This window comes from Aedes aegypti, chromosome 3 (assembly GCF_002204515.2).
Source record: "Aedes aegypti strain LVP_AGWG chromosome 3, AaegL5.0 Primary Assembly, whole genome shotgun sequence".
Lineage (NCBI taxonomy): Eukaryota > Metazoa > Arthropoda > Insecta > Diptera > Culicidae > Aedes > Aedes aegypti.
Window position 1 is genome coordinate 294197576 of NC_035109.1, and position 129513 is coordinate 294327088.

Here is a 129513-nt window from a genome sequence, read left to right on the forward strand (position 1 = left end):
GAAGCCTGGGGCATTTCGCTGACCCGCTTATCGGAATGCTTCTGATTGAACTGGATCTTCAAATCTCTCAGCTGCATCTCCAGCGTTTCGTTCAAATGCCTCTCGTCCAGCAGTTGCTTCTGCAGTTCGCAAATCATGACCAGCTGGTTGTTGCATTCTTCCTCGCGATCGTGCTTCAGTTTGCTCTTACAGTTCTCCAGATCCGTTTTAATCGTGTAATTCAAAGCCTTCACCTGGTCCTCTAGATCCCGAATCGCAGCTTCCTTATCGGCGATCACGTCCCTCAACTGTTTGCGATCGTTCTTGAACGATGCTTCCATCCGGCCCTTTTCCGCCGTGAGAGTGGCCAAAGAATTCATCAGCGTTGCCACTTGTTCCCGCAGGGCTTCCCCATCGCCTTCGTCTTTCGAAGCGGAAGCTGACTGCTGATGCTGTTGTTGCTTCTCTGGCGAAGCCTTCCCAGTGAAGGCAGCCAAACTCGACTCGAGGGCGGTCTTCTCTTTGAGAAGACCCTTGTATGCGGTAACAACATCTGCGAATACGTAAATCTCCGTTTAGAAACAAAATCCTGTAATCTTCCAAACCTACACTTACCTTTGAGTCGTTTTTCATAGCGAAGCAGTTGCTCCTTTTGGGAGTTAACGATCGCTTCCAAATCTGGGTGTTTTTCCATTATTGCTTCGTTGATCAAAGAGTTCACAACAGTTCATCACAAAATTTTACACCATTTTACACAATATTTGAATGCAAAAATGGTAATATTCTGAAGTAATTAAAATTACATGAAAATTTTCGTACGCGTATCAGCAAAAGTGCAGCAATGTTTACTTTTTGCGCAAATGCATCGAGGAACTGTCAAAATGATCGGAATGCATTTTGCGAGGGGTCCGCCAATGCATGAGTGAAGCCGGAAATTCTAAACTGAAATATTGGGCCGTATGAATAAAATGTAGTAAAGTTGAGTTTACTACATTCTCGGTAGTAAACGCTATATGTGGAACACGAGTGGAACATGTTTGTGTCATTTTCCTTTCTACACCTTTCGAACCAACCCGGAAGCATCATGACAGCTGCAGTACAACGTCAATGTACCGAAAAATTTTGGTCCGTGGTACTGTCAAACTCAATGAAATCATGGAGTGTGCTCAAAATAGGGCGTAAACTAGAATTATGCTTGATGGACATAAAAATAGTTTTACATTTTTTGTTTGGCATTTGTAACATCATTATAAACGAATGATCACCAAATAGCGATTCTCTAAAAGGATTTGTATGGTCATCGGGAAGATTTTGTATGGTCCACGAGCGAGTTTTGAATAGTGGTGTGATGTGCTCCGCATGCTGAAGGTGCTTGTAGTAACCGTTCCTTTGTTTACGAAATTATTTTTTGACCACTTGTCAATTCAAAGCAAGACAAATTTGTTAGGGATCGTTCAAATATTACGTAACACAACAAGGGAAGGTAAGGGATATTTTGTAGTGTGTAATAAATTGAAATTTTTCATATAAAACCTGTTACTTCAGGGAGGAAGGGGGTTTAAATTGGCAAATTTTTTCGTTACGTAATATTTGAATCATCCCTTAGATATTTACGATAATCATCAATTTATGGGAAATTGACTGTAGTTATAAGCTTGAAACCAATCTGAGATCATATCAACTCGCAGTACATTTTCTTCCGCGGATATGAACACTTTTTTTCTCATACTCATTGCCAGATGTCTAAGTTTCAATCAGATAAGCCAGATGATTAGATGAAGTATCCCCCTTTTACGAACGCTAATATCACCAAAAATTAGCCCACTTTTACAAAAAGGGATCTAGTGATCTGACGTTTGACTTGGGTCGCTTGATATGGACTTATCCACCGGTGCACTAAATTTACTCAGTCCAAGAATTTTGACACTTGACCGAAACACGTGGAAAGCATCTACGTGACCCGTTAAAGTGTCAAAATTCTTTAATCCGTATAGGCCTGAGTGAAAGCAAAAATACTAAAACCCTTAACACTCAGCGAATACTTAACGGATTTAAATATGTTTGTAAGTATACTGGCCCACATATCTAAATTCTAGAAATGGCCGGAGAAACTCGAGAATACTCCTGTAGCCGGAGTTATTGCGGTGGTTCACTGGGTCAAGTCGGGTAGTAAAAGTCGATTTTTTGGGACATTCTAAATAATCATTATTTATATCCAATTACATTTATTTTATTTTGCATAAATCATTAAGATCTGATATTCAGCATAATAAATTAATAGTTTTGCATCATTTAGAGTGAACCAGATGCGGCCACTCGGGCTTAATGTCCTGAAGAACCGGCTCTAGATTTGTTAGGTATTGAACCGTTTCAAATCTCTAAAAGAATAGATCGAATAGATGTTAAGATACAAGTTGTGCACTTTATCATAAATTTTAGGCATCCCGAGGACCCGAAAATGGTCATTTGTAGGATCAATCAAATGCAGTTGACATAATTATTAAATTAAATCGATTATCAGAAGGTTTACGCTGATGCGCACAAAACCCTTGTCACCTGACCTGACCCAGAGATTCACCGCAATAACTCCAGCCACAGGAACATTCCCGAGATTCTTTGACCACTTTTATAAACTAGATATGTGTACGAGTATACTGCCAAAACATAATTGAAATCCGTTTAGTATTCGCTGAGCGGTGAGAGTTTTAGTAATTTTTCTTTCACTCAGGCCTATACGGGTTAACCGAGTGAATTTATCACACTGGTGGACAAGTCAATAGTGGTTTCTGCGCTCGTGTACATACACGTTACATGTCACCAACACTACCTAAAGAGTGCTGGTTGAAAATATAAACAAAGATCAGCTGTTCCTTGCAAAATCAAACGGCACTATTTTCAACCAGCAAAATTGCGCACGTGTTCGTGACACCGCTCGAGAGCTCAATTGACCGGACCAAAGCCAAACGGCAATATGTTGGATCCCTACCAGAAAGTAGGCTAACTTTTGGTGGCTATTACCGCTTTTAAAAAGCTGGATAGTTCATCCAATGGATTTATCCACGGTCTTCTTTTCATGTTGATTTTTTCCGATCTAAATATGTTTACCTAAAATGACATCCACGCCAACACGAATGTTCACCGGATGAACAATGCGTGGATGAATGTGCAACGAAATCGTTTATTTTTATGTATACATCGCCTGTAGTAAAGGTTTTCTTCACGCTGAAAGTTGCAGCGTGACGTCATCGTATATTAGTTCGTATGAGAAAAAGTGTTCTAATCCGCATAGAAAAAAACTGCAAATAAAAAAAAATATCACTTTTCGACTTGGTTCGATCTCAAATAAAAAGATAAGGACATTGTCTTCAGCCATTTCCCGATGAAGAAAGAATAACTCGCCAATAACTTATGCATACCATATTTTGGTATCATATCACAATTAGGTATTGTTCAGTTATCAATAGCTCATTTTGGTATTATAATGGTATTTGAAAAAAATGTTTAAAACAATTGAAAATACTTCATTTTGGTATTCGACAGCTATTGAGGACTGCTGGAGGTATTGAACTAGTATTGAAAAATTTCACTTTTATATGAAAATCCATCAAATATTATTTAAGTATTACAATACCTGATCTAGTTATCAGCTTGGTATTTGTAGAATATGATAAAGGTATTATTTGAGGTATTTTACCTCTTATGCAGGACTCATTCATACCTCATTCAGGTTGTAAGTATTGGAAATTATCTGGTATGGAATACCTCAATTTGGTATTAAGTAGTTATTTTCCTCTGCTCGGGTTAGCTGTACGGAATGGAACTTAACACTAGACAATGGATAAGGATGCTCCAGTGGCACAGTTGAGAAACATTCCTGACGAAAAGTTTCAATGGCTGAAGCGGAAATCGAACCCACACCCAATTACACGATGCGTTTAAATGCCTAACGACACCAACCGCACGGCCACGAGGCCCACAATATTTTATTTTATTTTATGTTACGGCCAGCGCTTTCTTTTGAGGGCATAAAAGCGATCCACAAATCAGTTAGGCTGTATTGTAAGTAATTTCTTATAGTCCGTAAAACAAAGCACAAACACGTCATTTAATCTTTTCACCGAACGAATTGGTACGCTCTTAAGTTCATTTGGTGCTTAAACTTGATGATTTTATTAAATTTATTGCCATTGGCAGACGAAAATATCAGACTCGCCCTTATTTCATTTCATTCCATTCGTTGTTTTGCACCCGTCAACAACGAAACAAAATTCCGATCTGCCATAGTGAAAAATTGTGCCGGCAGCGGTGGATGGCCCCATTGTTTACGTTGAAAGTAGGTACGTGAAAATTGCGTTATCTGTCACTTCGCGGGGGGGTTGTTTCGAACATACTACAAACAACACATTGCTATGAATGAAGGTAGCATTCACTACAAAGCTACTGGTAGTTAGCTTCAGAGGTTGCTACACATGCTTTGAGTTTGCAGAATTGAATGGAATAATTTACTTTTGAGTAAAAATCATGGGAAAACGATATGAGTTTTGATATATCGGAAGGTATTTTGAGTTTTGCAAAGGAATTCTGAGGTTACGAAAACTTTCGCTCCGCCAATTCTGAGATTCCGGTAAGATTACCGGCAGTAGCAATTTGTAATATCCGTGTGAATTCTGGCATTACGATAATTATGTTATTTTCTAGGAATTTTAGGATGTCGGTAGGAATTCAGATATTGATAAAGTAATTCTGAATTTTACGTGTAAATTCTGACATCTCAGATTTCCTTTTGAATTCCGGAATTCCTGTAGGAACTTTGAGATTCCGATAGGGATGTCGGATTTTTTATGATAATTCTGAAAATTTAAATACCATTCTAGGAATATAGCGGAAATATTAGGAATCTGGTAAAAACTCTAGAATTGGGGTGGGAATGGGATTCCGAATATTAATCTCTTTGAATTCTGTGGGTATCTTTGAGACGATATTTCTGTAAGAATCTATGAGATTGCGGTGGGATTCCTGCGAATTATTGTGTGAATATTTGTAATTCCGAAAATCAATTTTTGTAATTATTGTAAAAACCTTTAAGATTCCGTTGATCTCCAGTTCCGTTGGAATTTCAAAGCAAAGCTTTAATATAAACGTTTTGAATGTCGGTAAATATTTTATAGATTTCAATGGGATTTTTTGTGGAATCGTTAAGAATTTTAATAATTTCAAAGGGAATCCTGGTGTTTTAGGGGAGATCCTCATTGAATTCTAACGACTACCAATGGAATCACTACAATTCTCATAAAAATCTCTACATTCTAAGTTCTAGAAATTCCAAGGATACTATCAGAAACCCCACCAAAATAACGAGAATATCACAGAAACACTTAGAACATCGGAATTCAACATGCTGTTAAGAAAACACACGGGGAGCATCAAAATTCTACCGCAATTTCACCAGAATCTCAGTACTGGTGCTAGAAAATCTGTGGTTCCTAATTTGATAGCTGTAATCTCAAGATCTCTTCATAAATGTTAAGCTAGTATTTAAAAAATCATCGGCGTTGGCGAAGGCCGAAAACCACCCAGAAAATTCTTTGATGCACCATCATCATAAAATCATAGACATAGAGAGAATACCAGACTAATCGCAAAATTACACTACAAATCTTGTCAAATAACAGCACCTTCATGATCTGTGCAAATTGTCGTGTAATCGATTAGATTCCATGCATTTTCTTCATATGCATGATTGTATTAATTTTAAGCGTCACTCTGAATAGATTATTCTTTATGTGCAGAATCACTCTGCACTCTGAATGGAAATTTCTTAACGTGCATCTTCAGTCACTGCTCATGTTCGAAAGTAGTAAGTACTACATGTTCGAAAAGTTTTTTATTCATACCAAAAGTGTAGTAAACTTTGTGGATTTTATTTTTGAGTAGATGCTACATGTAGTAAAGTTCAAAGTTTTTTATTCATATCACTCATTGTCGCGCGCCCACCAAATCGGAACGCGCGTGTGGGACACGCGAGGTGTGACTCGTTCCCGACATAACTGTCATAATGACATGTGTGTCGCTGCATTCTTACGATGTTTATGAACACAGTGCACTATTAAAATATTAGTCGCGACGCTTAGAGATTGAGAAAAAATATATTTAAAAACAAATGTTTGTCCTTATTTCTGTCGGATTCATAATAATTAGAACAGGCTTATTTATCGGAAGTTGCTGGCCATAAAACGACAAGGGGTGATTTGGTTTTGACACTTCTTGCGTACAGATTTTATAGCGAAGTCTTAGTAGGCAATGATTTTATTTTGTTGGTCATAATTTTCACCTGATTTGTTATGCACCTACAACATCTTCGTATTCAATTTGTTATACTTACATCATCCATTTTTCTATAATCTTGAATTACATTTATAAGGTTTAATCACCGCATGACTTTATTATTATGGAAATTTATTGGCTTTTTTCGGTGAATAACAATACCTATACTCAGAGTGAAAGGGAGTAACGAAAGTAATGAAATGACAAGATGGATAGAATCGCAAGCGAGCGACGAGAGAAATGAATAGAAGTTGAAAATTTGTTTTAACAGTTGGCCATATGTGTGAACAACACAATCGAAACGACAAATCGTTGCCTAACGTCCTTGGTATTTTTTGCCTGTCTAGTGTTAGTAGTGACCAACACTACAACATCTAGCCGTTCAAGACAACGATTTGTCGTTTCGATTGTGTTGTTCACACATATGGCCAACTGTTAAAACAAATTTTCAACTTCTATTCATTTCTCTCGTCGCTCGCTTGCGATTCTATCCATCTTGTCATTTCATTACTTTCGTTACTCCCTTTCACTCTGAGTATAGGTATTGTTATTCACCGAAAAAAGCCAATAAATTACCATAATAATAAAGTCATGCGGTGATTAAACCTTATAAATGTAGAATATAATTGGCAAAGAAATCTAACTTCAGTTCGAATGATCACTTGGGCAAATTAGGGGTATGCGATATTAGACGCGAAAAAATCCAATAAGGCAGCATCCATTTATTACGTAACGCTAAAATTGAAAATTTTTGACCCCCTCCCCCCCCTCCGTAACGCTTTTTGTATGGAAAATTTCAAATTTTTGTATGAGTCGTAACGCTTGAGCCTACTCCCCCCTCCCCCTAGAGCGTTACGTAATTTGTGGATGCCGCCTAAGTAACGTAAATTTCGTATCAATCTCCGAAAATATGCCAACGATCGATAGAACTGTTACATACGCCGAACAATATAGTTAACAGGTCGAGGCGACAAATTTTTGCCTGTCTAGTGTTAGTAGTGACCAACACTACAACATCTAGCCGTTCAAGACCAGGACGTTACCCGCATAGAAAATTACGGTTTGGCTTGTTTTTCAAACAATAAATTTCCTATTACTGGTAATGTTAATGTACCACAAACGGTTGTTTTTATGTAGTACTATATAAGCTCTTTAGTTCGAAACAATAAAAGATGGTTTAAGTAATGTTTACTGAAATGTGACTGAGAATCAAAACTTATAACCATTAAATATAATAAATGACCTATTTGGGAAACAGTAGCCACCAGATTAAAAAAAAACACTCTAATAAATTTATACTTAGTTAAAGCAAATCTGATTAAAAATAAAAACTTGCGTTTGTATTTCGATTCGATTGGGATTTCAATTAAAACTAAAACAAATTATAAACTAAATTACGCCATTTATATAGAAAACAAAAATGAGTTTTTATTCTTGAAATGAAAACATTTTCACCTTCAAAATTAAAACATTTTGAAACATCTGAATTAAATTTTGTTTAGTGTCTAGGTAGATGCTTTTTTAGAGTGTATTGTTTTCAGTGGCTAGCCGGGAGGTTGAAAACATCATCCTGCGGTAAGTTTTTTTTTTTCATTATTATGGTTTAATGCTGTGTTTTTTGTGCTGTTGGTGATAATTTTGCAGATGGAGATCCAATTTATCGGTTGATGGAGGAAGATTCATCGATTACTTAAAGAGTCTATCGGGATTTGAGTGACCAGGATGGCAGTTCCAAAAAGTTCCGTCGATGGCTCAAAGTTTCGTGGAGCAAAGGATCAACGTTTGCTGCTCTCATACTACTGGATTCGAAGAGGCGATGTTGGGCGAGTTAATGATCGCATTTGAACCCGAAGTGTAAGGTAAGCGCCTTAAATTGTAAATTTATTGTCCAAGTGATTGAACTTTGAAACTTCTAGGTTCAGATGCAAGACCAAATTCGACGGAGCTTTTTCCTAAAAAAGTTTAGAATAAAACGGCTTCCAAAAAAGTGTATAACATGTTTTTCTTTTGATTCACACATGTAAGATAAACAGGAATAAAATACCGTAAAAACAATAAATCGATTATACCACATACGTTATTTCTTCCCATGCAATTTTTATGGTTGAACAATTCTTCTACTATTTGCTTTACATTATTTGGACCGTGAAATGGATAGTATATCTACCATTTGTGAAACCATGAACGAAAAAATTTGTTCGGGAAAATCGGCGTTTTTTTATGGTTACATAACTTAACCGCCTATTCCCCACATTGTTATTTATCCAATTACCATTCACCAAACTGTCAAACCCGTTTGTGGTACTGTTCGTTTATTGTTAATTTGGATGTTTTACGAAACTGTTTAGATATTGTCGTAAGTGGTAGTGGATAGTTTGAGAAATAGTGCCTGTACTGTTTCGGTTTATCCGGGTAGGCAACGATTTGTCGTTTCGATTGTGTTGTTCACACATATGGCCCTCTGTTAAAACAAATTTTCAACTTCTATTCATTTCTCTCGTTGCTCGCTTGCGATTCTATCCATCTTGTCATTTCATTACTTTCGTTACTCCCTTTCACTGTGAGTATAGGTATTGTTTCACCGAAAAAAGCCAATAAATTTCCATAATAATAATCTTGAATTATTTTTATTATTTTAGGTAATAATTTCTTAGGATTCATCAGAAACATCCGATGTGAACTAATTTCAGTAAATATTTGGATAACAAGAATAAAATGGACTGCAAGATTACATCATCATTATCACGTTAAATGGGGCTCTAACACTATTTTTCAGCCATTCGTTTCCGATTCTCAGTATTGTCGAAAGGCCAACCATTTTAGGACGGATAATTACACTTTTACAAAGCATTGCGCTTTGAGCTATAGCAATGGAATTGTACACCGCACGTTTTTTTGCGTTTTACAATCATCGGGTGCCGGAATAATATACATTTAGATAAATAAATAATATATAGATAGAGACCACAACTAACTCAGAGATTTGAAGAGAAGCTAGCTGCCTTCGCTAATAAACTATCCTTGTAAGAAAATATACTTCTCCCTTGCATTACCAATTTCTAAGGTCCATGGGAATCGGCTGTACTTCAGCAGACCAGAAATGCGCTTGATTTTACCATGTCTGTAGTTGAAATCAGATTGTTGTAAATTATTTCTATCAAATGTACCAGTAATGCGGTGGGATGTACCGTAAACATAGTAAATTGGTCTGAAATTCCATGGTAGTTTCAAGAATGGCCGTAGTCAGCTAAAATAGTTATTTTTACCACACAGAATTGTTTCCCGTGTATGAACATGGTAAAATATACTGAAACATGTTAAAATCATGAAACAGTAAAATTGACCGCTTTGATGGTTCAGGTAAGGCGGCATCCACAAATTACGTAACGCTCTAGGGGGAGGGGGGGAGTAGGCTCAAGCGTTACGACTCATACAAAAATTTAAAATTTTTCATACAAAAAGCGTTACGGAGGGGGGGGAGGGGGTCAAAAATTTCGAATTTTAGCGTTACGTAATAAATGGACGCCGCCTAATATCGTCAAATAGTCTGCTGAAAATTATGGATACATTGTTGTTAAGATAAAAATGGTAATTTCAACTGCAACATTCTTTTGCGTGTAGGTGTCCTTCGATTGTTTTGTGTTAAGCCTGATTCGCTGCTGACAAGTAATTTCTCGGCCTTTCTTGATGCATGGGAAATTTCTGCAAGGAATCGTTTAAGAATGCGCTTTTTTCTGATCGCAATACGTAGTTGAAAAGAAATGTCAGTTCAAATGGGAGTCGCTGTAGAAAATTTCTGCAAGGAATCTGTGAGAAATTTCTTTAGCGATTCTTTTTCAGTATCAAATTAGGCTTTAAAGCGAAGTATGCACTTCAACAGAAAAGTAATCGCCTATCTCGTTGCGTGGGAAATTTCTTGCAAGAAATGCTCAAGAAAAGCATTTTTCTTTGATCGCAGTACGCAGTTGAAAAGAAATGTCAATTCAAATGGAGCTCACTGTAGGAAATTCCTTGACCATTTCTTGGGCAGAAATTTTTACTTTTCTTGAGCGGAACAGCATACTTAGCTTAAGGCTGGTTTGCTACTGACAAGAAAAGGAATCGCCTATCTCGATGCGTGGAAAATTTCTTCCAAGAAATGGTCAAGAAAATCAAATTTTTCTGATCTCAGTACGCAGTTGAGAAGAAATGTCACTTCAAAGGGGGCTCTCTGTAGGAAATTTCTTGACCCATTTAGTCTTGAGCGTAACAGCATACTTAGCTTTACCGAAGATGTTTAGTCAAGTTTTGCATCTCAAATGCCTACAGCAATATACTGCTTCGCGACAATAAATGGGTTAACCAACGTGCGAAGTTTGTTTTTTGACCAACTTCACCACGGAGGGCATAGATGCGCACTATAGCGAAGTGACTCGCGACGCGGCGAAGTTGGTCAAAAATCGAACTTCGCACGTCAATTTACCCATTTTTAGTCGCGAAGCAGTACAGTCGCCTCTCCACATCTCGATATCGAAGGGACCATCGAGATAGGGAGAGATCGAGACAAAGAACATTAATTTAATGAACACTAGATTGAAAATCACTCTGTTACTAGGAAAATAATAAACAAGCAAACTTCATTTCAAGTTTACAAATTGTTCTGAATTGCTTAAATCTGGTCTAGTAACCTTAGATAATGTTCATATCGACATACGGAGAGAAAATTGGGAACAAACAATCAACGGAAACACATCGAGATATGGAGATATCGAGATAAGGAGGATATCGAGATATGGAGAGAGAAATCGAATGCAGAATGAAGGGACCGAAGCAATCATCGACATAGGGAGAGATATCGAGATGTAGAACATCGAGAAGTGGAGAGTCGACTGTATATTTGTACTCTCAAGAAATTTCCCACGCATCGAGATAGGCGATTACTTTTCTGTTGAAGTGCATACTTCGCTTTATTTCCAGAATAGCAGGAAAGGCTCTAGTCTGGATGGCATCTGAATTATACGTTTGGGACGGCTTGTGGAGGGTTCCTCATCAGATTGTACTTCTGGCTGGATTCTGGATTCCAGAGAGTTAATATCCGGAGCTTCAATCTCGGGTTGAACTTCATTTTCCTCATCATCATCCTTTGAAATTTCTGGATTGTGTTCAGAATCTGGAGAAGCGAATACATCGACCATATTTTGTTGAGCGTTTTTGATATTCTCTTGTAATCCAAATTCATCCACAAATATACTTAATGGAGATGGTACTGTTGAATTCCTAGTTGTTTGTTCATCAAAACGGTGCTTGATTTGGTTGGCATGTGAACGAATCAATTTCCGTCTGCCATGCCAGTCGTCCAGTGAAACATTGTAATTTACCTGTCCAATAGCTTCAATGATGATTCCGGAAGCCCATTTCCATTTTGAATTGGTTTGGTAGACCTTTGCATAAACTGTATCACCTGCCTTTAGTTTCCGAGGTACTACGCCATGCATGCTTCCGATTGAATCGGACATTCAGGTCGTGATTGATTATTGGTGTTACCGGTTGTCGTGGTTGAAGTAAGCTTAATACTGTTCGCATGTTTCTTCCAATCATTAGCTGGGATGGTGTTTTACCATTTAGGACACGACTTGGGGTTGTTCTGTAGGCTTGAAGAAAGATTTGCAATGATTCAGAGATATTCTCCCCCTTGTTGATTTTAAGCAACGCTGACTTCAAAGTTTCTACAAAACGTTCAGCCTGGCCATGGATGGTACGGAGATATTCGCAAATGTTGAACTCCATTCTTCTTGCAGAATGTTGCGAACTGCGCCGATGAAAATTGTGTACCGTTGTCCGAAACGATGGTGGTTGGAATTCCAAAACGAGCGAATGATTCATCCAGGAAATTGATTACTGCTGCAGTAGTTGGCGATCGTACAATGTTGATTTCCGGCCATTTGTAAAAAGCGTCGACTACTACCAAAAAACACCAGCTAGTGACCAATCGATTAAGTTTTCAGCTTAAACGGATGTTTGGTTCTCCAGATTCGTGCTCTTGAAAATTTGAAGCTTGGCTTCGTTTCATCTTCACCTTAACTGGACCAGCAAAATCTATATGAATGCGTTCCCAGGGAGACTGTGCGAGCGGCCACGATTGCAGAGGAACCTTCGGGAGTGTCTTCGAATGCATGGCACAGCTGTCGCATCGCTTGACGTAATCAGAAATGCTTTCATCGATTTTTGGCCAGTAGACGTGACTTCGTGCAAGAGCTTTCATTCTTTCCATTCCTGGATGTCCTTTGTGGAGCTGTTCTAGTATCCGTTTGCGTAGTGTTTCGGGAATCACCAACCGGCTTGAGAGCATAAACATCCCTTCACCAATTCTAGCGCGTCTTGATGAGTGTAAAATGCTCGAACATCGGGGTCTGTGATATCTTTGCTGGCTGACCATCCATTCTCGATATAGCTGACTACTTGCTGGAGTACGGGACACTTGACTGTTGAGTCGCGAACCATGTCAAACGTAACAGGAAGGAACCCGACTGCTTCTTGGAGAGGTACTTCAATGTAGTCTTCCAGCTGGATTGAAGCAATGACGAAATCTTCCTCTGGTCTTGAATGCTTGCTTATTAGACGAGAAAGAACATCGGCATTTCCAAACTGAGTGGTGGATACATATATGATCTCGAAGTCATAGCAAAGAAGCGTCAGTGCCCAACGTTGTAAGCGATTGGCGGTGTGGATTGGTATTCCCTTTTTTGATCCAAAAATTCTCAATAGTGGCTGATGATCCGTCTGAAAAGTGAATTTACGTCCAAGTAGCATTCGGTGGAACTTCGTGACTGCATACACCAAAGCTAGGCCTTCCTTTTCTACCTGTCCGTAACGTTTTTCAGCATCAGCAAGAGAACGGGATGCATGGGCAACTGCATTGACAGAGCCATCGGGAAATTTATGGATTATGTAAGATTTCGCCTTCCGGTCCATTTTCACGAACGTCACTTTTATCAGCATCTACTTCCGGGGCCTCCCCCATGAGAACCTCTGACACGCCAGCTGCTTCGATGAAAAGCTTCACACGGTAAGGGGCCGTCCATAAATGACGTAGCATTTTTTCACTGATTTTTTACACCCCCTCCCCCCTCGTAGCATTTCGTCACAAATGCTGATACCCCCCCTTAGAAAATACGTAGCATTTCAAGCAACCCCCCCCCCCCTACATTTTTTAAATTTGTTTTCCTTAGCAATTGGGTTAGAACAAAAAAATTGGAATTCAAAAGTTCAATACAGATTTTGCTATTAATTACTGACTGAAACGTAAGGATAATCTAACGAATATATGTTTGATTTGCAGTAGCGCTCAAAAGTAATGTAATTGGGAAAACAGTTTTGAATGAACTTTCCTATTTGAGTTGTTAGCTAAATTGTATTACTTTTGCTGTTGTTACCATGAACAATTAGTATACAGCTGAAAATATAGAAAAAAAGGAAAAATTTTTGATTGGATTGATGAAGCTAACAGTAACGAGTTGGGGTACAATAGATTTTCTGATATGTTTAAGAGAAATTTAGTTATATTAGAGGGTTGTTTTTTAATTATTCGTTGTTAGGAAACAGATTTCAATGAAAATGATCAAGATAAGATATATTTGATTTGAAATTGATATTCGTCATTATTATCCAAATTCAAATCCATTTATCAATCAGGTGCCAGATTACACTTGTTATATTTGGAATGTTCAGAAAATCTAAGCGATTATTGTACAAGTAATTCAACTTTATTGATATTTCAGCTTAACTTCATTATCGTTCCCCATACTGAAATAATCTTACACAACCTATAACGATACAATTAAATACTAAAAATAATCTTTCTTCAAATTACCGAGTTATTAAGAAAATTGAATGATAGAACAATTTCGATAACACTCGAATCTGTTGTCCAGGCTTTTCCATCAAGTTTTATTCAGGCTATTCCATCAAAAGCATTGATATATCAAAACAAATCGATGAGTTGATTGGGTAAAGATCTTCTGCAACCTTGAAAGCATAATTCATGGAATGAATATCTTGTTTAAATGTAATATTTGCCAAAATGAACATATTTTTTTTTTTAAGAAATAAGCTCTAACAGAATACAGACTAAAACAATGTTTTCCAAGTCGTTAAAGCGTTGATTTTTAATTAATTTATTTATCTTTTAATTTATTTATTTATAAATTAAATTATTATTACATGAATATATTGCACTACAGAAAATCTAAAATTGTGTTACAATTTTTTCAATCATGTCATATGAATATTTTGAAGCTGAATCATCCTTCTATAACCCAACTTTACAAGTCAAACAATGAAAAAAGAAATTTGATAAAAAAAAATTGTGTGTCATTTTTTTTCAGCACCTCTTATTTTAGCGGCGTGATCTAAAATGCTACGTCCACTAGCTAGGACCCCACCCTCCCCCTCGTCACACATCGTCACAAATTCGTGAAGCCCCCCCTCCCCCCTAAAAAGCTACGTCATTTATGGACGACCCCTAACTCCAATTCTGGAACTCGCTTCCATTCCCGCGGAACTGAGGAATTCCGTGTGCCAGCTCTTTCTGTGTGGTGCCCATAACCTATTGGGATTTCGTTACCGTAACCCGGAATTGAAAAACGCGGATACTTCGAGGACAATTAAGGAGCTTAATTTAAATGCGGCTATACTGCACGATGTGCAAAATTGAAAGAGGAAGAACAATTTGAATATAAGTCGTAGTTTACTACGAGCTTGTTGGGTTGGTTGCTACACTGAAATGATTCTATAAGTTGTTTTTATCAGGATTTCCCAGTAGATCAACATAGATAAAGCAGGTCGAATGTAACATAAGTCAAACAAGTAGTAAGTGCATTGATTGATGGTAATATTATAAAATTCAATAATATACTTGGTACATGCAGTGTATATAACTTTATCTAACTTGGAGTCATCGTGGCTTCTATATGCGCGTAGTGCATATTGAATGAATCATTTGCGCAAGGACAGGAAGATGTTATTGTGGTCTGCTCGTACCGTGATATGTTTACCTCACGTTTTTTTCAATCCTCTAAGTGGTAAGTTCATTATTTACTGCAAATACATAATGCTAAAACAAAACTTTTCATTTTTACAGAATTGCGAGGCACTAATTTAGACCTATCCCGTTCCATGGATCTGGTACTGGATGTTTGTTTCATGCTGTTACAAATCGGTAATTACATTTAACAATCTCTATACAGAAAATAATTTGTGCTCATATATCCTCAGAAAAAAACATCTCATCACATTCATACGATTGATGTGCTCAACCCCAATCGTGGACAAAACCCCGTGATCAAATGTGAGAGTTAAGATGCCAAAACCTCTGTTGTTGAAGTTAAAGTGCCCATGTTCGACCAATAAAAATTTGAAAATGTTTTTAAACTGGGTTTTATTTTATCGCTAAAGAGAGTATATCTTGGGGGGTCCCGTAGCCTCGAGGTTACGCTTTCGCTTCGTAAGCGGAAGGTCATGGGTTCGATTCCCAATCCCCCCACACAAAAAAAACTCCGTCCAGCCACCAGAAGACGCCGCACGAAGGACCGTGTGTTGGGGAACACATCCATCCTTCGTAAGTATCGGATGGTGACTGAGACACACTGACCCTCTTTGTAGGCTATTGCCTCACACGTAAACATGGCAAAATGAACCACCGCACACCAATGGACTTTGATATGGATATGGATTGGACCAACGTCAGCACTCTCCTCTACACACTTAGATTAAATTACTGGGGTCGGTAAAATTTTACTGGGCTTTGGAACTACCGAAAAAGTCAGTAAAATGAAAACTGTCGCCACGCGTAATTGAAAAGCAAATTTCACCATGCTTTATTTTTTATCGATATATTATATAAAAAGAAAGCTCTCTGCAAAATTTCAGTAAAAAATCTCTGTTTTTCGATTTTTGACATTTTTTTTTTTAGTTTACTGACTTTTTTGGTAGTCCAAAACCCAGTTATTTTTACCGAACAGATTGAGTGTGTACCTGCTCGGTATGAGAGAAAATAGCAATAAGGATATAAATAGAATTCTGTATATGATACTCAGCATAGTAGTGGCCAAGTGCACGGAGTGCCTAAAACAAATAAAAGTAAGGAAAACAAGAGAGTACATCTTATTGATAAATATTATAATTACAAATAAAATTGAAATAATTTGTATAATATGTAATTAAATGAATTTGCAAATAATTCACATCAAGGGGCAACATCTAGATCAGTTTAGCAAATAATTCGCACATGGCACGGCCAATTCTAAACATGATATGCGTTGCATATAAATGTACCACACTTGCTTTTTGCTCATATCATGTGGTTTCCATATAACTCTTAACGATGGTTTTTACTCTTAGGTTTGTTCTATTAGATTTTCCAATAGTGCAAAATTATATGCGTTGCATATAACAATAATCAAGAATATTAGCTCCGTGTATGCCACAGGCATTACCACCCAGCATGGATGGAATGACCAGAATAGCCGATTACTGCTTGGATTACAGAGATTGAAAAAATGTCGGGTTTGGCGTTGGGCGATTTTGAATCGATGTTCCGAAAATCGATGTTTGCATTCCGATTAATCGATTTTTTGAATCGATGGTTGGAGCACCTAAAATCGGGTGAATCGATTCTCTACATTCGATTTTTTGATTCGATTCATTTTGTTGAAATCGTTAAATATTTTTCAAAAAGTTTGTGGAGAAGAAACCATATGTTGAACTAGTCTTGAAATAGTTAATCGCTTCGATTGATTTTCAAAACTGATTTGATTGAAAGATGTTGAAATCGAATACAAATGCATTTGGTCCCATTTCAAACTTCAAAAATTTCAATTTTCATCAGAATCGAATCGATTCAAAAACATCGATGCAAAGGATTCGATTAAATCGGTGAATCGATTCGATAGTTCAAATGAGAATCGATGAGCCTATGCATGCTATAAAACGTTTGACTTTTACTGTGCGCCCTGTTTTCAAGTTACCCGTGAGAGAGAGCGAGACAGCACCAACACACGGCGCACAGTAAAAGTCAAAAGAACAAAAGAATTTATGGCACGTACAGAGGCTCATTCAGTAACATCGATGTTCTGGACAAATTTGCCCAACGCTAGTCGGGTTTGATGAGCATAGTGAACAGAGCAACATCCTTATTAGCAAAACCAGTGGCCTACTGCAACTATGTCCTTAAGATCAAGTTGTGTTTATAAATCGCAACTGCATACTGGCCTGAATAATTTAAAAATGTAAACAGTAACTGTTTTTTGTTTGCCTTTCGACATTTATTTTTGTTTTGATGGGTGGTGCTAGGTGTGCTTTGATTGGTGTGTGCTTCTTTAATTACAGCTTGACAGCTTAGTGAAAAAGTCCCCTGGAAAAAAGTGTTCAACCAGTTCCAAAAATATTCTCCGATCCCTCCTCGGAAAAAATGGATCTTCTCGGTTCCATACTCGGATCGATGGACAAACCACCGTGCCGGGACAAGAAAGAAAAGGAACTCATTGAAAGTAAGAGCCAGCTGAAGGAGGAGGGATCCCATTCTGACGGTGAAACTCACGCGCAATTATTCTTGGTCTAATTTTAGAGCAGAAGAAAGAGCTCGAGCAGCTCCGGAACAAGGAACGGGATGAGTTGAACCGTTTCCGCAAATATGCCGAGGAACGTCTGGGGCGGCTGATTAAGGATGCCAACCGGCCGTACATGGAGTTCCAACCGTTGGACAAGGTTCACCGTTCGGTGGTGTAAGTTTGAGGGGGTTTCGGGTGTGATGCTTGCTGTAAGGACTGTTCATGTTATAAAGTGGACACCTTGTTTATGATACATATTTTTTATGTGTTAATGGAAATGTGATCGATTTTGTGTACAACTCCAACAGGAAGGAACATAAGTGAGCATACAATGAACAGTCCTTAAAATATTTTTCAGGCATGATATAGCCGAAATCGGAGGCCTAGCTGCGATGAGCTTCGGCGTTGAAGGAGTGGACCGGTATATAGTGGTTTACAAGAAGGAACATCTGCCCTCGGAAGATGAGTTGGCGGCGAGAAAGAACGGAGATCCTTGGAATAAGCAAACAGCCGAAGAGTACGCCGAGAAGCGCAAACAGCAGAAAGTCTTGGACGAGGAGCGTCAGAAGCGACCGCTGGACGAGAAGAAAGTCAGTGCCCCGGTCACTAACTATAAGGACAAGTACGTTCATTTGATAGGGCAGGATGCCGCCCTGGAGGCGGCGAAGAAGACGGAGACGAACAAAAGCTACGGTTACGGTAAGATTTTGGGCAGTAGCAAGGCTGGTAGTAGGTCTCTTTTTAGAGAATGGAAGTTCTCTGATGTCTATTTCAATAAAAAGGGTTTAAGAGTCACTATATTCCTTGCAGTGATCTCGGTGAAAAATCATAGGCTCCAGAGAAACCTTCACAGTTTCTTACCCGATTATTCTACAGAAATGTCTTCCCAGATTCCTCGAGGAAAAGCTACAGGAATACTACTAGTGGTATACTTTCAACAACTCTAGAGTATTGCCACCAATTCTTCCAAGAATTCATCCAGATTTCTCCAGAGATTTTCAAGAGATAAATGAAGGAAGTTTTCTAGAATTTGCTTCAGGAAATACAATGCGACTACTTGCAGTAATTTCCACAGGGATTACTCCGAAATTTTTACCAGATACTATTCCAAAATTTCCTTCAGAAATATTTTCACCATTTTTTCTACCGATTCCAGTACCTACTCTAGCAGGTCTACCAAAGATTCCTACAGTTCTTTCAAGAAAATCTTTAATGGTTTATTCTAAAGTTTTTGAAGAATTTTTTCAAAGGATTTTTACAGGGGAAAACCGTACAAGATTTTATTTAAAAAAAATCCCTATGCCGATTTTTCCAATCTCTCTTGCCGCCATTCCTTCATGAATTCATCCATGATTTGGCTCATAAATTGAATCCCAGTCTCGCTCCTCACCAAAATGGTGCTACACAGGTTCTTCAGGAATTTCTTCCCAGATTTCTTGAGGAAAAGCTTCAGTAAGCTTTCTAGTGATTTCCCAAAGATTTCTTTTGGATCTTCTCCAAAGATCCCTCCTAGAAATTCTTCTAGAGCATCCCGCAATTCACAGAGAAATTCTTCCAGCTTTTCGAAGGATGCTTAAAGGAATTTCTCTTGGATTTGCTCTAGGTAATCCTTGAACACACCAACGCTTTCGCCTCCAGTAATTTGAAAATTATTATTTAAAATTTTCTCCATATATTTTTTCTATTAATTCATTCATACCATTTCTTCAGTTGTTACTCTAGGAGATATTTCAAAGATTCATAAAAAAGTTCTTCTAAGAAAATCCAAAAAGTTCATTGTACAGTTTTTTTTAAGGAATTCGTTCTAAGATATTCCTAGAAACCCTACAACAATTCTTAAGCCCATTCTGGAAAGAATTTCATTTGAACTCTACTACAGCAAATGGCAGGAATTGCTCCAAAAAATCTTCCAGCGATTTTTGGTGGATATCCTTTATTTCACAACACTGTAGTACTGCAATTATTTCAGCAATTCCTCCGATCATTCCTACGCAAACTTCTTCAGGGATTCCATTCGAGCTCATTTTTATTTTATTTTTCTGAAAGATAGTTCAAATATATTTGTATAACGCAAATAAGATATTTTTGATTATAGGTCAATGCCATGTATGGTTACTATTTTTTTTTTGTTCAGAGACATCAATGGGTAACTTTTGACATATTTTCAGCTCAACTCTTGGCAGATTTCACTAATTCTTTGGAAATATTGTTGAGAAATTCGTTGGTAAACTATTTGCGGAATTCAACGCAAATTACTTTTGAAATTGAATTTCCATAAAGCTTGAAATTTTTGAATTTCCAAAAAGCTTGGAATTTTTCAATTTTCAAAAAGTTTGGAAAGCTCTGTTTCAAAATTTACATCAGAATTTTCTCAAGGATTGAAACCACCCGGATTTTTTCAAAAATTGTCCAAAAGTCTTTGCAGACTGAAGATATCCTTAAAGCAATTTATGGTAGAAATCATAAATAAATCCCTCTCAAAAAACGATACGAGCGCGCGAATCAAGTTGACGTCGAATCTAGTCTAGTAAAAAAAAATGAAGTTACAACCTTCTAAAACCATTAAATTACAAATAAAGTAGTTAGTAGGGCACACACAAGTGACAAATATCCAGTAGAAAATAAAGTTTTAGCATTAAGAACTAGTTTTAAGAAGATAAAAAGTGAAAATAACCAACCTCCATTAGAGAGGTTTGAAGCGGAGAAGTCCAACATTTAGAAAGAAGCAAAGAGAAAGAAGAAAGTGTAAACAAACAAATCTAGCGGAAGGATGATACAGCGACGAACAACACGACAGACTCGGGCCAGCAGTGCATCCAAAGATCAAGCAGGTACGAATCCACAAATCCTATCCGAAGTGGCATTTCTTGAGCCGTTAGATTTCGAAGAAAAGCCCTAAGCATCCGGTCGCCGTTGAAAAAATCCTTTCACAAAAGGGGTTCAACAAACAAAAGGACATCGTCAAACTGGGAAGACACCACCGGTTCAAGATACTTCTGGAGCAGAAGGAATTGTATCCGGAGTTGGAAAAGATCAATCTCCAAAAGTACAACCTGAAGCTGTTTGCACCAACATCCATTAAAAAAAAATCATCTGCTTTGTGAAGGGCGTTCCAACGGAATTTAACGAGGAGGAGATAATCAAAAACCTAACGGCAACAGTACCGATCATCAAGGTGGAGAGAATCAAACGCCGAGTACAATCGGATTCAGCAGACCAACTGGAACCAATGAGAAACATCAAAGTAACGGTCAAGGGAGGTAAGGTGCCGGATTCGGTGAGGTTGTATGACTGCCCACTGAGAGCGGAGCTAAACGTATTTCCGGTAAAACAATGTCGGAACTGTTGGTGATTTGGACAATCGCAGAAGATTCGGAACACGATGAGGGTGGAAAAACTGAGCTACTCAGAAGCTGATACGCACTACCCGAAGACATCGAATGCGTTAGTTCTTTTGGACATCGACTCAGAAAAGAAGTTTCCAGAATTGAATGACGGGGATGAGCAGAATGTCAGGAAGAAAACGCGAGGGTCAAGCAGCACATTGCAGAGGTCTCAGAAGGGACCAAGGAGAGCCAGTAGCAGTAGGAATGAGTGGGACAATCTTCCACTGAATAGGGAAGAGCAGAGCTACAATACAATCGTTATCGAAACGGTGCTAGCGAGAGTACGGGAGGACCTGATCAGACAGCTGAAGCTGAAGACGTAACTGAAACCACTCATCGATTTGAGGAACGAACCAGAGCGAAGGAAGGAATGAACGAGCTGAATACCGATCAGCTGGTTGTGTTCATTTTCGGAAGGATCAACGAAATCATCGGAAACAATCCATAACCGCAACAACAACACCAAGGAATAGGCCAGAACAACAAAAATGGCGAATCAAATTGTTATCCTACGACATAACGTTCAGAGCTTGAGACCTTCCGAAACTAAAGAGCAAACTTACACATTCCTTATGAAAACACTATGGACATTGCCCTACTTCAAGAGATTTGGTTGAAGAAGGATGAACCATTCAGACTGAAGAACTTCGAACAAGGAGAAGGGATGGATACGGAGGAGTGGGAATATTAGTAAAGCAAGGAATTGAGATGAAGCCGTTACAAGCCGGAAAAAATGCTGAAGATCTTCGAAGAAATGCTGGATGAATCATCGTACGTGGTGAAAAATAAGAAAGGGAACTACCTTAAAAGATGGTGGACGGGCGAATTGATGAGGCTCTACAATATCAAGAGGGAGGCGCTGAGAACGTACAACCGCAACAAATCAGAAACGAACCACCTAGATCTGCAGAAAAAGCGATCCATTTTCAAAAAGGAGTGTAGGAAGATAAAGCGAGGATACATCAATGACCTGTCAGAGAAAATCGACGAAGATACACCCCCAAGACAAATCTGAAACATCGTCAAGGGGTCGATACGGCGCTGACAGGAAGCGGCAAAAGGAGCGAAACGCCGAGTCATGAAACGGGTAGCACTTTCATGAATCACAAGCACTCGGAAAAGGAATTGGAGGGCTTCGAGATAGCTCTGAAAGACGAAGAAGTGTTGAAGAACCTGAATAAAAATAAAAATCACTCCGCAGCAGGTGAAGATAGTATGTCCTACAGCATACTGAAGGGATTGAATGGTAACCTGCAACTGAAGATTGTAGAAATGCCTTCGGATGTGTTTCTGACCGATAGGATCCCGGACAGGTGGAGATTGACTCTACGCTACCAAGTTCGAAAAGACCTATCGCGTTGATGAACGTAAACCTAAAATTGATCAATGCGGTAGTAAAAGACAGGCTGACTGAAATTGCAGAGAACAACGAACTAATGCTGGAAACCTCCTTTGGATTCAGGAGCGATTGAATTATTAAAGGTATCTGAAGCAAGACTTTTATAGTAATTTCTTGGGCAGCCAATAACAAAACAGTAAATTAACTCTTGAAGAAATCTTCGGAGTAGTATAAGAAGTAAATTTGGAAGAATACCTGAATGAAATTCCTGGAGAAAATCATGAAAAACATATATGCAGTAATACGAGCAGTAATATGCTTGTCGTGATGTCACGATTAATGCTCTTAGAGAGATGTCTGGTAAGATTGTATGGAGAACAAAACTCATCTCTTTTTGTTTTCTTGATTCCTTTTTGGTCCAATTTTTAAGACACTCAGACCTACTATCAGCCCTGCAGTAGTTTCGATGAAGGAATAATTTGTTCAATGAATGGCTTTCTTTTCAGTTCCCAGTGAGAATAAACGTGACGTTCGCTCGATCGAACAAACCATGGCCGACATCCAGGCAAAGAAGAAGCTCAAAATTCAGCACCAAGTGACGGTTGATGAGCCCTTACCCGAGGCTGGTTCGTCCGAGCAGCTAACTTGAAGGTTCACGATCAAGCCAAAGAGGATTTGCTTTAAACGTATAGTTGTAGGGCCATCGTTCGACGAAAGACGAACAAGACAATTGAATTTTTAGACAGTACCTTTATCGTTTTTTTAAAGAACTCATAGGATTTAGTTCGAAATAGCTCAACGTTCACTGGAGCAAGAGATTAGGAATCGATTTACAGATTGCAGATCCGCTCAATTTTCATGAACAGCAATAATGTCCTGAATTTAGAATTATGAATTATGTATAGGAGTCCATCGACTCTCGCTGTCGTTCTTCCACGAAAAACGTTCTAGGAGTTTTAATTACTTATTATGTATAGAAATCCATAGTTCAAACCTACTTACATTGATAAACCACGTGTCGAAGAAGACTACCACATGAACACTGCTTTCTCCCGCAGTATCCGAAGTCCGTAGCGGGTCCATTCTGCCTCGGTTAGCCACAGTTCGGCGGCACTTTCCAGACAGGACATGATGGCCGCTCCCTTCCAGGCGGTAATCTCCGCGTCGATGTCCTTCGAGCTGGTCACAATGTTGTGCTCCGAACGATACATCAGCGGAATCTTCAGCGCCACGCGGTTCTGCAACCAATTGCTGATGCCGGTGAACTTCATTCCGCCACCGACCACTAGAATGCAGCCGTACATTTTACGCTTCAGTTCGTCGTTTGCTGTAAAGATAAGAAAGGTAAAATGAATCACTAGGTATAAGGAAAAGTGACTTTATTTATTAGCGTAAATCATTTCATATTTGTAATTCCAAGTTTCTAAGAAGAGACCTGCTAAATGGCCTGAATGTTTGATAAAGGAGTTACAAAAACAAATCTACTCACGACATCGTTCGATGCTCTGCAGCACGGCCTGGTCAATTCCGATCATCTGTCCCCCGGGCAGTATGAAATCCTTCTCGTTCACCTTGCCTTCCCTGTCCTGCTCCAGCCCCTCCACGACCATGTCCTCGTCGGCATTCTCCGCATTGGCCATTCCGCTTTCGTTGGCGGTCTGTTCCAGATTTTCCTTCCCTCGCCGGCCTGTTTCCCGCAGATACTCCGCATCAAAACAATCCTCCGGATGGGGCTGCGCTCGGGACGGTTTCTGGGTCATGGGGGTGGATTTGTTGACCCCCGTGACGGACAACAGCTCCGTGTGGAAGAGCCCTAGCGGGGCCACGATGGCTTCGTCTCCGATTTGCAGAGTGAAACGACGCTTTTCTTGTTGGGGCTGGTGGACGGCAAAGGTCTTCTCCTGGGCTCCACAAACGTCCAGATTAACGTGGCAAATGTCTTCTTTGAGTTGTTTCAGTAGGAACGCATCCTGAGGGCGGCTTTGGTCACATTCCTTGTAGGGGAAGCTGCACTTCTGAAGCATCCAATGGAATGTCTGCGTTATGTCCGCCCCTCCATAGGGTAATCGAACCCTCGTGTTCGGGTGGGAAATGCCATCCTCCACGCAGGAAATGGAAGTCTTCTGGTCACCCACATCCACAACGCAAGCATAGCCCAGTCCTGCTCCGAACGTGGCCGAGACGTGATCCTGCACCAGAAAGCAGCACCCGAACCCGATCTTGTTCAACAACAGCGACGTGAGTTCCTTCAAGTGTGCTCGGTTGTAAATGTCTGAAATCACCAGAACCGCCTTGTACTGCTTCAGCTGTTTCAAATCGATCCTCAACCGATGCCTCAGCACGTACTCCCAAATATCCTGCAGGTCGCACATAACCCCGGACATCGAACCTCCCACATCCTTGTGCAGGTTCAACTCGCCCCTCCTAATAGGATAGTGAACATTGAACTCCCCGGCCGGATTCAACCACAGAACTTCCTCTCCAAAGACCTTATCGCCCGGCAGATCGTCCTTCCAGTCCACTCGAGACGCCTGAACAGTTTCCGCTCCAGATCTCCGATTAAACGCGGAGATCTGCTGCGGCGGAGTAGCGTACCGTCTCCGGCCATCCGACTGGACACAAGATTGCAACGTGTGGGAAACCTGCAGCCGACATTCCTCGAACTCCGAAAGCGATTCCTTGGGCTTGGCAATCGGAACCGAGAGAACCCGGTCCCGATAGGCCCGACCGCCCGGCTTGCGACGGCGGCCAATGGCGTGCAATAGGCGACAGGGGTTGACATCCGAGGCGCGACCCATCCGCAGGTAAAGGGAACCCGGGTGGATGACGATTATGTTCTGAGCCTGGAGATGCTAGAAGAACGGTTTTCAATGCATTCTGTGCAAATGGTTGTTTGTAACATGTGCATCTTACCTCGGGCGTTTCTTTATTGTTGGACATTCTTCTGTAATTTGCCTACTGCTACTCAAGTTACAGTACTTTTAATTAATTCCAAAGATTAAAAATTTTGTCGAATTTTACACATTATTTTGTTTTGTTTTGCTGTTGTGTTCATAGTTCCTAAACAGAAATGTAGTTGAAGTTAGCTCTGTTTATTTATCAATTCAAACAAATAAAGATCTAGATCAGTTACACGGAACGGAGGGATTGAAAAGGCGATGCACGCTAACCGGAAAATAGCGATTCTGGAATATTGTCTATTTCATGGGCAAAAAACGGGCCGCCAGCTTTCTAGACCGACAAAATCGTTGCCAGCAAACGAATCAAAGGAAGTGATTTGCCGTTATTTTCACGCAGCAAACTGGACTATCGAATTTCATACATTTTGCCTTATGAAAGGTGGAACGATTATTGCAATACGAGCGCTTTATGTATCGTTTTAGCACAGGCAAACAGACGTAACACTTAGAACAAATCTCGATCAAAATCATAGTCACGAGGACATGTACGCCCAATGCTAAAATCGGTTTGTTTGGCCGACAGGCCAACAGATGGCGGTAGTGTGTAAACGTCAAACGCGAACAAAAACGATGCGAGCGCTGCAGGTGGCGGATTGGCCACCTACCATATTTTTGAATCCACCGTTAAAAAGGTGGTCGATGCACAATGATGAGAGTGTGACGTCTGTTTGTCTGTGGTTTTAGCATCACTCCGCATCAAGGCGTTTCACAAGGCAAATTTATGAATTTCAACCCGATTTCTTGTGGCGAATTTTCATAAGGGGTTCCTATGTTTATCGACAGTCCATTTGCCTGAGTGTTGATGAAACGCCAAATTCACAGCGGCTGGTGGGCTGGCGACTATTATTGTGCTCTGCAAGATAAATCCACGTAATGCGATTATCTGAAAATGTCGATATACCGTCGCAGTGATAATGAAAATCACCAAATGTTTCAGATTTAGGGCTCATTCATTTATTTCATAACGCTGAAAATGACCATTTTTGACACCCACCCACCCCTTCGTAACGCTTTTTATATAATTATTTTACAAATTTTGTATGACCCGTAACATCGTGAGGACACCCACCCACCCCCTTCAGCGTTATGAAATTTGTGAATAAGCCCTTAGCAAATTTGAAAAATTTGTGTCCTTGAAGGACGAAAAAATCCAATCCTACTTGAATTTTGACGTTGCGTTTGAATTGCGCGCATATCTTCTGCGCGTTACCGCCGCCGCTTGATGTGGATTTAATATAAGCGCCGCAATACAAATCGTCGCGTTCGATAAGGTTCAATAAAGAATCAATTTTATTGAGCGATTCCTTTCCAGAGTAGCAAATTAGCCTTAATTTGATCATTTTTAGAGTGTTCTATAGCATGGACATAGCTAAACCCGGTTTTCCACTGATCTAGATCAGCCGAAAGCGGAAGCCGGAGCTGTCAAATTTCGAAGCGCCGCCTCACTGGAACGTCAAACCGCAAACGTCAACCGCACGCCATCTTGGTCTCTTTCTATCTCTTTTTCCGGTTGCACATACAAGTGAAGGTACGGGTTTTTCTCGGAGCGAAAGTTTAATTTCGGAATATTAGCCGTAAAACTTTTAGAATAAGGTAGTTTTTAGTGATTTCGAACGTATTTGAGTTCCGGTTGATTGGGGGTTGTGAATTTTGCGTGAAGTAGTTGTGATTTTGTACGAAATCTTTGGATTTTGGTAGTCAGCCCTCGAGGTTAGGTGTCCCAGCCGATTGTACACAAAACTAATCGAATCCTGTTGTCTTCGTTTTGTGATCGTTTTTACAGATGCCAGGAATCACCGTAAAGGACGTCGACCAAGACAAGGTTGTCCAGGGCGTTGCCCTCTTCCTGAAGAAGTGAGTATAATCGAGAGGGGATTCACAACAAACAACAAATTAATGGATGTCTTGATCTTGTAGGTCCGGCAAGCTGAAGGTGCCCGACTATATTGATCTGATCAAGACCGCCAAGTACAAGGAACTGGCCCCGTCCGACCAGGACTGGTTCTACGTGCGTTGTGCTTCGATCCTGCGTCGCCTGTACCACCAGAGCCCGGCTGGAGTTGGTTCCATCTGCCGGATCTACGGTGGCCGCCAACGGAACGGAGTTCGCCCGTCGCATTTCTGCCGCGCCGATGGAAGTGCCACCCGCAAGGCCGTCCAGGCCCTGGAACAGATTAAGCTGATCGAGAAGCACCCCGAGGGAGGCCGCAAGCTGACCAGCCAGGGACAGCGGGATTTGGATCGTATCGCGGCCCAGATCATTAGCAAGCAGCGAGCTGCCCTGAAGAAGGAAGCGGCCACTCTTGTGTTGGCTTAAGCGGTTACTGAAAAGTGAAGTGTTTTCTGCGAGAGGATGTAAGGATGGTATAAGTTAATATAACGAAAAAATTCCCAACAAAACAACCGCTCAGCTGGTGTCCCAAGTGTTATGTGCTTCCAAGAGAAAAGAAACGCCGTGTCGGATGAGATTTTGAGGTCAATTCTTCGTGTTTCTGGTAATGTTACTGATTGCAGTTGGATTCAGTGGACTCTTTTTGGTGCAGAATTCGGCTATTATAGTCCCAGTTCTTTCGTGAGTGATTAAGATGTCGATTATTGTGGATCTATCACTAAATAGCATTCCGATTTCCTATTGTTGACCTACACTGCTGATACGTTAAAAATCGTTAACATCGGAAGTAGTGCTCTGTATAGTCTGATGGTTGGTTAATGCTGCGTACTACTTCCGACAATAAGTTTTTTTTTTTTTTAGTAACAACATCGGCAGTAAATTATTACCAACAACATAATTTAGTGCTGGCGCCACAATATCAACTTTGAATCTTCTTCGGGTCATTCACCCATCTACACAATAAACAGCTTTATGCAATTCCAGGTAAAGCTTTCCTATAAATTGATAGAATTGGAACTCCTTTGCAACAACATCAAATAGAAGCAGTAAACTTCGTTGCAGTGAATATCTACGAATTTTGAGGCCTGGAGGGATTAACGAGGAATTTCGTTTCAGAAAACAATAATAATTATTCTGTAATTCCCTAGGCAGGGATGTTAGCGGGTCTCCCTTTAAAGACTTGATCACAATTTAGATGAAACAAGTCTCTATCGACTATTAAAGGTCCCAGAGACAGCTCTACAGGAATCCCTCAAGAATCATCCCTAGAAATTATTGTCAAATTCTTAAAAGAGTTTGCTGCAGGAAATTTTTCTGCACTACCACCAGTAATTTTCACAGTACAGCTAATGCTCGATAACTGGGTGCTATTTAACTGGGCTGCTTTTTAACTGGGTGCTCGCTAACTGGGCTGTAGCCCAGTTAAAAAACAGTTAAACGTCAGAAACTTTCACCATCCCGTAACTGACGAGGGGCGTGCAAATGCAAAATAAGGTTTCGGCATTATTTTTTTAATTGTAAATTTGTCTTTTTTCATTTAGATTTTATTTATTTTTTCAATTCAATGTGCAATATCCACCTCCTCTTTCGAAATCGTCGATAATTTTAACTTTTTCCACCAACGTAAGGGTTTTTTGTTTCCGTTTGCGGTTGGTGCCCGGTGGGATGTCCATTGCAGGAACGAAAACTGTTTAATTCACCTCAAAATTTACAAGACGGTACGATTGAAACGCGAATTCAATGACGGAATGACACGAACACAACGCGATTCCAAAACCGAATGACGCCAACCAAAACTTTGCATCTAAGTCCCCCTCGATTTTTATTTGAATGTGTGTGTGCGTTGGAATGGCAGTCCAGTTATCGAGCACTGCTCGCTAACTGGAAGGTTCTCTCAGCCCAGTTATCGAGCATAAGCTGTACCGTAAAATGGGGCGAATAGAAACACTCTCCGACATGTTTGAACGAGTGCAGCTTGAACCGTATGGATAAAAAACAATTTTCCTCAAATATAAGTCGCGTCTTCCTTTGCTGAGACCCCAATTGTTGTTAAAAAATAAAAATTATATCTCAGGGTGTCTACTACCTACCTGGAAAAACCTGGAATTATCAGGGAATTTTATTCAACCTGGAAAAAAAACCTGGAATTCTCAGGGAATTTCGATCACAATCAGGGAAATTATGTTGAGGCAGTAATTCATGATAGAATATGTTCGCGACAAAAGATTTTTGCATCAGAACCCAGAGCTACCAATATTTGTAAGAAAACTCTTCAATCGAAAAAAATTGAGCTGTTCAGTGAGGATCCTTTCAAGTATTAAATTTTATCAGCTTACCAAAACATGATTGATGTTTGTAATGTCTCTATTGTGCTTATTCTGCGCGGCGTGTGAGGTGAGACGAGTCGAATGAGGTGACAATTGTCGACTTGCTCCCATTTGATTAACATTAGTCGTCTCACGTCACTCGAGGTGAGAGCGACTCGTCTCGACTCACACGCCGCGCAGAATAAGCGCATATATTTACTTAGTAAAGGATTAACATATCTAGGGCTGGTAGCAGGTTTCTTTTTAGATACAATTTTATGCAAGTCTCTGAAAATCCTATTTTTGATAAAAGTGTTCGAAGTCTCTTTTTTAATCAAAATAGTCTCTAATGTTTTTTGTTTTTCCTTATCTTGTTTGCTGATAATTAAGATGCAAAATTTCTCCTCATATTGCTCGAGAACAGTTTCAGGAATTATCCTTGTGGTTGCTCCAGAGATTTTATCAGGAATTCTTCAAGAAATTCCTTCAACAATTTTTCATGGGATGCTTACCGGAATTCCTCCAGAACTACTTTGAACAAAGTCTATCCTAGGACTTCTTCCTATTTTCTCACTGACTTTTCAACCTGTAGAGAGTAGCTAAGACGTCTGTCTTTGGTAGTGGTTAAAAAGGAACTAATTTATTTTCTGATAATTCTTACAGCTATAGATGTCAAGGCTTGCTGAGATACTTCTTCAACACTCCTCCTCAAGCCGCAGAGATTCCCATCATCTGACGACACTCTTCAAACTTCGTCCGCTGCAGTGGTTTGGTAAGGCCATCGGCAACTTGCTCCTCCGTACCAACGTACTCTAGTTGTACCACACCACGGCTCAGTGCGTCCTTGATGAAGTGGTGGCGTATATCGATATGCTTCGTGCGAGGATTATACCCACCATTCTTCGCGATTGCGATGCAGCTTTGGTTATCGCAACGGATTTCTATGGGATCGTCGTTGTTGTCCAGTAGCGCCGAAAGTCCACGCCACCATGATGCTTCCTGTACAGCGGCTGATACGGACATGTACTCCGCTTCACAGGTAGATAATGCAACCGTGGGTTGCTTCTTGCACATCCACGAAATTGCACCGCCTTGGGCCAAAAACACGTTGCCGCTGGTTGATTTCCGCTCGTCTAGATCGGATCCCCAATCGGCGTCACAGTAGCCGACAATACTGGAATCAGCATCCTTCTTGTAGACCAGCTTGAAGCCGGAAGTACCACGTAGGTAACGCAGAACGTGCTTCACCGCGTTCCAGTGCTTGAGTCCCGGATTGTTGTTGAATCTGCTGAGAGTGTTCACCGCAAAAAGTATGTCCGGCCGAGTGCTCTGCGCCAAATACATGAGGCACCCGACAGCTTCCTGATACGGAACGTCCTTCATCAGAGCGGATTCATCGTCGTCCTTCGGGCTTGCTTCCTTCGTAAGCTTCTCACTGTAGTTCATCGGTACTTTCACAGGTTTGGATTGATCCATGCTGAACCGCTTCAGAACCGACTCTACGTACGATTCTTGATCCAAGGCGATGGAGTCGTGTTTCCTCTCGATCCGGATTCCAAGGCAGTGTTGCGCTTGTCCCAGATCCTTCATACGGAAGCAGCTGGATAGCTGTTCCTTCAGCTTCTTCGTCCACATCCGGTCGTTACTGAAGATCATCAGGTCGTCGACGTATATGGCAACGATCAGAATCTTGCCTCCTCGGAAGCCGATGTAGACACACGGGTCGTATTTCGTTGGTGTCAGTCCAAAACGTCGTAGCGCCGCATCTAATTTGTGGTTCCAAACTCGGCTCGACTGCTTCAAGCCATACAACGCCTTGTTCAGCTTGCACACCATCGTCTTCTTTTTTCCGTCTACGAAGCATGGAGGCTGCTCCATGAATATCTCTTCGTCGAGATCCCCTTGCAGGAAGGCCGTAACCGCGTCCATCTGGTCTATCGCCAGATCGTGCTTGACCGCTAGTGCGAGAAGGTATCGCAGCGAACTGTAGCGAACGACGGGAGCATACGTTTCATCGTAATCTACCCCCTTTCGCTGCGAGTAGCCTTTAACGACCAAACGAGCCTTACGTCGGGTCGGGTTTCCGTCAGCATCACACTTCGTTTTAAATACCCACTTGCATTTGATAGCTTTCCTACCCTTGGGGAGCGGGGTGAGGGTCCAGGTGTTGTTGGCCACCTGAGCATCAAATTCCTCCTGCATGGCACGCCGCCATGCGTCGCTATCCGTCCGAGCCAGCGCTTCTTGATGCGAAGCGGGATCATCTCCTAATTCGCCATCCATGCCAGATGTAATCGCCACAAGACCATTGTCATCGCTCGGTCCACCAGTGGAATCGTCATCAGGGAAACCATGGAAGTCACTCGAATCATCGTCGGAGATTGGCTGTGGAAGTGGTAAACCGGGTAGGCCAGTGCCGTCAACATGAAAGTCTCTATACTTGCCTGGCAAAACGTGCTCCCGTTCGCTGCGCCTCAACACCTTTGACCGAGGTGGTTGTGAAGATTGTCGCGAAGGGAGCACAGGTTCAGTCAACGTTGCGGTACTTGTGCCGCTATCATCGCTTGAAACACATTCTTCGAAGTCGTCATCTGTTTCCGCTTCGTCATCGATCATCGGATCTTCTGGTTCTGCAACAGGTCTCTCCAGTGTGGGGGAGGGAACCGGCTCCTCGAAGTCCAATCGAACGAACGTTGTTGGTCTCTTAAGTGGTTCCGCTGGAGACATCGCGTCGAATGAAACACCTTCATCCAGGAAAATTACTTCTCGACTCACGATGGTTGACTTCTTCTTCGGATCGTACAGGCGATATCCTTTTGTTTCTTCATCGTAGCCCGTTAAAACGCATTCATGGGATTTGGGATCCCACTTGCGTCTCTTCTGCTTTGGAACTTGAACCATTGCTTTCGTCCCAAACACACGTAGATGTGAAAGGTTGGGTTTCCTTCCATTCCAGGCTTCCTCGGGGGTCAGATTGTGCCCACGAGTCGGAGATCGGTTGATGAGATACACTGCTGTAGATACGGCCTCCGCCCAGAAGCCTTTCGACAATTTGCCTTCGAATAGTAGACACCGTGCCATTTCTACTATCGTCCGGTTGGCGCGCTCCGCCAAGCCGTTTTGCTGGGGAGTATACTCGTTCGTCGTCTCGTGCCGGATGCCTTCTCTCTGTAAGTATCCTTGAAAACTTTTGTTCAGATATTCCTTACCGTTGTCAGTCCGGATCGCTTTGAGCTTCTTGCCGCTTTGGCGCTCCGCCATCGCGTGGAATCTCTTGAAGACCGCAAATACTTCTTCTTCTGATTTTGTTTTCAGAAAGTACACGAACATACGCCTCGTCTTGTCATCGATGAACGTGATGTAGAACCGATTACCGCCAATCGAGTTCATTTCCATCGGACCGCTGATATCCGAATGGACTAACTGCAAAACGTCCGCCGCACGGGATCCGTTCTTCGGAAATGGTAGCTTCGCCTGCTTTCCCATTGGGCAGATTCGACAATCTGCACTAGCGTCTTGGTTCAGCACGATACCGGTTGCCAAACCACCAGCAAGCTTCTTCAGATTTCCGGCACCGAGATGACCCATCCGTTTGTGCCAGAGCTCAAAACTTCCTGCAGCATTACACGATAAAACTTCGTTTGATTTACTCACCACCTGATCCAGCTTGAATTGGTGGTTGGAGTGGCTACCAGTCGCCACCAGCTCGCCAAGGCCATTGTGCACTTTGCAACCATCGTGGTTGAATTCAACGGAGTACCCCTTCTGCACGATTCTGCTCACCGAAAGAAGGTTTGCCGTCAATCCCGGAATCAGCTGCACGCCGCTCGCGGTCACGCTGACTTGATCGCCTCTGCACTTCGGTTGAAGGTTTGCATTGCCACAGGCAACGATGTCCATCGTACCTCCATTCGCTGCAACCACCTTACCGCTTGCCTTTTCGATGCTGTCCAAAAGCTGCTTGTTGCTCGTCATGTGCGCATACGCCGCCGAGTCGAAAATCCAGTCATTCGCGTCACCTTTTCCAAACGTGGAAAGCACCGTGCAAAACGTTTCGCCCTTCCTGGAATCCTTGCAGACCCTTGCGATGTGTCCGTACTGACCACATTTTCTGCATTGCGGGCCCTTGGATGAAGTAGGCTGCTGTTTTTTGAAATTTTCCTTCCGTTTGTTGGTTGCGAACGCTTGACTGTTTTGCTGGTTGCTACGCAACGGTCGCTCTTGGAGAAGTTTGGTTTTCACGAAGTCCCCCGTTATGGCGACACCAGAATTTTCTAGCGCCATTATCATGGGTCGATAATCATCTGAAAGCCCAGCCAGGAGGATCATTCCAACCCACAAATCCGGCAGCTTGAATCCGATGCTGTTCAGCTGATTCGCAGTCGAAATTACCTGGTTCACGTACTCTTCCATCGAGCCGCACGAGTCCAGATCCGACTTGATGAGCTTGTGGAGCAAGCCGATTTGCCGAGACAGCCCCTTGTCTTCGAACGCCGTTTCCAATTTTTCCCACGCCGCACGCGCCGATTCGGCGTCTTCGATGTGGACGTAGATTGCCGGGTCCAGGAGCAGGATCAGCTTCAATCGGGCTTGAAGGTCCTTTTTCTCTTCGACCGCTTCAAATGTTCCGTCTTCATTTTTCTTGGGCTTCACGGCTTCCCAAAGTCCTTCCAGCTGAAGAAAAGTTTTCGCTGCGAACTTCCATGACGACCAATTTTCTCGTCCAGCCAATCGCTCGATTGGTGGGAGGCTTGAAGATCCGCCGGAACTTGAAGTTGGAGTCGATGGCATTTTCTAATGCGACAGGCCCATAACCTGTAGAGAGTAGCTAAGACGTCTGTCTTTGGTAGTGGTTAAAAAGGAACTAATTTATTTTCTGATAATTCTTACAGCTATAGATGTCAAGGCTTGCTGAGATACTTCTTCAACACAACCGAATTCCACAGATGTTAATCTAAGAGACATCCAAAGATTCCCACAGAATTTCTTTCAATAAAACCCGACAAGAATATCAACACCATTTCATCAACGGTTATTCCAAACAATAGCTCCGGAAGTCCTTAAATTCTACCTGTGTTTCGTTGTTACGTTTCTTTAGATTTTTTTTTCTAGAAATTTCTCCAGCGTTTCGTCCAAGGAATTTCGGAGTTCATCCGAACGTTTTACGATCAATTTCTCAAAAAATCCCCATGGATTATTGTATAAGTTCAATAAGGTTCCACACCAGTATTTTTTATAAGATCCTACGATTGTAGTAATAATTATTCCAACATATTTTTTTTAGAAATTTCGTCCTGTTTTTCCAGGAGTTCCTTCACAATATCCGGCGAGATATGATTTTTTTTCTTTTATATTTTTCAATTATATTAACAATAATTTAGCAATAATCTTGGAAACCTTCTAAAAGTTCTTCAAGAGTGAGTCTTGCTGAAAATCTGATGAAAGAGGATCTAAGAAATTACATAAGTAACTGTAACAAAAGGTACCCTAAAATTTGGAAATTTCCGAAGGAATCTTTAAAGCAATCTATGGAGTAATTCCTGAAGATATCCTCAGAGAAATTTGCATTTAAAATCTTAAAAAAAAATCTGAAGGACAATTCTGTTGAAAATCCTGAGAAATCCTTGGAGACATCTGGAAAAGTTTCTAGTTGAATGTTATAACATGTTATAAACGGGATTCTTGGAGGATGTTGTACAAAAACTGATTGGAGAATCACCGGATAAAATCCTAGAGGACTAAGGGCTTTTTCGAAAAATATCTGAAATATTTCTGTGGAAGCCCTGAGGCATTGTTTGTAATATATGTTTGGAAAAATCCTGGTTCTATTTTGAGATATCCAAAACAAAATGTTTGGAGGAATTCCTTAGGAAATTCTTGGAGAGTGAAAATCTCAAATAACGATATCAATCAATCCCTATCGTAATGTCATCATAATACATCAAATAATGTTTGTCCTTTACTGGTATATACCAGATGTGTTGGTATGTCGTCGTAATGACACGAGAAATTTGAAAAAAGTTTAAAAATATTCTCAGAGAAATGTCTGGTCTGATCAAACTATTTCATCCTGGTTCCTGTTAGAGTTCGTTTTGTTTTTTTATTACTGTTTCGTCAGGTTCTGATTACTTTTTAATCTCTTTTTCTGGAAAGAGGTTTCTAAATTTCCTATTTTCAAGAAACTCAATCACCACTACCCCTGCTTCATGCACATTTTTTAATTATTGGAAAATATTTGATTTCAGAACAAACGATTTTCGATAAGTTTTCTAGAATTTGAACAACTTTAAATTGAAAACTTCGTAACAATCATGATTAATTTAGAACTTTTTCGAAGGAAATGCAAAAAATCATCATTTATTTAAATTACCACAGTTAAATGTTATACCGTTGAACGCGATTACCCAGAGGGATTATCGTTTCTATTACCCGAAAAAAAAATGGATCGGGATCCAAAAGTTTTACGGATTATTTGTATTAATTTAGATGGGTGTGACAGCGAGCAACCCTAGCCACCTTGACCAGGCTGCCCTGTTGCATCTTTTTGACACTGACAGTTCTATAAATGACAAGCCCGACTTTTGAGATCTATACTAAAAACAACATTTGGATTTGGCAGAACGATTTTGTGAATGCTATATAAGTTGAATTTCTTGATAATTTCTTAATTTACCCGTTTAAATCTATTATCAGTCCAGTTCAGTGAAGATATTACGGACTCTACAGTAAGATATTTTACGCTAAACACATTCCAAATTTCATACTTCTAACTTAAACTTGCCGATAATTTACACGTGCACCGAATTTAATGACATTATTGAAACAAACAGTTAAACAGTTTAGAATATAATTTGTAGAGTTATAAACTAAAGTAAGTACACATAAAACTTATAAATAACTGTTAAAATATCTAAAATTCTTCATGCAATTTATACTTATAGCCTACAGTTGAAACTTAACCTAAAAAGCTACTTGCTAAGAAAGGGATCAGTAAGAAGATTAGAAAACTAAAGATTTGTAAGTAAAAATCAATACCGATGTTCCTTAACAAAAATGTAACGATAAAATATATTGCAGTTAAAGTTGCCCTGATACTACAGCCCTCAGCCAGGAGATGCACCTGGCTGAACTCCTACCCCGCTTCTTCGTCTACCGAAAATTCCAATGGGAAATCATCAGATGATATGTCTGCCTCTGATTTTAATTTTCTAACTGAACAATTGAATCTAATGATTGATGCAATGTTCAAAGCCACCACTATGACTGAAGCAGTCCAAGTAGGTGTAAAATTTACAAATCAAATTGTTATTGAATTACGTTTTTCTAATGGATCCAAATAAAAATTTAAATATTTTAAATTGGAATGCTCGTTCTCTGAATGGTAAAGAGGACGAGCTGTTTAATTTTCTTACGGTTAATAACGTGCATATAGCAGTTATTACCGAAACTTATTTAAAACCTGGATCCAAACTAAAAAAAGATCCTAACTTTTTTGTTTATCGTAATGATCGACTTGATGGGGCATGTGGGGGAGTTGCAATCATCATTCATAGGCGTATAAAACATCAACTGTTTTCGTCATTTGAAACTAAAATTTTTGAAACTTTAGGTGTTTCTGTTGAAACACAGTCTGGTAAATATACTTTCATAGCTGCCTATTTGCCTTTTCAATGCTCTGGACAGCAAGTTAATTTGCTCCAAACTGACTTGCGAAAATTGACTCGCAATAAGTCAAAATTTTTTGTCATTGGTGACTTTAATGCCAAACATCGGTCATGGAATAATTCTCAAAGTAATTCCAACGGCAGAATTTTATTTGATGAGTGCTCTTCAGGATATTTCTCAATTCAATGCCCTGATAGCCCTACATGTTTTTCCTCTTCTAGAAATCCATCTACGATTGACTTGGTCTTAACCGACTCTAGTCATCTTTGTAGCCAATTAGTTACTCATGCTGATTTTGATTCTGATCATGTCCCTGTTACATTTCAAATATCGCATGAAGCGATTCTCAATCCTATCAGCTCCACTTTCAATTATTTACGAGCCGACTGGAATATATATGAAACGTATGTTGACTCTAATCTTGATGTTAACATTTCTTTAGAAACTAAAATTGATATTGACAATGCTCTTGAAACTTTAACCAATTCCATTGTTGAAGCCAGGAACATTGCAATTCCAAAATGTGAAGTAAAATTTGAATCCGTGATTATAGACGATGATCTTAAACTCTTGATCCGTCTTAAAAACGTGAGGAGAAGGCAATTTCAACGCACTCGTGATCCTGCTATGAAAATTATATGGCAGGATTTGCAGAAAGAAATCAAGAAACGTTTTGCAGATTTAAGAAACAAAAATTTTGAAAATAAAATTTCTCAATTGGACCCTGGCTCTAAGCCCTTTTGGAAATCATCTAAAATCTTGAAAAAACCTCAGAAGCCAATACCGGCATTGAAAGAGGAAAACAAATTATTACTAACTAATTGCGAAAAAGCTCAAAAACTTGCTATGCAGTTTGAAAGTGCGCACAATTTCAATTTAGGACTTACTAGTCCAATTGAAAATCAAGTTACTCAGGAGTTCGAAAATATTCTCAATCAAGAGAACGTTTTCGAAAATGCCTGGGAGACTGATTTGGAAGCTTAGCTTAGCTTAGCTTAGACTGACTACACATATCAATGGTTGCTATTCCGTGATTGACCGAAGTCAGTGAAAATGCACAAAGAATCAACTAGAAGTTCGGCTGGGATTGGCCATAATCTTCTTCAGTGTGCATAATTCAGTGCCTCTATTTATACAGGGTCAATAACGGCGCCGGCCACGTCCTTGCAGTCAGGTGGGATTGGGGGAAGGAATGTTAGTGCGTAACCTTTGCTTTTTGGAGACCGTGTTTGCCTCTGCATCTCCACAAAGGTTACTGGGAGGGATGTTTGTTAATGGGGAGGATCGTTGGGTCATAGGATTCACTTTGATAAGCGATTAGACCATGATAAACAATGATTTGTGAGATATATACATGCTTATACGTAAATATAATATTTTCATTTGATATGAACAATTTCTATGTAGAGGAAAATTATGCCGAAACTTGAGGTGACGAACCATTCAAAGTTTGTTGAACAAATACCTAAATGTAACATTCCTACAGCTGTCAGGACGAAAGCATGTGTTATTATATTTTACTCATTTGAAAAGAAACAAAAAACTCGATTGGTTGGGACATCATAGAACACTCTTATTCTTATGCCGACACTTACAGTGGCGAACCATCCAAAGTTTGTTGAATAAAGTGAACCTTTCGCAAGTCTACACTTGTAGTGTCGAACCATTCAAAGTTTTTTTAATTACAAAAATAAAGGTATATAAGAGGTGTTCTGAAAAAAAAAGTTAAACATAAATAAATCATGAATCAGAGTTTGTGTCGACACTCACAGTGACGAACCATCCATAGTTTGTTGAAAAATCATATTTACATCCCACCATTGTAACGATTGAATGTGCTGTCATACATATTTTATAGATTAGAAATAGTAGCATGAAACGAGCTCACCAATTGATCCGTTATCCTTGACTGAGCAGCCACAATCCACTTTCGGCTTCACTCGTTTGCTCGGCTATAAAAAAGCACTCAGGAAAAAAAAAATAAGCGCGCGACCCAAAAAGAATAAAAAAAACTGTTCGGGCTTTCTTGACGCACTGCCCAGGAGCAAGCGTCAAGGTCGAAGGATCAAACAGAACTCTGCCTGGGAGACTGATTTGGAAGAAGTGAGAACTATTATTAAAAAATTCAAAAACATGAAAACTCCTGGCGATGATGGAATTTTCTACATCCTCATCAAGAAACTTCCAGAAAGTAGCTTATCATTTTTAGTTGATATATTTAACAAATGTTTCCAATTACCATATTTTCCTGACAAATGGAAAAATGCTAAGGTTGTTCCAATTTTAAAACCAGACAAAAATCCTGCAGAAGCTTCTAGCTATCGTCCAATCAGTTTGCTTTCCTCCATCAGTAAACTTTTTGAAAAGGTTATTTTGAACAGAATGATGGCCCACATCAACGAAAATTCAATTTTTGCCAATGAACAGTTCGGATTCCGCCATGGACATTCGACCACTCATCAACTTTTACGTGTAACAAATTTGATCCGTTTCAACAAATCTGAAGGCTACTCTACTGGTCTTGCTCTTCTAGACATAGAAAAAGCATTCGACAGTGTTTGGCATGAATAATAATAATATTCCCACATAAACCAAAAGCTCTTTATTTGAAACCTTCAAGTAGACATGTTGTCACGATGAGAGAGGTTCCAATAAATTGGTCAGATGAAGTTAAGTATCTAGGGCTCATGCTAGATAAGAATTTAACTTTCAAAAATCACATTGAGGGCATTCAAGCCAAATGTAATAAATATGTAAAATGTCTCTATCCCCTTATTTCATTTTGCAGCGTTTGGTGGGGCAATGAGAGCGCAAGTCAGTCCAAAGCCGGGGGCAGGGATAGGTAATGGCCGTAATAGTCTATGCGGACCACTTGAACACCATCGGAAATGATAGGAAGGGTTGGGGTAGGGTATAGGAAATTGGAGAAGACTTGACACAGTAATGCGATTAATGCTGCAAAATGTAAATGTGCTGAGAGCAATTTAATTTGAGTTTTGAAGTTTGGTTTAATTTATTAAAATTTCAAACAATTGTACAAGTAAGAAAGAATGAGCTGATCGCTTTATAGAAATTTAATAAACAACAAAGTAATAACAATATGAGAGTGATGCTAAGAACTGCTGATGGCACGATGCGACGCTTTAGGAGCTTTTGATAATGATTGAACATTACTATAAAGAACGCAATTCAATCGATGGTGACAACTTTACAAACTTTATCTGTTTTTATTATGCACAGATATAAAATTATAATTCAGTTCACTGATTGGCGGTGCTGATTTATATAAAAATATTTGATATTATTAAAATGAAATGTGTTACTTACTCATGTGGTTCATACTTCCCTGACCAGAATTATTCTGTTTTGAGCATCCTTTTCGAAGCTATTCTATCCAGTTATCCATGGACTGCTTACAGTTCTGAAATTATTCTTATTGTGCATGCTCATGCATTATATTAGTAATGATCATAATCATGCAACAGCTAAGAAGGTGAGAAAGAGAGAATATAGGAACAGTGATTAGTAATGAGTAATTATGTAGTTTTGTTAGAATAATAAACAATTAAACAGCACTAATGAATAGCTTAAAAAATGACATTACAGCATAGCTGAGCCTTCGGATTATAAGACTGATGTATAAAAATAATTTGTTTCGAAATTGTCCGCGTGGTCTTCTAGTGCCCCTATTAGATTAGAATCAGTCATAGACATACATACCGAATGCTCGCCATGACCCTATGACCAACATTTGTATATGTATAGCCTTAGCTGATGTGGCTTTTTTAATAGGTAGTTCTTTCACTCATTGATTGTCTTCAAAACCTTGTCAATTATAGAAAATTGATTTTATTTCATTTATGACTACATTGAAGCTACATTGTACTTATTGAGTATTAGGTATTATTTTATGTTTTTATCACTATTGATATTATCAAGGTCAGAATTCCCAGTGAGTGAAGAATTATCAGGAGTACTAGAACACCATAGAAGATCGCTAAACATTACCTAATCATGGAACGGCTTTTTGCTCTATTATTTTAAGTAGATGCTATTGATCTCCCTTTGCTCCTATCCGCAACCCGGTGCACGCGCCCTGTTGGTTTTCGAAAACCTCGTAGAAGATTACAAACCGTCAATGGCATTCCCAATTACTACCCCACATTGCACATTCAAGGGTCTGACTGTGCTCCTAACCCACCCTCAGTTTGTAATCTTCTCGCCAGATTGAAATTATATTTTCCCGAAGTGAAAGTAATTTTGATGAGTGATAGCCGCACTATGCAGTAGTTTAACTAGAATCTTTAGGTCAGAAGACAAAATCTAAATTTTGTAATAAAAAGGTTGCCATTGCTTTGAAATTCACCCAACATCTAATCAAAGCTACTAACAACAGCGATCAATTATCAAAACTCATCGCTCCCTGGAAAATATAATCCCAAGCCCAGGGTAAAATGTCTCTATCCCCTTATTAATAGAAAATCAAAACTTTGTCTTAAGAACAAGCTTTTGATATTCAAACAAATTTTCAGGCCAGCCATGTTGTATGCTGTACCAATATGGACTAGCTGTTGTAATACCAGGAAGAAAGCTCTGCAGAGAATTCAAAATAAAATTTTGAAAATGATTCTGAGGCTTCCACCCTGGTATAGTACCAATGAGTTACATAGAATATCCAATGTTGAAACATTGGAACAAATGTCAAATAAAATAATCAATAATTTCAGGCAAAAATCGTTACAATCTTCTATTGCCACGATTAATGCGTTATATGTTTAGGTTAAGTTAGGTTAAGTACCGTCACCGTACCAGTATCCGCTCATGTTCCAGTAGCCCGCTCACGAGTTTAAAAAGTAAGGCAATTTGAGTAAATACACAAAAAAATGTCCACAGTATGATTCAATTTGTCGAGTTGAACCGTATAGCGGCTATAGTTTTCATATTTACTTTGTGTGAACTTATCTTTTTTCAGTGTGAGCGGGCTACTGGAACATGAGCGGCTACTGGTGCACTGATGGTATATTCAAAGCGTTTTTTTCTTCTATAAGCAGGTGAAATCAACTCACCTGTAAAAAATCTGAACTGCTACGGCAAATGAAATGTAATATGTTATTAACAAAATGTTAATAAAATCTTAGATTTGTTTTGCCAAATTAGGATGATAGTGTTGTCTAATAACACAGAACACCTAGATATAAGAAATAATGAATGTAATGTTTTGAATGATACTAATAAAGAAATAAAAAAATGCATATTTCAGATGCACTAGTCAACTCCCCTTGCCAACATTAAAAAAGTCGTTTTTTGTGAACGGACAAATTGTTAAGAGAAATAAAAACGTTTGTCAAATATGATAAACGAATGTTCTTTTTTATGTGTTGATTGCTGTTATAACTGCAGGTAAACTACTACTACTACTACTTGGCATTACGTCATCACTGGGACAAAGCCTGTTTCTCAGTTTAGTGTTCAATGAGGACTACCACAGTTAACTGAGCTTTCTTTACCAAAGTTGCCATTTTCGCATTCGTATATCGTGTTGCAAGTACGACGATACTTTATTCCCAGGGAAATTTCCATAACGATCCCAGACACCGTCAACATGGTTTTGGTTTGTAGAGTCCAAACCACTCGGCTAAGGAAGGCCCCAGTTAGGTAAACTGTATTTTCTAATTACTAAAAGTCGTTAACCCCATTCTTTGTGTCAATGCTGTTTCGGACAGTTGAACAAAAGTAAAAAATGTGTATATCTATTTTATTTTGCTAACCAATAAGCCCTTTCAGTAAATCCCCACACTGAATGTTATCATATTCAACGGTTTCCACATTTTGTAGCTCTGCCAGAACGGCCTTCTCCATTTCGACCAGAATCGCTGGCTTTTTATACTGCAAAAGAGAGAATAATACGTTAAATTACGATCTCCTTCTCACGTTCAAAAGGATTAAAAGTAATTTTTAGACATAACTTTACGTTTTTTTTTCTAACGAGCGAAGAATTTGTAGGGGTTGTCCTGTATGCTCGAACATTTTTTGTTTATCTTCAATATCGTTAGTATAGTTAGGCTGACACAAATATTAATTTTCTTTTATGTCACCCCCCCCCCCTTCGAAAATCCGAAAATTTTGAAGGGGAGAAAAAAAAAGATTCATCGTTTTTTTGACATCAGTTAAGTTTTTTCAATTTACAAAGTAAAAAACAAGTAAAATAATGATCCAGAGGACGATTAAAAACAGTTTAACAACTATCATTAAAAATAAAAATTCGAAAAAAAAACTTTTTTTTTCATTTTTATTTTTTTGTTCCCTCTTTATTTTTGTCCCCCCCCTCGTACCTTCCAAGTGGTCTCGGACATAAAAGAAATTTAATATTTGTATCAGCCTTAGTAGGTATCAATAAATGTTCATTGTTCATTATTCAGTATTCATTGAAAATGTAAATCTTTAAGGGCCTGACTAATACAAACACTTGTAGAAGACAGTCTAATCACAGACATACGTTTGCAAAAACGATTATCAATTAAAAAACATAGTCATGCGAATATTTACGCTAATGTTTTTTAGCTGTTACGTCTGTGATTAGACTGTCTTCTACAAAGTCGTTTGTAGAAGACAATCTAATAACAGATAAATAGACGTCAATGCTAAAAATATTGTGTTTGGCGAACCGAATACTAGGTCTTACGTCTGTTTGTCAGTGGTCTAATGTTTCATTCTAAAGCTCAAAATTTTGGTAATAGGTAGGTAATCTTGGTTTGGGCTCATTCATTTATTTCATAACGCTGAAGTTGGCCATTTTGTATGAATATTATTAAATTTTTGTATGGGCCGTAACATCGCGAGGACACCCACCCACCCCTTCTAGCGTTATGAAATTTGTGAATGGGCCCTTTGTATAGCGTTATCGTAATTTTAAATCATATTTTGTTTTGAGAAATGTTCAATCTTACCGCAATGATCAACGTATTGTACTGGTGCTTCACCATCAGGTCCTCCACTTTGGGCGCGAAACCGCACCTCTGAAACTCCGGCACCGCAATCTTCTTGAAGTACTTCTTATTCGAAGTCCGCACCGTAATGGTCCGCGCGTCGCCCTCGCACGTAATCGTATAGGTGGACAGCGGGTAGGGCAGGTTCCGGATGCGCCACTCGATGCAATTGCGCGTGACCCGTTTCGATAGGAACGGTTCCGTAGCCGCTTCCTGCAGGGCAAATCCATCGTGGTCATTTTTGAGCGCCTTCGGAATCGGTTCGCCCAGTTCGATTTCCCAGTCATCTTTCCGCAGCAGATCACTTCGCAGCTTCCAGGCCCGCCTCAGGACGCAACCCGTTTCCGTACTGTACTCCTCGGCCATTTCCGTTCCGTCCGGGAATGAGTAGTGCACTTTGCGAACTGTGCCCTGGATGGCCGACGATTTGTCGGCGCCACGAATTTTGGTCAGCCACTCCGAGTAGGACATTTTCGGTATGATTTCACGTGGGTTTGTTCGATGAGACTGTTCCAAACAAGACAGTTACATTACCATGACGATAGGACCGAAGCACCAGACTGATGTGTTTTGAAAACATAAACAAACCTCGCTTCCGTCCGGCGTCGGCGGCGTCGTTGGTCCACGCGCGCGATGCCGCTCTTGAGAGAAGAAGCGCTAGGAGAGAGTCTGTTTGATGAAGCAGTGTTGCCACATTTTTTCCGACTCTCATCTGTGTTTTCAGCCTGGTTTGCTACTGACGGTCTTCTTTTTCTGTGATTGCTGAGTTTTTTTCTTATTCCACTTTGTGTTTATATACTAATTAAGCGCATGCTGTTCAAAACTTCACATGAACCTCTCAGCAAAAAATGATTGAGTTTGCATCACATCGAATCATAAATAGCCGTGTGAGTGAAATTCCACGCCAGCAAACGTAGCAGACATTAGAAATAATAATTCTTCTACTTAGATTTATCTGCAACTTTGGAAAAAACTGCTCCGCCGACTGAGATTTTTAATAACAGTTTACTTTGAACACAATACTTTTCACTTTTTCAGCCATAAAAACGGTGGGCTGCATTTTACGTTTCGTGAGAGGGGAATCTGGGCTGCATATGACGTTGATATTTTTCCTCTTCGCGAGTCTCTCTCAGCTACTGACAAGAAAAGGAATCGCTTATCTCGATGCGTGGAAAATTTCTTCCAAGAAATGGTCAAGAAAATCGCATTTTTCTGATCGCAGTACGCAGTTGAGAAGAAATGTCACTTCAAAGGGGGCTCTCTGTAGGAAATTTCTTGACCCATTCAGTCAAGGAATTTCTTTACTTTTCTTGAGCGAAACAGCATACTTAGCTTTCGGCTGAAAAAATCTTTTTTATCTCAAGTCAACCTCCAAAAATCTTGGTAAAAATCTGTGTCGCAAAAATACCCAAAATTTTCATTTTTTAGATCAAAAAGATTTTATTTTGCAAACGCATTATGACTGTTTTTGGCATGTCAACAATTTTTAATTTGAACTTATTCTTGTAAAAGTAAGTTAAAGGTACATAATAGCTTCTAAAATATTAAAATACCTAAGTTTTTTGAGAAAAACTAAACAGAGTAAAGGCATGTCTGATTTATATCTTCCAAAACCGTGTCCTAAACTCGTGAAATATCCTAAAATCTAGAAAATCTTATTTATCTAAAAAAATCTGTGATCTGTGATCACAGATATCTGTTGGCAAGAACGGGAAAAAATCTGTATAATTACAGATAAATCTGTGTATGCACTGAGAACAGCGTTGCGGTTGAAAATACTATATCAGAGGGTTAAATTAAATACACAACGCCACTTGATTTGTGCAGACTAAATTCGCATTTATTTAGAATATTTTGTGCATTTAATTTTACCATGGCACCATTTGTATAGTAAAAATTACTATATCATGGTTAAAAACTTGCAGCAGACCAGAATCAAACCGAGGATCTTTTTTTTTTTTTGTTTTTTACAAGGGGGAAATCTGCAAACAGATCCCCTGAGAAGATAACTCAGGGAATGCGGGGATGACGCACCAACGACGACCCGCTAAAACCAGCCTATGCACTGTGCTTGAGCAATTCATTTAGAATTGCTCAAGTGGTGAACAGTGCATCGACATGACCCTTGGACTCAGACCCTCATCTCCCCGGAACCACCTTACGGTATTTCTTCGGGAAGGGACCAGTGCATATAGCACAACACGTGTAGCAGAAGTAGCCTAGGCAAACTGCTTCTCCTAGCCGACTTAAACAATGTTACAAGGGACCAGCCTCGGCAGGGCTAATCCTCTGCAGCCAACTCTTGGTCGGCGCGCCATAGACGCTGCAATTCTAACATAATGTGAGTGACAGCCGTAGTTACTGCATTCCAGCACTCGGCATCCGCACACATTCTCTCTATAATATTGTCGGGGGACGTGTCCCCTCCGCATGTAGTGAGCATGCGACCTCTCACAACAATGAAACGGGGGCAATCGAACACGACATGCTCCGCTGTTTCCTCTACACCAGCACAATTGGGGCACGCAGGAGATTCTGAGTGCCCGAACCTATGCAGGTACTGTCTATAGCAACCATGTCCTGACAGAAACTGCGTCAGGTGGAAGTTCACTTCTCCATGGCTTCTACCATACCAATCTGACACATTTGGTATTAGTCGATGGGTCCATCTACCCTTAGTGGAGTTATCCCATTCCTGCTGCCAGCTTCTGAGCGTTTCCTCTTTACACGTGTCGCGGACTCCTCTGGTACCCCTTTGGTTGAAGCATTGAACATCTTCCTTGATGATGAGCCCGATGGGCGTCATCCCGGCTATGATGCACACGGCCTCTTTAGATACCGTCCGGTATGCACTTGCTACTCTTAAGCACATTATCCTGTACGTGCTTTCCAACCGCTTTAGGTTTCTTCTCGTTATAAGCGCTTTTGACCAGATTGGTCCTCCATACCTTAGTATGGATAGCGCCACGCTTGCCAGCAGCTTGCGTTTGCTGGCAATTACAGCAGAGCTGTTAGACATCATCCTCGAAAGCGCCGCTATTGCCGTAGATGCCCTTTTACAGGCATATTCGACGTGGCTAGCGAAGCTCAGCTTGTCATCAATCATTACCCCAAGATGCCTAAGGGATCGTTTGGACTCTATGGTGCAATCACCTACCGAGATAAGCGCCCGTTGCTCGGACTTGCGGTTGTTGACCACCACCACCTCAGTCTTGTGACGGGCCAGTCCTAGTTTCCTAGACTTCATCCATTCCTCAACCAGGGAAATAGAGTGCGCTGCTGTCAACTCTACTTCCTCCATCGATTCACCATAGACCACTAGGGTGATATCGTCGGCGAAGCCAACAATCTTAACACCCGTCGGAAGGGGCAGCCTCAGTACGTCATCGTACATCGCATTCCATAACAGCGGGCCCAGGATTGAACCTTGAGGTACTCCCGCGGTAATTCGAACGCTTTTCTGCCCCTCCTCTGTGTCATACAGTAGAATCCTACCATCAAAATAGCTTTCTAGAAGCTTACACAACTGCACCGGTACCTTGAGGCGGTGAAGCGCGTGTGCTATTGCTTCCCAGCTCGCGCTGTTGAACGCATTCTTCACATCCAGAGTGACAACCGCGCAGTAACGGATGCCGCTCCTTTTATGCTCGATTGCCACCTCAGCTGTTTGAACGACCGACTGGATGGCGTCCAGAGTAGATTTACCTTTTCTGAATCCAAACTGGTTGTTGGACAGGCCGTCCGCACTCTCCGTATACGGTACTAGTCTGTTGAGAATCAACCTCTCCAATAACTTGCCCGTCGTATCTAGTAGACAGATAGGTCTATACGCCGACGGGTCACCTGGTGGTTTCCCCGCCTTTGGTAGTAGCACCAATTTCTGTCGCTTCCATACATCCGGGAAGATTCCTTGATCAATGCAGCGTTGCATCGTGGTTCTGAACATGTCCGGATCCGTGTTCACTGCCGCTTTTAAGGCAACATTCGGGATACCATCGGGTCCCGGTGCCTTGTTTGACGCGAATGATTTCACGACTTCTGCCAGCTCTTCGTTCGTCACTCTCGCCACTTCTTCTTCTTCATCTGCCGCATACGGCGCTGGGGGCCATGGGCTTATGGGATGGTGCGGGAAAAGTACATCGATTATCGATCGCAGCAACTCGGGCGATTTCTCTTGGGGCGCTATGGCTCCTTTGGTCTTAGCCATTACCACTCTGTAGGCGTCACCCCATGGACTAGAATTGGCACTCTCGCATAGGCTTTCAAAGCATGCCCGTTTCCGACTCTTGATTTCCTTTTTGAGAGCCAACTTTGCCTCTCTGAATGCTGCACCGCGTTCCTCTCTTTGTGCTTCTGTGCGTGCGCGTTGCATTCTTCGTCTAGCCCGAAGGCAGATTGCTCGAAGATTTGCAATTGATTCGCACCACCAATACACCGGCGGCCTGTTCTCTCTAGGAGGGGCTTTTCTCGGCATGGAAGCATCACACGCTCGTGATATCACAGCAACTAGCTCTTCACCGTTTAGGTCCAGAGTGTTCCGTTCGCGCCTCAGGGCTTCAGTGAATACTTCGCCGTCGAAGCGCGCTGTTTTCCATCCTCGGGCTTGGGTCGAGTTACATCGCGCTGCCTTCCGCCCGCCTGGTATTATACTATAGCGAATCGATTGATGATCGCTATGAGTATAACCGTCATCAACGCGCCAGTTCATGGTACCTAAAAGGTTAGGACTACAAAACGTCACGTCGATAATCGATTCTGCACCATTTCTGCGGAAGGTACTCACTGTACCCACATTTGCCAGCTCTACATTTAAAGCGGCCAGGGATTCCAGCAATAGTTGGCCTCTTTGATTGGTGCAGCGGCTACCCCACTCCACTGCCCATGCATTAAAGTCGCCAGCTATCACTACTGGCTGCCGATTAGCTAGTTCGGCTATCATCCTGTCGACCATGTGGGAAAATTCCTCAATCGACCACCTTGGGGGCGCGTAACAACTGCAATAGAACACGCCGTTGATTTTTGCTATCGCAAAACCGTCATTTGAGCTAGAGACTACTTCTTGGATTGGGTATCGTCCTGTCGTCCCTATAGCTGCTAACTGTTGAGACCTATCCGCCACCCAGTTCCCGTTGTTGGCTGGTATGCGGTATGGGTCCGATAGTAACACCACGTCAGTCTTGGTTTCCGAGACTGACTGCCAAAGCAGCTGCTGGGCTGCATCACAGTGGTTTAAATTTAACTGTGTTACTTCCGTTTTGGCTGCTTTGATACTCCGCTTGTGCCCGGACATTTGGGTCCGCCCGTTAAGTGTCCGTTGTCTGCTCTGTCGACACATATTAGGCACTTAGCGATTTGCTTACAATCGCTTGCCCTATGGCCTTCAGCGCCGCATTTTCTGCACATCTTACTTCTGTCGGGACCATTGCAATTCCACGACTTATGGCCCTTCCCGAAACACTTGAAGCAAACTTCAGGAGGCTGTTGTATGCTCAGCCGGCAAACCGACCAGCCTACCTTGAGTATGCCCAAGTTCTTCGCTTTGTTGGCCTCTGCGACCGGCAGCCTGATCGCCGCCACCTGGGTGCCCTGCGGGCCCTTTCTAAGGTGGATGGCCTTACTGGCTACGTCGATGTCACACTGCTCTTTGAGGGCAGCCGAGACCTCCGCTGCATCGGTGACCTCATCCAGATTTTTACACTGGAGAGTCGCTTCAGCAGTAAGGGATCTTACATCAACCTCGTCACCAAGTACTTCTTGTGCCAGTTGCTTATAGACTGCACCCTTTTCCTTGGCATTCTTCTTTAAGACTAGGATCATTTCACCAATCCTAGTTCGCCTTATGCTTCGCACGTCTGCGCCCAATGGCGATAGCTTCTCTGTGCTTCGCATCGCCTTCAGAACCTCGGCGTATTTTGCTTCCTCCGTTTTGATAACGAGGGCTTCGCCTAAATTCCTACGTTTCGCTGTTTTCGGTTTAGCGCTCTCCTTGGGCTCCGTTTTCGGTTTCCTCTGTTTTTTCTTATTTCCAACTCGTATCCACGGGTTGCTGTTGCCTTGCGCCCGTGGTTCCTGTGGATGCACTGCCTGGTTCCGGTTAACCCGTGGCTCCTTTTTCTTGGCTTTCTTGGCCTTAGGCTTGGTGTTGGCCTCTCCTTTGTTGCCATGTCCTCTTGATCGCGGTGCTTGGCTCGTGCCAGCTTTTCCGCTCTGGAGGACGGCCGCGTAGGTCACTTTTCCCTTAGCAACCATACGTCTTTTCGCCACGTATTCATCCCCGGAAGCTTCCCTCTTCCGCATCGCATATCGAATAATATCATCAGATATATTCGCGTTGCCTGTGAAGGAAAACACTTCGGTCTGACACGACCTAGTGTCTTTTTGGCCTTCTACCTTGCCAAGTTGTTCCTTGGCTTTCTCGTAGTCCTGCTTTGCAGCTAGGACTGATTATCGCAATTTCAGTAGACTTGTTTTCAAGTCTTTGCTGATATTTGTTTTGCTCTTAACATACTCGATGATGACATCAAGTGCTCAGCAGCTACCTGCATTTTAGGGAGGTACTCCCTATTGCGATCCATGGCCTCGATTAGTCCCGGGCCATCGGTCACCACACATGTTGCACTGGAGCGGCCAGTGCCTGCCGTCGTCACAGTATCTAGGCTTTTGCCCACACTGTTTTCAATAAAGTTGGTCGCCTCCTTCCTTGGCGGGAACCTTAGCCGGTTACTGATAGGTCCAGAAGCCTCTCCTTCACATTCCGCTGGTTGTTTGTTTTGGTTGATCATCTCTTATGGGTCCCCCTAAGAGCCGCTATCCATCTCCGCTGGAATAGTCGCCTTTATGATCCCATGGTTATCTATGCAAGCAGGGAGGCCATGCTAGGGTTGACATAGTCCTTTATGAGGTACTATGTTCAGAGCCAGATCGGCACAGGTCAGGTAATGGCATCTGAGCCTACTCCCGCCCAGTTGGAACAACCAGGCGACGGATTTGGAACGTACTCTAAGGCCTGCCACGGTTTTACGGGACGGGGGCAGCCTGCGCCATTAACCCACTCGCCGTTTCGGGCCAGTGTCACCCGACCCTACTAAGGGAGTAGAATGTCGCCGCTGTCGGCCTCAAAGCATATTATCCAGTACATATACCGTTACTTGTCCTTTATCGTGCGCTGCCAGTATACATAATTGGGGCCGTACTGGCGTTGGTCCCAATGTGCTCGAAGCACTCCTACTCGTAATTCCATGCCTTGTCCGTTTGTATCGCGACCAGTATGCCATAATCAGGATCTCACTGGCATCAATCCTGATGTGCCGGTTGGCACTCCTGTTAGTTTGGGCTAGGGTACTTTAAGCGGCACCGGTCGCTGTGACAGAGTTGCATTCGGATTTTTGTGGTTTTTATGAAGGTTCATCAGAGCCCACTGCGAACTTCACCACATCCTGGGCAACTCCCCAACTCGCAGAGGTCCTGGGGGGGGGTCCGTTAAGCCCCTGGACTTTCGTCCCTGCTGCCCAACAAAAAAAAAAAAAAAACGCATAATGCGAAGCCATAAGGGTGAAAAATTTAAACTAATTTACAACATCCTTATAATCCCACCCTTATTTAGCCTCAGGTTTGAGACTGAAGAAGAGAAGCCGATTGTCTCGGAGAAGCACAAGGTCACCTGCACCATTGCTCCGGGTAGCACAGGAAGGGCACAATACTGTAGAGGGCGCCCTGGTACTCCACAGGCTCCGTTTGCGGTTAGGTTTTTTTAGACCCCCCTAACCATTCATTCTTAGGCACGGTAAGCTTAAAGCGACATGAATTAGGGGTCACCTGTGAGATGGACTTTTACCACCGGAACAGGCAGTCCGTAGTGTTAATTCTTAGCCAATTGAAACAACCGCTACCGACACTACACGGCTATCTAGGCTGTTCGGGAAAAGGAAGTTAACATTGATGATTAACTCCTGACGTGCCCAAACAGCCGACACCAACCGAGGATCTGGCGATTGCCAAGCGCGAACGCTAGCCGCTCGGCTATCGACGCGGTTGGATTGAGAGAGAACAAAACGCAAATAAAAAGCGTTCATGATAGCTCAATCGTGGTTGGAATAGTAAATTTAAAAACACGTTCATGGTTCTCATTACTGCAACGCTTGTTTCAGTGTGTGGCATCACTGTGATGAATTGTTGCTAGTTTTTACTGAAAACTATTTTTGGCTGATTTTTCGCCTGATCGTTGCTGAAAAAGGCTTATTCACAAATTTCATAACGCTGAAGGGGTGGATGGTGGTTTCAGTCCTGTGAATAACAACGGTTTCCAACTAAAACCCACTACTGTTTGAAATTTTCTTAGCGTTTCCTCGAAACGGATCATCTTGCTCGGGATCTGTCAGAAGGTGCATCCGACGCACCCATGCATAGGCCAGGAGAAGTGGATGAACTTGTCATTCATTTTTCTGTCAAATCTCATACAAAATCTACTTTTTCTCTGACAGAAATTCACTCTAGGTGAACCACTTCCCCTGGCCTATGGACGTCGTTGCGGACGTCGCTCTCTCTGGATTTCCATTCTCACCGTCCTTTCTGTTTGTGAGTGTCCTGTTTTGCGTTGTGCGGAAAACCGACGGCGGGCGGAAAAGCGAACTCATTTCGGTGGGCGGTGTTCGATACGATTTAACTCGGATAATTCCCTCGAATGGAACTTTTGCACCGTTGAGTGATTACGTCGAAAGGTGTTTTCTGTAGTGTTGATGAAAACTTTGAGTGAAAGCGTGGATTAGCGATAAAAGAGAACAAGACGGGATCGGCTTGATCGAGGAGTCCTCAAAGTTTTCCCAAAGTGGGTGGTATGGCAACGGAACTCAATGTACGCAACCGTGTGAACGCGTGGGTGTGCGATGAAAGCTCACTCATTTTGGCATTCCCATGGCTTCGGCGTTGGCTCTGCGTGAGAGTGAGAGAGCTTTCGTACGTTTTAATCGTGTTGTTGTTGTTTTTTTGTTTTTTTTGACGAGGCGGTGTTCGTTTAGCTTTGCTTAGAAAATGCGGGACAACAGGGTGGATAAACCGATGAACTTTCCGGGAAGAGCTTTCGATAGGGAAGTGGTTGGTTGTTGGCCTTTCCCTTTTGGGGTTCAGCGAGGAGCTTTGGTTGTTGCACTATGGGTTCTTGAAATATTGTATGTGTCATCATTTGATGACCATAAATTTGAAATTAAGTAGCATAACCAACATAAGGATTTGATTTTTTTTGACTACCCATTTTAAATACTAATTACGCATCTTATTTGATTTGCCTAATGACTTATTAGTCAACACATTGGAAACATCGAAAATACATCACCCTTCTAGCAGCAGTTACACTTATTACCACAGAAATATTAGAATCACGCAACTTGTTTTGCGATACTTTTGCACCATTATAATGAATACAAAAATTCCTTGGGAATTCGTCGAGTAGATAGGTATATCACACGTGAATATTTCAGGCTAGGGTCGGTGTATCATTAGTAGACAGTCCACTACAACGACAAGTCGTCACTACAACGTTTCATCATAAACGACTATCTCAGGGATGGGATTCGATCTCAGGTCCTCGGCGTGAGTTCTAACTACTACACCAGGTTCGTCGCCGGCTATTTATCTAAGTACTATTGATTGGCAGCTCGATTATGTTCAATAATGATCGAAATAAATAGTTTCAACTAAAATTTGAGTTCCCTTGCACCAACTCAAGTGCTAATGACTACTGAAAGAAACTATATTTTTTTTTAACAAAAAACAAAGGAAGAATTAGGAACATTTTTAAATCAATCGGAAGTTTTTGATCCATTCTTTAAAGGAAAAATATAAAAGTTTTATAAAATACGATTTTGATTTGTGTTTTGCCTACGCCGTTCTAGTGCTAGTATAGGAACAGAAATTAGAAATAGTGCTACTATAAGCACATGTGTATCAGTTACACAAGTGATATTAAATACAAAAATAGATTTTTTTTGTAGTTTTCATATTTTGCCACAAAACCAAGATAATACGATGACGTAAAACCAATGCCGATGGCCGGCCCAGATAGCCGTAGCGGTAAACGCGCAGCTATTTAGCAAGACCAAGCTCTGAGGCTCGTGGGTTCAAATCCCACCGGTCGAGGATCTTTTCGGGTTGGTAATTTTCTCGACTTCCCAGGGCATAGAGTATCTTCGTACCTGCCACACGATATACACATGCAAAAATGATCATTGGCATAGTAGGCTCTCAGTTAATAACTGTGGAAGTGCTCATAACAACACTAAGCTGAGAAGCAGGCTCTGTCCCAGTGGGGACGTAACGCCAGAAAGAAGAAGAAGAAGGCTTAATTTTTTCGATCTTGGTCGAATTTTTGTTCGTACCTGTGCGGTTATTGGTACACCGACCCTACATATTTTTTCTCAGGCCCGGTTATTCGCTTTTCAAAATAATACTTTGATAACAGTCTGCTGTGAAAAATGAACCATCGTAGAGATATGTGGAATTGGTCTTAAGGTAATTCATTTCTTTTTTAGAACAGTTATTTCAAATTTTTTGGTAGATTCAAATGAAAATGATAAAATTTCTTTCTTGCCGTAGATTCTGTGATAATTGTTTCGCTCAGGGTTTCTTCAGAATCTGGTCTAGGATTCTCTTAAAATTTCTGCCGAGAACCTTTGACTATGTTGTCCAGAACTTTAAAGAATTCTGTCAGAAATTTTCGTAGGATTTTGTCAGAATCATATCTAGTACTATCTTAAAATCCTGCCCTAAAAAACTGGTATTACACATGACTCGCTGTTAAAATGAAATGACGTAATTTTGATAGCAATTGCACTTTAAAATGTGTTATCCTGTAAAATTGCGTTCATAGTAACGGAAATGTTATACCTTAAATTTATGTCATTTAAGGTCAAGATGAATCCAAGCCAAACTTCAAATTTTCAAGAGCACGGATCTGGAGAACCAAACATCGGTTTAAGTTGAAAACTTCAACAGTTATTATCTGAGAGCTTTCTTGGCAAAATTTGCCATTTTCGCATTCTTATCTTGTGTGGCAAATATTTTGCATTACAAAAAGATCCTGGATCAACCGGAAATCGAACCCAGACATCTGCAGCATGGCTTTGCTTTGGAGGCGCGAACTCTAACCACTCGGCTGAGGAAGGCCCTTTACAATAGTAAATTCATAACATTTTGCATTTTCGAAAAATAATGGAAGGCCTAGTCTACTAAGGCTACGTCAGATAACATTAAATGCAAGATAGTTTGGAAGCACAATTTTGCAGGAAGTGGGGCTTTCTACGAACTCCACAAGGCCCTGAAGTATGGTAAACTTTATTTCCTTACTATGTGTACCATCCCGAGGAGGAACAAATAGCTCGCAATAACGCATATCATATTTTGGTTTTCATATCATAATTAGATATTGTTAAGTTGTGAATATCACATTTTGTTATTATAATGGTATTAGAAAAACATGGTTAAAATTATAAAAAATACTTCATTTTGGTATTCGATAACTATTGGGGACTGTTATTGAAAACTTTGAACATGAAAATCTATCATGTATTATTTTGGTATTACAATACCTGGTCTAATTATAAGGTTAGGGGACGGACCTGGTGTAGTGGTTAGAACACACGCCTCTCACGCCGAGGACCTGGGATCGAATCCTATCCCCGAGATAGTCACTAAAAATTTCAGTGACGACTTCCTTCGGAAGGGAAGTAAAGCCGGTGGTCCCGAGATGAACTAGCCCAGGGCTAAAAATCTCGTTAATAAAGATAGAAAAAAAAATATTAGGTTGGTGTTGCCGATTATGTCGATGCCGGTTACCGGGGGAAGATTATTTGAACAGTTTTGAAATTGAAACCACACAAGAGGGTCCATAATTAGCAGTTCCAGGTGGGTCCATAATAGGAGCTGGATAATATGGGAATCATAATAGGAAACGTCAAATTTGTAAACATTCCTATTATGGACTCCGGGAAAGTTTATAATAGGCATAAGGACAACAGTTTTCCAAATGTATATTTCGCTGGAAAAATCGAATGTATTTGTGTGTTTTTAAGGCGTACTACGAAGTAAAGTCAGGGAACTTGGAGTTAGACTACATAAAACATATATCGGTCTGAGATTTCATTGCGGAAAAGCGTCGAGAATTAATTTCAGCTACTAAGCGGTCCATTACTAGCACTGGAACCCTATTTTACCTCTTGTGCAGGGCTCCCCAACTAACAATTTTAGCGCTATAAGCCAAGATTATTTGCTTTGTGCTGTATAACAGTTGAATTGAAGCAGCGAATGCAGCAAAAATGAAAGCTGTCAAAAATAGAACGATTAGCTGTATTAGCTGTAACGCAAATGTTTTGCAACTACAAATCTTAGCTGAATAAATTTCGTCAGTTATCGCTTGGCGGTGGCAGGTATCGTTGGAAACATTAAATTCAGATACTTATGATATGAATTCCGGAAGCTGTGAAACAGCTTGAATATAATATTTAATCGATAATACAGCGACGCACGGTGTGCTGGAACACACATATTATCGGACTTGCATGAACCTCCGATCTTTTTTCACTAAATGTTAGCCTTGGTAGTCAAAAAAAGCTTGCTGAATATTAAAAAATCTTTCATCGGCAAAAAATTGAAAAACGACGATTTTTGTATTTTTACCCTTTTTCCATATATGAGTTCATAGGAGAATATTAGAGATACACTAATATGATGACTTTTAACGACCTAATGACCAATTTGACATGACATATCTTTAACATGAATGAATTCTTAGATTTAAGCATCATTTCCTACATACACTGACATAATATGACCAGCCCATGGTGGTATGCCGTATTTTATATAATGGAAATTTCACTTTTCACTTCAGAAAAGCTCATACGAACGCTTTGTATTCTTCTTTCTGAATCAAATCAGTAATATTTTACGTATGTGGTATAGTTTTCTAATCAGAATAGGAATTCCCAGAAATTGATACACATGGCAGTATAAGCTGTATTCATGTGCTTATACGCGCAAACTTCTTGAAAGCGGGTTCACTATAACATGATTAACAGTGAATGGCTTATATAGCCTTAAGGTGGTCTCAAGCTCATCGTGATACAAGTTTTGTGCAGTCACTAATCTACTCATATGCAATGCGCACATTATATTTGGGGTTTGAAGTGCCTGATTTTGAGTAAAAGGGCTGGATTACTTCGGATAAATGTGGCGACGGTAACAAATCGATCCAACGTAATCCAGCCCTTTTATTCACGACTTCGCACTTATGGAGGGCACATTTTGCGAAATAGACACAACAATTTCAATAACCAACATGGACACATAAATTTTATTATCGTAAAACGAGGTATCTTTGAAAATGCGGGTAACTTTGATAGTGCGGGATCCGCAACGTACACTAAACAAAATAACCAAAATTATGTTATTCAGTTAGGCAAAACGAATACGAAACTAAGGAGTATCAGTGTGACACTTCACCTCTGAGCTGTTTTCGTGCCAATCAAGAGTATGTGAGGCTTTATATTCGAATATTTAAAAATGATGAGATTTTGGTACTTTCAAAACGCTCACAAACAATCTGTTTTACTATCACTATTTCATGAAACTATAATGAATTCGGTACGTATGCTTGATGGCCTAGCTATAGTAGAACATGAATCCGGTATCAAACCTCATAGCGAAAAACAGTTTTACAATTTGGAATCATTTTTGTAATCAAAGTCACAAATTCCCATATAACATTAAAAACCTAGAGGTATGCAACGCCTCATGTACTTTACGGGATTCAGTCGATTTATACTCATACATGTTCCAAAAACGATTGATTTATGGTGAATTCAATGTCGAAACATGATTATCGATAGATATCTATTCAGAGATATATGTTTATACCCATTATTATCAAGTTATAATGGTGTTTATTATGTTTGTTTTGACTGAAAACCCTTTTAAAGATGTTTTTTGTTCAATAAATTCTGTACTTTAATTGATAAAATCTAATCCAGTTTCTCTATTAACATTCTCCAATCCAATTCAAACTGTGATGATGTCAAACAATACTTTGTTTTGGATTTTCATGTACTTACCTACTCATTATCAATGTTACCCCATTACCAAAAACTGACTTTCGATTATATGAAAAACTATAGATTCATTAAGATCGAACCGTTATGCAATCTTTCATGTACAATCGATAACTAACAAACCAGTGCTTGTTTTACAAATAAAAACAAATGAAGGTAACTAAGGATATGTTAATGATGTGAGGTTTTAGCAAACGCACCCAACCAGCGGCTGCAAGATTTCAATGTAAATCGGCATGACAACTTTTCAAATATATATTATATAATATTTGAAATGTTACTCATTCAAGGAATATCTTTCAATCAAAACAAATGTGAATAACAAGATCAGCTAGAGTGAACATACCATACAAAATTGAAACAGTACATTGCCCTATATAATTGTATGGCGGTTTATTTAATGGTTGCATGTAATTATACAATTGTCTGTTATCTTAAAAAAGCTTCATGTTTAATAACGAACTCCAATAATTTCAATTATTCAGTAGAATAGGAAACATTGATTGAAACTTGATAAGTTGTAGTATGTTTACCTTAATAAATTTATGTAAAAATGCGATGTCGTTAATAAACGGCATACCACAATGGGCTGGTCACATTGTGTGAATGTAGGTAGAAATTATGCTCAATTTGAAACGTCTTGTAATCGATTCGTGATCTAGGTATATCAAATAAGTCTGCAATACATCAAAATTAGTATAACTCTAATATTCTCCTATGAACTCATATATGGGAGAAGGGTAAAAATACAAAAATCGACTTTTTTCAATTTTTTGCCGATGAAAGATTTTTTAATATTCCGCAAGCTTTTCTTGACTATCAAGGCTAACTTTTAGTGAAAAAAGATCGGAGGCTCATGCAAGTTCAATAATATGTGTGTTCCAGCACACCGTGCGACGCTGTATAATAATTATTCAACAGTTGTGAAATGGTTGAGAAAGCACCTTCCTAAGAAGTTACACAGCTACTTGTTGTATAACTGTCGAGATAGAGCAATGATCGGTATGAGTAAGAGCTGCCAACACAGCTTAAAAGTAGCTGAGTAGATTCGCCAGATTTGTTGGTAAAAGGATCGCATAGAAGCTTTCGTTCGTATGTACAGCGCCTTTACTCACCATCAAGCCGTATAAAGAGGGCCTAGAGAATGTTTATATTTGCACTAAATGTTAGTTGGGTTATTCATACCTTATTCAATTTGTAAGTATTGGAAAATATCTGATATGGAATACCTTTGTTTGGTATCCAGAAGCACTTTTCTTCTGTTTAGGATATCATCATCATCTTCTTCTTCTTCGTTACATATGTTCTTAATAGGACAGACCTTATTTCCTTGTTAAAAGCTAAATCTCAACAGCTCGTAATCTCAACAGCTAAATAAAACACCGTAACTTCATCGGAATTCAACGGATTCCGGTGATTTTTCACCGAATACTGTAAACATTTACCGTACTCCGTTAATTTATTTTACCGAACTGTTCAGCTGTTGAGATTGTTGAAAAATATTAAAGTGTGTAACGTTTCACCACGCTTTTAAAAAGTTTTAACGAATAATGTTGATTCAAACTTTTTACGATGGTGGTCATACCGATCAATATTACCCTGCTGATCAATGAAATCCCGATTTACGGTAATCCTTGCAGTCTTTCTATAGGAATTCCTTCTAGATTATGGATTATTTCACAAAATCATTGGAAGCTCTTCCATGAATTCTTCAACAAATTCGACCAGGTAATAGGGATTACTCATGACGTCTCTCCAGGAATTTGCTACCGAGATTTTTCTGGGGATTTGTCCAGCATTTCATCCAGGGATTACTCATTGAAAGGATTATTTGAAAAAAATATCAAGTAAATTGTCCATTAATTCTTCATCTCGGGTTTCACACCAGAAAATTTATCCATGTGTTTTGCTCGATGATTTTCAGGGATTTCATCAGAAAATCCCGATGACTTCGCAGGGTCGCGTTAGGTAATTTTTACAATAATTATTTTTTGTTCTGGAGATTCTTGCAGGGCAATAGTTAGTCATGTATTTCACCCCAAACTTCAAATAATTAAAAAAAAGTTGGAAACTTGAGAAATTCTCGGAAGAATATCTGAATTCTTCTTTAGGAACTTCTGGAGAAATATACAACCAAACCTCTTTTTACACTCCAAAAATTCTAACTCACGCTCCTGCCTGATCGTCATCAGGCCCACTAGAACCACTGTAGTATGGGTATTTCTGGAACGGGACCGATGAGGAGATCTGAAGTAATCCTTTTAGTAAATTATTGAGTGTTCTTCGGAAAACATCCTGGTTGATTTTATGAAGGTGACCTGTTCGTAAATATTGGAGGCATTACTTGGAAAGTCTGTAAATGAATCGCTCGATCAACTACTAAAGACATCTTCGGAGTAATAATCGATTTCGGAGTAATTGCTGTTGAAATCTTTGGAGATAATCATGGAACCTGCATAGAGTAATACTCGACGTAATGTCACGACGAATTCACAAATAAATTTTTAAACACATCTAGGAGAGATATTGAGTTGGATTCTCTGATCCTTATTTTTAAGATGTAGAAGTATTTAGTGGTTCTTGTTCAGTATCTTTTAAAGCCTGATTTTCTGCTGAAAAGGAATCGCTAAAAAAATTCTCGCCGATTCCTTTCGGAGATTTTCTACAGCGACTCCCGTTTGAATTGACACTTCTTATCAACTGCGTACTGTGGTCAGAAAAAAGCGCTTCCTTGATCGATTTCTTACAGGAATTTCTCATGCATCAAGATAGGCCAAGAAATTACTCGTCAGCAGCGAATCAAGCTCAAGGCATGAAACTAGGCAAGAGGTCTATAAAGTTCTGATTTTTAGACACTTAGCCGCTGTCATCCCTGCCAACTCCGTGTTTGTAACTGTAAGCATAAATTTATCAAAATATTATAAAAAGAAGCGAATGATGAGTAGAAGGAAATTGCAGAAATTGTGGTAAAAAGAAAGTTGGTATAAATAAATACTAGATGTAAGGTAGGAGGAATGGTGGATTTGAATTCCCATTATCGAAAGCTCTTCGATCCCGAGAACCATCACCGTTTCAGCCGCTCAGGTTGTCCCATATGTTTCAGGCACATGCGCACCCTCGCGGACTTCCAAACCACTTTATTATTAGAATCAATGTAAATTTGTCCTCTGTCCTGATGATTGCGCTCCACTGTTTTCTTCCGCAGCTTTCATAAATTTCTCAGCACTGGTCCGGACAGGACACGCTTTTTGGCACACGCACGGTGTATTCCTGTTGTATCATAGCCTACATTTAGGGGAAAAAGCAGTGATGAAAAAGTGAAAATTTTCAAGTTTCTTGGGCTATTAAGGTTTGATTAGTGCACTGAGTAAGTGTAAGATACGACTATTGAAAGTGTGAAGAAATTATAACAACAAGATTTTGGAAAAGGGTAGTGGCCCTTCTAGAGGTGAAAAAAGAATCAAAGTTCGATATGGAGTGCAGTGAAGTGTAAATCGGGAAAATTCAACCCGAAAGTCGGCAATCGGATTTCAAGTGATTAAATTCCGTTAGTCCGGACTAGAAAGGTCCGACGTTCCTCAGGCCGGTGGATTATGTCTTCATATCCTGCGTACGACAGTGGCAACCCGGAGGAAATTTTCTTCTCAACCTATGAACCGTCGAAGGAAGGTACGGCCATCCATTCAAAACGGAACTCTGCGGAAAAATCAATGACATAAGGATGTTTCTTTTGTATGGCTTTTCTTCTGTTGGCCTTTTTTTTCACTCTGTGCTTAAGATGCTGAGATTTTTCCTGCCTATTCTGTGCGTTGTGTCTTGCGGCGTAGACTTTTATTCCCGTTCATAATGGAACATCTCAACGTTCATTGTCTTGATTTTTGTCTTTCTGATTTTTTTTCCTACATTCTGCCTCTGCGGATGAAACTGCAGAAATACTTGAGTATGCAGTCAAGATTGGCATCGATCCGGAGAAGGAAACCAATCTGATTTATCTCGCCCGACAGGGATTGCTGCATCCGCTGCCGGAAAATTGGAAACCTTGGTAAGTACTATGATCGTTTTACTCAATATCGTATGGGCAGATTCGATAATCTAATCGATTCTTTAGACAACTGGGTCAGATGCATTTTTCAATGGGATGAATAAATCTGAAAACGAACCAAGCAACAATTATATTAAAACTTTGCAGTCTCTGATGAAGGAAGCAGAAGACACATAGAAAATCTAAAATTGCCTCCAGAGGTGTGAGAGAAGATGAGTTAATAAATGTCAGAGAGCAATTTGCCTTCATCGCATTTGTCTGCAGAGGTTTCCAATCACTTTATCAGATGATCTAATCGAATGACCAGATATTTCTGTGAAATGCTTTCAACACAAATCAACTGAGCTTAAGAGTAATGTTCGATTTACATATTGTCAATAAAAAAAAGTTTGTAACCTAAATCTGTTTTCCCGTACAAAATGCCCAAGTTGGGGCTTTATACCTCAGTTACTGGTAGCTCGAAAAGGGTTCCTAAGTCCTGTCCCATTTTAGTACAAAACGCTTGAGTTTATGCCACACACGTATACTCATTTTTTTTTTTAATTTTTTCGTTTGTTTGAGTCCAATATACTTTTTTTTTCGTTTTTTTTTAGATTATATCGCACCTCTTGGCTTAAATTCAAATTTTGGTTGTATTACGTTTTCCGTGTCCGTTCCGAAATGTCAGATAGGAACAACCCCAGTGTTAAAGAGTAAAACATCTGTGGCTTTTCTTTCGACTAAGTAAACGTCCAACATGTGTCAAATTTTGACTTACTTTTTAAATTTAAGTTTAAATTTAATAGAACCGTTATTTGAGCGGGCAAATGCTAAAGTATAGAATAGAACACGCTATATTGTGTAATAAAAACAAGATTTCATCAAAAATTTCAAATTTCTCTTAGCTGAAATTTTTAGCGACGAACTGCAAATAACCTGAAATGTTATCTGCAGTGAAATCATTACATTTCAGCCATTTTTCAAAGCTTTTCAGAGGCCTTTTTGAGGCAAAAGTAAGTAAGCAATCGATATTGTTTATTTGGTACTGGGTCATTAGGCCGAAGTACTTTAGACCTATGTATTTTAAGCCTTGATTCGTTAGGTCGAAACACGTTAGGCCGTATGGGTCATTAGGCTGAGTGAGTTAAACAATGATAGAAGATTTCTGCTTTCATATTTAATCATTCAATGCCACATTTTTTATAATCGTCTGAGGGAAGGATTTTAAATAAAACTTTGCTGAATTAGGAAAATAGTTCAAACTTCATAGGGTGTTTTATGTATTTTGGACAGAGCGTTACGCGTTTGGCTACTTCCATTTGATTTGGCTGTAAATGGTCAAATTATATACGCGTTCAAAATACCCTGATCACCCTAGTATGAGCAATGCCAATAATCAATGTATTATCTAAAAAAACAGCATGTGTTGAAAGGAAGGAAACATTTCAGACTAAATGATAGCCATAACTCTAACAATAACTATGAACATATAGCTCTAAAGATTTGCAAATGTTAAAAAGAAGAAAACATTACTGATGAATGTATGAGTAACTAAAATTTCTGGAAAGCACTATGGCAGCAAAACTCGAAAGAGGAGACTTGTTACCAGAAGAATAAATACATTGATTGTAACGAAATTGTAAATTGAAAGCCCAATTTCTACAGAAAACGATGCGTCTACACTGTCAATCTAGTTTGTATAATGAAAATTTAATGAACATAAAACTATGGCCCTTTTTATCCATGTTTGGCCAGAAAGATCGAAGGTATACAACAAAAGAGAACTAGCGATTTTTCCCTTGATTGTCGTTGGTGAGCGGGAGTTATCTTGCAATTTGGAAAAGTTTTGTTTCATACTTCGTGTGTAGTATCTGTGCCTCCCTCCCAGGTACAGACCTGGGAAGGAGAAACCGATACTAAATTTCTGTACGTCAAAGCCGAGATTCTGCTGTCACGAACAGTCATTGTGAACCAAGATCTTAAACAATGCACAGTGGTCCAGGAATCGGTTTTATGCGGAAAGATGGATTATGAGATTTAGAATGAAACATTAGACGAAAACGGTTTTCTACAAAGTTGTTTGTATTAGTTGAGCCTTTTGTTTGGTGTTATTGAAAATAAGGGTGGACCACATTTTCATAGAAATTGTGTAACTAACTTTCTTATTTGAAGAAATTATACTATACTTACTTCAGCAAACTTGTAGACCATTCAATTTAAAGCAACTTTGATAAAAAAGTTTTTTGTATCTCTTAAATTGATCGATTTAGAGCTTTTTTCCTAAGGGGACATAGGGTGGTCCGAACAAAACTGGTTTTCTAGCTCTAGCGTTTTCAATTCAAATATCTCATCAAAATAGTCTATGAAACACTTTGAGCTTTGAAAAATGCGTAATTTGGTGAGTGAAGAAACTCGCTATCTTCTTCCATTTGGGAGTTATTGTTGTTTTTCTCACAAAACACATGCCCATTGTTTGTGAATGTCTCTGATTGGGGCAAACATAAAAACATATTTTTTGACGGCATTCAAAAGACAGATCAGTTTTTGGATTTTGATCCGAATAAGCCGATCGAACCATATTCAGAGAGTGTAACAGTTCACGAACCATAACAGTTCGAGGCACATTGCAATCGGAGAGTCCTTTGAATGTTCATATTCACTCTCTCGTTTGGTACGTGACGAGAGAGCGTTCAAGAGCAGTAACTCTCACAGACTACAACGGTGTCGAGCCATTCGGATAATTTATGTTTCGCGTAGAATTAGTAATACCTTCCATATTTTCTGGTAATTCAGCCTTAAACAACTTAATTATAATCTATTGGATCATCGAATAATACTGTGGTTGCACAGCACAGAAAATGGAAAATATTTGCCTTTGTTTATTGATCAGAATGAGAGTGTGTCAGCGAATGAAACACATGGTGACACACAGCGATCGGCGCCAAACAGTGGGTGGTGTATGTCTGTCTTATTTTCCTTTCGTGGCTCGTTATCTTCCACGAACGATAAACGTCATGCGTGTTGTGTGAATAAATGGCTTTAAATTTTAGCTCATGTGTCAATGATCGTTAAAATTCCAAAGCCTGAGACAGAATAAAATTGTATTTTATATCAAAAAATTACAGATGTATCATTTTTGTAACTCTAATGAAGTGTCCTGAAAAACAAAGGATTTTTAGCAGACAAATTTCAATAACTTTTGAACTAAAATAGATATCATCAATATTTTTGCATGAAAATTTACGTTTTGTTAATTTCTAAAATTCGTTCATAGACGACTTTGACTTTGACTCTCTCCCTGGTGCAGACGTGTTCAATAAAGCTAATTCATTGAACTCGTGTCCATCATTGCTTGAGCCGCTATTCCTCAACAGTTTGACAATATAATTGGAAAAAATATCCAACAGTAGTAGCATTTAACGCAAACACATGAACAATAGAAAAATATCATCAACGCAAAGATCGACATGATACCTTTTTGTGCATACAAAGATAACATGTAAAGAATTGTTAGGTATGGTCAAAAAACAATCTACTCCCCATATTGACCTAACTGCAATAATATAAGCGAGACTCTTGAGCACATGATTTTTGTGTGTCGAAAAATACGAATATCATAGCAGTACAAAAGTTATTTTTTCTTTTTACAAAAAAGCCACGAACTTTTTCAATCATAATTTCTAAATTTGCCTAGGAATTTTCTTCAGAAATTCGGTACCGTAAAACGGGGTAACTTTGATATTGCGGGTAACTTTGATAGTGCGAGACCCACGACATACTTAACGAAATAACAAATTTTGTGTTAATCAGTTGAGCAAAACGAATGCAAAAATAAAGAGTATTAGTATGACACTTCATGTCAAATCCATGAATTCGGATCCAAAACTCTTACCGAACACCATTTTTATAAACTTGGATCATTTTTGTAATCTAAGTCAGAAATTTCCATATAGCGTTAAACGCCTAGAGGTATGCAACGCCCTATAAATGTTCCGTAATTGATTCAATTTTGTTCGATTTATACTCCATTATCAAAGTAACCCCAAAACAGAAAACCGACTTTCGATTATATGAAAAATTATACATCCATTCAGAATAAATCTTTAGGCAATTTATCAACTGCAATCGATAGTTAGGGTACCAGTACTTGTTTTAAAAATATAAATTATAATTCTTTGAAACAGCATGCCTAAATATTCAATATTCAAGTTTTCTTCGGAAAAAACTATCAAAGTTACCCCGTTTTACGGTAAGTGATCGTTTTTTTTTACGTAACGCGAGTAGATCACCTTTTTGAGGTGCGTTATGGCATGACCATGCTAAGGGTCGTGGGTTCGAATCCCGCTGGTCGAGGATCTTTTCGTAAAGGAAATTTTCTCGATTCCCAGGGCATAGAGTATCTTCGTACCTGCCACACGATATACACATGCAAAAATGGTCAATCGGTAAAGAAAGCTCTCAGTTAATAACTGTGGAAGTGTTCATAAGAACACTAAGCTGAGAAGCAGGCTTTGTCCCAGTTGGGACGTAACGCCAGAAAGAAGAAGAAGAATGGGGTGCGATCTACCATATTGTACTGATGTTGTATCTGTTCTTATTGATACTTATGAGTTACGGTTGGAAGAATATAGAAAAGTAACAAGCCACTAAGACGACTAGGACCCACCAATTTGTCCTAGATGATGAGGAGGTCCATGTGAAAAAATGACTCAATCAGAATCTGAGGCTGGTTTCAAATCATGAGACAAGTTCTTTCCGAGTTCAAGTACTTATCTTTCGATATCTAGGAGGAGTGGAGTACCAGACCTCCTACCTTCTAAAATAAGCTTCTTGCTTCATATAATCTTAATGCCAAATGCCAAATGAAACCTGTTCACAGTTACAAAAAAAATGACTTTGAGCCTTATAAGTAGAACCAATAAATTGATACGCTGGAGTACCGATGCATAGTCAAAATCAGTATCATTCAACCAGCTTAGTGGCCGAACCTGATTAAGGGGTGCGCTTTTGAGAGTTTAATGGTAACAAACTGTTTTCTCCAAAAGGTATAAATAGCGGTATATTTTTCTAAAGAGGCTGTATGCAAAATGGTAATGAATGATAATTGTAAAAAAAAACAACTACTTCTTTATTTCTCAATAGTAATGGAGTAAAACGACATGCACTAAACAAAGGACACGGGTATACCACAAAAGGTCAATGAAAACTGGTCTCGAAATAAAAAAGTGATCGTTTAAAGGATATTTGTAGGAGCTCCCCCAAAATTCATACTGAGCATGTCTTCTAGAATTCAACCAGGATTTTTTTCTAAAGATACTTGCAGAAATTAGTCACAAACTCAAAATATTCTTAAACAAATTCGTCGGTCCTTCAAGGATTTATCCGAGGATTCTTCAAAATTTCCTCCAAAATTTTCGTTCAAAACCACTTAAGAATCAATCAGCATCTTCTAGTATTTTACTATGAATTCCACCATGATGTTCTTTTCATATTTTTTATTTCCATTCAATCATAACTCATTCAATCATACAATCATTAGAAATTCATTCAAGAGTTAAACTATTGATTTAAAACGATAACTTTTATTTTTGTTTGTGCAATCTTTTATAATGTGTTGATTTTATTTAATCTTTGTCGACATTTCGGCCCTTGGGTCAGACCTTCTTCAGGGCGCGATATGAATCAATGAAACCATGGATTCATGGATGTAACAGTCACAATTGTCAACAAGTCTCTAGTTGGTTTTTGTTCTAGTGCCTGAAAGGATTGATTTAATATTGGTAAATATTAGTTGAACTTCATGCGACTTGACAAGAATAAGCTTCACATGGCCTTTTGCTTAATGTTACAAACTATCTTGTTTTGAAGCCTAGTATTTTAAACGAAGCCAACAGATTTTTTATGAGAAACATGAATAAATTATTCACAAAAAGTTATAACCATACAAATCTACTTATTAGTAATAAATATTCACGTTTATTTACGAACAATTAAAAAAAAATCCATCTAATTTGCTTTATTTTTACGTTTTTGAGAATTTCCTGGCATTTCCTGGGAAATGGCAACTTTATTTCCCGTTTCCCGAGAAGTCAAATTTCGAGAAAATCGGAAACTCTAGTTATAAAAAAAAACAGTCGAGTCCAATAGTTTCCAGTAGTTAATTTAAGGATATCTTCATTGTTCAGAGATCACTTCACTAATTTCTTCACAGATGCTTTCAAAAATTTATCAATGCCTATTTGCAGGATTTCAACCTGGGTATTCGATTTTCTTCAAGATTTTTATTTAGGATTTCAAGTACAGAAATGATCATTTAGGTAAGAAAGCTCTCAGATAATAACTATGCAAGTGCTCATTGAAAACATCAAAAGGATTCGTCGTAGTTGGGACATAAAAGAAGAATACTTTCAAGGGGTCCTTCAGAGATTATTTCAGACAGGAAGTGTTCAAGGGTTTTTTTTCAGAAGCTATTGGAGGAATTCCTGAAAAAATATTCCAAGATTTTTCTAATTTCCTAATCTAGTTTTTGACATTCGAGTTTGGAAACATGCATAAAGATCTTCGTCAGAACTTCTGAACCTTGTGGAAATCTTGAAGGCTTTTCTAGATACATTGGTACAAGTATCAAACGAAACCCTATATTCTGCAGAATTTTTCGGTGGAATTCCCGTTTAATTTTACATAGCAATAACCGAAAGAATTACTGTAATTTTTTTTTTTTGGGCAATCACGTTTATAGAGTTATGAAAAATGTAATAATTTCCTGATTGAAATCCTGATTGACTTGTTTTATAAATTCATAGAAAGTTATCGAATTGACTCGAGAGAATTCCTCGAAAAACTTCGATAGGAAGCCCTGTACTAATTTAATACAGAATCCGGTAATTTTGTGTATGGATCCGTGGAAAATTGCAAGAATTAGTTTCCAAAAGATTTCCTGGAATAATCCCTGCCATAGTATGCGAAGAAAAGCTTAGTAGTATCAAATTTTGATAAGGGTAACTAAAAGTGATTTTAACTTGATAAATAAAAGATATTTGAAATTTACTCCTGGAACAACATTTAAATACATTGTTTAGCTGTTGTAAGATCTATCCAATAGCTGCAAGCTATTCGTTAGATCAGCAAACATCTAATTTGGCTATGGTTTAGTAGTTCCAGGAACAGAATTTTGATATTATCTTTTGGTCTTTTATCTAGTCTGTCAATCAACTCAATATCTCTTTTTGATTGTCAGAACTTGGTTCTACTCCGGTGGAGAAACTTTTGGAACAATTCCTTGGATGAGTCGTGGGAGATTCTGTTTGCAAATGACTTGAATACTGGAAACTGGAAAAATTGAAGTAGGAACTACTAAAGGAATGCTAGTATAATTTACTGGGAAATCTCTGAATGTATTTTTGTTGAAAACCCTTAATTAAAATTTTGATGTTTTTGGGGAACAATTTTAGAATAGCTGACAACTGGAAAATAAGCCGTAATAATAATTGGAAGGATCTCTCGTGCACATCTCTGAAGTAAATTCTGGCAGAAACTCTGGAGGAATTTCCGGAGCATTCCGTATGGAAATTACTGTAGGAGTCAGCTGGAAGAATACTGAGAAGATTCCAATATGACGTCCTTCGTTTTTCAGGATTTCTAGACCTAATACATGCACTGTCACACTATCGTAGAGACACCCCCCCCCCCTCCCCCAAATTATGGATGTCATTTTTTAATGACTTCTTATCTCGAGATAAATTTCTGGTTTAGTTTCTAAATGTATGTCTGAAGCATCTCTGGATGAGATTCTACCCCGAAACCCATTATCCCGAATGGCATCACCCCGAATGCCACTACCTCAAATGCTATTTCCCCGAATGTATAAATACTTTGAATGACATTGCCTTGCGAAATTGTATTTCGGGGTAATGTCATTCGGGGGAATTGATCGTTCGGGAATATAATATTCGGGGTGATGGCATTCGGGTAGAATCCTGGAGGAATCACTGAAGCTTACATAGTTACACAAGAATTTTCTGCATTTTTCTACTTTTTTTTTTGCAGAATTTCCATCTTTTCATTACTTTAATGATTTTTCCAAGAATTTCCTTTAGAAATTCTCTAAAATTTCACGCAACAAGTACTTTTATAATAAGGAAGGAATCTGCTTCTTCTAATCATTACTTCTTCAGCATTGTTCGGAACTACTAGGAATTTTCTAAGGATTCCTCTGAAATCCCTGGGAACTCTTGTGAACCTCTTACAAACCCTTTGAATAAATTACTGTGGCAATGCTAATTGCACATAAAGCTAAGAAGTAAGCACTGCCCAGTGGCGATGTAATGTCTAGAAGAAGTGTGTAGAGGAACGGCACTGTCGTCATAAATGATTGTATATAAATGCTCCTTGGCTTTATGAACGATATCGACCTCAGTAAGAGATTTTTGGTCTCCTAAAGAGACAATGCACAGTGGTCCAGGAATCAGTTTTACGCGGAAAGATGCATTTTGAGCTTTAGAATGAGACATTAGACAAAAACGGTCTTCTACAAAGTTGTTTGTATTAGTTAAGCCCTTTGTTTGGTGTTATTGAAAATTAGGGTGGACCACATTTTCATAGAAATGATTAAACTAACTTTCTTATTTGTAGAAATTATTATATACATGCTTCAGCAAAGTTGTAGACCATTCAATTTCAAGCAACTTTGCCAAAGAAAGTTTTTTTGTATCTCTTAAATTGACCGATTTAGAGCTTTTTTCCTACGGTGACATAGGGTGGTCCGAACAAAACTGGTTTTCTGGCTCTAGAGTTTTCAATTCAAGTTTCTCATCAAAGTAGTCTATGAAACACTTTTAGAGCTTTGAAAAATGCGTAATTTGGTGAAGGAAGAAACTCGCTATCTCCTTTCGTTCAGGAGATATTATTGTTTTTCTCTCAAAAATATGCCTACTTTGATTGTGAATATCTCTGATTGGGGCAAACATAAAAAATATCTTTTGACAGCATTCAAAAGACAAAATAAAATTGTATATTATATCAAAAAATTACAGATGTGTTATTTTTGTAACTCTAATAAAATGCCTTTAAAAACAAAGGTTTTAAAGCAGAAAAACTTTAATAACTTTTGAACTAAAGTAGATATCATCAAAATTTTTGCATGAAAATTTGCGTTTTGTTGAGTTTTTGAAGTCGTTCATAGACCGTTTTGACGAGAAATCTGAAATAAGAAAGATAGGGCTCTAAAACTATTTTGAAAATTTTCATGGTATGTATTTCTTTATTATTTTACATTTTGAGCATGAAAATGAAATTTTAGACAAAAATGATCTTCTACAAAATTGTTTCTAAAAACGTAAGCTTTCATACTGTGTCGTTTGAAACTAGGGTGGTCCACAATATCACACATATCATATAATCAACTTTTTTATTTGCAAAAATACTGGTATATGCTCTTAGACAAAGCGGTAGAACTTGAAATTTTGATCAACTTTGCCAAAAAAAGTTTTTCTGTAGCTCAAAATTTGACCAATCTAGAGCATTTTTTTCCTAATCATCGCAGGGTGGTCCAACAAAAATAAGTTTTTTAACTCTAGTTTTTTTAATATTATTTTCTCGTCAAAGTCGTCTATGAATGACTTTTAGAACTTAACAAAACGCAAATTTTCATGAAAAAAGATTGTTAATATCTATTTTAGTTCAAAAGTTATTGAAGTTTTTGTGATAAAAAATGTTTGACTTTCAAGACGTTTTATTAGAGTTACAAAAATAACACATCTGTAATTTTTTGATATAATATACAATTTTATTTTGTCTTTTGAACGCCGTGAAAAGATATTTTTTATGTTTGCCCCAATCAGAGAAATTCACAATCAAAGTAGGCATGTTTTTGGAAGAAAAACAATAATAACTCCTAAACGGAAGGAGATAGCGAGTTTCTTCACTCACCAAATTACGCATTTTTCAAAGCTCTAAAAGTGTTTCATAGACTACTTTGATGAGAAACTTGAATTGAAAACTCTAGAGCCAGAAAACCAGTTTTGTTCGGACCACCCTATGTCACCGTAGGTAAAAAGCTCTAAATCGGTCAATTTAAAAGATACAAAAAAACTTTCTTTGGCAAAGTTGCTTGAAATTGAATGGTCTACAACTTTGCTGAAGCATGTATATAATAATTTCTACAAATAAGAAAGTTAGTTTAATCATTTCTATGAAAATGTGGTCCACCCTAATTTTCAATAAAACCAAACAAAGGGCTCAACTAATACAAACAACTTTGTAGAAGACCGTTTTTGTCTAATGTTTCATTCTAAAGCTCAGAATGCATCTTTCCGCATAAAACTGATTCCTGGACCATAGTGCAATGGCGGTAGGGCTGTGAATGATTAGACTAGATAAAAGAGGGAGATAATGCCTATCCCCATCATTTCCCTTTTTTGTCACCATCTCAACCAAAACGGAATACATGGTTGCAGGTGGAGACAGCGATAGGCCTCGTAGTATTAGCACGATCAGACAAATGATCTCAGTCCATCGCACGCCTTAGTTGTAAAGTTTTTTATCCTGTCTTTAATTATGCCATGGACCGTGATTTGGGGGTTGGCAACATCCTTCCGCTCTGTGTGGCAAACTGTGTCTAGCCTGGATGCGCATCGGTGGCAGAAAACCTGGAACGTGGAGCTGATCTATTTTTCACGAATTGTTGCTGTTATTGTTGCTTTCTCATCCCATCGTCGTCGTAATTAGATTTATGATGGGATTTTTTTTCTGGGTGTATTCAAATGGACCACCAGCGCGGTATCGGCTGCTAGTGATAGATGGTACCCGCTGAGTGCGGGTCGAAGAAATATGCCTTTTTCCTTTTTTTACTCCGGGTACCGTGGTTTTCGTGGAGCCGTCAAATTTATGTGAGCTTTTATACATTGTGCCTCTATGTATTGCTGTCAATGGAGCATTATATAATAATGTGTGATGAGTCTTACGGTATACGGATTTAGGGATAGGAACCATGTGCTAGTTGATTGATGAATATTTGGTCCAGCATACGTTTATTATCAGTATTTATTTAGTACTAGTGGTCCCGGCAAACTTCGTCCTGCCATCAAGTAGGCTGTTGAAAACGCTATTGATCGTCCCATACAAAATTACAGTTTCGTTCACGCTCGTTTTTCCAACTTTGCCGGTAAATATCCTGGGATTGTTATACACACAAACACGTTGGAACCCTTGACGAACAAAACGGAGAAAGAATCATTCAAATCCGTTGACCCGTTCGTAAGCCATTTCGTGACATACAAACACCATTCCATTTTTATTTATATAGATTTATATGGGATTTCATTTACCCGAATTTATATATTATACCTCAATTAATATAAAAGCATCCTCAACAACATTCAACTCATCTCTGTTTTTCGACGCTCATATGATTTTAGTACGAAAAATGTGGGAGTTCGGCTTTACAGTCTTTTATACTTATACTCATACTCAGAAACATTAGGTAAGGGTGCAAAGCTTAAAAAGTTTGTAATCAATATTTTTCGCAAAATGGCCGGTCTTTAAATTTTCAACTTATGGTTAGAAGAAGATCAATTTTAGCAGATCTAATACTATTATTCAATAACGGCGCCGGCCAAGTCCTTACAGTCAGTTGGGATGGGGAAGGAATGTTAGGGTGTAATGATTGTTGCTTCTAGAGACCGAGAATACCTCTGCATCTCCACAATCACCACGGGAAGGGTGTTTATTAGTGAGGGAGGAAAAGATCTGGGAGTCACCTCTGGTCGATGATGCGATCCATGGACAAGGGGGAAATATACGACTTATATTTAAAGCTAGTTTTGTATTTTTGTCTCGAGAAGTTTTTGATAGAAGCTTTAAAAAATACGTCAATATCTATAATGTCGAACAATTCAAAAGATGTTTTTATTAATGACGAAAACTGAAAATTACATGTATATATTTTAAATTAGATGAAACAGGAATAATGCCGACACTTGTAGTGACGAACTGTACATAGTTTGTTTGAAAATTACATATGAATATTACTGTGCATTTTGTCTCGATATGGTAGAAGTTTTAAAAAATACGTCAACATTCACAATGTCGAACAATTCAAAATATAGTTTTTAATAATGTCAAAAAGAGAAAAATATATGTATATTGAAATTGTATAATAAAAAAGCATAATGCCGACACTTATAGTGACGACCCATACAAAGTTTGTTTTAATATTACTTAAAAGTTACGCTTTCAAGAAAAAAATGTGTTATCACAAGCATGAAACGAACTCACCAGTTGGTAATCCATCCTCGACTGAACACAAAACTGACACTGACAGCAAAACTTCTTGGCGTCCCGAAAACAAACCGTCTTGCTTGTGCCTTCCCAAATACCTACCCAGCAAGACGCTTCAAAACAGAAAAAAAATTCTTCGGCGACGAAAAAACGCGCGAAACCGTGAGCAAAATCTATCGGACGACGCAAAACCGAACTGTCCTGCTTGGGCTTCACGAAGAACTACCTGCAAAACGGTTTTTGATCGAAAGAGTCGTAAACAAGAATAGGGATGATTGTTTCTCTAAGCCCCACCATATTGAGCTCCTGCATCAACATTTTTAGAAGTGTGATAAATGATATTATTATTTACAGTGGTCACACTATTATGGGTCAGCTTGTCACGATTATTAATCACTTTAATTTGCATGCAATTCAAATGGAAATAACCCATAATATTGGGTGACCCATAATAGTGTCCTTATGGTTAGAAGAAGATCATTACTGAAGATTTAAGCTCATGTTGTTGTTCCTTAAACTAGAGTATTTGGCGTAAAAATTGTGATACAAACATATAAGATACATTATTCCCTGTTTCGCTCAGAGATTTTTTTCAACGCTAGATCCCATAATGTTAAAAATTTTACTTGTTTTCATAACGAGAGATGCCCAAAACAACAATTTGTGGAGAGCTCAAATCATTCGTTGTTTTCTGCAACGGAACAAGCTTCGTAATAAATGTCAATATAAACTAGAAGTGTTTTTGAGGAAGTTATTAAATCATCATCATAATCCATCAAGCAACAAAAAGTAAGGCAGATTTCAGTGTGTTTTTGAGCATACGAAAAAAGGCGAAAGTTTTGTTAGCTGGATGAATGGTAATATTTGTACAAAGACAGGTCATTTTATTGCTGAGTTTTCTTAAAATACAATAGACAAAAAACGTCACCAGAAATGGGAACATTTGCTCCCTCAGCATTCCCACGTGACATCTGGGTTGGCAAACCGCCAAGCAATAACTCGCAAATAAATTCAAATCCCATTTTTGACGCAATGAATCTCCAATTACGGAAGTTGACGTGGAAGTCAATTTCTCGGTGCACATCCCACCCCCGGAACGAAATGTGCTGCAGCAACTCATCTGGAAATGTTAATGAATTGCATTTGCCTGCTCGGGCTTACTGGGGCAACTGCGGTTCCATTGCTGCCGTCTTCTGCATCCGACAGTGTGTATCCTGTTTCGTCGCCTTCGTCATCCTGTCTGCCTGTGGATGTTGGCATTCCCGTTGTGGTGGCAAATTACACGAATATGGCGTATACACAGAAACACACATAGCTCGTCCTGTTCCTGGACTGGTCCTGGTGAAAACATCTCTTGCGGCCTCAAGTGATATATACATAGGTCCCGAATATAGGTACACAACAAAATTTTATCAGTTTATGTTATTCTGACATAAATTTTTTATCGAACTCAGGTAAATAAAATTTTGAGCTGTCTCGTGGAATATCTTAAAGTAAATGGAAACCGTAATAGTAGTTTACGGAACAAGTTACAGAATGATGATTTTTACAGCACAAGTCGTATATTACGGATAATTACGACGAGTGCTGTAAAAGTCGAGTACTGCAACGAGTTCGGTACAACATTTTTTGCAATTTCGTAGGAGACCACTTGAGGGTATCAGAAATTATATCGGAATGCATTCACCATTATTTTACAATTTCTGAGAAATTGTTGTGTTATGATTCATTACGCAACTCAAAACAGTTGCGTAATGAGAAAGCGTTGCGTAATGAATCATTACAGCACTGGATTCAGTAAGGTAATGACTATTCCCGCACTACATACTTCAGTGCAGGAAAGTAAGCCGTTCGATGACAGATTGGAGTAATGAAAAACAGCCTATTACGATGAGAAATTGCAAAAAGTATTATACCATTTAATTGTAGTGTACTAGACTAGAAGTCGAGTCTAGTACACGACACTTAAGACGGTCTAGAGGTCGATATACGCGTATCTGTCAAAGGATACATACTCTAGTGGAATTGTATGGTTTAGAACTAAATTTGGTTTTTCATTTATTTAAATTTTATTGTTTTTCGTTTGTTATGCTCCTCTAGACGGGTAGGCACTGGCGAATGCAGTTGCATATTTTTGCCTTGTTCCGCTGCATTGGTGGAGCATGTAAAAAATGACCCAACAAAATGCTTCGTCATACGTGACTCTGTTCAGAAGTGGTGAAAGGTGGGCCGAAGAAGCGTGTCACTGCATACGGGAAAAAGTCCCGAGAAAATATGTTGCCATTGGCGTACTGTGTGATGGCTCGTCCCATCAAGACCGAAGTGCCTGCTGATGACAGCATCTCCTCTAAAGGAGGACCACCTTCTGAGATTTGTACCAGATTTGTCCTTTGCACTGGAGATTTCACTATTCGATGCAACGACCGTTTGGAATGAATTCAATGAGAGGTGTATATTTTTAAACCGTTTAAATTTATGCGAAGGACTATTGTTATACTTGGGGTACTTATGGGTTGCAGCTGTAAGAAGTCACCTTCTTGAACAGTGCAGACTATTCTCGGTTGTGCCCCACGCTTGCCATACAGTTGTGCACTTGGTTTGCCCATCTAGCTCGCTGCGCTACACGCTTTCTTGCTTAACGGCATTCTTCCAACATGCCCTGTCCATCGTATCCTTCCAGCTTTCTCCACCTTCTGAATACTGATTTTGCCGTAGAGTTGGGCGAGCTCGTGGATTATCCAAAAATAGTCATAAGCACACGAAGCTCAAACACAAGTGTTTGCAGGTCTTCTTTGAGCATGGTCCATGTTTCGTGCTCGTAGATATACGAAACGGGCTAATATGGCCTCTTTTTTCCACTCCTGCGGTGGCTGATCCGTTTTCCAGATTGTGAAACAAGTGGCCAGCGGCTTTATTGTCCTTGAATTGTTGGAGCGAAGTATTGATCTAAGTGGAAACTAGTTGGTTTTCATGATCCGCTGAACTTCGACGTCAGTCATTCCCCAGCACCATTAAGGTGTTTATTAAAACGCTGCTTCCTCCTTTCAATCACCTCACGTTAATCCGTTCAACTCTTATCCCTATTTTTTCAATTCTATTTATTAGTTAAAATGACTTAACACCAAATTCTATCTACCTTTACTTAGTTTTGCTTTAATTTCTTGAACGCGATTTGCTAAGTTCGAAAAGGGTGATACTCTTATTGGCATAAGTATGTACGTTTGAAAAAAAAAAACGTTTAGCTGAATGGTCAATCAGTATATGAATAAACAACTCAAACAAAAACTTCTTTTCGGCCATATGTCCACATGCCACCCCCTTAAAAATAATCGTTGAATATGTTTACTCCAATGTTATAGAGTGCAAAGCTACTGGGGCACATCCATGATTCACTTTGAAATGAGGGGTTTCTCTTGGTCACATTGTCTAAAACTTTGCAATCAGAAACACTTCAAACAATGGTCAAATAAAAATCAGTAGCTTTAGAAAAAACCCAATGCAGATGTGAAACAAAAGTGCTAAGAATAAGATTCGGATCCCTAGTTTGAATAGTATTAACTTTTCCGTAAGCTATCGAAAAACTCTCTTACAGTTTATAACGTTCTTGATTGTGAATTTTCGCTTTCCGGATCCGGAGATATCCATATCCAGTGACTTGCTATTCAAAAAAAAAAAAAAAATCGTTACATAGAATATCCAATGTTGAAACATTGGAACAAATGTCAAATAAAATAATTAATAATTTCAGGAAAAAATCGTTACAATCTTCTATTGCCACGAATAATGCGTTATATGTTTACTTAACTTAAGGTTAAGTATATTCAAAGCGTTTTTTTCCCTCTTATAAGCAGGTGAAATCAACTCACCTGTAAAAAATCTGAACTGCTACGGCAAATGAAATGTAATATGTTGTTAACAAAATGTTAATAAAATATTAAATTTGTTTTACCAAATTAGAATGATAGTGTTGTCTAATAACACAGAACACCTAGATATAAGAAATGAATGTAATGTTTGGAATGATACTAAAAAAAAAAAATAGTTAGTGGGTCTGTTGGAAAAAAATATGCGAATTCGTGTAAGCGTTCCAGAGTAATGAGGGTTTATGTTTTAGGAATCAATCGAGCCGTTGAACATCTTAAAAACTGCAGAAATCCTCGTTTAGTAATTTTGCTATTTCTAGGAGAAAATTCAAACGATGTGCATCAAATTTTCAGAAAAGCGTCCTATTATCATTGTACGGCAATTATTTTGTGTTTTAATAAATTCATTTTACCAACGTAAAGCTATGTATGGAGAGTTGAAGTCCCACAAGATACATTGAAATATATTTTCTCTGAAACCAATGGCCAGAAAATTCACACATTTCTTGTGGGCTTCGTGGCCTTGTGGTTAGCAGCGTCAGTCGTCTAGGCGTATTGTGCCACGGGGTGTGGGTTCAATTCCCGCTCCAGTCGGTGAAAACTTTTCGTCAAAACGAAAAATTCATCGCTGGGCTACTGGGTGTTTCGTGTTGTCCGTTGCCTAATGTTAGTGATCGTTCAGTCTGTGCACAAAGCTGAAGACCGTGTAAATTGTCTTTATTTCTAGAGGAAAGGAATTCCTGAAGAAAAAGCTGAAGAAACCTCGACAGGAATCCTTGTAAAGATTTTCCTAGAGTAATCCCTGAAGAGTTTCTGAAGAAACTCCTGTAGGATTATCTAAGTTATTTACTGAAGGACTCCTGGAGGTATCTCAGGGGGAATCCCCAAAGAATTCTTGGAGATATCCCAAGAAGAATCACAGTAGAGATTTTTTTTGGTGGAATCTCTAGAGAAATCCCAGGCAAACCCACTGTAGAGTTTTTTTTTTCTAAATAAATCCCTGGATTTTTTTTTTCAAAGAATCTATGAAGAAATTTCTGTAGAAATCTCAGGTGAAATCACTGGAGGAATCCCTGAAGAGATTTTTAAAAACGAATTTATGTAGATATTTTACTGGAGGAACACTACGCTGAGAAGCAGGCTCTGTCCCAGTAAGGACGTTATGCCAAAAAGGAGAAGAAGAACTCTTGGAGGATTCCTTGGATGATTTTTTGGAGGCCCAGAATGAATCTCTCGAGAAATCCCTGTAAGATTACCTGGAGAGATTCTTGGAGTAAGCCTTGTAGCGATTTTCCTGGTGGTAACTCTAAGAGAATTTCTGTATGAAATTATTGTGGAATCCCTTGAAGAATTCATAAGTTGTAGAACACCTAGAAGAATTCTTGATGAAATTCCTGGAGAAATTCCTAGTAAAATCTCTGGAGTCTGGAGCGAATCGCCGGAGAAAATCTTCGGTATCATTCCTGAACGAATCTCGACTCGAGGCGACTACTTGGGGATATCTTTGTATGCAAGCGTTGAGTAATCCTCGGAGGAAACTCTGGAGAAATCATTAGATAAATATCTTGAGTAATCTCTGAAGAGATTGTCCTAACTTTGTAACTGCTGGAACAATTCCTGGAGAATGCCTTGAAGATATCTCTGCAAGCACTTTGGAGAGGAATCCTTGGAGGAGTCTCTGAAAGATTTTTAGAGATATATCCGAAAGAATACCAGGAGGAATTGCTTGAAAATCCCTGGAGAAATCTTCGTAAAAATTGCGGAATATTTCTGGAAAAATGCCAGTAACAGATCCTATAGGAATCCTTGAAGAAATTTGTGAAGAATCCTAGAAGAGATTTTACTGGAGGAATCTTTGAAGGGGAATCACTGGAGACATTCCTGCAGGAACTCCTTGCGAAATCTCTATACGGAGTAGAAATATCCTTGCAAACCTTCCTGGAATAATCCTTGGAGGAACAACTGGAAGAATTACTGGAGGTATTTCTAGAGCCCCATCAGAAACGGTCTAAAACCTCTCAAGGCGAGCAAAAGTTTTTCTTGGAGAAACTGCTGTAGGGATTACGGTAGAGATTATCTTGGAGGATTTTCTGGTCAGATCCCTGGAGGAATCTCTCAATCAATTCCTGGAGAAATGTCTGAAAGAGTCACTGGAGATATTTCGAGTAATTTTTGAAGGGACTATCACAAGCTGTCGCATGATGGAACTATATGATGGCCTGAAAAAGTCCACACCACGTGCTACCGGAACCGTTTCTGGAATACTACCACCGAAGCTGGTCAAATCTAGTTGTTGGTCCTCTTGATGCTCTTGTAAATCGGAATGAAAATCCATGAAATTTGGATCGTCGTACAATACATGCGTATAAACTACTAAATATGATATGTACCAGTTTCTTCTGAAACAGGTTCCAGGTGTCCTTGTGCCATTGTGCCCAGAATAGCCATACTGTGGGAGGGAGGCACAGATACTTTCGTTTTTATGGAAAAAGTAAAATGATGCGTTTTTGAGTACTTTATATTCAATCAGAATAAAAGGTTCTATCGTGACATTACTTTTGAATAAGCATGAATAGCCTTTCAATCGATTTTTGTCACATTCGATAAAATGCAAAAATATGTTTTGATCAATTACGCGCTTTTATCATGTTTGTCCATTGTTTAAGATCTGGGTGACAGTTCGTGACAGCAGAAGCTCGGCTCACCTTGACGTACATAAATTTCGTATCGGTATCTCCTTCCCAGGCCATACTCACAACAAAATTCCAGAGTTCTATTCTAAGGTTTCATATCTTTCGTATAAAGCTAATAGAATAGTAATAGAATAATATTTTTATTAAAATACCATACAACAATGAAGGATTTTTTTCGTTTTGAAATTTTTGTAACATTGACTTCAGAAACTGCTGGTTTTCTTCCGTGAATTATTGGAAGATTTGTTTTCTTATTTTTTAAATTTTTCCTGAAAGAAACAATGAACGATATCTGTGGAAACGCATAGATAAATCATTTGATAAGTTTAGGAGGACTAATATGAAATTAATTCCTAGTAAAATCTGATAACTCCCCTGCAAAACTTTTCTAAAAAAATCGAATGGGATTCCCGAAAAATCTGCAGAGAAATTTCAGGTAGATTTTATAAATAAAATCCTGTAAAATATGTTGCATCCTCGAAGCATTCTGCTAAATTTGTGGACCTCGTGAGTTTCTAAAGTATTTTGTATTTTAGATAGTGATAGATAGTTTTTGGTGCAAATCGTGTTACATTGTCTGAAAATGCAAGAAAAATCAATTGAATGAACTGAATTGCTTCCATGATTGATTTTCAGTAAATTTCTGGAAAAAATATTGCGAAATCCCTGTTAAAATATAGGAAGGAAAGTTGTTACTCTGTGATCAATCAGGATAGTGATATTGCACAAAGAACCACTCAGATGGAGCTTGGGTATTAGCTTTTTCCTATCTTCAATGTCTACAATCACACACAATTTACAATCAGCACATTTATAGACTGATAACGGTGTCGGCCACGTCCTTATGTGCATCGAGGATGTTAATTATATCACCTTTGTTACTAGAAAACTGGAGCACATCCTGCATTCCCCACAGCGATTAAGTTGATTCATTCAATTCTAGCAACAGATAGATCATCAAGGACGCAAAGCGATAGAGAAAGATAGATAATAGAAAGCATGTTACATATATGAGGGAGGTACGGGGCTAGGATTGAACCCACGACCTCCTGTTTGGAAAAGAAGAAGGGTAGATCAGACTACCAACCTCGTGTCGACTACCTTGATTGCTAACAAACCGTTGTTGGAGAAATAAGGAATTCAGGATCATCTGCTAGATTTTCTAGAAAAATCTCTTGGGAAATTTTGATAATGCCAGTAGGCATACTTTCTATGAAGTCCCTATGACAGAAATGCAATAAGAAAGTGACTATAAAACACAGAGCTGAATGCAGGCCTTATTCCAGTGAAGTTGCGCTGTCGAGAAGAGGAAAAAAAAATATATATAAATCATCATATAAATCATTTTGTATTCACAAACAATTTTCTTAAAATAAAATCTAGCTATTATAGATCGAAGTCATTGTTCGCATGAAATATTACATTTTTTTATCGTTTTCCTTTTCAATTCTGTGCCTTTTCGCACTAGAGAACGTTATAACATTCGATGTCGGCTGGCACTCCCGTCATTCCATGTTCTATATCGAGTGCTACAGTTGCTGCTGGAAGCTGGAGCTCGGTTATTCGATATGCCTTAGAGACCCTTCCGCTCCATTAGAGTTTCAGTCATGCCCAGTCGTGGTATGGATGCAGCTTTCCATTTTCATTTTTTTACGTTCAAGCCTTTCAGGACTCACCCCTATTTGCCCAACCACAATGGGATGTGTCACGAGTTTTAAATTACAGACATGTTTCTTTCAGAGGTGAGCTCATTTTCACTTTGTTTGTATTTATATTCGTCTTTGGTGGCGGTGGCAGAGCGAGTTTTTACGCTTTTCAGCTGATGGGGTGGTATTCTACTTTAAGTAGAAGCTGCAGAACCTACTATAGGAAAGCTGTTTGAATGGCTTTCAAGTAAACTTAGCTGTTTAATAGCTATTTGTAAATGAGCTCTCTTAGGTGGGCGGCATTCAACGCAATTTATCCACAGGTACACTAGAACCTAAATTTACGAACAAGATAATGATTCCGTAAATTGAATTTGTTTGTTAATTGAATTAGTTCGTAAAACGAGGTTCTGCCATTTGGAGTATGTTTGTAAGCGTTTTTTGTTTTGTGGGTCTCTTTCCAGCAAAAAAAAATACATTACGTTACAGGTCGTTCAATAATATATGTGCCAAAAATAACTCTCCGTTTCCAGGAAGTTTTTGATGTTTTTGGATGACTTAGAACTTTTATTGTATTCGTCACGAAATTAAGTTAAATCCTTCACACTTTATAGAGTTTGTACTGGATTCATGATTCTTTAATAGATAACAATTTTAATATTCCAAGACCAATATTTCAGGAAGTTAGTGGAAGATTTATGATTTTTTTTCTTTATCATATTATATTTAGATCTCGTGAAGTCTCATTGAATTACTTTGAATGCTACAATGCTACAATCGAGTGCAACAAGGCAACAAAATATCAAAAGCATATGCAACGATTTTCAAAGTATCAGTAAGACCACATTCCAGAGTATTCTGAAGTTTAGGGCAGATATGGTCAAGATTATCAATGTACAATAAATGAATTACCAAGCAAAAGGTCAAAACAATTAATATTATATTCGTGAGCATTAGTATTCCAATACTTACTTTTACATTGAACTGACTTAACTGAATTGACTAATTTAGTCAAAAAAGTTATACATTTTGAATTTACGTGAAAAACACTTAATAAAACTGGATCTTAGTGTATACTACTTCCTCCTTATCCTGGACATTTTTTGCAAACGGTTCCACACATTTTGCTTGAGTATGGTTGCTCGAACAATCATCGTTGAGAAGTAAAGGATCGTTCGTAGGCGAATGTTGACATAAGGCTCAATTGTTCGTTCCACCTAGTTTCAGATGGCAAATATTTATGATAGTAATTCCTAGCAAAAGCCATTCAACTTTATTGAGAGTTTGTGGCGCACAAAACCGGAACTAATCAATTCAGAATGTTCACAGTATCGATTGGCTTGGTCTCCGTTCGCCATCGAACTCTGGTACCGATTCAAGAAGTTTGCCAGATTGTGGAAAAGTTGTGTGGCTGCCCTAATTTCCCACAACAACAGGGCTCAATTTATGTTCTGATGGGGTCGTCGGTGCAGCAAGAAAAAACATGAACACACTGGAGTAGGAAAAAAACGGAAACTGCACAATGCATAGTCGCATCTACTAAAGGTACACACATACATATATTCATAGTGCACTTTCAAGCACAAACCAAGTTTGAAAATATTGCCTTGCCCGTCCTACAAGCGTCGCCTTGGATAAAATTCTGCCGACTTTTCAGCTGTTTTGGTCGGTGTTCGTTCATTCAATCATTCATTGGTGTAATATTGTAATAACAATGAAACTTTTTGTACATGGACAATCAGAGAACCCTGGCGAGATTTGAACGAACTGGAGTTCTATTTCCATTTCCACGTAGTTATTTCTCATACTGCCTGCGAACCTCCGTGCTTTTAGCGCCATTCAGATGTTCGTCGTAGATCTGCTTCCACCTTGTGATCACTTTACGGCCGCTCTCATATTTATTCCTGCTCACTTTAACTCGGAACGCGAAGCGAGGTGCGTTGAGTCTTTGATAGATCTTTCGTATTTTTGGGATTCGGTACAGTATTTCTTTACACCCCGCCTTCTACAGGCAGCACCTTTTTCTGGAGAAGAAGAGTATGTTGCTTCTGCTGTTATCTATTACGTTCCACCTTCTTTCGGGTGTAACTTTTTGCAGCATCGTGCTGAGTTCTTCACTTTCAGAATAACTCTACACTCTCCGTAGAACCAATCGTTCCCTCGACTCCAACAATGTTCTCGCCTACGACGTCGTCAACTCCTAGACAGAAGTATCAGCAAACAAATCCTATTCCGGTAACGTTTGCTCGAGATGCTGGGCATATGCTGTCGAAACATCCGGTTTTTAAGTCACTCAAGGTTATACCGAGGCTGGCGTCGGTATCGTACATTATTGATGATGGAGTGTTATGGGCGCAGTTTCATAATTACCAAATAGTGGCCATAATAGATGATAGCTCCACGATAGATTCTGACGTCGATAATGTCGTTTAAGTGCTGTTTATCGATCAAAAAGTTGTGGTTTTAATGGGAAACCAGGTTACTGGTATTAATTCGGAAAAAAATCCTTAAGGTATGTCTCGAATGGTTTCTAAAGCAAACTCTAGATGGTTTCTAAGTCTTGGACTTTGAATTATTTGAAAGTTTATCTCTTGACGAACTTTTGGCGAAATCATTCAATGCGTTTCATTAACAACAACAATTCATGGGATAATTTATTATAGGATTTTAGAAAAAACAAATACCAAGGTTGTACAAAGATACACCGTTTGATTAAAATTTAGTACGTCTCAAATTCCGGACATTCTACTTTGTATGGGAAAGATTTCATTCTAAATGTTTCGAAAATTTCCGTTAAAAAGTTGGAAGGATGGTTTTAATTAACTTTTTCTAGAGCAATGCTCAACTAGTTCTGACGTCTTTTTAACGGCTGAGTGAGATTAATTAATAATTTGACTATTCCAGGGACCTATTTTGTAAATAGAGAAATTATTTGAGAGTAATATAATGTAAATTGTGTCAATTTTGTCTAAAAATATCGCCGGGTTTTCGATACATACCTAATTTTTGAAAAAGCTATCATCATGTAGCAATAAAACAGTACTTTTCAGTCCTAAAATAAAAAAAAGTTACTTTTCAATGCTACTAAAACAGTACTTTTCAGATTATTTCAGTGCTATAGGCAGATGCCTTGCTGCAACAGATGGCAGAGCCTCATCATATCTGCATTAATTCTCATAATAATTCAAGAAGGAATAATTTGAAAAATTTACAGGGAAAATTTCTATACTTTCCTTCCCAAATCTGAAAAATTCTTCAAACTTCCTGAAAAAGCTTAATCCAGGGTTGGGAAAAAATTTGAAATTCATTTTACAGTAGCCAAACAAAGCCAATCGCAGTCAGCGAAGCCACTGAAACTCACGCCTATGGACCAATGCACGAGTTCACCATTTGACGTTTTAGCGGTGCCGTGTTATTTATGTTACCATGGAAACGAGTGAATTCGGCACCGCTCAAATGTCAAAATAGTGAACTCGTGCATCGGTCCATCGCTGCTGTAGGCAAAGAGCCTTGAAAATTGCAAAAAAAAAAACCCGTTGCTAAGGGCAACCCAAAATTACTGTAAGAAAATGTTCTATTTCCCGCTGCATTTCCCGCATTTAGACCCTTCAATGACACTAACGATTTAGAAAATTCATGCACCCAACATAGGCTACTTGGTGAGATTCACGTTTTTAAACTACTGTACTGGGAAAGCCACGTGATTTTCGCGAAATTCAAGCCTACTGTTATTACCATTCCCAGCACTGGCTTAATCAGCAGTCCTATAGAAATTGCTAGGATAATAACTTAAAACTACTCAAGGCAAATCACTGGAACAATTCTTAAAATAATCTCTTGGGGAATACCTATTTAATATAATGCTTGAAGATGTTCTCAGTGAAATTCATTATTAGATGTAAATTTTGTGTCAATTCCAGAAGGAAAATTATATTTCTGGAAAAATTTCAAAAGAGTTCTTGAAGGAGTTTTAACAGGTTTCTCAGAACAAACTTTTTGATTGGCCGTAGGTTGCATTTCATTCAGGATTTCCGACGAAAATTTTAAGATAATGGATTTTTTAGCTTCATGAAGCTATTTAAGGCAAAATTCCAAGAGGGTTCTCAGGATCAATTTCGTAAAGAATAACTATGGGGCAAAAGATTGTCGATTCCTGCAAAATATAATTCCTTGAGCATAGTTTTGGGCTTAATTTACGATTCAGCTATGAATAAATTCCCTTCAAAATACATAGAAGAAATTCCGAAAATGGCATATTGAACGTATACCTGGAAGAATCCCAGCATTTTTTTGCTAAAATTACTCAAAATATTGATGATATGATTCCTTGTAATCTGAAAAAAAAAGAGAATTGTCAGAATTCTATAGATGAATTTTTGAAGGTGTCTTGATAGAAATTATTTTTGAAGTATTAGTAGAGATGTCATAGAAATTCTTGGATAAAATCGCTTGAGCTTGAGTATGATTGTTCGCCCGTGGTTGCCACTCCAGTATCACCAGATCAGCTGCACTTACCCAAGGAACCCGTACACGAATTCTCTCTGCTCTACCTAAAGCAATAAAACAGTACTTTTCAGTGCTGTTTTTTCTACTATTGATCCCTTTACGATCCTTTGGACTATTAATCCCTTTGGACCCGTGCCTTCGTTTTATCGTTGGGAAAAAACCTCTTGGGAGGTCTCGTCTCGGAATGCGAACTTTTTTCTAAGGGTGAAATGAATAATGTTGATAGGGGAAGGGGTGGTAAAATAAACACCTTAAGGATATCATCTTGTTTCTGATAGAAAAACGAGGAATTTCTATAGTTCTTTCGCACAACGTCAAAGGTAGGGATGTTATCAAAAGCAACGACACGAAATCAGACTGAAATTGCTAAATTTTCACATATTTTTATCGCTAGCAAAAAACGATGCAAATGTTCATTTTACCTGCACTATGTGGGTAAAATGAACAGCTGTTGGTGGTAAAATGAACATCATGCGAAAAACGTGAGCAAAAAAAATATTTTTGAAAATTTTCATTGCTTATCCAAAAATATGTCCATTAAGGATTGTAACCCATTCGAAAAGAAATTTAAAAATATCAGAATTGACATCATATCCTAACGATATTCACCTCACTGAAAAACTTCAAGACCTCCGAGCGAAAAGTTACGTCAGTTCTAATTTTCAAACGTGATTTTCTAAATTCTTAGTTTTCGTTGGTATTTTCACTTCAATTGACCTTCGTATCAACCCGAACACACCTATTTATGCTCTAAATCGTCCGTGCATGAGAAAAATTTATTGAAATTTGATTTTTTCTCGGTAAAAGGCACGGTGTTCATTTTACCACCCCTGTTCATTTTACCACCACTTCCCCTAATTGTATCGAAATGAGCAATCAGTTCGATGCTCTAGACAAATTTTCCGAACACCAAATCGAAGCAGCCTCTGGCCCAGGCTCTTTGATTCAAGTGAGGAAGCATAGAGTGCCGCCTATCGTGGTCAGTTGTTCCGAATTTGCGGGATTTAGGCAGCAGATCTTGAACTCCATTAGGGAAATCAAGGTCTCCTTCCAAATCGCAAAGAAAGGAGACTGTAGCGTTTTGCCGGAAACTTTTGAAGATCGCGAACTTCTTCTCAAACATCTTGAAGAGAAGAAGCACATTTTTTTACTTATGACGACAAAACTGAACGTTTGTTCAAAGTCGTCTTGTAAGTCGTCACTCAAGTGATTATAAGTCACATGAAGAGATCAAAAATGGATTTGTCCCAGTCCAAGTAATCATTATGAAAAAGAGAACTCAATCTGGCATTGTTCGGAAAGGGCTTTCTCAAGAATATTATTTAGTTCACTTTAACAAAAAAGAACTAGAATAATATTAAAGCTTTAGAAAAAACTAAAACTTATGTTCGATGTCCGTGTGATATGGGAACATTTCCAGAAACCTGGAGGAAATTACCAGAACCCCACTCAGTGCCGTCGGTGCCAAAAGTGGGGTCATGGTACAAAAAATTGCCTCATGGATGCTAAATGCATGATTTGCGGGGTTTCTTCTCACGCCAATGACGTCTTTCCAGTGAAGGAAGATACCACCAAGTTTATATGCTCGAATTGCGGGGGCAATCATAAGTCCAATTTTTGGGCTTGCCCTTCCCGAAGGAGAGTCGTCGAGGCTTGTGCCACGGTCGTTTCCGGAATTTGCCTGGTAGAGTATCGAACAATACTCATTTTTCAGTTAATGATCGCTTGATTAGGAATCATACCCATCAGGTAGATCATAATCATGCTCATTCACAAACTAATTTTAATCCGTCGGGTAGCCGTTCGAATCTTTTAATTTCGAATGTATCTACCCACAGAAAATCCTTTGCCGATATTGTAGCAGGTAATTTGAACTCCTCCCCTATTCGTACTATGAGTACCCATTCTACTTGTTTCAAATCAAATGGAAAAACCCTGCCGCCACAGATAACATCTACTCCGAATCTTCGTCTGATTTTAATTTTCTAACTGAACAATTGAATCTAATGATTGATGCAATGGTTCAAAGCCACCACTATGACTAAAGCAGTCCAAGTTGATGTAAAATTTACAAATCAAATTGTTATTGGATTACGTTTTTCTAATGGATCCAGTAAATAATAATTTAAATATTTTAAATTGGAATGCTTGTTCTCTGAATGGTTAAGAGGACGAGCTGTTTAATTTTTTTACAGTCAATAACGTGCATATAGCAGTTATTACTGAAACATATTTAAAACCTGGATCCAAACTAAAAAAAGATTCTGACTTTTTATCGTAATGATCGACTTGATAGGGCATGTGGGGGAGTTGCAATCATCATTCATAGACGTATAAAACATCAACTGTTTTCGTCATTTGAAACTAAAGTTTTTAAAACTTTGGGTGTTTCTGTTGAAACACAGCTTGGTAAATATACTTTCATAGCTGTCTATTTGCCTTTTCAATGCTCTGGACAGCAAGTAAATTTGCTATAAACTGACTTGCGAAAATTGACTCTCAATAAGTCAATTTGTTTTGTCATTGGTGACTTTAATGCCAAACATCGGTCATGGAATAATTCTCAAAGTAATTCCAACGGCAGAATTTTATTTGATGAGTGTTCTTTAGGATATTTATCAATTCAATACCCTGATAGCCCTACATGTTTTTCGTCTTCTACGATTGACTTGGTCTTAACCGACTCTAATGATCTTTGTAGTAAACTGATTACTCATGCTGATTTTGATTCTGATCATGTCCCTGTTACATTTCAAATATCCCATGAAGCGATTCTCAATCCTATCAGCTCCACTTTCAATTATTTTCGAGCCGACTGGAATATATATGAAACATACATTGACTCTAATCTTGATGTTAACATTTCTTTACAAACAATTTGAATTCGTGATTATAGACGATGATCTTAAACTCTTGATCCACCTCAAAAACGTGAAGAGATGGCAATTTCAACGCACTCGCGATCTTGCTATGAAAATTATATGGCTAAAATTTTGAAAGAAGCTCAGGAGCCAATACCGGTATTGAAAGAGGAAAACAAATTATTACTAACTAATTGCGAAGAAGCTCAAAAACTTGCTATGCAGTTTGAAAGCGCGCACAATTTTAATTGAGGACTTACTAGCCCAATTGAAAATCAAGTTACTCAGAACTTCGAAAATATTCTCAATCAAGAGAACGTTTTCGAAAATGCCTGGGAGACTGATTTGGAAGAAGTGAGAACTATTATTAAAAAATTCAAAAATATGAAAGCTCCTGGCGATAATGGAATTTTCTACATCCTCATCAAGAAACTTCCAGAAAGTAGCTTATTATTCTTAATTGATATATTTAACAAATGTTTTCAGTTGGTATATTTTCCTGACAAATGGAAAAATGCTAAAATTGTACCAATTTTTAAACCATGCCATGAAGGCTTGATTGTAAAATTAAAAAAACTTTAATTTCCCATCATACATTGTTAGAATAATTCAAAGATGATGCGAAAATTGACTCTCAATAAGTCAATTTGTTTTGTCATTGGTGACTTTAATGCCAAACATCGGTCATGGAATAATTCTCAAAGTAATTCCAACGGCAGAATTTTATTTGATGAGTGTTCTTTAGGATATTTATCAATTCAATACCCTGATAGCCCTACATGTTTTTCGTCTTCTACGATTGACTTGGTCTTAACCGACTCTAATGATCTTTGTAGTAAACTGATTACTCATGCTGATTTTGATTCTGATCATGTCCCTGTTACATTTCAAATATCCCATGAAGCGATTCTCAATCCTATCAGCTCCACTTTCAATTATTTTCGAGCCGACTGGAATATATATGAAACATACATTGACTCTAATCTTGATGTTAACATTTCTTTACAAACAATTTGAATTCGTGATTATAGACGATGATCTTAAACTCTTGATCCACCTCAAAAACGTGAAGAGATGGCAATTTCAACGCACTCGCGATCTTGCTATGAAAATTATATGGCAGGATATGCGGAAAGAAATCAAGAAACGTTTTTCACAATTAAGTAACAAAAATTTTGAAAATCAAATTTTTCAATTTGACCCTGGATCTAAGCCCTTTTGGAAATTATCTAAAATTTTGAAAGAAGCTCAGGAGCCAATACCGGTATTGAAAGAGGAAAACAAATTATTACTAACTAATTGCGAAGAAGCTCAAAAACTTGCTATGCAGTTTGAAAGCGCGCACAATTTTAATTGAGGACTTACTAGCCCAATTGAAAATCAAGTTACTCAGAACTTCGAAAATATTCTCAATCAAGAGAACGTTTTCGAAAATGCCTGGGAGACTGATTTGGAAGAAGTGAGAACTATTATTAAAAAATTCAAAAATATGAAAGCTCCTGGCGATAATGGAATTTTCTACATCCTCATCAAGAAACTTCCAGAAAGTAGCTTATTATTCTTAATTGATATATTTAACAAATGTTTTCAGTTGGTATATTTTCCTGACAAATGGAAAAATGCTAAAATTGTACCAATTTTTAAACCATGCCATGAAGGCTTGATTGTAAAATTGTAAAAAAACTTTAATTTCCCATCATACATTGTTAGAATAATTCAAAGATATTTGTCAAATCGTACACTTCAGGTTAATTATCAGAACTCCAGGTCTGAAAGACTTCCTGTAAGAGCTGGTGTTCTTTAAGGCAGCATTTTGGGACCAATATTATACAATATTTTCACAACTGACATACCTGAGTTACCTCAGGGATGTCAAAAATCTTTGTTTGCGGATGACACAAGCCTGTCCGCCAAAGGACGAAGCCTGCGTGTCATCTGTAGTAGATTGCAAAAAAGTTTGGATATTTTTTCTTCATACATGCAAAAATGAAATATTTCTCCTAATGCTACCAAAACTCAATTAATAATATTCCCACATAAACCAAAAGCCGTTTATTTGAAACCTTCAAGTAGACATATTGTCACGATGAGAGGGGTTCCAATGTATTGATTAGATGAAGTTAAGTATCTAAGGCTATGCTAGATAAGAATTTAACTTTCAAAAATCACTTGAATGCCCAAGCCAAATGTAACAAATATATAAAATGTCTGTATACACTTCTTAACAGAAAATCGATACTTTGTCTTAAGAACAAGCTTTTGATATTCAAACAAATTTTCAGGCCTGCCATGTTGTATGCTGTACTAATATGGACTAGCTGTTGTTATACCAGGAAGGAAGCTCTGCAAAGGATTCAAAATAAAATTTTGAAAATGATTCTGAAGCTTCCTCCCTGGTATATACGAAATTGTTTGCTGAATAAAAAATTACAAAAGGAAATCTACTATTATTTTGAGCGATTTCACCTGGTGCTTCAGTTTTCAAACGATACTGTAAAACGTTTCATATTTTGTTATAATGAAATTGACCATATTTGTAGTTCTCTGTCAAAATTTCATGTCGTTTGCTGAAACAGAAACAAAGTTACAGCATGTCAAACTTGAGCATTTTGTATGCAAATCGGCTTTCACTACTATTATTCTAAACACAATTCTCGAAGACTTATTCAAACAGACTCAAGTCAGAAAAGTTAACAAACTTACTTTAACAATCCTACGTGTTTCGCAGACGAAATTCTACACGTTCCGCTCTAAACCAACTCGATTTTTCACTTTTGGAACGTTTAATTTCCGGATTTACAATACGACGAAAGTAAGATTATCAACTTTCGCAACCTAACCGCTACTTTCGTCGCTCCGTTGTATGGGAGACAAAGTGACTTAACCACGAATCAAAACAAAACACTACTTGAGTCGATTTCACACTGGTACAAAAACGTCGTAAGTAACTGATTGAAACGGCTTATCATTTTGTCATACAATTTTTGTGGGAAGTGATAGAAACTACCTTGACTTTTAACGCGAGTTGATTGCATGCAAAATTTAAGCTATGTACACGGTAAAAAAATGTGGAAAATGAGATTCATTTTAAAACACTTTTAGAAGAAAGGTTGTGATTCTTCTTTATTAATTTTCTCAAAACCGTATGAAAGTTACTTACGTCGATTTGAAAAAGTAATCGAGAATTGTGAATTGTATGTCATCAAATCCCTGTGACTGTTGAGACCAAATAATTATGTTGATATCACAAAACATGTAAACTTCTCTAACCGGTGAGCGATGTTTATCAAACAATAAAAGCAGTCGATGCACCAATGGAGAGGGTGGGTATAAAAAATGGATTCTACCCCATTACCCCGAATTCCATAACCCCGAATGCTATTTCCCCGAATTTACAATTATCTTGACATGATGATATTGATGACATTTCCCCATGCTATAGGAATTCGGGGTAATGTCATTCGGGGTGATGGGTCGTTTGGAGTTTTGGAATTCGGTGTAATGGCGTTCGGGTTAATGGCATTCGGGGTAATGGGGTAGATTCTAGGCAAACAGTTTTCAACACTAAATAAATCGTACTTGCTCTGCGTGTGTAGCATGAGATGGATAGATATGGGTTATGAAAAGGGTCTGCGTGATCTGTGGGGATTTGAATTCGAAACTTGTAATCTGTAATTGTAATCGAACTTTTGCCCCACCTTACTCTAAGCTTCTAAAGCATGCAAAAAGATTTGGAATCGGTTGAGTGTTCATGAAGTTATGTTCAAATAAAGATGATTTTTTTTAGTAAAATGAGGAAAAAAATGGAGTAAACTACTTTTAACTAAAACTAGATTTGATCTTAAACAAATTTTGTGTTCTACAAAGTTTTCATAAATTCAATAGAGTAAGGTGGGGCAAAAGTTCGACCTTAGTGGTATAATCAAAGTTTCCATGAAAACAATAGCAGTTAAAACAAAACAAATACCATACCATGCTGAACAAACTTGTGTCAAAATATTTACCCATTTTTAGTAATAACAGTTTCAAAATTGATTGTCTTAAACGAACTTTTGCCCCACCGGTGGGGTAAGAGTTCGAATCTAGTGTGGGGCAAAAGTTCGCTGGTTAAAACACAAAATATCGATCCTTTTATGACAGGCATACTCTACACCAGCCGTACACTTGAGTTTGCCGAAAAATACACACTAAATTTTCATAAAAAAATTGCCCTAAACCGGGTTAATTGTAATATACTCAAGAATAGCAGTTTTTCGCAAAACTAAGTGGAAATGTAAAATTTTAGTGGCAGTTTTCACACGATCAGACAAATTTAATTAATTTGAAGATAATATGTGGATTTTAGGGAATTTGCAGATTTTTCCGTGATATTATACATGGGTCGAACTTTTGCCCCGCTAATTCGAACTTTTGCCCCACTATGCAAGCATTTAGCTTAGCTTAGCTTAGACTGACTACACATATCAATGGTTGCTATTCCGTGATTGACCGAAGTCAGTGAAAATGCACAAAGAATCAACTAGAAGTTTGGCTGGGATTGGCCATAATCTTCTTCAATGTGCATAATTCAGTGCCTCTATTTATACAGGGTCAATAACGGCGCCGGCCACGTCCTTGCAGTCAGGTGGGATTGGGGGAAGGAATGTTAGTGTGTAACCTTTGCTATTTGGAGACCGTGTTTGCCTCTGCATCTCCACAAAGGTTACTGGGAGGGATGTTTGTTAATGGGAAGGATCGTTGGGTCACAGGATTCGCTTTGATAAGCGATTAGACCATGATAAATAATGATTTGTGAGATATATACATCCTTTTTTGTAAATATAATATTTTCATTTGATATGAACAATTTCTATGTAGTGGAAAATTATGCCGACACTTGAGGTGACGAACCATTCAAAGTTTGTTGAACAAATACCTAAATGTAACATTCCTACAGCTGTCAGGACGAAAGCATGTGTTATTATATTTTACTTATTTGAAAAGAAACAAAAAACTTGATTGGTTGAAACATCATAGAACACTCTTATTCTTATGTCGACACTTACAGTGGCGAACCATCCAAAGTTTGTTGAATAAAGTGAACTTTTCGCAAGTCTACACTTGTAGTGTCGAACCATTCAAAGTTTTTTTTTTTTTTAATTACAAAAATAATGGTAAAAAGGGGTGTTCTGAAAATAAAAAAAAATGTGAAACATAAATAATTCATGAATCAGAGTTTGTGTCGACACTCACAGTGACGAACAATTCATAGTTTGTTGAAAATTCTTATTAACGTCCCACAATTGTAACGATTAAATGTGCAGTCATACCTATTTTATAGATTAGAAATAGTAGCATGAAACGAGCTCACCAATTGATCCTTTATCCTTCACTGTGCAGCCACAATCCACTCTCAGCCTTACTCGTTTGCTCGGCTATATAAAAGCACACAGAAAAAAAAAGGCGCGCGACCCGAAAAGGAAAAAAAAACTTGGCTTTCTTGACGCACTGCCCAGCAGCAAGCGTCAAGGTCAAAGGATCAAAAAGAACTAACCGATCACGCCACTTTTTCACTTACTAGACCGACGCGCGACATGTTTGATCCTGCCCTCGTCGCTCGCCCCCGTAGGAGCAAGCGTCAAGGTCGAAAGATCAAACAGAACTCCTTTTGCCCCACTATGCAAGCATTTATGCAAAAACTAATACAAACGTTAAATAGTGAACGCGTGCATTGATTCATTGAGCTAGAAACCTTAAAAAGTTAAAAAGTCTTACCCCACTCGAACTTTTGCCACACTTTACTCTATTGAAAGGAATGGTGCTAAAAGTTTAAAAATTTGGGTAAAACATAACAAAGTTATGTATGCTTCACTGAAGGTCATTTTTTATATCTTGAAAATTCATCTTGAAGTCGCTTGCGCCACCTCTAAATGTCAATATTTTTGGATCAAATTTTGAAGCTTCTCTTTTTATATGATTTAAATTCAGAAGAGCACAAGAATTTTTGGGTTTGAGAACTTTAAGCCGCATCATAAAAACAAAGAATGCCATCTGATTTCTTCTAAACTGTTCCAATTTCACGGAACAAATCTTCCAATGTCTTCCACTTCAACATTTTCAATTACCAGGAAAACTTCAAATTCAACGCAACTAGGGTTGTCATGTCTATTACGGCTTAAACCAGCCGACGGTGTTTTGAAAACCCTGAAGGTCGTAGACACAAAAGTCAATTCGGACAAATTGAGATGTAAAATTGCGAAAAATAATAGAATTGTTCTGGTGGGCTTCGATCCCAATACGCTAGACTGGGCGTAGTTGGTTAACGCACCCAGTCTAGCGTATTATGAATCGAGGGATCGAAGCCCACCAGAACGATTCTATTATATTTCACAATTTTACATCTCAATTTGTCCAAATTGACTAGTGTGTCAACGACCTTCAGGTTTCGCCGCATGAGCGAAGACAGGAAGCGATCCAATCGGTTTCAGGTTTCATATTACCGAGTCTCCATAAAAATTTTCCGAGATATCGGAAACAGTTTTGCCGACATTCGGTAAACTCTTACCGAAGTATCAGCATTATATGCTCGGCAAACCGATTAGGGGGTACGTTTCGATATTCAAGTAAGGTACCGCGGGGCAAGTGGGAACGAAAAAACGATAGTTCAAACAAATTGTTCAATAACATTTTCAAATGTCAATATTTTTCAAATCCAACAACACAATCACGTTTTGGCAACATATTTGCTGGTGTGTGCATGGAACTAATCGAATAATTTCGAAATTGTGAAAACCTTGGAAGAAAGTTTCAAAATGAGCCATTGGACGCAGTTGCCTCGCTAAACGGGGCAAGTGCGACACATCCAGTTTCATGCGTCAATCCACATCAGTAAGTCAAGCATTACAATAATAGGATTGATAAGTCATAGATTTTTAATTTTAAGTACATATTTGATGTACATAAGGGATCAACCATAAAATACGTTACGTTTTAGGAAGAAACCCTTTATTTAATTGTATGTTACCTCACATTTAATATTAACTGAAAATTCCTCAATAAAAGTGTAAAGAGGAATTAATTATGTTCAAAATATATGATTTATAAGTTGTTAACTAAAATGTAGCACATAAACAATCAATAATTGACGAAATTATAAATATGTTTTGTTATTATTTATATGCATGGCAGAAAACCACCTTATGGGATGGAATTGGTTTCCATCACAAAATAACAAATAAAGTTCAAATAAAATAGAAAAGTAATCGTTATTGATGCATTTCAAATTTCAGCTGTGTGTTTGTTCAATTTTGAAGTCGTATTTCAAAAATAAAAAATAAATTCAAAAATAAAGAATAATACAATTTTTCTTCTCCCTTTTATGCAATTACGTAATTTGAGGTTGATTTTTTTTATAAAAATCATTTGTTTGAATGTTTTAGTGCTACTCTCTAGGAAAATGTATGAAACGTGTACGAAAAGTTTTGATTCTGGTTTTTATTTTGATAGGTCCCACTTACCCCAGGTACAAATATATTTTGGGGTAAGATAGACCATCGAAAATTTCATATGAAATGAAAACAAAATACTGGTTTATCGTTAGCAGCTTGTAATAATACTTAAAATTATAGCTTACTGATGAAAATTCGATTTAAAACACATTTATTTTTTGCGAGTCAATGCAAGACGTGAAACGTGTCACAATTTATCATGGAAGTTGAAAATGGCGCTGAACTGACAACTGTTACATGAACCACATGGTAATAAAAATAACAATATGTTTGATACTAAATACATTCCTTGTCATAGTATCTTTAACTTTCTAGAAGAATACCCCCGTGAAAAACTTTTCCTAGTTGATCTATGACGAAACGCCCCACTTACCCCGGATTCTCACTTGCCCCGGGGTACCTTATGTGCATCAAGTTTAAGATTCAAACTACAGGAGTAATATATAATTCCAGTTCCGTATTCTAGTGCTCCTGATTATGTTTTATATTAATCTTATCAGGTATCAGAAGGCCGGCTCCAGAGGCACGTTCCCCGCCATTTGGAAGATTTATCCCAGAAAAGTTGAAGATTGATGAAATTTATTTTATCCAGCAAGTATACTACAGAGGAAGTTGCTTAATCCGGTGGTGCAACAATCGCGATTATTTAAAAGTCGTATCGTTTTGCTCATCACACGTTGAAAAAAAATTCTACCAATGGAAAAGTATTACAACACTCAGCTGATTATTGAATCACCCTGAACAGTTTAGCATCATCTCAAAACCGGAACATCCATAATGCTATATCTCGAGATGCTGAAGATCTATAATGGTGCACTCTTCAGCAAAGTTGTTCAGCAGATCAAGGTCATCCGGAAAGCCAATAGTTTGGTTTGCAATTCTGCCGCTAGGTGGTTCTAGTGAGCGTGTAAAATTGAGCCTTTAAAGCATGTTCCATCTTGTGGTCCATGAGATATAAAGATTTAGTCTTCGGCAAAGTTGTTCAGAAAGACAAGGACATCCGGAAGATAAAAAATTTTATTCCAAAATTTGCCGCTATGTGGTGCTACTGAGCATATAAGAATGAGCATCAATCTCCTGATCCAGATAAGATAAAGAGTTGGAGTATTCGACAAAGGTGTATAGAAGGGCAAGGACATCCGCAAGGCAGACAGTTTGATTTATAATTTTGCCGTCAGCTGGTGCTATTTATACATAGTGGGCAAGTTCTGTATTTTGATCCAGATGAAAAAGCAAGTTCGAGTATTCGACAAAGTTGTTCAGACAGTCAAAGAAATCCGGAAGGCAAACAGTTTAATTTGTTATTTGTTGTTGTTAGCTGGATGGCATTTTGAACTTGAAATTGGGGGGATTTTCTCATTTTAAAATATATATTCAGTGTTAATGCGGTCCAAGGTAGCCATGAAACCCAACATTTACTAAAACTCTTCAACTCAAAATCGAGATATGGAACATCCAGTTATGCAGTTTGTTGAATTTGATAAGGTAGAATGTCCAGAATGTTGTCCAGAAAGCCTGTGGCGTTTGGAAGTGGAATTGCAACAATAGAATCGTATATTCAAGTATTATAAATGTGATTCATATTCTAGTTAAAGAAGTCTCTTCGCGCAATTTTTGTATACAGACTCTGAGACAGCGGGTTGCGCGCAGAGAATAATTATAATTCAAGTCAGAACCAATTCAATCCAAATCTATCCCAGTGATTCTCATGTGGATCACAAAATAGAACTAGTTCAGAATGCTCAATTTCACATTCTCACTAGCGCCAACTAGTGGCAAAATTTCGAACCAAACTGTTTGCCTCTCGGATGTCGTTGACCTTCTGAACAACTTAGCCGAAGTCTCGAACTTTCTATTTATTCCATTTTGATCACAAGATAGAAGATAGAATGCCCAATTTTACATGCTCACTAGCGCCACCTAGCGGCAAAATTACGAATCCAATCAAATTGTTTGCTTTCCGGATGTCCTTGATTCGCTGAACAAGTTTGCTGAAGATTGTTTCTTTGCAAATCATAAGGATCTTGAGATATAGCAAGGATGAACTTACATTTGTAGCTTATACAATCTTGTACCAGACTCACCACTAATATTTCTCCTACATTTTCTTTTCATATTTTATTCGCAGCTACAGCAAACAGGTCAAAGCGTACTACTATTACGACCGTTACACGCGGAAGTCTCAGTGGGAGCACCCGATAGACGTCCTCTACCGGCAGAAGGTAGTTGACGCTCGGAAGGCCCTGTCGTTGGATCGGTCCGACTCCACTTCGCTCGCGGATTCCGGTTTTCGTAGTTTGAAGTCAGCAGCTAGCAACAATAGTAACAACAGCAGCGGAAGCGGAAGTGCCGGCAGTGCCAGTGGGTGTGACAAGTGTGAGATAGACTCACCGGCACCTGTGGAAGACGGATGCATTGAGGCTGGTGCCTTGAGAAAAGAGTCACATGAACCGGATCGAATATTTGGTATTGTTGGCTCGAGTTCGGTGGAGTCCGATCGGGAGGATAGTGTTAAGCATATAGTTCAGGGAAAAGTTCAGGCTGAGAAGGACAGGGGTGTGGGAACAGAGGAAGCGGATGAGATCGAAGTGGGAGAGGAAGTTGGAAACGAAGAAGAGGAAGAGGAAGAGAGCGGAGATTCGAATAAGGAAAATAACAGCCAACGGTTGGATTTGGTGGTTCAAGAAAGGAAGCTTGATGACAGTGCAGGAGCAATGGCGATGACACCGAAGATTTCGTTCAACTTGGGTTCCAGTCTACGGGATCGATCGGAGACTAGTTTATCGCGTGGGTCTTTTCAAGGATTCACCCTCACTGGAACGGGATCACAATTTCTGAAATCCAACAAAAAGCCTGACTTTGAGAGTTTTGAGTTCGGTAAGAAGGAAGAAGTGAAAGGAATATTGAGAGATTCAAGTCTGACCTATATCAGAAACAAAGGAACTCCGAACGAAGATTCTTCAGATGAGAGAAAGAGTGTGCGCTTCGACATTGATTTGAATGCAGAGTTGAAATCCAATAAACTAGAAGCGGTACGAGATGATTCGTTAATTAACTTTGACGAGCTTGTCGAAGGATACGACAACGATGCCGAGGAAGAAGTGGAAGAAGAGGAGGAAGCCGTGGAAGGTTCGGAAAAGAAGTCAACGGAAACATCCGAAGAGGATTCAGACGCAAGCGAAGAAATCGACAGCAAAGCTGAGGTGGTTAAGGAAGTAGTTGGGAGAAGGTTTTCCGTGGAAAGAGTCAGTGATGATTCGATAAGGCAGTTGAAGGATTCGATTGCGGATGAAAAAGCAAGGTTCAAAACAAAACTGGAGGAAGAGTTGAAGAACTTGAGATTAATAGAAGAAGCAAATATTCAATGTGAACTAACAAAGGAGAAGGCACATTTCGAAGAAATGCTCATCAAAGAGAAGGACAAGCTGAACGACCATCATCAGAAAAATATTGAAGAGATCAAAGAGTTTTACCAGGTAAAACTAAATGAGATGAAGGCTGACTACGAGGAAGAGAATGAGAAGGAGTACAGGATTTATAGGGAAACGCTACAGGAAGAGTTTGACTTGAAAGTCAAAGAGGTTACGGATGAACACAAGGCAACAATGGCAACTTTACAGAAAAATCATGATGAAATCGTAGAAGAATTGGAGCGTGATTTGAAGATGGAAGAAGAGCTATTGAAGAAGGAGCATGCAACAAACTTAACGGAGATGAAAATTAAGCTGGCGCATGAACTGGAGGTTGAACGTCAACGTATGCGAGAAACTGGCGAAGACCGACTGTACGAGAAAATTCGTTGCGAGAAGCGATTGCTGGAAGATAAGTACAAATGTTTGAAGGAAAAGTATACTCGATTGAAGACTGATGTGAGAATTTCGCTCGAACGTCGCAAGAAACGACGAGAACAACAACAGCAAAGTATTCTCAGCAATAGCTATGAAACGGATGATCGCACTCACTCGAAACCCACCCCACAGTATCCTTACGAGCCAAAATCAAGTGCCGGTGGACCTCCATCTCTGTTGATGAACTCGGAAAAGTCTTCAATCAGTACTCCACCGCCTTCGGCTGCATCTAAGCGTTTCCCGGCAAAAAATAACTACCTGGTCGAGAATAAGAGCAAACTTCTCCACTACAATGGAAACGCCCACCAACAGGTGGCGTCCTCCGCTCCATCGGAACCTCGCAAACCGTTTATCTTGAACAACAACCGAGTCCAAAACACCGATGATACAAGTCAGAGCGAAACTACCTATTCCAAGAACTACTTTCAAATTCGTAGCATTTTCGCTAACGTTCGCGACGACAACTTCAGTTCGGATTCCGAGTTTGACAAGAATCATGACAAAAACAGTGTGCCGATGACCCGGCAAAAGCGGAAGCTCTTCACCAAAACCAAATCGGCGTCTACTTCGAAGCTGAACTCTTCCAAGCACGAACGAGAGCGGCCTTGCACTCCGGTGGAGAATCTACGCATTCAGCTCAAGAAGCTAGAGGAACTGGAGGATCAGATTCCCGAGTGTAACATTGACACGCCTTACCATTTGCGGTATCCATTCAGTGACCTGGAGAACAACGGCGGAAGTACGGAGCTGGACTTCTTCAAACATCGCATTCTTCTCGAGCGGGACTCGGTGATGCGGGCGAAGGAGTCGCTGCGAGCGCAGAAGAATCTCTTTAAATCCAAGCAGCGGGATATTTCGGTGAAGCACACGATGAAGAACAAACACACCATGGATCAGATCTTTAGCGTAAGTGGCAGGAGGGTTGTTGGAAGAGGATACATCATTGAAACTTTTTATTTCATATTCCAGGAGGAGAAAGAACAGACTGAGATAGAGGTGTCTCTGCATCGTACTCGAGCTCTCCTAGGTGAGAAAGTAATTAGGCTGCGTCATTTGGAGCGGTCGCTTCAGAAACTATCAGAGAAGGATCGACCCACGTTACCGGAAAATATCGAAATCAACATGAAACCCAAGGAGACGTTAAGTGATCTGTCGTCCTACTCGAGTTCTGGTTTCAGCAGCACTGATGTACCAACAGAACACAACAACGGCCGAAGGCCGTTCGTCGGACACGAGTCGAACGAGACGCTGAAATACCTGGAACATCTGCATAGTGAAATTCAAGATATCTGGAATATTTTGAGTGAGTTTTAATGATACAGTTGATTGGCTGAATATTTTCTTATTCAAATTTGAATTTTTAGACCCTAATCACGCACCCAGCGGTTACGAAGAGTTGGACTATCTGAACAACCCGTCGCAGCACTTTTGCGATATAGTGATGTCGCCGAAGCCGGGAACTCCAGGCCACGGAGGAAATGGGTCTGCTCATCAGCAAACGAAGCAGCACCTCCAGTATCATCCTCAGCAACACCATCAGTATACCGTCAATCTGCTGGAGAAGACTCGCGATCTGAAGAATTGGCTGCGGCAAGCCAAATCGGAACACGAGCTTCTGAAGAAGAAGTCGTTTGGGTAAGAAGGTGCGTTTCGAAAGGGTGAATGGTACAGTTGTGATACTTCGAATTACGTTTTATTACTCGGATAGTTTTCTAAAATAAGGTTTAAACATTTAAGTTGGTTCATAAAGACGTTCTTACTTATTCAATTGTCACGCTCCCTTCACATCATACTATCTGTGAACATGGAGAGCACATATCAGGATCAACTTTTATTATATCAGGTGCTCAGTATTCGAGTACAAACAAGATTCGAGAAGAGCTGGTACAAATGTTTCACGTATGCGTTATTGCTGTCTAACACAGTTTTTTTTCGGTCACGGATGCTCCACAAAATACACGCATTGATTTGAACAAGTATCATTCCATTTATTAAGTTAACATTTAAACAAATAACACTGAATCAACAATTTCACGCCTCATGGCTCAGTTTGTCACCGCATCTCCCCTTCGGTTTTGCCCCACGCTCGCTTAATCGCCGTTCACTTGATTCACCCACTTAGTTTGCTCCGCTCCACGTCTTCTTGCACCAACCGGATCCGAAGCGAACACAATCTTTGCAGAATCGTTGCCACCGTTGGTCCCTGATATGAATTCTTTTTTTTATTTTACTGGCGGTTCTTTCAAGTTTACTGGACAAAAGGCTAAGGACCACAAATGGGATCTATTTTATATCTGTAGGTACGCATTGTCCAGTCATTTTCCCTCCTCGGCATCTTTGACAATATGTGTTTAATCTAGAACGAATAAATATCGCCTTCTTTTGATTGTTTTGTGCATGTAGTTAGCTACCGGAAGAATCAATGTTTTATAGAGGTCGAATGTTGTTTCCGTTTGCAAGTTGTGGGATCTAAGCTGGTTATGAAGACCATAAAAGGCCCTATAGAAGCGTGCATGATGACGTCACGATTATTTTTCTTCTCTGTCCCTCTTTCATCACGCTTAATTGACTTTCCTGCTCTTTTACACTCACTGCTGGAATTGTGTAGATTTTTTTATATGGTGTTTTACATTCACTGCTGGAAATATTGACATTTTTATATGGAGTTTCGAGGTTATGTCAGACGTGCTAGATCGTCACAGTCTTTTCACTTTGCGGGAAACGACATTGTCACATGTTACAAGTAAGAGCACATATAAACAAATTCTTCAACTACTTCAAACACATTCCGCTCACACACTGTCTCAGTACCAACACCATCTCTATATCTATCTGCAACCATGTACTTCGTTTTGGTAGAATTAATTGTCAGGCCTATTCTCGTTGTCTTCGTCTTCGGAGGCACGAATGCCTCCTTCAAATTTAAAAACCATCGGTTTGTCAAAAAAAAAACAGTGGAAAAAAATCAGTGCGTAAAAGTTTACCTTATTTTGTCTTCTATGACTAACAAAGACACCACAATGAAACAATGCCGTAAAATGTCAGCGAGCATTATTTTTCGTCACCCCTTTGCGATGAACCAACATAAGCTTCTAATCGTCACCGATCGCACGATTGCAGATAAAAAGAGTCTGATCTACAAACTGCTAGTCAACAAGCAGTCTTGTTATATTCACCAAAATGGCTTCGGTGAGTGAATTTGACGGATAGCGCCATCATTTTATGTTGCAATAATTATTGTAATTATTGTTGCACCATGGCCAGATTCATTTCCCGAGCGCGTACACGGAAAGAAATAACAATTGTGATTGAAAATAAATCTGTAGGGGGAAATCAACTGATCAACTGATCATTGTCGTTCTACTACTTTCACACGTTGCGTGAAAAATTACTGCAAAAAATATAATTAATAAAAATGAAATGTTTTTAGAAGTGCGCAACTATGGTAAATCGGTCTGACAAATCACTCAGCTCGGCGCAATTTGTAATTTGTATGTATTGAGGATTGCTCATCATTAATGTATCTTTCATGTACGTGACGTATATATGCTATACATATGTTTCAAATATGCTAATATTTTACTTGTGGTGCTGATGGACTTCCTGAAAATCCACTGAGATTCTTTCAGAAACTCTTCCCAGCGGAATGAGATCTATTTTGAAAATCTGGGTTCGGGGATTTTTACCTCGGGATTTCTTCTGGAAATCCATCCGAATTTATTATTTCAAGCCTTTTGATATTTTCCCCGAAATCCTTCAGTAGTGAAAGATCTTCGAATATCCCTCTGAGATTTTTTCAGAAACATGTCTAATCATCTGGAATACTCTCGGAAAAACGCCTGAGACTATAAGAAAAAAACAATCTTTCGCTGCACTTTCTTCCGTGCAAATTGTTGGGATTCTTTCGAAAATTAATCTGGGATTCTTTTGTAAATTCAAATGGAATTCTTCCAGAAATCCAGTTAAGAGTTTCGAAATGTCTTTCAGGGATTTTTAAAAAAATCTTTTTTCATGGAAATCCCTCCTGAAATTTTTCAGAAAATTTCTCTGAAATTCATCCAAAAATTCCTCTGAAATTGTTTAGGAATTCTCGTAGCACTCTACAGAAATCATGATTTATTGTTTCAATAAATCTGCCTGAGATAAATTTGAATATCCGTTAGGATTTTTTCCGGAAATTCTTTCGTGAGTCTTGACAATTTTTTTCTAAGATTCTTTAAAAAAAAACTCTGTGATTCTTCTAGAAATTCATGTTCTTGATTTTTTCTGGAGTTCTTCTATACATCGGTGTTATTCTGGAAAATATTCATTAAATCTTCTGTATGTCTGTGTCCTATGTCTTTCAAATCTTTCAAGGATTCGTGCAAATTAACTTCTGGGATTCTTTTGAATATCACTGTAAAAACAATCAAAATCCATTAGGAATTCTCATGGGATTGTTTCAGATATTTACGAAAATTCTTAAATAATACCTTTAGAAATCTCCCTAATAATATTTTAGTGATTTCTCTTTGATTCTTCTGTAAATCGACCTGGGATTCTTTCTGAAATCCCAAAGCAATTCCCAGAAGAATTTTTAGAAGGATATTTTTAAGAATCCTTTAGAATGTTTTTTCCGAAGGATCTCAATAGAATTTATTGAAAAAATTCCAGAACGATTTACGGTTGAATCTCATTAAAACTTCCGGTAGAGCTATTGAAAGCTTGAATGATGTCCGGAAGAATTCCAGTCGTATTTCCGGATGAATCTCAGCAGGTTTTACGGAAGAATCAGAAGAATTTCCGAAAGAATCCTAGGGAGATACTCAAAAGAATAATCACAGGGTTTTCTTGAAAAATTCAAGATGCTCCTAAATCCTAGAGGTAATTCGGGAAGAATATCTGCAGGAATCCTTAAAAAATCTAGTTGGAAGGATTTGAAAGATCCTCAGAAAGATTTCCGAAAGAATCCCAGAAGGTTTTCCGAAAGAATCCTAGGAAAATATCCGAAAGAATTCCAACTGGAAGAGTTCCAAAAGTATTTCAAGGATATTGACGTAAAAATATCAGTGGCGTTTCTAGAAGAACTTCAGACAGATTTTCGGAAGCACCTCGCAAGTATTCAAGAAAGATTTTCGAATGCATCTCTGGTGATTTCCGGAAGAATACCAATAACATTCTTATAAGAATTCCAGTAGTATTTCCGTAAAAGTTTTTTTTTCGGAAAAGTTATTTTCGGAGGAATTCTGGAAGAATTTTTAGTAGAGTCCTAGTACATTTTTTGGCAAAATTCTCTTAAAATATCCAGAAGAATTGCATCAGGATTTTTGGCCATTGTTGTCACTGTGTCGAGGATAAACTCCACTGTTGACATCTCTTGAGAAACGTTGATTCTTCCCAAATGCTCGTCTAGCTGCTTCTGTAAGTTCTGGAATTCGTGACGCTGGATAATCCTGGGATCCACCGCTCGGAATTCATGTTCTCCGGTTTTCGGCCAGCGTATTTCCTGGATAGCTGCCACGTTTACGACGCAATTTCGCAGTTCACGAGTTCAAAGTTCTCATGTTCCATGGTCCGACTTTCCAATTGGGTTGTTTAGCGATTAAACAATCACAAGTTTTCATAGCTTGATCAAAAGAGCACATTTTATTATACTCAGGAAAACAATTTTATTGTTATTCAATATCTTTATTTTGACATTTTAAATGATTAATGTAGAATTCAATCTTTAGACACAACAAGGGGGTGGTCACTCTACACAATGTGCCAGGCGCTGCTTGGGCACATTTAGGCGCACTTCCATAAAGTTTGCAGTTTTCCATAATAGGTCGCTATCAAAATCACAGTGAACTGAAATTTCGTTCTTAGCAACCATTGATATTTTTTGTTGTTTGCTTCACGTCAAGTAACGGAAAAAAAATCATTTTGGTTTCAGCTGGAACATGTTTCAACTATTTATCATACTTATTTTGTTATTTTCCCATTTATCAATTTGTTTTTATTTCAGATCGACGCTATTAGAACATCGTTTGCTGACAGAGATAGCCATGAATATAACGTGAAAAAGTTCCCTTAGAAAGAGAAAAAAAGACACACCAGTACCACTTGTCCCCTGTAGTTTTTTTTATCTCTTCAATAGGGTCCTAAAGCCCTGTCTCAATTTTAGTACCAAACGCTTAAGTTTAGGGCAGAAACACATGTTTACTCAATTTTTAAATGATTTTCATTGGTTTAAGTACAAAAAACATTTTTTTATGATTTTTGAGATTTTGTCACACCCTTTGGTTTAAACTCAAATATTGGGTATATTTGGTTTTCCGTGTCCCTTCCGAAATGTCAGATAGGAACTAAAGAGTCTAAATTATAAAGAGACGAAAATTTCGAATCAAGATTTAATCTGATCATATTTAAAATAAATCAGCTAGCAACTATGCCAAATCTATTACGCAGCACTGCCAATGTTGATTCCCACACTAAAAGTGAGTCACAGGTTTGATGTATTGAATTTTCACAGGTTTGGGTAACGAATGAAAAATTGACTGAATGTATGGAAAACCAACGTAATGAGCAGAGCATTATTTATGCAAAGCAAGAAAATTGCAACCGACACTTATGTATTCAGAAAATATGCTACTTCAGAAGAAGCAAAATTTTCGTGGGCGGTAACATTTTTGTGTGAGCCGTTTTCAACTTGTGTGAAAAAGTGTTTGACAAGTCTCCTGCTCGATTGGAATGACAATGACAGTAAACTTGGAATTCCAATTCGAACATTTCGCTTCTTTGCTTATAGTTTCTTTAATAGGAACAACCCCAGTGTTAAAACTATATGCCCTGTGGCATTTTGGTCGAAAAAGTGAATGTCAAACAAGATCACAAGTGTCAAGGTTCATATTCGGAACAATTTTTAAAATCCAAGTTTGAAAATGTTATAGCCGTTATTTGAGCTGGAAAACTTGCTAAAGTAGTCGCAATAATATGCTCTTTCGTATTATTAAATAAAAACAAGAATTCATTAAACATTTTAGGACCCAATTGAACTCATAGCGAATCCCAAAGACACAATGACATTTCAATTTACATAATAACAACTCACCCCGAAGTAAAATTTGCCGAGGGGTGATTCAAACGTGACTTTCATACTAACTTCGAACGCGTTTTAAAAATAGTTCCAGGACACGGAAAATTATGAAAATTTGGATTCTGGTTCATTTTTAACGCAGAATTAGAATATGTAAAAAAAAAGGTTCCCCTAAAGAAGCCAATTCTTGCCCTTTATTCATTGCCGGGCCTGTTGCCGTAAAATCAATCCGTTTGCTCTACTTTTGCCTTTCTTGATTGGTGAAGAGTCTTCGATAGGCCACCTAGCCAGGGTTGTGCTACCTGCTGATACTGCTTTGTCCGTTTGTTCTTTACATGATGACGACGGTCATAGCTGTAGGGGCCCAGATAGCCGTAGCGGTAAACGCGCAGTTATTCAGCAAGACCAAGCTGAGGGTCGTGGGCTCGAATCCCACCGGTCGAGGATCTTTTCGGATTGGAAATTTTCTCGACTTCCCAGGGCATAGAGTACCTCCGTACCTGCCACACGATATACGCATGCAAAAATGGTCATTGGCATAGTAAGCACTCAGTTAATAACTGTGGAAGTGCTCATAAGAACACTAAGCTGAGAAGCAGGCTCTGTCCCAGCGGGGACGTAACTCCAGAAAGAAGAAGAAGCTGTAGAATCTTACCTTTTCATATTTCGGTAGTTTTCTAAATTACTCACGTATCAACAATTCACTGTTTGATATCTTTTATTTGTTCCGCTTCCGATTACACAGACTACACACAGTCGATTTCTGATCCGTTCCCTTCTCTCCTCTACCTCCTCTTTTTCATTCCCTCCTTCTTTTCTCCCTCGTTTCCTGCTCCCTCCCCACAACTCTCCAAATACACATCTCCTCTGTTCTGCCCATATTCAACGTACTCTACATCCTTCTTCTATTCCAAAGAAAAATGATCATTATCAGTTATATGTTGTATGTATCTTTGTGGTAACTTCCTGTCTCTCCTCGGACGCATTGCAGAGTGTTGGACACTACTTGAGAACCATCCGTTTCATTGTCTTGAAGCCTTCCGTTTTATTGTCTTTGCCGATATGGGTAACTGCTGTTCAACTTGCTGTAGACTTACTTGGGTTGGTGGGACAGATGATAGGGGAACTGATTTTGAAGCGATTTGTTGTAGGCGCGATCAGGTATTTCCTTCCGATACATGCGCTCTGGTGGCATTAGATTACTAACTGCTGCACACCCTGCACAATCTTGGATCCTGTCAACTATGTCCCGGTCCATACAAGGCCACCAAACCTTCTCTCTCAAGTTTCTGCGCATAGCTACTATACCCGGGTGACCTCTGTGCGCAATATCAAGTGCCTTCGGTCTTAACTTCTCTGGAAGCACAATTCTTTCTGCTCGAAAAAAACAATCCCATTCAAGACCCACAACTCTTTAGAAAACGCTTGATAACGAAAAAGAACCTGTGGCCAATAACCAGATTCGAGACCCACGGGAGACGCATCAACATAAACCGCAGTTACTCTTTGAGGACATTTTTTGTGAAAGTTTCATAGGGTATCATTGAAAAAAAAAAAAAAAATGAGGGTACAATTAAAAAAAAAACTTCGATGAATTCTTCAAGCTATATCAAACGAAAATTCTGGGGAAATTGCTTTGGAAAGTTTGTAGACAAATCGCTCAATGAAATCTTCGAATTAATAGCTGAAGGGAACTTTAAGCAAATACCTGAATAACATTCTGATGAAATTTATGAAAAAAAATCATTAAACACAACTTTGAAAATGACGCTTTGAGGGATGTCTTATCGGATTCTCTGAGAAGCCCTTATTTGAACAAGAACCACTTTTCAGTCTCCTTTTAGTTTCTCTTTTCAGACATGAAGTCTCTGAAAATCCTATTTTGGACTCTAAAGCTAAGTATGCTGTTTCGCTCAAGAAAAGTAAAGAAATTCCTTGACTGAAAGGGTCAAGAAATTTCCTACAGAGAGCCCCCTTTGAAGTGACATTTCTTTTAAACTGCGTACTGCGATCAGAAAAAAGTGATTTTCTTGACCATTTCTTGGGAGAAATTTTCCACGCATCGAGATAGATAGGCGATTCCTTTTCTTGTCAGTAGCAAACCGGCCTTAAAGCGAAAAATGCACTTCAACAGAAAAGTAATCGCCTATCTCGATGCATGGGAAATTTCTTGCAAGAAATACTCAAGAAAAGCATTTTTCTTTGATCGCAGTACGCAGTTGAAAAGAAATGTCAATTCAAATGGAGCTCACTGTAGAAAATTTCTTGAACATTTCTTGGGCAGAAATTTTTACTTTTCTTGAGCGGAACAGCATACTTAGCTTAAATCGTTATCAGTCTTGAAGTCGTATCGGGATATCATTCTTCATTAATTGATATTTTGATTACTAAATAAAAACGTAAAACGACTTAAACAAAAGATGAACTAAATGTTCATTATTTTAAATAAAAAATCCTAATGTTCCCGAATCTGACTCCACACCGGGCCCAGAAAACCCTAGCTACGCCACTGAATCTCGGCCACTGCGTAGCGCCTCCTGGTGACAAAATCTCTAATCTTATGGTTCAAATAAACATAGCCCTTACGGTAACTTTGACATAGACGCTATGTTACTCAAAAGTCAGGCTCCTGAGATATTTGCAAAACAAAAGTTTCATGTAAACTAGCGTTGCCTGCTGGTGGAATTCCGAATCTGAATGATCACGTCTGAACCAAGAAAATAATAAAAATCGAATGCACATCGCAGTTTTTCTTGATAGAGTTGGTCTAATTTTCATAATCGGAAAGTTTTAAAATGTTCTATCGGTGAAATTTTGTTTTTTCTTCATGTTTTAGTCATTTTTTCATACTGAAATCTATGGAAAACCCTTTTTGTGATTTCGAGAAAAAAAAACTATGTACATTCAACTTTTATAATTCAAGCTAGGTATGCTGTTCCGCTCTAGACAAGTAAAAATTTCCGCGGAAGAAATGGTCAAAAAAAAATTTTACAGTGAGCTCCATTTGAATTGACATTTCTTTTCAACTGCGTACTGCGATCAAAGAAAAATGCTTTTCTTGAGCATTTCATGCAAGGAATTTCCTACGCATCGAGATATGCGTTTACTTTTCTGTTGAAGTGCATACTTCACATCACTAGTTGACCTGGCAAACGTTGTAAAACTCAATAGGCTTTGCAGAAATACTCATACAAAACGTCAAATTAGAATTACTCTTTCATTCAACCTTCCCAATGGATTTCAACAAAAAATATTCTCCACAAACACGTCGCAGCCCTTTTACAATTGTATAGTGAAAGAATTGTGAAAACTTGTTGGCCCGTTTTCAAACCATTTCGTGACATACAAACACCATTTCATCCTGGTTCAGACATAGCGTGCGTATGTCAGCCCTTGATCTCCGAATCAATTTTGCCGAAGATGGTTTTTCTATATTTCATAGTTCAACGTGCAACTACTCGCATTACAAAAATTCGCACGGCGGACTTCCCACGAGCTTGTTTACTACAGGTGACAAATGATGGAAGATAATCTCCAGAATAATACATTTTAGGCCAAATTTAGAATCGGTCGTCCAAAAGCTATCAAACTCCCGTTTGTCGCCTTCCTTGTTGATGAGACATACTACTTCTTCCTTTCAATTCTTTGGTAGCTGTTCTGTTTCCAAGATATGCGTATTAGTGCAGAAAAATGACTGCTCCAGGCTCATCTTGACGAGATCCGACACCATTTGTATCAGCTGCTTTATTGTTCTTGAGCAGTTGAATGGTATCTTTAACCTCCCTACAAGTTGAGCTGAGTTGTTTCCATAGTCCGCTATACTGACCTTTGCCCCTTTGTCTAGATCTTCATTACTTGTGTTTTCAGCATCATTCAGATGTTCATCGAAGTGCTGCTTCCACCTTTCGATCAGCTCACGTTTGTTCGTCAACTTGGACTTGGTTTACGTTCGTCCGTGGGCTTTGAAGTTCTGCAGAGAACTTGGATGAAGTCCCACACACGATGACTTTGTACTGTTGACAGTTGACTACTGGACACTTAACTTTACTTAATACTTAGCGATAGACTCAGTGCCGAGAAGCAACTCGACGTAAACAAATGTGTTCTATCAAGTATCTAGTGAGTAAGTCTTCGCCGGTTGTTCCGGTCCGTATTTCTTGGACGATGATCATCCGCTTCTTACAAGGAAAATGTATGCTTCAGGTTTGCCTTTCCTGTCAATACTTTAAATCTTCACCCACCATTCGTAAGTTAAGAGTTTTGGAGGTTCGATAACACGAAGGAACCATACCAAATGATTTATTTCATTTTTAGGCTTTAAGTGTCCGTTATAGAAATCAAAACAGTATATAACTAGATTCCATCGGGATTTATTACTCGATATTTCCTAGGTTTGCTTGTAACCGGGCCAGTACCACGAGGATGCAAAGCAAGAGGCAAAGGAAAAATCAATGAGGTGTTTCTTTTTTCACTTCAGGTGCACTAAGAGCAAAATTTATTCGTCTAGGTATTAGCATATGATTTTCAGGTCTCTGCTTACGGGTCCGCCATTCGTTTTTGGCCCTTTAGTCAGGAGTATGATTGAATACAAATAGTCATACAATCTTGAACAAATTGTTTTGTTAGAACAGGCCATTGCTACCGGTTTTCTGGTGGTTTTATTCAAAAAAAATCTGCATTATGAAGAATCACACTGAAACTGACCCTTCGCCTCAACAGCAAATTAGATTTTACACAATCAAACATATAATATGGAAAACTAAAGCAAAGTAGATGCCCACACTCCCAACAATGTGTACATGTGAACTGTTCAACCATAGTGTGATATTAAATTTTAGATAAAGTTGATGTTGGTAGTGCCGATTATCGAACGTATGGGAGCGAATGGAACGGTTCCAAGGGATGGAAGCTAGTTACTCGAATGGAAGAATACTAAATCAGATATTTATATTGCAACCTACTTACTAACAAGCATACATTTTAAGAATGACCCGAAGTTTTCATGCAACCAGCTCAAAGCAGTCAGTCACAATTCCTTTGCGTTTGTCAGTAGTTTCTTACAATGTTCTTTTGCTTTTTACTCAATGCTGATTGAATGCAATCAAAAGTCGTAACTTTCGATCCTAGATTTAAACGTAGGTAAATTAAACTGTGATTTTCCTTAACGTAGTGATATTTATCAATAAGTGTGTATTTAGAATCCATCCATACAGTCAATGATGATTTTCAATCATTTCACCGATACGTCCTTCCGTTTAAATTTATCTGTTGTGTTCGTCGGAAACGGAGAAAACACGGGAAAAAACGATCATCGTTTCGAGACAGACACAGAAGAACAATGTAAGTTAGTCCAACTGTTTCCGTGGTATGTCAAAGCATAAAAATGAAACGATAATGTTAATTTCATCGTTCGAACTTAGAGACATAATATTCAAAATTGAAATCTAAATTCTAATAAGCAAAAATAACTGTTCAAAATGATATAGAATAACATATAAATGATCAAATGATTCTAGTTTTCTCAAATGCACTACTACAAAGAAAAAAAAGTTAGAAACCGATCAAGTTATTCGAGAATTCCTATCGAAAAGTTTTGAATAACAAAAATTTTGGACAGTGCAGGCAATAAATGATTTCTGTTAACAACATTCGGCAAAGATGTGGAAAGAGCTGTAACAATTATACCAGTAGTACAGTTACTACCAGGGGCAGTAGTAAAACAAATCTAAAAAACACATAAGAATCTTACAACACAATAATTGATGACATCAATTTCAGGATGGTGTTGAGGAATGAAAATTGTATGCAAAATATGTAATAGAAAGAAAAGATTCCCAGATGCGACTCTCAAAAAAGTTTTAAATACCCTCTACCAGAAAAAAAAAAACAAAACGACTACCAATAAAACTCAGTTTCACAGAATAATGTTACAGGAAAATTTAATTGAAAAGTGTTTGGTTTTACTTGAGAAAGAAATCACTACAAGCCCCCTTTCGGTATCTTCAGCACATTGCCTAAGCATTATTCGCACAAGAAAGGTGATCATAAAAAGTATAAACACTTAATTGACCTTTTTAATCAACATAATCAACTTTTTATTAAAGAGTAGTGTCTGATCCTTCGACTTGACGCTTGCTCCAGTGGGGGCGGACGATGAAGGCAGGATCCAACATGTCGCGCGTCGTAGTGAGAAAGTGCCGCGATCGCTTAGTAGTGATTGATCTATTGATCGCGTCGTTTGCTCCTGCGTGGGCGAGCGATGAACACTTATTCGGCGTACAATGCGATTATCGAAATATTTTGCGAATCCGATTAGGCGTGATTATATCATGGATCGCATCACCAAAAATGGGTGACTCTCAGATCTCTACCTTATCCCACTAATCCAATATTCTTTCCATGACAACAGTGGAGATGCAGAGGTGATCTCGATCTCTAGTAACGGTAATCACACTATCAGGTATCAGAAGGCCGGCTCCAAAGGCACGTTCCCCACCAGTTGGGAGATTTGTGCCATCGCCATATTTGAGCCTATTTCATCATCTACCCGATGGGAGAGGAAAGGGAAGGGAAAGATGGGAGGAAATAGGAATGGGGCTCCCTTGAAGAGGGAAGATCGCATAAGCGAAATGAGAGCATGTAGCTCCATACCACAATAGGTTCGAACAGCGCCCTAAAAAAGGCATTGCAAAACGCATGAGCGTAAAGAGAGCCTATAGCTCATTACCACAGCAGTTTAAGAATAACAGAATGTCCTGAAGATTCAGGCTTCTGAATTCAGTTTCACTTAATAAGTGTTTACCAAGTAATTGGAATCGCATTTGCGCAAAAACTGGACAGTTACATATCAGGTGATACGAAGTTCCATAATCGGAGTCACAACTATCACACACAAATGAGTCAGCACGCTGAATATTTGCCATGTGATAGTTGAGTCGGCAGTGGCCTGTCAACGCTCTGACCAAGAGATTGCAATTCTTCTTTGACAAATTTGTTAAATACTTCGCCTCCCTTGGAGATGGTTCAGTAATGTACAATTTTGTTTGACGACATGACTCCAAACTATTCCAATATTGCTTGTGCTGAGTTGCCGCCCAAGAATTTATCTAAAGCTTCACCCAGCACTTCGAAATTGGAATAGCCGGCTCAGGGCCAATGAAGTCATGCGATGCTCCATCGCAAGCTAGCTCATCAGCCAATTCATTTCCAGCGATGGAAGAATGGCCAGATACCCATACAAGGTTTACAGAGTTGACTGAATTCAGTTCCTCAATTTGAGTTCGACATGCGATAACAAGCTTCGACCTTGATGTAGTATTGAGGTTTGAGTCAAATGAAAAAGAAAAAAAAACTAGTATATACTTTTATGCAACAACCAATCACGTCTAGTGACCGCTCATTGGTCAACCGATTGAGCCAATAACTATGGATGTAAAAAAAATAAACGGAAAAAGCGCACGTATAAAAGAGCATCGCATCGCGCACTCAGATCATCTTTGACGAATATGGCATGACTCTGCTGAACGATGGTAGTCACACTAGAATCAGTCTCTCAACTGGGCAATCATCAGCTTTAGACCTTTCAGTATCCTCCCATAGCCTCAATTCCCAGCTGTCTTGGATGGTCCACAATGACTGTTGTGGTAGTGACCATCTTCCTATTGTTATCCAACTGAATAGAGCTCCTCCTGTGTCTTCCTGCTGTCCTCGTTGGAAATATGATCTGGCTGACTGGCCTAGCTATCAAAACGAGGTCTTCTCGGTATTTTCCAACAGAGCCCCTTCCTCAGCTGAGGAATTCGTCCAACAATTGTTTGCCATAGCTACGCACCACATTCCCAGAACCAATGGTTCTCCTGGTAAAAAATCGGTTCCATGGTGGAACCCCGAGGTTCGTTCTGCAGTCAAACTCCGTCGCAAAAAATTACGTGCTCTTCAGAAGATTGCAAAGGAAGATCGTAAAGACTCTGCCACTTTTTTTAAATTCAAAGCTGCTAGGAATGCAGCCAGATCGGTCATTAAACAGGCCAAACAGGACAGCTGGGACGAATTCATCTCCTCTATTAACCCTAACAGTACTTCAAAAGAACTGTGGGACAAAGTCCATCGATTAAACGGTAGTAAAAGTAGACAGCCTATTAAGGGGACACGGGAGACCGTGTTATTTTCCCTATCTTTTGTCTCACTCTAACAATTATCATCAAAACTTTGCCGAAGCAAATCTCGAGTTTTAGTGAACCGATGAAGCTGAAAATTTAATCGATTGTGCACCACATATATAGAATATAAAGATAAATTTTTCACATCCATATATGGAGTGGTACTTGAGATCTGCTTCTTCAAATGGATAGGATGATTATAATGACGTCCCGTGCGGCCTTAAACTGAAAATCAGTAATCAAATCACTGACAATCCCTCAATTATAACCGAACATCTTGCTGATCACTTTTCCCAATCATCTTCCTCCTCCAATTACTCTGATAACTTCATTTCACACAAAAACACCATAGAAGCATCTCCTGCCAATTTCAATACTGATCTAGATTAAAACTGTGATTTTTCATATGAAGAGTTAGATTGGGCTTTACACAGAGTCCACGGGTCATCAGCTGGCCCGGATGATGTAGGTTATCCACTTCTCAAGAACCTTCCCCTAATTGGTAAATCCATCCTCCTTACAATATTCAACGACATTTGGAACCGCGGTGAAATCCCTAACTCTTGGAAGGAAGGTTTAGTTGTTCCCATTCCCAAACCCGATAAAGATAGAAATAATGCCAACAGTTTCCGCCCCATTACTTTATTAAACTGTATTGGGAAGATTCTTGAGAAAATGGTTAACAGACGACTCGTCACTCTTCTGGAATCTCGTGGTTTACTAGATAATCGACAGTTTGCTTTCCGCCCAGATAAAAGCACTGATGACTATCTTACCGAACTTGAGGATATCATTAACTCTCACCTGGAAAGGGGAATGCATGGTGACGTTGTATCCCTTGACTTGTCGAAAGCATACGACCGTGCGTGGCGTTTTCCCATTCTCAAATCTTTTGAAGAATGGGGAATCAAAGGTCGCATGGGTCATTACGTCCAAAGCTTCCTTCAGGATAGGAGATTTAGGGTCATCTTAGGCAACAACCGATCTGAGTTGAGATGTCAAGAAAATGGTATTCCTCAAGGTTCGGTAATTGCCCCAACACTCTTCCTCATCTGCATACAATCGCTATTCAAAGACATTCCGCCAAATATCTTCATACTAGTCTATGCTGACGACATCACCATTGTCGAAGTTTGCTTCGACCGAGATTTACGATTCGTGACTTTGACTGATAGGGTAATTCTTCCGTTTCGGTAACCTCCAGAGCAGGGATTGTTTAATTGGCTCTTTATTTGGGAGATTACTAATTTCCTGTGCAAGTGTGACAAAATTGTATAAATAATTCAGAGATTAGTTTCATAATTTCAGTTATGTAGGCCACAGTTAACAAATTTTGTTCTGAGAACATTATATAATAGATACTGTTGATCAACACTTACGTTTAGTTCCCCTAGTTCAGATTCAGCGGGTAGTAGGGGTCTTTTACTGTTATAACGGAGCTGCAATAACATGTACTTGAATTTTGGAAGAAATTTCATAGTTTTTCATCGCCTTACCGGTTTAAGTTCAACGTTTGATTTGAAAGGTACACTTTTAGATTAGACACTCGTCTAGGATGCTTTGCCTGGTTGTTTTAGGTTATAATAAGTAGTTCTTATTAGTTTTAAGATCTGGTATAATAGATTCTAGTTTACCTCGCAGCGCAATTAATAATTCAATTAGTTTAGCAGTAGATTTTAAGTTATCACCATAAATAGATTAAATATCAAGCTAATAAACTCAACGTGTATATACTTCGCTAATAGCTTTCTTTTTCTCCTTCTGTACTCACGGACAGTGACAGACGGTCGTTCTGTCACTCTTTACCAGTGTTGCTAGAACCGCAGGGGCAGGGATGCTGTTGAGGCACTATCAGAAAGGGCGCGTGCTGTCCAATAGGGCAGTCCACAACCATACTCACCTTCCACAGCATAAAATCTCTGTCCAGAAAACGAATTCAATCAGCAGTTTTGAGTGTTTCAAATGGGCTGACGAACACGGTTTCACTATATCCCCTGAAAAATCCCAACTTCTACACATCAGTCGCAATAGAAAAAAGATGTCAAAACTCCCAGACATCACTTTGAATAATACAATTATAAAATCCCAAATATCCCTCAAAATCCTTGGTATTCATCTCGACCGAACCCTCAGCTTCAGACATCACCTTAATAGCGTCCGCAAATCCATCAACCAAAGACTCAATCTCATAAAAGTAATCGGCTCCCGTATACCTTGCGCCCACCGAACATCTATCCTACAAATCGTCAACAGTTGGATTCTACCTAAGATGTTCTATGGTGTTGGCCTCTCCAGCAGAGGTGGTGATTTGGTAAGCAACAAATTAAGCCCACTGTATAATAAAGCTGTCCGTCTAGCTTCAGGAGCTTTTGCTACCAGTCCCATCTTATCCATTATGGCTGAATGCGGACAACTCCCTTTTGACTACTCCTTAACAACTTCCAAAGCTATCAGATGGCCTTCCAAAGCTATCAGATGGCTGAGTCTGGGGGGTCGAAATGACGTCCCCCTGGTCACACGAGCCTCTGACTTATTCCAATCCCTCACAAACCAATTGCTTCCAGAAATAGCCGTATTACCTAGATCCAAAACCAAATCACGGAATCAACCCACCCCTAAAATAGATCTCTCTCTTCTAGATCAGGTCAAAGCTGGTGATCCACCTTCTATAATTCAAACACACTTCAACAAACTCCGCACTGAAAAATACCCCAACCACCTAACAATATATACAGATGGTTCTGTATATAATGGTTTTGTTGGTTATGGTATTGCTAGCTTCTCTACACTCCCAAACATCAGTTCTGCCCTCCCCCCATCTTGTTCCATATTTAGTGCCGAAGCATACGCCCTTCTAAAAGCCACTCACTTATGTTCCACCCTATCGGATCGTCCCATAGTAATCTTCAGCGATTCTGCTAGTTGTCTTCGAGAAATGAATTCTTACTCCTTGAAACATCCCTGGCTTCAGGAGGCCGAAAGACTTGCTTTGGTCAACAGAGCCACCTTCTGTTGGGTGCCAGGTCACTCTGGCATCCACGGTAATGAGGAGGCTGACCGATTGGCAGGTGTAGGTCGCGGCATGAACCCAGAGGATGTTTCTATTCCATCCATCGACGCTCAGAGATGGACAAAGGAGAAGATCCATGACTCCTGGAGCACTAAATGGTACAACAGCAGGGATATCGCACTCAGAAGATTAAAATCATCCACTTTCCCCTGGCCCGATAACATCAACCCCAAACATCGTCGCATTTTAACCCGTTTACGAATTGGTCACACCCGTTTAACTCATAGTTACCGTATTGACAAAAAAGATCCCCCTACTTGCACATCTTGCGGTACCCCTTTATCTGTCCCCCATATATGATTGACTGTCAAAGTTACAACACTGAACGCTTGGCTTGTAATTTGGACGGCACCCTGGAAGAGACGTTATCGCCACCAAACGAGGAAGCTTTAATTGCATTTTTAACCACCACCGGATTACTGGACCACCTTTAAAAACCTGCGATAAGGTACGAATGACCTTCGGGTTAAAGTCCCTCTTAAACAACAACAACAACAACAACACTCAGATCAGTTTATCGACGATAGTGGACACGAACGGAGCAGCAGAAATGGTAACAGCAGCAGACCAACGGTGGAGAACGCTTCTCCGCTTCGACGATGAACAAGCGGGTGGCACCGCCCTCTGTTCGTCGGAGCGTCGAGAAACAAAAGCAGATCAGCAATCGGCGAGCAGTGACGGTTTGAGAGTTTTCCTCACTGCGGCCGTCGGATGACTCGGATAGTAATAAAGCTGCTCTGGTCACGACACTTGAGTTGGCCGAAGCGAGAGCTTTCATAGCAGCCTGACTATCTGAACAGTGAACAGAAGTATATGACTTTACCCATTACGCGCTGTTGAAGTGCTGATTGCACTCTACACATAAGAGCAAATATTTCCACCTGAAAAACGGTGCAGTTTCTACCAAGTGAGTGAAACTGATTCAGCCATAGCTCACGAGAATATACTCCTGCACCAGCTCTACCTTTAAGAAGGGAGCCATCAGTGTAACATACTATATTGTTTGATATACTTCTTTCCAAATAGCCAGACGTCCACTCTTCCCGTGAAGGGAATTGTGTGGTAAATGTCCTGTAAGTAAGAGTGCTTCGTGAAGCCCAAGCAGGACAGTTCGGTTTTGCGTCGTTCGATAGATTTTGCTCACGGTTCCGCGTGTTTTCGTCGCCGGAGATTTTTTTTCCTGTTTTGGAGCGTCTTGCTGGGTAGGTATTTGGGAAGGCACAAGCAAGACGGTTTGTTTTCGGGGCGCCAAGAAGTTTTGCTGTCAGTGTCAGTTTTGTGTTCAGTCGAGGATGGATTACCAACTGGTGAGTTCGTTTCATGCTTGTGATAACACATATTTTCTTGAAAGCGTAACTTTTAAGTAATATTAAAACAAACTTTGTATGGTTCGTCACTATAAGTGTCGGCATTATGTTTTTTTGTTATTTAATTTCAATATACATATATTTTTGTCTTTTTGACATTATTAAAAATTATCTTTTGAATTGTTCGACATTGTGAATGTTGACGTATTTTTTAAAATTTCTACCATATCGAGACAAAATGCGCAGTAATACTCATATGTTTTTTTTTTTCAAACAAACTATGTATAGTTCGTCACTACAAGTGTCGGCATTATTCCTGTTTCATATAATTTAAAATATATACATGTAGTTTTCAGTTTTCGTCATTAATAAAAACATCTTTTGAATTGTTCGACATTATAGATGTTGACGTATTTTTTAAAGCTTCTACCAATAACTTCTCGAGACAAAAAAGCAAAACTAGCTTTAAATATAAGTCGTGTATTTCCCCTTTGTCCATGGATCGCATCATCGACCAGAGGTGACTCCCAGATTTTTTCCTCCCTCACTAACAAACACCCTTCCCGTGGTGATTGTGGAGATGCAGAGGTATTCTCGGTCTCTAGAAGCAACAATCATTACACCCTAACATTCCTTCCCCATCCCAACTGACTGTAAGGACTTGGCCGGCGCCGTTATTGATCAATACTATTTGATCTGCCAAAATTGCACTTCGAGAGTAAGCGGAAACTCCCATCCCTTATTCATTTGGATCGTAGTGCAATTCTTACCAGTTCCGATCAATCACGGAGTAGCAACTATTGACATGTACAGTCAGTCTATACTATGCTATGATATGCATGTAAGGAAAGTGACAAGCAATTGTGAGATCACTTGGAGCAAGCACAATTTTGTCCCAATTCACCAAAAGTGGAAACAACGAAGTGTGTGTAGATACGATTCACTGGATTTTTCTCCAGTAGATCCAGTACCCATAAACGGTAAGAGCAAGAAAGTCACCCCTATTCTTGTTTACGTACGAATCCGCTTTCGATCGAAAACCCTTTCGCATTCTCGTTTACGCCAGCAAAATCAAATGGGCAATGGATTCGAACGAATAGGATTCGATCGAAAGTTGGATCCGCCGTAAACAAGAATGAGGGTGAGTGCTTCTTGTTTAAGATATATGTGTAGTGGCGCAACGTCGAAAAGGGCCTCGAGCGCTGCTGTGGGAGTTGTAGAGAACGCACCAGACATCGCCATCAAGCACATCCTTTGGAGATTGCCCAATTTTGATTGGATTATTCTCACTTCGCCCTTTTGCCACCACACAAGACATCCATATGCCAATATTGGTCGAACAACTGTTGTGTAAATCCATTTGATATATTTGGGTGCGAGGCCCCAAGTTTTACCAAAGGTTCGCCGGCATTGACCGAAGGCCATGCAAGCTTTTTTGACTCTGAAATCAATGTGAGGTGTCCATGAAAGTTTGGAATCTAGAATGACTCCGACATACTTTACTTGATCAGTCACATTAATCTCAGTGCCAAAATGTCGTAGAGGTCGAATTCCATCGCGGTTTCGTCTTTCCGTAAAAAGAACAGTAGATGTTTTATTCGGGTTAACCGAAAGGCCATATTGGCGACACCGACTCTCGACTACCTGAGGAGCACTTTGCATCAGGTCGAATACGGTGCTTATGCACATACCAACTATCAGAGCTAGATAGTCGTCGGCAAATCCATAAGTTGGAAAACCGCAATTATTGAGTTGCCTCAATAGCGTATCTGCTACGAGATTCCACAAAAGTGGTGACAAGACTCCCCCTTGGGGGCAACCGCAGACACTCAATTTTCGAATCGCTGCTTGACGCAATGTCGAGAAGAAATGTCGGTTTTGAGCATTTGATGAATCCAATTGTTAATCATTGTAGGTAGCCCATGGTTTCGTGCGGCTTCCAATATGGCATCGAAAGACGCGTTATCAAAGGCACCCTCAATATCCAAGAAAATACCCAAGCAGGATTGCTTCTGAGCGAATGCTTTCTCGATATCGTATACAACTTATGTAATATGTAAAAGAGTCACAGTGGACTTTCCAGATTGGTAAGCATGTTCATTCACATGAAGAGGCATGTTTGCCAAAAAAACATTACGGATGTGATAATCGATAATACGTTCCAGACATTTCAGAAGAAAATAGGTCAGACTGATTGGTCTAAAACTCTTCGCTTCTTCATACGACGCACGTCCTCCTTTCGGGATAAACTTTACAGCAATATCACGCCATGATCTGGGAATGTACCCGGTAGCAAAACTGCTTACAAGTAGCTTTTTCAAAATATGTTTGATACACTCAAATCCTTTTTGGAGCAGAACAGGATAAATCCCATCCGCTCCTGGAGATTCGAAAGGAGCAAAACTATTAAGTGCCCATTGAATCGATTCAGTAGTTACGATATTGCGAGCCGAGGTCAGAGACTCGCAACTACATGAAAAGACATTTGGTTCATCCGTAGATGCTATGTGTGTATTGAATAAACATTCTATAACTTCTTCATCGGAAGAAGTAAAGTCACCATTAGGTAAGCGAATTTCGTTCACTTGGAAATCCTTAGATTTGGCAAGGATTTTGTTCAGCCGACTGACTTCACTCAAACTGGAAACATTTGTACAAAGGTTTTTCCAGCCGGGTCGTTCAGCAGAACAAAGAGCCTTCTTGTAAGCCTTACGAGCCGTCTTGAACGACTCTGATCCAGCTGAACGGCGTCTGTTCCAACTCCTTCTACATTGATTCCTGAGTCTAGTCAGATCGGAATTCCACCATGGGGTACCTCTTGTAGTCCTTACAGACCGCAGAGGACATGCTTCTTCAAAAGCTCCCATCCTGTTGTAGTATCAACGGCATCATCCAGATCACTTGGATTTACAATGGACGGAGAATATCCATGAAATTTGGTCGCAACCAATTCAATATAGAGTTCCCAGTTTGTTGACTGGGGATTCCTAAAACGCAAAGTCTGCGCAGTTACATTTGAATGTTCAAAGAAGATGTAGCGATGATCAGATAATGATTTCTCATCTGATACATGCCAATTCGTCAACTCGTGACTGATTCTATTCGAGCAGAGCGTTATGTCTAACACTTCTTCTCTATTAGAAACCATGAAGGTTGGGCGATTGCCTATGTTAAGTAATCCAAGGTCTGTACTGCTTAAGTATTCCATCAGACTGGAGCCTCTCAAAATGATATCTAAGCTGCTCCAGATGATGTGATGAGCACACTTGGGCTGCACCATTTTGCATGAGTTTGCAAAGATTGATCGTTGCTGTTCTTTTATGCTGAAGATTGATCTGAGTTAACCTAACCGTAGCCACTACCCAAACTAGGCAGGATTAAGCTTTTTGCAATCTCAGCACAGGCTCCGTTAGCGATTAAGTTTTATTTAGACCCCCCTAACCATTCATTCCTAGGCACGGTACGCATCACACCATAAATTAGGGGTCACCTGTGAGGTGGACTTTTACCACCGGAACAGGCAGTCCGTAGTGTTAATTCTTAGCCAGTTGAAACAACCGCTATCGACACTACGCGGCTATCTAGGCTACTCGGGAAAAGTAGGTTAATATTGATAATTAACTCCTTACGTGCCCAAGCAGCCGACACAGGATAACAGGATGTGCAAACATAAAAGCATAGAACATAGATGTCAGTTACAAAATAATGCGAAACGGCATTCTATATAAGAAGCCGTTTTACAGAAATCCAGTCTCTTTTAACAAATAGTGATCCTTGAAATAAGTAGAGTGCGCGCGCGTGTTAATAGTATATTTAATGGTTATTGTAAAATGGTATTCGTTTAGGCTGTAAATGTTAGTCGATAAACAAATTTGTTAATAAAAATAGTATGGAAAAGCATGGATTAAAAACCATGAAACTAGGTACGAACAGTGATACAAACAAATAACGAATACAACAGACAAGCAAAAACAATACAAAAAGGTCCACGTCCACGTTTATCCCAAGATCGTCAGTGCAGTACCGTTGGTGTGCCTCCCGGAAAGATCAAGCCAGCTTCCGTTGCCTCGGTTCCGTTGAACTCGATGAGGTGACCGGTGGAAAGTGTTAAAACCCGAGTGCGTTCCGCCATTGTCTTTGGCCGCGAAGAATAGCGTCACCGTCGCACAGTGGGACGAAATAAAAAAAAGTGGGACATGTGTGTTTGCGCTGAAACTATTGGTTTTAGCGTTTCGACATGTTCTACAAAGTTTCATCAATTGTTGAGTACTTAATTTAGACACTGAAAAACATTTAACTTAAAGTGATATACACTGAGAAAAAAATTAACTTTTTTAATTATGGTCAAAATTGAAAACTGTCTAAGGAAGTATTGTAGGCGACCTCATTTCATGAAAGTTTGTCGAAGACGGAAAAGTTCTATCTCCTACACTGACGAAGTTAGGGGATAAAAATAATGGGTACCCCCTTAAAACTCATATTTTCTCCATTACTTTTAAATTTGAATTTTTGCATTTTTACAATGTTCTACAATGTTTAAGGTGCTGTGAAAATACACATTTTTGCCAAAGACACTGAAGCGCTAGCTCTTCATTTTGAAGATTTACGAACGATTTTCTGATTTTTTCACATCAAATTTAAATGTGCATATCTTGTAAAGTTGCAAGTAGTAGCAACTAATTTTAGCATCATGCTGTTCCTCAACCTATACCTTTTAATATATGTACGAATTATTGCGGGGTCAAGCGGGACTCATTGCAGTTTGTTTAATTGAAAATTGTATTTCATATAATTAAACATATAGTTTTTGAAGTTGAAGTATATGAGGTATAGTTTTTAAGTATTGTTTTCATTTTGCTATGGGATTTTTAATTTTTGCCCATTTCAAACGATGATAAAATGTTATGTTTTACAGTTTTTGTCAAAATTTGAACAGTTATATTTTTAAAGTAATATTTATTTTTCCATGTATCTGACTTCATTTTTATAAGTATATCAAAGCGCTAAATTCCGCTATAAGGTTGAAATCAACTGTTCAACTGATTCAAATATATAATTTGATTGTTTATACTACAATCTAAGTAATAAAAAATAATTGAATTTCACTCCTAAGAACATTAAAACATAGAAAGATACAAATTTGTTTTGACAGCTATCAATGACATCGCTTAGATGTCTATTATAGCGCTGTAAATCTGTATATGTATTGATTTCCTAGCTTTGCAAAATTACAAAAAGCCACAGACGGTATCTAGTATAGGGACAAAATTGAGTATTTAAGGAATAATAAAACTGTGTTTAACTATTAATAAGCCTGAAACACTTGAAAAAAAAATACAGTAATTTTCACGGAAACAACAACTGTCAACCGTGTCAAATTGAAACTTGAACAGTTAAAATTATAAATGTGCCGTTCGTAAAATGGGCCATGAGTTAAATATCATAACAAAACATAAAAAATAACAGATAGAAAAAAAAACAATAATTAAAATTTAGAAAACATACATTTATTTATAGGAAATACAATTTTTCAATTAAGCAAACTGCGATGAGCCCCGCTTGACCCCGCAATTATTCGTACATATATTAAAAGGGTATAGGTTGAGGAACAGCATGATGCTAAAATTAGCTGCTACTACTTGCAACTTTACAAGATATGCACACTTAAATTTGATGTGAAAAAATCAGAAAATCGTTCGTAAATCTTCAAAATGAAGAGCTAGCGCTTCAGTGTCTTTGGCAAAAATGTGTATTTTCACAGCACCTTAAACATTGTAGAACATTGTAAAAATGCAAAAATTCAAATTTAGAAGTTATGGAGAAAATATGAGTTTTAAGGGGGTACCCATCATTTTTACCCCTTAACTTCGTCAGTGTAGGAGATAGAACTTTTCCGTCTTCGACAAACTTTCATGAAATGAGGTCGCCTACAATACTTCCTTAGACTATTTTCATTTTTGACAATAATTAAAAAAGTTAATTTTTTTCTCAGTGTATATCACTTTAGGTGAAATTTTTTTCAGTGTCTAAATTAAGTACTGAACAAATGATGAAACTTTGTAGAACATTTTGAAACGCTAAACCCAATAGTTTCAGCGCAAACACACATGTCCCACTTTTTTTTATTTCGTCCCACTGTGCGTCGTCGGCTAACGCGATCCTGCCACCCTACTACCATGCACCAACATCATCAGCAAAACTCCAGATCCGTGAGAACACCTAAAAGCTAAGTACCCAAGAAATTGTGACGTCACAAATAAATTGTTGTAAAATGTTAAAGCCTCAGGTGTTGCTAAATCCGTAGTGAGACAAGCCCTGAATTCTAAAGGCCTTTCACCAAGTTCTATTTGTGTCATTCTCCAGGTTCAAAGGGAACCATCAAGCCTTGTCCTTTGTTGATCACTGAGCATTCAAGACCCCCCCCCCTTCCCCATTTCTAATATGTAATATGTTTGCCTATTCTGTATTCATCCTTTTTGTGAAGAGTTGGAATTCGACTCCTGCTTGAATGAATCATCCCTGCTGTGAATTGAATGTCCATACGACCCTGAAGATCCCAATCCCTTAAGCCGGTGAGTTAGCGAGTTACATAGTAAAGTAATTAGTTTTGCTTAACTCATTGACAGAAATTATGTTATTTCATTTCGTATGTTGTGGGTTTCGCACTATCAAAGTTACACCTACACTCCCGTGCATAAGTTTGAGTTCACCCCCTCAAAAACATACAAAAGTGTTCTGTCCATATCTCTGTGATTAGACGTCCAATTGAAACTCTCTAAATCGTATTCGAAAGGCAAAGAGTTATTCTTACTTCGTATGTATTTTTTCAAAAACATTTTTTGAATTTTGTATACTAAATTTTTACTTAAAGTTGTGATATGTTTCAAAAAACATACTGAAAATTCATATTCAATTTCCTCAGCATTGGGTCGACCAAAATTTTAAATCAAAGTGTCATTAGAATCGTAATCTTATATTCTTTGAAGAGACCCCACAAAATTTTGGTGGAAAAATTTGGAAAGTATTCAAAATCAATGAAACAGTCAGTCAAGTCATCGTGCAAAAGTTTGGGTTCACCTGAACTTACCTAAATCTGTGAAATCTCAAACCGATCATGTACGCGCCATTATTTGCGCTCAAAAAAGCTTTAAACTGTTAAAATCGGTTGAAAAATGGCAGAGATATTGACAAAAATGATGTGCGTGCGGCTCAGGTGAACCCAAACTTTTGCACGATTTGCATCATACTGAGGGGTGAACCCAAACTTTTGCACGATGACTTGACTGACTGTTTCATTCATTTTGAATACTTTTCAGATTTTTCCGCAAAAATTTCGTGGGGTCTCTTCAAAGAATATAAGATTACGATTCTAATGACACTTTGATTTAAAATTTTGGTCGACCCAATGCTGAGGAAATTGAATATGAATTTTCAGTGTGTTTTTTGAAAAATGTCACAACTTTAAGTAAAAAATTAGTATACAAAATTCGAAAAATGTTTTTGGAAAAATACATACGAAGTAAGAATAACTCTTTGCCTTTCGAATGCGGCTTAAAGAGTTTCAATTGGACGTGTAATCACAGAGATATGGACAGAACACTTTTGTATGTTTTTGAGGGGGTGAACCCAAACTTTTGCACGGGAGTGTATTATCAAAGATACCCCGTTTTCCGGTACCGTCGTGCGGGGTGACATCGGGCTATAACTGCATAACAGACACAATCGACATTTTTTACAAATTGTAGTTAATACCATGGAGAGTCATCAAATGATGAAAACCTTCGATCAAGGTATTAAAATCTGTGAGATTGTTCTAGAAAATTCGAAAAAAAACAAGTTGTTGTTTTGTCACATTGGTAATTATAACCGCATAACAGTCACATTGAGATTATAAATCTGCCTCATAATGTAATAGCAATAAATTTTCTATCAGAATTATTTTCTGACTATTCACCTAGTATGCGATATGAGTTGTACAAAATATCAGCCTCAAATAAGCACTTTTGAGTTCCTGGTAATTTTTTGAAATTTTAGTTTTCTTCCATACTGACATGAAATGCACACTTGGTATTCAATTTACTCAATGCCTACTTTTGTCGAATGTTACAAATATGCAGTTATGGGCAGATGTGGGTTGCTTTATTTTTCCGGTACCTTTCTGAACATGCTTGAATATGCCAGGATGGCAACTTTCAGCTTCACAGT

At 38.9% G+C, this 129513-nt stretch overlaps 6 protein-coding genes and 2 long non-coding RNA genes across 13 annotated transcripts in view; 4 read left to right on the top strand and 4 right to left on the bottom strand.

Annotated features, from left to right (window-relative positions):
* The window catches only part of LOC5573834 (GRIP and coiled-coil domain-containing protein 1), a 2374-nt gene extending 1522 nt beyond the window's left edge, over positions 1-852 (bottom strand). Inside the window, exons 1-2 of the mRNA XM_001654810.2 lie at positions 595-852; positions 1-532 (exon numbers count right to left, since the gene is read on the bottom strand). The exon at positions 1-532 is cut by the window's left edge and continues 1522 nt beyond it. Coding sequence (XP_001654860.1) covers positions 1-532; positions 595-673 — 611 coding nt within the window. The 5' untranslated portion in view covers positions 674-852. The remainder of the gene's footprint in view (positions 533-594) is intronic.
* Positions 853-7829: 6977 nt separating this feature from the next.
* LOC110678367 lies at positions 7830-8378 on the top strand. 2 transcript variants are annotated; one of them, XR_002501529.1, is made up of 3 exons: positions 7830-7878; positions 7948-8162; positions 8220-8362. It is a non-coding gene; the product is annotated as an uncharacterized LOC110678367 (long non-coding RNA). The 2 variants fall into 2 exon arrangements; XR_002501528.1 differs by lacking the exon at positions 7830-7878 and having other exon boundaries at positions 7890-8162; positions 8220-8378.
* Positions 8379-17612: 9234 nt separating this feature from the next.
* LOC5573831 (sperm-associated antigen 7) lies at positions 17613-23653 on the top strand. The gene is made up of 4 exons (XM_001654809.2): positions 17613-17828; positions 17906-18062; positions 18247-18587; positions 23120-23653. Exons 1-4 carry the CDS (start codon positions 17750-17752, stop codon positions 23260-23262), a joined length of 720 nt encoding a protein of 239 aa, XP_001654859.1. The 5' UTR covers positions 17613-17749; the 3' UTR covers positions 23263-23653.
* LOC5573829 (actin-related protein 8) lies at positions 23344-25693 on the bottom strand. 2 transcript variants are annotated; one of them, XM_021849763.1, is made up of 4 exons: positions 25527-25693; positions 24103-25465; positions 23616-23940; positions 23344-23560 (listed from the first exon to the last, which is right to left on the bottom strand). In XM_021849763.1, exons 1-3 carry the CDS (start codon positions 25551-25553, stop codon positions 23642-23644), a joined length of 1689 nt encoding a protein of 562 aa, XP_021705455.1. In that variant the 5' UTR covers positions 25554-25693; the 3' UTR covers positions 23344-23560; positions 23616-23641. The 2 variants fall into 2 exon arrangements, with proteins under 2 accessions (XP_021705455.1, XP_001654858.1); XM_001654808.2 differs by having other exon boundaries at positions 23344-23940.
* A 1322-nt stretch (positions 25694-27015) lies between these two features.
* LOC5573827 (40S ribosomal protein S19a) lies at positions 27016-27976 on the top strand. 3 transcript variants are annotated; one of them, XM_001654806.2, is made up of 3 exons: positions 27016-27101; positions 27357-27427; positions 27491-27976. In XM_001654806.2, the coding sequence occupies exons 2-3, from the start codon at positions 27357-27359 to the stop codon at positions 27888-27890; spliced, it is 471 nt and encodes a 156-aa protein (XP_001654856.1). In that variant the 5' UTR covers positions 27016-27101; the 3' UTR covers positions 27891-27976. The 3 variants fall into 3 exon arrangements, with proteins under 3 accessions (XP_001654856.1, XP_001654857.1, XP_021706608.1); XM_001654807.2 differs by having other exon boundaries at positions 27036-27166; XM_021850916.1 differs by lacking the exon at positions 27016-27101 and adding an exon at positions 27260-27283.
* Positions 27977-43176: 15200 nt separating this feature from the next.
* LOC5573828 (protein DPCD) lies at positions 43177-45037 on the bottom strand. Its single transcript, XM_001654805.2, has 2 exons — positions 44383-45037; positions 43177-43321 (listed from the first exon to the last, which is right to left on the bottom strand). The coding sequence occupies exons 1-2, from the start codon at positions 44890-44892 to the stop codon at positions 43199-43201; spliced, it is 633 nt and encodes a 210-aa protein (XP_001654855.1). The 5' UTR covers positions 44893-45037; the 3' UTR covers positions 43177-43198.
* A 7989-nt stretch (positions 45038-53026) lies between these two features.
* On the top strand, positions 53027-103710 carry LOC5573832 (centrosomal protein of 164 kDa). Of its 2 annotated transcripts, none has more exons than XM_021852357.1 (6): positions 53027-53272; positions 61720-62183; positions 62445-62556; positions 99996-102621; positions 102685-103018; positions 103080-103710. In XM_021852357.1, exons 2-6 carry the CDS (start codon positions 62108-62110, stop codon positions 103352-103354), a joined length of 3423 nt encoding a protein of 1140 aa, XP_021708049.1. In that variant the 5' UTR covers positions 53027-53272; positions 61720-62107; the 3' UTR covers positions 103355-103710. The 2 variants fall into 2 exon arrangements, with proteins under 2 accessions (XP_021708049.1, XP_021708050.1); XM_021852358.1 differs by having other exon boundaries at positions 53027-53245.
* Positions 103711-118059: 14349 nt separating this feature from the next.
* On the bottom strand, positions 118060-118716 carry LOC110679830. Its single transcript, XR_002502735.1, has 3 exons — positions 118566-118716; positions 118428-118495; positions 118060-118370 (listed from the first exon to the last, which is right to left on the bottom strand). It is a non-coding gene; the product is annotated as an uncharacterized LOC110679830 (long non-coding RNA).
* Positions 118717-129513: the final 10797 nt, after the last annotated feature.

What these genes read in the sequence shown, in the direction of transcription:
- LOC5573828 (XM_001654805.2), bottom strand. Translation starts at nt 44,892, where the DNA reads ATGTCCTACTCGGAGTGGCTGACCAAAATTCGTGGCGCCGACAAATCG. An exon ending in ACAATACGTTGATCATTGCG is followed by an intron (nt 43,322 to 44,382) that starts GTAAGATTGAAC and finishes TCTCTTTTGCAG; the next exon opens with TATAAAAAGCCAGCGATTCT.
- LOC5573827 (XM_001654806.2), top strand. Translation starts at nt 27,357, where the DNA reads ATGCCAGGAATCACCGTAAAGGACGTCGACCAAGACAAGGTTGTCCAG. An exon ending in GTTGCCCTCTTCCTGAAGAA is followed by an intron (nt 27,428 to 27,490) that starts GTGAGTATAATC and finishes TTGATCTTGTAG; the next exon opens with GTCCGGCAAGCTGAAGGTGC.
- LOC5573829 (XM_021849763.1), bottom strand. Translation starts at nt 25,553, where the DNA reads ATGTCCAACAATAAAGAAACGCCCGAG. An exon ending in ACAATAAAGAAACGCCCGAG is followed by an intron (nt 25,466 to 25,526) that starts GTAAGATGCACA and finishes CCGTTCTTCTAG; the next exon opens with CATCTCCAGGCTCAGAACAT. An exon ending in GCAGAGCATCGAACGATGTC is followed by an intron (nt 23,941 to 24,102) that starts GTGAGTAGATTT and finishes TTATCTTTACAG; the next exon opens with CAAACGACGAACTGAAGCGT.
- LOC5573832 (XM_021852357.1), top strand. Translation starts at nt 62,108, where the DNA reads ATGTCTTCATATCCTGCGTACGACAGTGGCAACCCGGAGGAAATTTTC. An exon ending in CCGGAAAATTGGAAACCTTG is followed by an intron (nt 62,557 to 99,995) that starts GTAAGTACTATG and finishes TTTTATTCGCAG; the next exon opens with CTACAGCAAACAGGTCAAAG. An exon ending in CCATGGATCAGATCTTTAGC is followed by an intron (nt 102,622 to 102,684) that starts GTAAGTGGCAGG and finishes TTCATATTCCAG; the next exon opens with GAGGAGAAAGAACAGACTGA.
- LOC5573831 (XM_001654809.2), top strand. Translation starts at nt 17,750, where the DNA reads ATGGATCTTCTCGGTTCCATACTCGGATCGATGGACAAACCACCGTGC. An exon ending in AGAAAAGGAACTCATTGAAA is followed by an intron (nt 17,829 to 17,905) that starts GTAAGAGCCAGC and finishes GTCTAATTTTAG; the next exon opens with AGCAGAAGAAAGAGCTCGAG. An exon ending in GAACAAAAGCTACGGTTACG is followed by an intron (nt 18,588 to 23,119) that starts GTAAGATTTTGG and finishes CTTTCTTTTCAG; the next exon opens with TTCCCAGTGAGAATAAACGT.